The sequence below is a fragment of the Leopardus geoffroyi genome, chromosome A1 (assembly GCF_018350155.1).
Source record: "Leopardus geoffroyi isolate Oge1 chromosome A1, O.geoffroyi_Oge1_pat1.0, whole genome shotgun sequence".
In the NCBI taxonomy this organism is placed as follows: domain Eukaryota; kingdom Metazoa; phylum Chordata; class Mammalia; order Carnivora; family Felidae; genus Leopardus; species Leopardus geoffroyi.
Genome location: NC_059326.1, coordinates 225,420,938 through 225,565,116, shown reverse-complemented (window position 1 = coordinate 225,565,116; position 144,179 = coordinate 225,420,938). Strand labels below are relative to the sequence as shown.

Here is a 144,179-nt window from a genome sequence, read left to right as displayed (position 1 = left end):
TTGGGAAAGACTTTTATTCCTGCTAAAAAGGAAAGAGTTAATAGGAAGCTCATGTCCTTTTCATGCCCTGCCCTGTCCAGCCCCCACACTTTTCTTCCCATCTTGCACGTTGTCTTGGGCAGCGTGAAGTTTGGTGCCTTGGGAAGCCTGTTGGCGGCAAAGGCGAGGATGACGTAACTATAAAGAAAGTGGTAACTAACATGTATACAGTGCTTATTATGAGCCAGGCCCTGGCTAAGCAGTTTACATATACTAACTAACTTAATGCTAACAACAACCCTGAAGGGGATGTACTATTGTTCTCTCCAATTCTACAAAGGTGGGAACCGAGACTCAGAGAAGTGCAGTAACTTGCCAGAAATTCCACCACCCGGATAGCACCAAAGCTGAGACTTGAACCCAGGGAAACCGAGGACAGAGGCTGTGCCCCTCGTCACCGCACCACCCCGCCTCGCTAGAACCAAGAGCATTGCAGACACGGCTGCCTAGTTCCAGAACCTTTGGACTTCTTGTTACATGAGATGGACACAAGTCCTTATGCTTAAAGCCACGTTAGCTTGGGTGTCCTGTGATTTGCAGCCTCAAATATCCTAACTAATGGCATATCTTTGAGTGGGTCTTCTCCACCCAGAGTACCGGACTGTGCTAGCCTACTGAGTCACTCCACTACCAAGGGCTGAGTCACAGCAGACATGGATTAGGAAACCAGCACCGTCTAAGGCATGGGGGCGCCGATGTTGAAATACCTAGAAGGAGACGCCACAGGGCTCTCTGTCCCTGCCCCAGCCTAGAGCTGACAGCAAAGTTCTGTCTTTTGGCTTCTGCCCTTTATTTTCTGTTTCTGATCGATAAAGTTTGTCCCAAGGTATTAGGGGAATGACAAGCTCCAAGAATAGGGAGGCTTGAAAAACATCTATGAAAGGCTGCAAGGCACATTCTTCAAGTTTTACTCTAATTATTCATTATGTCCTCATCATGGAGTCAACATCTGGGTTTCCCCATCTTGCAAACCCTCTTTTGTGACTAAGAATTCAGGCTGACTTGAAGCTGTATCACTGGTAAGTAGGTGTTTGTCCTTCCAGGCTGACGGAAACTTGGAGATATATGAATGGTTCATCTACTCAGTCAGAAGTAAACACGGGTTTAAGAGGATAATGCTGAAAATCACTTGCCCATATCAGCACGTGACACGTTGAATAGGGGACAGAGTGGCCCCCCCATCCCCAGGTGTCACAGGAAATCTCCCTCCACCCCCAAAGCTATCCTTCCTTGGTTGCTGCTGGGTGGCCCCCTGTCTCTCCCCCACCTTTTCCATCGCTCCCTCCCTCTCCGCTAGTTCACCACACCTAGAATTAAGCACTTCTGTGCTGTTGTCACCACACCTAGAATTAAGTTGAACCATAGCTGCAGTGGCAGAATGAATGGGCTGATCCAAGAGGAGGGAAGAACACGTCTAAGTCCCCCAGAGTCCCTGGGCCCAGCCCTCACCATTGTCTTCGTCTGGCCCTTCACTCATCCAGCAAAGAATGATGGAGAACCTATTACTTACTACTAAGTACAAGACATACAATGGTGGAAAGGTACTCCCGGGGAAAGAAAGGAAACTGCTGTAGGATCCCTCTGGGGTTTTGTTTCTTAATCCTATTTTAGAATTTGGTGAATCCAAAGACCCAACATTATCTTTGTATCAAACTTGTGAGTTAATGAGTTAGGTATTACTGTCTCGTTTCACAGAAGAGAGCATGGGGACTGAGGTCAAATGACTTTCTCATGGGATGTTGGTAAATGGTGGACCAAGCCTCAACCCCACATCTTCTGTTCACTTATTTTCCCCTGGCCGGGTCAGGGCCACCCACAGTTCTGAAGCAGACCCTTGCAAGTTCTTTGACCAAGAGCCCCTCATTGCAGGGAAGGGGGTTGGTATTGCCTGCATGATCCTGCTGGTTATTCTTTGAAGTTAAAAAAAAAAAATCTTAAGATCAAAGGAAATATTTTGTTAAACTCAGTCATTTGTTCTTGATCTGCTGGAAACCTTAATTTCATTAGAAATATAAACTTTGTGAAGACTTCACTTTCCCAGCTTGGTTTAACCTATACCATTTCTTTTATGTCTAAGTGACTTGGAACAAATAAGGAAAAAAAATATGTAAAATAACTCACGTAAGACATGAAGTGTGCAATATGGTCTATCTCATGAATATTTTCCAGCAGTACTGACCCAGCTTTGTGTATTTCTTATGCTCCAATGAGTAATAAGTTAGGGCGAGAAATATCTTGGACTAAATGATCTAGTTGTGGTCCAGAGAGGCAAACTTCCCAGATTCCTTGGTGTTTGAAGTCACAGCATTTTAGAGACAGGGTACGAGCCTTACATAGTCCACAAATCACGAACTTCACATATGTTTAAGGAATTCAGTCCTCGCAAGAACCTGTGACATAAGCAATCCTCTAAGTTACCAAAGAAATCAAGAGACATTTCCGTGGCCACACGGCTTGGGTGGAGCTAAGGTCTGAATCCACACTGGTGGGTGCTGAGCCCAACTGTATTTGTGGTTCACGTAGTTCACAGTTCACTAAAGAGCGACCTCTAGACCTTCAGAAACCAGCTGGCCCCTTCCTCCCCATGTTAGAACTGAAGTAAGTGAGGTCCTAAAACTTAAAGTCCTTGTCCATCCCTGATGGAGTAGAGATGGAACTCAGGCCACCAACTCTGGAGGGTGTTCTTTTCCCTATCTCTTTTGCAAGGGTCAAGGATGGGGAAAGTTGTCTGAAGAGGATGAAGGCCATCTCTGGGGCCCTTGAGGAAACTCTTCCGTTCCAGAATGTTTGACTCTTGGCAAGGGGCCTACCGGGGCATTTAAGCCCCAAGAAAATGGGTCTCCTCATTTCTGTTGTGTATCGTGCGTGTGTGTGTGTGTGTGTGTGTGTGTGTGTGTGTGTAATAGCTCTGCCCTCCTCTGTGGGACTGTGTTCATGGTAGACACGTGTCTGCCTTAAGCATTTTGTGTCTGGGAGTACTACCTGTAGACGTGGAGATGCCTCTGGCCAAGACATCGGGCCCTGATCTATTTATGCCAAACGTATTGTTTGCTTTTTCACAGACTTTGTCAGTATTTGGGGGGCAATCATTTGAGTTCATCAAATCCCACAATGGAGGTGTCAGATGACTCTGGTGATAGACAACGTGACCTTGGGCCATTATTGGTACCCACTGCTCATATTTTTCCTTTCCCTTTCCCCTGCTGACAGAAAACAGAAGATCTTGGCAAGTGACTGTGAGGCTGCTAGTATTGATATATGTTCTCTTTTTCTTCATGGCTCTTATTAAAGAAAAAGAAAGAAGGAGGGATGGAGGAAAGCAGGGAGGGAGGAAAGAAAGGAAGGGAGGGAGGGAGGGAGAGATGGGAGAGAGAGGGAGGAGAGAGGGGGGAGGGGGAGGAATCACAAGCTACTTTTGCGAAACTTTTTACAGACGCCCGTCTCTTCCTTCCTCAAGAGTGGTGGACAGTTCTGACTCCCTCTAGAATAGTCTCCGTTGACTCACACGAGAATGATCTTGGGTGGGCCGTGTTGCAGCAGGTCTGAAACTGAATTTGCACGACCTGACTGCAGCTTTTGGAAATCCAGGGCTGTTTGTACCACGTGTCTTCCCTGGGTCCCACCATTGCTTTCGCTGGGAAAGTCCTTAAGCTTCTTACTGGAATTTGCTCAATGTGGCTAAATCCCCAACAAGTGAATTGTGAGCTTGGCGTGAATCATCACTTTTGTTTTAGAGTCGCATTTGGAAGAGTGAGTGAAAATGAGATAAATTCCTTTTTAAGGAGGCTCCTACTTCCTATAACCCAATGATATCCCTGAAATGTAATTGAAATTCAGAATCTGGGGAGAGTCTGCAAAAAACAGATTGTAGGTCATTCGTGCTGAGAACTATCTCAGTCTGGCTTCCAATGTAGGAGGGAATACGAAGGAAGTGGGGAATGTGCTCCAAATTTTGTGTGCAACATTGAATGCATTTTCCCCTTATCATTATTGTTTTTGGGAACATGTCTATTGAATACAGTGGCCCAAAGAAGCTGATATTTGTTGAAGCTGGGTGATGGACACATGGGGCTTCATTGCTTTTCCCTCCATGCTGTTGTGCATATTTAACACTTTCCTTAATAAAAACAAACAAACAAACAAAAAACCCAAAACAGAGAGAGAGAGAGAGAGAGAGAAGGAAGAGGAAAGAGTGGGGGCAACTGTCATGGCTGAAGTTCTGGGCTGTTCTCAGCTTGCAAGAGCCATGGAGGAGAGCTAAATAGTAGCAGAAAAGCATTAGTTCAAACGCATTTTCAAAGGAGATTTTTTTTAAAAGTGTTTTCCTGGAATCTTAAAAACACACTCAAAAGCTATTTCCCCCTGGTCTGGTCTGGCGGGGGGGTCAGAGATGGCAGGGGTGCAAGACGGTTGAGAAAGCCTATGACGTCCAGTTTGCAGCTGGTTGAGATCATTTCCAAATAGAATTATGCCCAGCAGATTAGAAAAAGAGCCTGTAACCGGGAATCCGGAGGTCCATCACGTGACTGCCACGTGTCTTCGACTTCACCTGGGGGCCAGAATATGGAGCTTCAGTTTTGGGTGTTCTTCATCATCATAAACACTATAAGGCTTGCTCTTTTTTAATTTTTTTTTTCAACGTTTTATTTATTTTTGGGACAGAGAGAGACAGAGCATGAACGGGGGAGGGGCAGAGAGAGAGGGAGACACAGAATCGGAAACAGGCTCCAGGCTCCGAGCCATCAGCCCAGAGCCCGACGCGGGGCTCGAACTCACGGACCGCGAGATCGTGACCTGGCTGAAGTCGGATGCTTAACCGACTGCGCCACCCAGGCGCCCCAAGGCTTGCTCTTTTGAGTGAGTCCCTCTCCCACCCCTTCCAGACAAGCAGAAGGTACAGCCACACTCAGGGCAAAGTGTTTTCTGTTTCAGATTTTCCAGTGGGAAAGAGGAATGTCTATCAGGCAGATTATCTCACGTTCCCTCCGTCATGCCAGAGGAAGCCTCCTAGACCAGCTAATTCTTCTCCTGTGAGACTGGCAGTGCTGGGCAGTCAGCCGGGTCCCACCGTCCCTGTGGGACGTCCTCCACCGTCTTTGTGGTCCCAAAGGTCGCTGTTCTGCCGAGGGTGTCGACCAGCTGACCACAGCCCTGGCAGCTCAGAGGACAGAAACAACCCCGGCCTCTGTGGGTCCTGGAGGCTGGCGAGTCCCATCCTGGCTGTCATTCTGTCGTCTCCAGGGATCACCCAAGTTCCTGCCCCTCGGGTAATCTGTATCTTTTTTATAGTCATGCACCATATTGCTCTGTGGGTCTTTCCCATGGATTCCAGACTCCTCTTCTGTTCCAATGCCGACTCCTTCCACTGGGCTGTGCAGGGTCCTTGTTCCATTGTCGGTGATCCCTTCTGTGTCCTCAAGAGTCTTCAAAGGATGCTAACCCTCGCTAAAAAATGGCTTTCTCCAGATTAATCTGGTTTTCCACTTTCCCCATGGGTTGGGGATTCGGCAGTATGCCAGTGGTCCACGGTCACTTGCAATCCATTGATCTTCCTTTTGAACAATATGCCCTCTCTGCTGAGTCCTGGGCATTTTGTGATTCCTCTCCCTTTCTGCCTTGCTGTCTCTTATGTGATCTGGTGACTGCTGTCCCCCACCTCTCCAATTCAGTTAAGACATGGGTGTGTGTGTTTGAATGTGAATGTGAGTGTGTGTGTATGTGTACCTATATAGTGTTAAGACCTTGGCTGTAATAGCCAATGACATGGATTCCAATTTTGGCCTTATGCTCACTCATTGGCGTGACTTTGGCTAAGTTATTAAATATTTCTAGGGTCGTTAGGTCTTCTATAAGATGCGGGTAAAGGATTTCTTATAGCATTGGGCCATAAGGCGATGAACAGATCCGTAAACAGCATTGGCATGTTTCCAGCATAAGTTGGTAACTGGGAACTATTATTGGATTTGACTTGCTTGTTCTCCTTCCCAAATCCCACCATCGTTTGAAGAAACCACTGTTCTTCAGAACCACACAACTGTTCCCCACCAGACCCCTGACTGCCTCAACTTGGGACACACAGGTCCCCTGCGTACCTGTCGCACTTTCTTTGACAACCTCCTGCCCCGCGTGCTCTCCCTGTGCTCTTTGCTGCCACCGTCACTTCCTTCTTATCCATCATATCTTTGTCTTTCTGGATCACCAGCAGGGACCCCTCAGCCTTGGCCACGTGGCGTATTTCCCCTGCAGACTACAAGGGCCATGACGTGTATATGTCATTCATCTTGTAGGAAGGTCATGTTTATTCTATGGTTATATTACGTAATTTTTCCATTATAAGGATTAACAGGGAAAATGAGTAATTCTTTAAAACCTTATGCTTAGTCAGTTAAGTATCTCCTCATTGCCACTCCCCAAATCCCCTATCCTACAGTTTCTGAATTTGGCCAGAAATAATTACATAATTTCCTAGAGATGCGGTGACAGAGTGCCACGGATTGGGTGGCTTAAAACAACAGTATTGTGTCTTCTCACAATTCTGGACACTGGAAATCCGAAGTCAGGGTGTGAACAGGGCTCTGTGGGCGAATCTGGTCCATCCTTCTCTCCTTTTGGCGGTCGGCAATGCTGGGGGTTCCTTGGCGTGCTGACCTATCACCCTGATCAAAGTCTCTGGCATCCCGGGTGTGTCCAGGGGTTGAAATCACCTCTTCTTTTAAGGACAACAGACATACTGGATTAGGGCCCACTCTCAGAATCTCATTTTCACTTGAACACCCCTGCAAAGACCTTTCCAAACAAGGGTGCATTCACACGTAGGGGGATTGGACGTCAGCCTATTTGGGGGGGAACGCAATTCAAACTGCAACACTGACCAAGTAAAAAAAAAAATAATAATAATAATTTTCCCTCGGTGACCTGGCCACTGGCAACTTCTTTGTGTGGGTAAGGTCTCTTACTCGTAGCCTTGTAGGGCAGGCAGGGAGCTCAGTCAGGACAGCGCTGTGGGGGCCTGAACTGTGCTGTAAGTATCCTTAAGGTGCCTTTGCTGAGTTTTCATTCCTGGGGGCCCCCTTCGTACCCTCTCCGCCCGCCGCCACTGTCCTCAGTCCTCCAACTCTTAGTCTAAGAAATGTATGTTTAGTTTAGCAATCAACCAAATGCTTCTTAGAAATGGAGTTAGTTTAATGAAAAATTCAAATGTTTATTTATTTCTTTTTTCAATTAATTTTTTTGAGGGACAGCACAAGCTGGGGAGGAGCAGAGGGAGAGGGAGAGGGAGAGAGAGAGAATCTTAATCAAGCTACATGCCTAGCACGGAGCCCCACTGTGGGGCTCGATCTCACAATAGTGAGATAACGACTTGAGCCAAAATCAAGACTCAGCCGCTTAACCAACTGAGCCACCCGGGTGCCCCATCAATGTTTTTTTTTAAAAATGGATAAGAACATGCATTGCTGGCCTCTTGTCCTCTCCTCCATGCTTCCTTCTGTCCATGTGATACAGCCACAAAGAAGGCCCCCTTTTGACCTTCCTGGCACAGCAACCACGTCTCTGTGGAGATCCCTCACTCAGCTGGAGTCAGCTGGTGACATCAGATGTATCATGAAATTAAATGCCTTCCCCTCCTGAATCTTATTTTAAAGCTTCTGAGACACCTAAATGTTCTTGCCTATGACAATCAGCAGGGGTAGGGTGAGGGGAGAGTAGGGGGGGAGGGCAGAGGACACTTTAGCAAGCAGAACGAGCCAGCAGGCCATCTCCTGGACCCGAATGTTACCTCTGGCCTGACCTTGGTTCACGTTCTCATGCGGGTTCAGGTTTCCTGAACACGTGTATGTTGACCTCAGTATAGGGCCAATTCTGGACGCCCAGTCAGCTACTTTTGACTTCTGCTGCCAGAAAATGATTTTTTTCTTCCTTCGAGCAAAAGTAAAAAGAGTGGCCTCTCATCTTGTGAAAACAATTCACTTTGGGCAATGTTAATGAAACGACCTGAGTTTACCCCAAGTGGATTGGTTTGCGGTCATTCCAGTGTGCTTTGACTGCAGTGCCCCCTAGTGGATTTTCCATGTCATACAAGGTTCTCCTGTTTGATCACTTCCCAGAAATCTAGGAATGTATTTTAACAAATTCATTGTTCTCTCAAGTGGGTCCATATTTTGTTTTGTTTTGTTTGTTTTTTTTTTTTGTTTCTTTTCCCCAACTAAAGCTCACTGCAATACATGACCAAATTGTGTATATGCATAATCTTCAGATTGTTCACATGACATTTTCTGCACATTCCCTCTTTGTCGTTTCAGGAAGGAGGGGAGAAGAGAGAAGAAAGATGTATTAAAATAGGCGCAGAAGGAAATTACCATATAGCAGGGATTTTGAACTGTGGTTGGTAGCATGATATACGTCTAGAAAACTAAAATGCTGAAAATGCAACTATAGTGAAGCTTTAAAACAGATTCTCGTGAAAGTTTTTATTTTTATTTATTTGTTAACGTTTATTTATTTTGAGAGAGAGAGAGAGAGAGAGAGAGAGCATGAGTGGGGAAGGGGCAGAGAGAGAGGGGGACAGAGGATCCAAAGTGGGCTCTGTGCTGACAGCAGACTGCCTGATGTGGGGCTTGAACTTATGAACCGTGAGATCGTGACCTGAGCAAAGTCGGAGGCCCAACCGACTCAGCCACCCAGGTGCCCCATGACTAAACAATTTTTAAAGCAGGATAAGAATGTGAATTCACTCAGCGAGAGTCTGACACGTGGGCAGTGGGGAGGGAAGAGGAAAGAGCAGGTCCCCAGGTAAAGGCCACTTTCTTGCCGCTCTGCCTAAAGATGTCCTGCCTGTGACTTTATCCCCCGTTAATTCAGCTACGACCAGGATGTCCAACTGCCCTGTACGTCGTTTGTCATGCTGGTCCACACGTGGGCTAGGGATGAAGGCCCTGGCCTCACTTCCTTGCTTTGTAGCTTCCCGGAAGACTGCAGGGTGGCAAAGTCAGGTGATTCCAGTAAGGATTGTTGTGTATGAGACACAGATTTGGAGAGTTCTCAAGGCTTCTCCAAAGCGATGGTAAAGCTATTGCAGAGATTCCCAGACCTTTAGATCTTACAAAGAAGCCACAGAGTGAAACGGAGGCTGAAAAGAGACTGCTGATTACAAAAGAAGCTTCCAGATAATGGCGTCAATGATAAATTCATTAAAAATTAACGACCATCTCCATCAGTTCATAAAAGAAAAAAGAATTTAATACAAAAGACAAGACGTAAGTTGAGGATGATGTGCATACTTCACCCCTGAAAGTTGCCACCGTTGGTATGACACTGACATTTCTTTGAAATTGGGACGCTGGACCCATTGTCGCAGTGAGGAGAGACTAACTCCGAGGGACAGTCTGCCCTCGAGGCTCACAGAACTCGCTGCCTGCTGGCCTCTGCTTGCTGTGGAGGGCACGGGAGAATGTCAGACCTCAGAGAGTCTTGGGGACCACAGGACCTAAACGCATTGCCTGGCACAGAACCAGCGTGAATCCTTCCAGACAGATGGGAATGTGTTCACGTTCAGGCCCTCGGAGGAAGGATTCCAAAACATCCCGGGACACTGCCTTCCAACACTCACTCATGAAAAGGGAGTTCACGGAACTTTCGACTCAGCAGTTCAGAGGCAGAAGAGGCCGAAAATCATATAGGTGGATTGCTTCCCTATTACAAAGTCAGTAATTCACCTGAAAGAGGCAAAAGACAAGCAGAGATTTGCTCCAATTGTCTTTGGAGAGGCCGACACTGCCCTGTATGCTCCACACAGCCCAACGCTGTAGCCTTGAACGTGGATCGGTGGGGGGACTGGGCTGGGGTCTCCAGACACATGATCTCACACCGGTGATAATCCCAACCCCCTGAGATACACCCTTAACTTTGCTAGAACCCTGTGAGCCAAAGGAAAGCCAACACCAGAGACTCTGTTGAGAGCCTTTGGCTGCTGGGCCAGATGATTTTATTTTCCAGGCTTTGTCCTGTCCACGTTCCAACTTTTTATCCCTTCTTTCAAGGATTTATTTTACAAATATTTAATTGTTTGATTTTTTTTTTTCGGATTTGGTTCCTTTCTCGCAGGTATCATTGCAAAGAGGCTACAATATCCTATACAAAATGGACATTGCACGTTTCCACGATTTGTGTTCTCCTATTTTGTGCATTTTGAGAGTCTAGACCCCACACATTCTTGCTCATATTTTTATTTGCTGTGTGTCTTTCAGTTGGCCTTGTCTTGTCTTCCCAACCTTTGAATTAGTTATATCTTTTGACTATTTAACTTAGTTTGTTGGTTTTGGGTGGTATCTCTGTGGTGAGCCATATGACGGTTCTCGAAAAAGGTTTGTTCACATTCTAATCCCCGGAACACGTGACTGTTACCTTATTTGGAAAAGGGGACGCTGTATATAATTAAGTTATGGATTTTGAGATAGGGAGCTCATCTTGAATTAATCCAATGGGTTCTTTTTTTTTTTAATTTTTTTTTTTTTATTGTTTCTATTTACTTTTGAGACAGAGAGAGACAGATCATGAGCAGGGGAGGGGCCGAGAGAGAGGGAGACACAGAATCCGAAGCAGGCTCCAGGCTCTGAGCTGTCAGCACAGAGCCCGACGCGGGGCTCGAATCCACGGACTGTGAGATCATGACCTGAGCCGAAGTCGGATGCCCAACCGACTGAACCACCCAGGCGCCCCAATCCAATGGATTCTAAATCCAACGACAAGTGTCCTTATAAGAGACACAAACAGAGGAGATGCCAAAAAGAAGCGACAGCTGCCCCAAACTGGAAGAGGCGACGAATGAATTCTCCCTCAGAGCCTCCAGAGACTGTGGCCACAATGATGCCTTGGTTTTGAACCTCTGGCATCTAGAACTGGGGAAGAATAAATATTTGTTGTTTTAAGCCACCAAACTTGTGGTTATCTGTTAAGGTAGCCGCAGAAAACTCATATAGCCTCCAATATTCTAAGAATATACTTGACACATTTCCTATATGGTGCTAGCCAGCCATTATTCCTACATTTAATGTAATTTCCTGACTGTCAATGTTTTACTACCCCTCTTAGGTCATGGATCCCAGGCATTTTGTGTATTCTAATCACTGCATTTTACTTGTCAATTTATGGGTTGTGTCTAGAATTGGAGGCGTCTATTTCTCGACTAGTAAACAGAAAATAAATTAGTTCGGGAGCAAAAGCATGGAAAACCTACAGAACTGAATGGTTGGACATCTCAAAAGAAAATATGAATCATGTGAAGGTGTTTTAGAGCAATTACACTAATTATACTCTAGTAGCAGCTAATATGGGGTTTGGAGCTAGACTCCCTGGGTTGGAAGCCAGCTTTAGCAATTAATTGTGAGAAAGTTATATATTTCTCTGGGCCTCGATCTCCCCATCTGTGAAATGGGTCTAATAGTTGTACCAATTTTTGATGAGTGTGAAGCGAGGGAATATGTGTCAATTTCTTAGAACAACACCAGGAGCATTTTGAACACCTTGGAAGTGTTAATTATTGTCCATGTGTTTATGCTTTAAACATCTAATTAGTGGGAAAGCACCTTAAAAATAGGGAGGGACTAAGTAGGGAGGTTATTAATAAGTTAATAACCTTAAATTATTCCCTCAGGGTAAGAGCACGAATAAAGTGTTCCTAGGGTCATAACCCCGTGTGACCCGGAAAACAGGTTTTAAGCAGAATTGTATGTATTCATCTAAGGAAGAACAAGGGACAATATACTCGGAAAGTTAGCATTAATTCTTGTGCCTTATGCTGTTGATGGCTATATTTAGCAGCCAGCGTAATGACAAATGGCCTCTCTTATGAAACCAGCCCGTCTGTCTCTTTTCTTGACCCATTGCAGTATCTCTCAAGTTTATTCCATCATTTCAGTTCAAGGGTTAGTAGATTATTCTCAGTTAGCTCCCTATTGCTTTATGCCTGCAGTTTCCTAAATATTTATGGAATCCCTTCCCATATGACTCTTTTCCCTCCAGCAGAATTTTGAGCACAGCATCCTAGGGTCCCGAATCCTTATGAATGTCCCATCATCCGTAGCAGCGGGCTCCAAGCCCTTTGGATCTTACACACAATCAGGGGGGGAGGGGGAGGGGGGATCAACATGCCATATAAATAACATGCAAATATTATCAGGCTAACCATATCCATGTGACAAAATACGCAACCATAGAAACTTTTAAAAGATGAGTTGAAGCTGAAATAGAAAGTATATTTAGATATCTTGCTAATCACGGTGCTGAATTCTGCCACTAGCTGCCGTCTAGAGGCACGTTTTGCATTTAGGGCAAGGTTCCTCTTTAATACTAGTGAGTACAAACCCTTGAGACAATACATCTTCCAGGTCGTTTAAAACTTTTTGTCCAGCTTATTGTCACAGGTGACTGGATTATTGTTGCTTTTACTGTATGCTCAGGGTGTGGGTGTGTCTGCTGTCAGGGTCGGCTGCTTGTGTGTGTTGCTTTATCAATACGGTGTTCAACATGCCGTTTCTTTCCAGGAAACTTGTTAAGCTGCTTGTCCTTTTATTGAGGGTTAATTAAGTTCAAAAACACGAGCCATCTGTGCTGCAAAACACAGCAAACAGGCAGTGAAGCAATGGGGAGGAACCCCCCTCTGTCACCCGCATCACTTTGGGATAAACTGACACGCTCACGGGCCATCTGACACGCATCCGGGCTGAGTGAGAACATCAGTGTCAACTTGCATAGTTAATACTGACCAAAGAGAAGACTTCATGTGTTCTGTCGCCTCTCGTTTTGTGCTCCTTCAGAGTGGATGTGTATCCCATGGGGGACCAGTGTCTTTAGAGAAAGTCCAAATATTTTAGCCAGCTTTCCAGAGCCTGGTCTCCATTGGCCTTTCCTGGTCTCATGGTTGGATGGCTCCTAGGGGACCCGAACTGGGTATATGCACTCAGGCTTTGGTCTCAACAGAGTGTTCACTATTCTCTATGAGCACACATACTTTTTACCTCTCACGAGTCCTTGGACTGCCCTCCCCATGTTCAAGTAGACAATTCTACTTTTCCAAGAAAACTAGGACGGACCTCACCTTTCTACAATGTCTGCCCTTCCGATATCAAGGCTTCAGTGAGTATTCCTGTCTCTGACTCCAGAAATCGTTTTTTTGGCAATTAGACAAATTGCCTTGTTGAGGGTATCTTCTATCATTGACTTTATTATTGAAATGCTCACTATTATTATTTTATTTTTATATGCTTGGGTCTTATTGCCGCCTCTGGATTGGTAATTCCTTGAAGATGAACCTGTGTTGTATCAGTCTTTTTTTAATTAAGAAAATAAGTGCACATAATTTAAAATGTTATCAGTACAAAAAGACTTAGTGTGAAATACACCATTCTCCCACTCACTCCTTCCCATCTTTATTTTCATTTTCTTTTTTCTTTTTTTTTTTTAAATGTTTATTTTTGAGACAGAGAGAGACACAGCATGAATGGGAGAGAGTCAGAGAGAGTGGGAGACACAGAATCCGGAGCAGGCTCCAGGCTCTGAGCTGTCAGCACAGAGCCGGATGCGGGGCTCGAACTCACCGACCGTAAGATCATGACCTGAGCTAAAGTCGGACGCTTAACTGACGGAGCCACCCAGACACCCCTGTTTTCATTTTCTTTACAGACATTCCTTTTCAATTCTTAGTTGGTTCTTGTGGAAATTTTCTCCAAATTTTATTGGTCATTCTCCAGTTCTTGAGTTGTCACTTATAGACATTATCTAGTAAATTCCAGCTCTGGGATATAATAGGGCGTTCTGATAGCTCTTCTCCTATCTTCCCCTCGCCCTCTTCATCTTTGTGTTTTCCTAATATGTCACAATTTGTTGTTAGCCATCATTTACATTAGTATGGCCATCTAAATATGGTTTATCACTGAGCCAACTAAGTAGATGAGTTCATTTCTTTTTACAAACTTGTTTTTCCTGAAGTTGCCACATTTTCTCATTTGTTTTATTGTCTCTGAAACGACTTGTTTTATTTCCAAATGCTCTCACATCACAACCAAGTGTCTGTCAGTATTGTCTTCCAAATTCTCAAATGTATCTTATAATCTTTCCATTCGAGTTTTGCTGGGAGACTTTCCTCCCAAAGATTTTGTTCACTTGCTCTAATCTGGGTCAGTGGATATCTGAATCCAGCAGTGCTGTTATTCTGTGACTTCCCTTTGACACTGTCTTGTGTTAGACACCCTCCTTTTTGGATTCCATGTCCCACTCCAGAATGAGAGTTTTAACTCTCATTCTGAAGGGGTCCTTAAAAGTCTGAAAATTTTTGGCACAGAAACAGACACTCAGATCAGTAGAACAGAATAGATAACCCAGAAATAGACCCACAAATGTATGACCAACTAATCTTTGACAAAACAGGAAAGAATATCCAATGGAATAAGACAATCTCTTCAGCAAGTGGTGCTGGGAAAACTAGACAGCGACATGTAGAAGAATAAACCTGCATCACTTTCTTACACCATACACAAAAATAAACTCAAAATGGATTAAAGACCTAAATGTAAGACAGGAAGCCATCAAAATCCTTGAGGAGAAAGCAGCCAAAAACCTCTTTGATCTTGCCCACAGCAACTTCTTACTCAATAGGTGTCCAGAGGCAAGGGAAACGAAAGCAAAAATGAACTATTGGAACCTCGTCAAAATAAAAACCTTCTGCACAGCAAAGAAAACAATCAGCAAAACTAAAAGACTTTCGACAGAATGGGAGAAGATATTTGCAAACGACATAACAGATAAAGGGTTAGTATCCAAAATCTATAAAGCACTTATCAAAATCAACACCCAAAAAACAAATAATCCAGTGAAGAAATGGGCAAAAGACATGAATAGACACTTCTCCAAAGAAGACATCCAGATGGCCAACCCACACATGAAAAAATGCTCAACATCACTCATCATCAGGGAAATACAAATCAAAGCCACAATGAGATACCACCTTACACCTGTCAGAATGGCTCACATTAACAACTCAGGCAACAACAGATGTTGGTGAGGATGTGGAGAAAGAGGATCTTTTTTGCATTGCTGGTGGAAATCCTAGCTGGTGCAGCCACTCTGGAAAACAGTGTGGAGGTTCCTCAAACAATTAAAAATAGAACTACCCTATGACCCAGCAATTGCATTACTAGGTATTTATCCAAGGGATGCAGGTGTGCTGTTTCAAAGGGACACATGCACCCCCATGTTTATAGCAGTACTATCAACAACAGCTAAAGTTTGGAAAGACCCCAAATGTCCATCGATGGATGAATGGATAAAGAAGATGTGATACACACACACACACACACACACACAATGGAGTATTACTCAGCAGTCAAAAAGAATGAAATCTTGTCATTTGCAACTACGTGGATGGAACTGGAGGGTATTATGCTAAGTGAAATTAGTCAAAGACAAACATCATATGACTTCACTCATATGAGGACTTTAAGACACAGAACAGATGAACACAAGGGAAGGGAAGCAAAAATAATATGAAAACATGGAGGGGGACAAAACATAAGAGACTCTTAAATATGGAGAAGAAACAGAGGGTTACTGGAGGTGTTGTGGGAAGGGGGATGGGCTAAATGGGTTGGGGGCATTAAGAACTCTACTCCTGAAATCATTGTTGCACTATATGCTAACTAATTTGGATACAAATTAAAAAATAAAATTAAAGAAAAAAAAAAAACACACAGAAGAAGGGGACCCCTGGCTGACTCAGTTGGTATAGCATGCAACTCTTGATCTGGGGGTTGTAGGTTCGAGTCCCACGTTGGGCGTAGAGATTTCTTAAAAATAAAATCTTTAAAAAACACACACAGAATAGTGGTTACCTCTAGGGGTTGCAGGGGCTAGAGCACTGAAGTTTACAGGTTGGAAGCAGAATGACTTCTCACTGTACCATTTTTTATATATTTTAAATGTATCATATTATACAGATTATCTATTACAAATAAATAAAGTAATAAAAATTTGCATCATAAAAAAAGTGTGAAAATTTTTATTGTACCTTACTTTGGTGGATAGATTGGCTGGGTATGAAATCATAGATTGACAATAATTTTCCTTTAGAACTTGGAAAGTTTTATCCTTTTACTTCTAGGATTTTCATTCTGATTCCTGATTCCATTTGTTGGTTTCCCCTCTGGAAGGTCCTAGCATCATCTCTTTATCTCCGGGGTTCCTGTATTTCAAGATGGTGTGTTTGTTATGATCTTATCATTCACTCTGCTAGGAATTCAGTGTACCCTTTTAATTTGGAGGCTTGTGATCCTCAGTTCTGGGGAAAGTGTTGTATGATGTCACTGATAATTTCTTCCTTTCTGATTTGTTTCTGGAATTTCAGAAATGTTGGACTTCTTATTTTGAAACTCTGTCTTTCCTTTTCTTTCCTATTTTCTATTTCTTGACATTTTTATTTTACTTTCTAGAATTTTTCCCGTTATATTTTAACCTGTTGAAATTATATCTTGGTTATCGTATTTTGAATTCCCAAGAAATCTCTCTTGCTTTCTGATGCTTGTTTCATATCTACCTTTCTGTTCTTATTTTATGACTAAACTTTCTTCCCTGATAGCTCTGAGTGTACATGCAGCACACACACCTATCTATTCCTGCATCATCTCTATGTTCTCTGGAGTCCTTCCTACCAGTCTCCAAATCATGTTGCAAGTTTTCTTAAATACCTGATTATCCTTGGTTATCCTTTCATCACTAAGACCAAAGAGTGATTTGCAAGTTGTGTGTATATGGACAGAACTGTGGAAAAGTGGGCTTTATAATAGGTGTCAAACCAAAAGTTCGGCCAGGGGCCCACTGACTTTTCATTAGGGACACTGCTCCCCATAGAAGTTGCCAATCTCTTATTTGGGGGGCAGGATTTTCCTGGCTGTGACCTTTGGTCATGAGGGTCTTGGAAAGGGGCTGGGTAATCTACCAGCCGAAGGCCATCTATCATCTCTGTTGAAGGCCAGCTTTCAGTAATAATTCCTCTATTTTCAGGCCTGCCCTTCACCCTCTCTCTGTACGTATCAGTAGCAACTACACTGGCACCTCTTGAAATCAGTTTCTTTAGGGCACATTTCTAGTTAAGGGGGAGGAGGGACCAGGAAGCATAGAGGTAGCTGCCTCTATTGCATGATTGGGAGGGAATCTGGGAGTACATTCATCTACATAAGAATGTTAAACCAATCTCCCACCCTGTCCTCAGTTTTGAGTAGATCCCACCTCCAAGTGTTGGAGTTTTGAAGGTTCTATAGGGAAAACTGGCTTTTAAACTTCCCATGAAAGAATTAGTTTAAAACCATTTTCGTTTTTGGGGCACCTGGGTGCTCAGTCGGTTAAGTGTCTGACGTACGCTCAGGTCATGATCTCATGGTTCATGAGTTTGAGCCCCATGCTGGGCTCTGTGCTGACAGCTCGGAGCCTGGAGCCTGCTTCGGATTCTGTGTCTCCCTCTCTCTCTCAAAAACAAATAAACAATAAAAACAATTTTTAAACCATTTTCTTTTCAATTAAAGAGACCAATAATAGAAGTATTGCTGTGAATTGTCTGATGGAGTGGGGTCTGTGATGCTTGATCTGGGTTGAGAGACTCGGCAGGAACTACAGGTCAGAAGCTACATCACTCAGGAAGTTGGCTGTTACCTGGCAACCATTCCAAACTGTATTAAGACCGCTAAGTTGTCACCATTATGAACGGAAGTTCGTATTGTTTGGGATATGAGAATGTATTCTTTCAGGAGATATAAAGGGGATATAAAAATAACCTTCCTTTGGCACTAAAGAGGCTTTGCTTTGTTACTCTGACCCAAGACATGTGGGGAAGTGTGCAGTTTCCTTTTTTTTTTTTTAATGATCTTTTTTTGTTTTGTTTTTGTTTTTGTTTTACTTTTGAGACAGAGAGAGAGAGAGCGCAAGTGGGGAAGGGGTAGACAGGGGACAGGATCTGAAGTGGGCTCTACGCTGACAGCAGCGAGAGCCCTGTGGAGAGCTCAAACTCACGAACTTGTGAGATTGTGACCTAAGTTGAAGTCAGATTGAGCCACCCAGGCACCCCAGCACTTTTCTTCCCTTGATACAGTAGCTCAGTATCATAAGTGGAGAGCCCAAAGTTATTTAATGGAATGGAATTCAAAAATTAGAATATTTTAGGTTAAGTAATTTCTTTCATTGGTTGTATTTAGCAGTTGAGGAAATGTGTACCTGTGGTGTAATAGAGGCTAAAAGACAGAGCAGGGTGTCAGGGAAATTAACACTAATTGTTCAATAAATATTCTTGAGTTTGGATGCCATCCCATGCATGGCACTTAATCATCCATACGTTCCATTGCTTTCCATGTAGGAGAAATCTTAGCCTCTCTGCTGGACTCTGAATCTCATCTTAAACTTCTCAATGATGCCAACATCTTATAATGCAAATTAGATGAAGCCGGAATGTGTTTTATCGTGAACCTGGCAGGTAAAATGAATGAATGAAGATCAATTATATTAATAACTTAATATTTTCCATTGCTTAACATATGCCATCCATGGGACTAAGTATTACAGAAGTATTAGTTCACTTATTCTTACAACCTCCATATAAGATACCGTGTCAGTCAACTCAGGCTGCATAAGTTGTGCCGAAGGGAAAAACAGCCCCCAGATCTCAACGACCTATGACAACACACATTTATTCCTCACCCACACAGCAGGTCCATGATGAGGCTGCACAACAGGGTCCAAACGGTGCAGCAGCAGTTGGGTGAAAAGAGGGTGGTCTCAGGTGAAGGGACAGGAGAGATGGTGAACCGTGAGCTGGTTCTTGAAACTTCCGGTTAGGAGCAATGCTTGTTACTTCTCTCCTCAATTCAGTGGCCAAAGCAAGAAACGTGATTGCGCCTGGCCTTCATGAGTCAGGGAGATTTTACTGTATTTCATGGAGGGGTATCTCCATGTGGCTTGTCTGATATCAGTGGGTGAGGAAATACAATCCTTTACCAGGGAGGCCAGCAAATATTTTGAATAATACCATCTACTACAGACAAAACAAAATCAGCAAAACCGAAAAAAAACCCCACAATGTCAAGGATTTAATTGTGCAGACATGTCAGAATTGAACCCCTTACCCTACTTTTTAAACAGAGAAAGGGGGCACCCGGGTGGCTCAGTTGGTTAAGCGTCCGACTTCAGCTCAGGTCATGATCTCACCATTCGTGAGTTCGAGCCCTACGTCGGGCTCTGTGGTGACATCTCGGAGCCTGGAGCCTGGTTCGGATTCTGTGTCTCCCTCTCTCTCTGCCCCTCCCCTGTTCATGCTCTGTCTCTCTCTACCTCTCAAAAATAAATAAACATTGAAAAAAAATTAAAAAAAAAATATGTTGTTTCTAAAAAAAAATAAATAAATAAACAGAAAAAGAATTAAATTTTACTTGAATGATATCATTCCAGGGGGTAGTTGGGAAAGAAAAATAAAATGTTAAGATATTACCACAAAGAGTAACACCAAGAGATTTCTTTCCATAAGGGCCGATCTAATGTTATTTGCACAAATATTCAGGTTCTAAAATTCAGATTTCAGACAGCTTAGGTGGTCTCAAAGAGTCTTCTGGTTCACCTTGGGGATCCTCTAGTGTTTTACTTTCATTGTGTGACTCAGACTTGCCAAAGGCAAGAAATAGCGGAGAGGCAGTAAGTGTTATTGTTTGAAGGGGAAATAATTTCACACCACCAGAAGCATGTCTTAGACTCTTGGGTACTTAACCAATCTTTGCATTTTATTTCCTTTCTAATGGTTGCATCGAGTCTTGTCTGTCACAAGAGAAGTTAGTACATACACATCCCAGCACTATAATTTGTTTTCCAGTTTATTAGAAAGTTCTTCAAAAAGTCACCACTTCTCTGGTGTTAGCATTTAATTTGCTCTACAAGTTAGCCAGCTAGGTGACACTGTTTTCTTGAACGAGCCTGCCACCTTGTGGTCATTTGGAAAACCAGGCTCGGCAGCACTAGCCCTCTGCAGTCCTTTTCCCTTAGTAAGTATTTTTGAGCCCCTAACGTGTACCAAACCCTGTTCTGGGTACTGAGCTTACAACAGTGAACGAGATGGAAAAGAATCCCTGCCCTCCCGGACTTTATGTGTTAGAGAAGACGGATTGTACATATAATCCTTATATACAAAGGATTGTATATAAGTTAAACTTTGGAAACGTGGTCAACCTTTATTTATTCATTTTTAGATGGCTTTTTTTAAATGTATTTTTTTTGTTGGTGTTGGCGGTGGTGGTTTTTTTTTTCTTTTTCTTTTCTTTTCTTTCTTTTTTTTTTTTAATTTTGAGAGAGAAAGAGAGAATCCCAAGCAAGGCTCGAACTCACAAACGATGAGATCATGACCTGAGCTGAGATCAAGAGTCAGATGCTTAATTGACTGAGCCACCCAGGCGCCCCTGTGGTCAACCTTTATTACGTGTTAACGGAATATCCTACCTACGTGTAAAGCTCATCTTTCCTATATGTTATCTGCGAGCCACGCATCCCTGCTGCTATAAAGGTCAGCTCTTCCTTGCTTCTGAAGGACTCAGGGACTTGGCATCTATCATTACCCCCTCTTTCTCCTACATTCTCAAAGTCTGCCTTCCCTTTGTATGTCTCCTTCTGTATACCCAAGTTCAATGGCTTCCAACAGAAGGCTTTTCTTAGCCCCAATTCTCTCCTGCTAAGGCTGCGTTTCTCTGCTTCCCATCACAGTAACGCTCTCAAAAGTTTGGTTTCTATCTCTGGTGCCCAGGAGAACCTTGTCTGCCTTGTTTATGGCTGAATTCCCAGCACTAAGGATAGTTTATTTAGTAAGTGCTTGATAAATATGATTAATTTGCATATGAATTCATATTGTTATCATGGTAACGCCCACCCCGCCCTGGTCCCTGGGTGATAGGGGATTCGTAAAACAGAAGCAGAAAGGGTGTTACATTGAAGAGAATCCTGTTTAGAATGTGGGAAGATTTGTTAACCTTATGGTCTCCAAATTTGTAAAATCAGGATTGGACTATCTTGGAAGTGAAAGTTACATGTCAGCCTTGGGGTGAAATCTAATTGGCAGTGGTATCTGGGTATAGTACTACGAATAGTGTTTTGGCCCTGGAAACAATTCTGTGATTGATTGATATTGACTTATTAGTGATGTCCATCCTGGAGGCAGGACGTGGCATTGACTGTACATCCTTGGGCAACTTGGTTCCCTCCAGCTCTAAATGTGAAGGATGATTTAAAAAGACAGAACCTCAACACGTTGCTGCATGGTAGATTTAAACTAGACTTTGAACAGTTCTCAACATTTAATTATAAAGTAAGAATTAAACTCAGGCTCAAAATGGCAAACTGTAGTCTCTAGGAGTGAATCTCAGATAAGTGAAAGTGGATCTGTCTTTTATTTTATTTTATTATTTTATTTTTTACTTGTTTTTAAATGTCTATTTTTGGGAAAGAGAGAGAGAGAGAGACAGAGCATGAGCAGGGGAGGGGCAGAGAGAGAGGGAAACATAGAATCTGAAGCAGGCTCCAGGCTCTGAGCTGTCAGCGCAGAGCCCGACGTGGGGCTTGAACTCATGAACCACGAGATCATGACCTGAGCCGAAGTTGGATGCTTAACCGACTGAGCCACCCAGGCACCCCTACATCTATTTTATTTAACTGGAGTTCATCTGATATATCATGAAGGAAAAGTTATTTTTTACTGTATAATATTTTAAAACGTTCCTTTCAGAAAAATGTCCTGCACTAAGTTAGTATTTTTTATGCTTAATATTTTATTTTCATTTAAATGTATTATTTCCCTTCTCTGCTGGATGGCTGACTGCATTCGCTTTCTTTCCCCCATTTTGCTTCCCCACAAGGAGGTAATTCCAGACCAGACTGGCAAATATGTCAAGCTATATTTCAATTTCTGGGACAATCAATGTGAAGTTAATGAGATTAAATACAATAAACCTCCGAAGAGACTGTAAGCCCCTTTTAATGGAAATCAGGATTAAATGCAAATTTTCATCCCCTTATGTGTCGGTCATAAATGTTTTGAGTCGATGAAAAAAACATCCGAATGGATTTCAAGAATGTAGTTTATTATAGTGAAAAAGAAAGATAAATGATTTGAGAATATAGAATATTCACATGAAACTCTGCATACAGCGTGTGAAAAAAAAAATTCAGCGCGCCTTTTTGTTGCTTGCATTTATTTATTCGTTGCTCCTGAATAATATTTCAAGGCAAATAAAAGAATGCACGTGAAATTTTTGAATTTTCGAAAGGAAGCTTCAAACTTACTTTACTACAGCCTAGGGGTTTGAATTTAGCAGGGGTGGGTGAACTGCAGCCCCCCACCGTGTCAAAGCTGACCTGCCACGTGGTTTTACAAATAAAGCTTTATTGGAACACAGCCATGTCCGTTTGTTTTCAAATTATGGCTGCTGTCCCGAGACCACGGCAGGGGTCTGCGGTGGCAACAGAAGCCTCCCCGCTTGCAACACCTGAAATGGTCACTATTTGGCCCTTTTAGAAGTAAAGTTTGCAGACTCCTGCCTTACCTTGTAAGTTTCTCCATTGTACTGTGTGTTTCCGAAGGCAGGAACTCTTTGTTTAAGCTTCCTCTTTAATTTCTCTTAGAAAAGTATCCATAACTTTGAGATGATTAGTTAATAACAACTTGAAGAAATACAGTATGAAACGCAGATTGATGCTGTGGGGCATATTTAAAATTTTTTACATCGCTAGTTATATGTGTTTAGGCCAATCCGAGGACGGTTGTGTTGGCTGTTTCTCCGCCCTCCGCTGGGTTCTGCTGCTGGTCCCATCCTGGAAGGGGGGCCTGCACAGCTGGACATCGGGCCCACCCCCTTCCAACCTGCATCTCCCACTATTTCCCCGGGGCCGTTTTTTAAAGCTCAGAGTCCATCCAGCTGGTTGATGGGGAACAGCTGCTCTCAAAAATCTCTTGGTTGCGCCTCCCACCCTCAGCACTTTTGGCCTCGGGGGGCTTCTGGTTGACACTTTGCAGGCCCCTGAGCACATTCTAAGCAGCTGCCAACAAGATGTGGCACGTCCTCTGCCAGAATTCCAAGGCGCCCCCTTTGGCGGACATGGGAGACCCCTTTGCCTGGGTCAAAATACAAGCTAAGTCTAAAAAAGGAAGATGAAACCTTAGAATATAAATATTTCTTGGTTGTATTTATTTTTTTTTTAATTAAAAAAAAATTTTTTTAACGTTTATTTATTTTTGAGACAGAGAGAGGCAGAGCATGAGCAGGGGAGGGGCAGAGAGAGAGGGAGACACAGAATCGGAAACAGGCTCCAGGCTCTGAGCGGTCAGCACAGAGCCCGACACGGGGCTCGAACCCACAGACCGCGAGATCATGACCTGAGCCCAAACCAAGAGTATGACGCTTTGCTGACTGAGCCACCCAGGCGCCCCAGAATATAAATATTTATTACTTTTCTGGCAATGCAATACGGGAGAAGTCAATTTTGGCGCCGCAGTGTGTGTTTAAAGTTCACACCAAAATGCAGAAGCAGCTAGAGAGAGGGGTGAAGAATTGCGTGATGGCTGTCCCCCAATCCCCTGGGACTCTAGGGTCTCAGTGTTCAAAACCTCTGCTTCAGACTCCCGGGGAGAGGTTGCGGCAGAGTCTGGGGGAGGGGTGGCCGTGTGTTTTCAGTAGGCCTTCTCTCCCCGGGGGACAGTCTACGCGGACCACGGAAAGGCGTCCCGCTGCTCCCCTCCTGGCGCCGCCCGCGCGGAAAAATCTCACTCTAGGCTCCAGCCCAAATGGTCTGCCTGCACCACCTTATTTTTCCCTTCTCGTAAAATCGCTGTATAATTATAATAGCTTTCCAGATCCAGAAGTATGATATGAATTGTAAAACTCACGAGCTTCCTTTCCAGAGTTAGGATTTGATGGCTCGTGGCGTTTGCTGGTTGCCGTCATAAATGACCTCATGAGAAAATGTCTGTGTTTCCAGTAAACGTCGTTATTGCAAAATTGTCCTTTACACAATCCACGAGCCTTTCCGTCGCGGGATACATCGATCCATTCCTCTGAAACGTTTGCTGGGAAGATCCGTCGCTCCGCACACCCTGGAAACCTTTCCTTTATTAGAGGAGAGTTAATAGTTCATGGCGTCTTGACCTTCTTTTCTTGGCTGCCAGGAAGCTTCGAGCTAAGTTTCTCGTGCAAACAAAGCGACAGACCGTGTGCCATAGGTTTTCCCGTTCCAGTGACGTGTGCCCTCCCATCCTGTTGACTCCTGTTTTTTATCCCTTCCTTGATGGCCCTCTTGGTGGCGCTATAAAATCAGCCCCTTTAGAACACATTTTTCTGAGTGTGTTTTATGAACTGCCTGAGGGATTTAAAAGTCTCTTGTATAAAGAAGTTGTGGTTTGTATATGCAACGGAATACTACTTGGCGATGAGAAAGAATGCAATCTGGCCTTTTGTCGCCATGGGGATGGAACCGGAGAGTGTTATGCTAAGTGAAGTAAGTCAGCCAGGGAAAGACAGATACCATATGTTTTCACTCTTATGTGGATCCTGAGAAACTTAACGGAAGTCCACAGTGGAGGGGAAGGGGAAAACAAAAAGTTAGAGAGGAAGGGAGGCAAACCATAAAAGACTCTTAAACACTGAGAATAAACCGAGGATTTCTTCTCGGTTTATTTTTATTTATTATTTATTTATTTATTCTCGGTTTATTTCTTCTCGGGGGATGGGAGGGAGGGGAAAGTGGGTGATGGGCATGGAGGAGGGCACCTGTTGGGATGAGCACTGGGTGTTGTCCGGAAACCAATTTGACAAGAAATTTCATATTAAAAATAATAATAAATAAATAAACATTAAAAAATAAACATTAAAAACATTAAAAACATTAAAATAATAAATTTCATATTAAAATAAATAAATATTAAATTATTAAATATTAAAATAAATATTAAATATTTATATTAAATATTAAAATTAAATATATTAATATATTAATATTAAATATTAAATTAATATTAAATATTAAATATAAATATTTAATAAATATTAAAATTAAATATTAAATTATTAAATATTAAAATAAATAAATATAAAAATAAACATTAATAAAAAATTGTATAAACTTCAGCACAACCCAGTGCAACTGGAAATATTTCCATTTCCCAGATGAAAAGACTAAGGCTAAAAGAGATGAAGATCTGTGCTAAAACCCAGAAAGCAGAGGCAGTTGGGACTTGAAACCATTAGTATCTAAAAATCAAGCTTGTCTGCAGAGCCACTAAGATGCGCTGCCCGCGCTAGTCCCGCAGAGTTCAACAGGTTCGAAGAGAACGTCGAAGAATGGGACCAACTTTCCCATTAAAAAGTGACAAAGGGATGAACAGAAGACTTTAGTCAGTAGAACTGATATTAACCCTTTTTCATAGGAGACAGACTGTGACATCAAGTGAAACCCATACAGTGAATCAGCACTAGAAAAAAAAAAAAAAAAGTCTGATCCGGTCCGTAATTAAATATATGCAACTTAAAGACATTGGCACCTCTGAGAAGTTGTAGAATGTATTGGGGTCGGATCTCTGGGGAAACGAGTTCTCTTAGTTTATTTTGGTTGCACTGATTTTGTTTAATCTCGTGGATGTGGAGGGCAAAACCATAAACATCAGCATAGCAATGATTGATGGATCCCATTTCTAGAAATGTAAATTGGGAAAATACTTCAAAATATGAGAACCATGTGTTGAAAGCTGTCACCGCAGCATTATTGGGAATAAAAAACAGAAAGGAAGAGAACTGGTCTCCAGTAGAAGATATGATGTGTAAGGTGATTTTTGAATCCGCAGCAATGCTGTTGAGTAGAAAATCACTCAGATATATCAAGGAAGACATTTAGGAAAACACATTATACAGAAAAACAGAGCTTTGCGTGTGATCATCGGTCCATCAACTCCCAAAGTAAGTTAATATGTGGATGGCATAGTGGAGGCGAACTATAGGCGAACATCTTTCTACAATCACCTCAAAAGCTGGGGAGGGGGGTTTTTGCCCTAGAGGTGGGCTGGGGTGAGGTCGCCCAGACACCTGGTCCAGCAGCTGAAAGCGGAGTGCCAGGGCGCATGCTTCATGTCAATTAGGCCACCAATGTAAAGGTAAGAGACAGGAAGATTCAAGCAGCAGAAGGATGGGGTTAGAAAGCATACAGCAGGAAAGCTGATGGGAAGGCAGTCTCCAAGTGGTGATGTCTTAGCCCAGAACAGGTCTCTCGAGCACTGGTCAAAATTATATATTCTGAGTCCCAAAATAACGAGCGGTCATTGCAAAAATATTCATTCCACATAGGACTTGATAACATGGTGTCAGAGAGCCAAGCAGCCCCCCACCCCACCTCTGGAATGACACCAATTCCCGGTGACAGCCACTGGTAACAGTCTGGGCTAAAACCCCGTGGGCATTTCCCCATGTATTTATTTCTACCATAATGCACAACCCCACAGGTGCCAGTCCGCAACTTGCTTTGGCACCTGAGAAGGAGTTCTTGGCATCTTTCACACCCTTCCTTGTGTTCGGTTTTGATCAAATGAATATTTCGATTACAATGAAATTTCCTTTTTTGTTCCAAGTCCTTTCGGATGCTTTCAGATGGGGACCATGATGCTTTGTGCCAAATACTCTGGCTCTGAAATCATTCTTTCTGACATGGAGCTGACCTTATCTGAGTAGGAGATTCCTGGGCTTGAGACACAGGAGGGTCATGGCGTCTATTTGGGGGTCTTAGGGTGTGTATCCAAAGAGCAGAGTTGGCTAGATATTGGAATTTGGACAGCATTTGTGCTTGGAGAGGCAGGGGAGGCAGCATCCCTTAATTAATTTATAACAAAAAAATGTTCGTCCTCTGCATTCTGTTTGGCAATTTACTGTTGCACTTAGCAATTTATTTTGGGCACCATTCCTGGCTTCGGAGTTAAAGCAAAAATATTTTAATTACCAGTAGGGGCTGATCTGAGAGTAAAGGCAGGTAGCAACAAGGAATGGGCGAGACTTCAAGCTCGTGTTATTTAACACCAGAACCTCTTCAGTCTCATTTATTCAGAAGTGGAGCCATGCGAATAATTGTTCTACGACATTCTTTATGTCATTTAAAAGCAACTTGTTCTTTGAAGGGTTTAACAGGCGATTTGGGCGGAAGGGCAGCCAAAGAATTAAGGACTGTTTTCCTAAGACTTGAGGTCCCTGTGTTTAATCCCAGGCCTCAAGGCTATAGAAAGGGGTAGGCACCGGCTAGAAAAAGCCCTCGCTGGTGAGTGAGGCACACACCCTTTATCATTGGTTTGATGGATTTCCTTAATAGAAAATGCTGGTGAGTAGAAAAGTATTTGGGGGCCAATGTGGCGGGGGGCGGGGAGGTGCGGAAATTACAGTGAAAGAAAGGGAGAAGGGAGTTGAAAAGGGGAACTGTTCAGGCAGAGCATGAGATTGTTTTTTTTTGTTGTTGTTGTTTTGCCCTGCTTTTTCTCCTGGGCAAACATGTTCCTAGCGTCTTGCCGAGGCCGGCTTGCTCCTTCCTCTTGGAGTCCCATGCTTTGTTAGCACATCCAGGGTTGCTCAGGTTTCCCGGCTATCATTTTACAGGACACAAAGAGGAAACTGAAATTGGGAAGTGAGGCTAAGCTGTTTCTCTTCCAGTTACTCGGCAGGTAGTCACAGAGGGTGGAATTCAAAAATCCCTGATGTCAATCTTTGGCGCCGCTCTTGAAGTCACCGCTCAGACTCATGTCATAGTCAAGGAAGGGGGTCGGTGAAGGGCTCAGGGCCCCTGCTAAGAGCAGAATTTCACAGCTCCAGACCCACTGCCTGCGAGACACCCTGAACCACACACACGGCAAGAGGCAGTTCCCCTGGCAGCACGTGCTCTCAAAACACATCTTTTCCGACTTCATGCGCTTTTACACCAAGGTTTCTCAACCTCATTATTATGGGCATTTTAGACTGGATAATTGCTGACTGCAGGGCTGTTCTGTGTGTGCTGCAGGATGCTTAGCAGCAATGCTCATTTTTACCCATTAGATGCCAGTAGCACTCCCCCCACCCTGCTTCTATCTTCTTTCCCCAAATGCCTCTAGATGTTGCAGGCTGTGCTCTGGGAAGTCAAGGAGCACCTGCCTGAGAGCCACCAATTGGAACAAAGGAAGTCTTTTCACTTGGATCTGTGAATGCTGAGGTGGTGATAATCGCAGGGTGGGGGAAGTGAGGCAGGGAGAAAGACGAAATAAATGTCCCGATTTCAATATTTTCCTTTGATCGAAAATCATAAAGACACTGGGGCGCCTGGGTGGCTCGGTGGGTTAAGCGTCCGACTCCAGCTCGGGTCACGATCTCACAGTTCGTGAGTTCGAGCTCCGCCTTGGGGCTCGGTGCTGACAGCTCGGAGCCTGGAGCCTGCTTCGGATTCCTCTCTCTCTGCCCTCCCCGGCTTGTGCTCTCTCTCTCTCTCTCTCTCTCTCAAAAATAAATAAGCATTCATTTTTTTTTTTAGTCACAAATATACTTCAGGGTGGGGGAAAGCTGTACACTTTCATATGTCATATGGGATCTGGCTCTGTCTGGCCTTTGGCTTGGAATTTGTAGATCAGGCCTTGTGAACACCTGCCGCAATTCGGTTATCCGTTCAATAGCTTAATGAGTAGAGCTGAATTTATCAAATTCTCCGCGTGGTTCTCCTCCAAGGCTCTGGGTTAACACGTGGCCTGGGACAGGAGCTAGCCAAAAAGATGTCAAGCAAAGGCGGCTGGTGTGACAGGCCTGGCTGTCAGCATGCTTTTGCTTCACTCATCTTGGTTCACATCGTATTTGGGACCTTAATCCTTTTTACTATTCCAGAGAAAAGGAAGGGGAAGCGAGGCCGATGTCAGGCCTGGGGAGGTGGAGATTTGGGGGTCCAGGGCGAGGAGCTGTGGGTGAGGTTTGGAGGTGAGATGAGGTCTGTATACTAATCAATCGGAGATGCCTCAACTGACACACTAGATACAGCTGAAAAAGCTGAGCTCGCATTGAGGCTCTGGGAAACGGACTAGTAATTTCGGTGGCAATGTGTCCATTACACTGCAAGCAATTCTTTGGTAAGCCTTTTAGGAAAAATCAGTCGTCGCTGAATAATTTATCTTTTGGATGAGTAATTTCATGATGCAGGCGATGCTTCACTGAAGCAAATTATGCAGGCGATTGAAAATGACACTAGGATTCATTTTACAACCCCGGGAAGTTCAGCTTTGTTTATTAAAAAGATATTCGCCCCATTTGGAGAGTGAAGCTGGTTTTCACGCGCGTAATGCTGGCAGGTAATTAAATTTGTCATAAAATGTGCTTTTAACATATGCCTCCAAATCCACTCGTTTATAATCGAAGCAGCGAGTGACATCCACGATAGTTTTCTAAACTCCAGAGCTTCCTGAAGCGTGTGTTTTGAAAACGTTTTCAAGCGCACGCACCCTAAAAATGTTAAGATGGCAGATGAACAACTAAAAATCAAACTAAAAACATCAACAAATTGGATTTAATGGAAGATAAAATTGAGGAGACCCAAAGTCTCATTGGCGTACGTTTTTGCCTCCTATTTCTTTTTTTTTTCTTTTAATGTTTATTTATTTATTTTGAGAGACAGCATGCACAAGGGGAGGAGGGACAGAGGGAGAGGGAGAGAGAATCCCAAGCAGGCTCTACTCGTCAGCACAGAGCCCGACTCGGGGCACCATCCCATGTACAGTGAGATCATGACCTCAGCTCAATTCAAGAGTCAGATGCTTAACCCACTGAGCCACCCAGGTGCCCCTTTGCCTCCCATTTCTATGGCAACCTGTGATCTTTTCTCCAATTGCACCTTTGAAAGGCTTGTTTTTTCCCATCATGAAAATTTAGCTAGAAGCACTGACGGTAACAAATGTTATTTTCTGCGTTGTCTATTTTGGGAAAAATTGGAAAAAGAGAAAACAGAAAGAAGGTAACATTCAGAGGCCTCTCACGCAAACACAATAGGAACATATATTTACTAATTTTCAGATGACTTATTTACATGTCTGAAAGATCACAGAGTTAAAACTGAATGTTAATGAAATAACTATTCAGATGTCTTGACAAATACATTCAGCAAATGCCTTGAGTGTAAAATTGCAAATGCTCATCGGATTCGATAAAGTGAAAACTTAGAGGCTTGCTTAAGAGGACTTGAAATTCCACGGCCACACAGTTTTCAACCTGGAGTGACTTTTGCCTCCCAGGGGACATTTGGAGACATCTGGAGACATTTTTGGTTGTCACAACTGATGGTATGTTGGTGGTGGTGGTAGAGGGTTTGTGTGTGTGTGTGTGTGTGTGTGTGTGTGTGTGTGTGTGCACTCACTACTGGTAACTAGTAGGTAGACGCCAGCAATAATGCTAAACATCCAATAGAGCACAGGACAGCCCTGTCCCCCATCCAAAACAAAAAATTACCCATCTCAAACAGGAGGTTGAGAAACCCTGCATACGGCCTCATAGATGATGTTCTGGAATAAGGGGCATAGGTTGAACATACTCAATTATTGAACATAAATGTTCAAATATATAAAATGCTTTGGAGGCAACCCTAGTTGTAATCCGCTCCACCCCGTTCTTGAACTATAGTTACTTCTTTGGTATTTCACTTCAATGGCAAGAAAAAAAAAAAGAAAAAAAAAGAAAAGAAAAAGAAAAAAGGAAAGCAAGGGAAAAAAACCACATAGAAACAAAATTGCCACTTTTTCTTACCGCCCTTTGGTTAAAATGCGAACATTTCCAGCTTGCACGCGTTTTATCTGTCGTGGCCGCGTATGAACCGTAACTACCTGCGCAGTACGGTCGTCTAGCGGTTACCTGCACAGCCTCTAGCGACCTATAGTATTGGGTTGACATTGACACCCTGCTTAATTTAAATATAGTTAAGTTCTGACAAGTTTTTTCCTTGTTACCCGGACTTACCTTTCCCCAGTTGAATGCAGATGCACTTGCCTTTGGCGTCCTCCCTTTGAAGATATGGTTGCATTTTGTCGCCTCGGTTTTGGAGGACAACCCAACCCCCAAATCCAGGCACGGGTCAGGAGGGCAGATCCACCTTCAAGGACAACTCCCCGCTCCATCCTTCGCTCTACCGGGAGGTGGGCAAACGTGAAAGCAATCCGAGCACAGCCAGAGGGCGCCAAAATGCCGCAAATAAAAGTTCCAAAGGTTCGGATGGTTGCGGGAAGGTAAAATTGGCTTTTGTCTAATGAAAGAGCTGCGGTTGTAAGCGTTGTCCCGTTATGTTTTGCATTTGCTTCTGGCCAACAGAGAAGCAAGGTGGGCATACCTCCCCACGCTGGTGGTTATTTTATGTCCCGGTGTGAAAGTGGCGGTGCCTCAGGGCACCCCGACACGGCTTGGCCGTGGCTTTGACCTGTGCGCTTCTGGGCAGCACTGCACCGGTTGCCTCGGCTAACCCAGTCTTCCCGAGAACTGGTTGCCTCTTTTAAAGAACAGACATGAAACAGCGACGGTTCCTTCCCTCGGGCTCTTGTCCTTTCTCCTTCCTCTCCCAAGTCCCGAGAGCACGGTCGCAGGGACGACGCTGCCCAACCCCCCCAAGGCGGACCTCGGCGGCGTCGCTAGTCCCCAGCCGCGTAGCTCCGGGCTCAGCCCAGCGTGCGAAGGAGCCGCCTCGCCCAGCGCGCCTGGTCCTCGGGGGGCGCCGCCCGGACTTGCCTGCCGTTGGCAGCCTCCCTCAACCCCGAGGACCTCTGTCTCGATGGGCTGAGGGGGTTCGGCAGGTCACCCCCAACCTCACTGCCCGTCCAGGTATCGGAATCCCAGGCGGACGTCGCGCGCCAGCGGGATTGGGGTGCTGAGAAGGGTGGCAGGTGGCAGGGGGCGTCATTCACCACCGCCACGCAGCCCCTGAAGTCTGAGCGAGAGCCCGAGCACTTCCTATCCACCCATTCCAAAGGACTGAGAGAGACAGAGAGAGAGAAAAGAGGAGAAGAGAGAGAGAGGTGCCCGCAGACAGCCCCGGCGCGGCGGGGGAGGGGAGGCGGCGCGGGGTGTGGTAGTTGGGGGGGGGGCGCGGCAAAGGAGAGGAGGGTAGGGTAGGGTGAGGGAGGTGGGGAGGGAGTGGGAAGCCCGCGTGCAGGGCAGATGGAGACTGGCAGGAGGGACAGCGGGATGGAGGGGAGGAGAAGGGGAAAGGGGACCACCGGGACGCGGGGAGGGGACGGGGTGGAGGGGAGGTGAGGGGAGGCGGGCGGGGCCCGGGATGGAGGGGAAGGGAGGGGAGGGAGGCGGGCGGGGTACGCGGGAGGAGGGAGGCTGGGCGGGCGGACGCGCCGGGGGAGGGCGCTGGGCAGGAAGGGGAGGGGGAGCGCGAGCGCGAGAAATGCAGAGGCTGCAGCGGCGGCGGCGGCGGCAGTAGCGGCAGCGGCGACGGCGGCGGCGGCAGCGCTCCAACTCGCTCCTCGCTCCGGGCTCCGCCGTCGAGCCGGGGAGAGAGCCTCCGCCAGCGGCCAGGCACCGGCCGGACGACGCCTGCGACCCGGGCCCCTCGGCGGCACCGCGCTCACCCAGGGCCGGCACAGGCACCCAGAGCCGGTAAGGAGGCGCGCCCCGGCGGCCCCGCCGCCCCCGCGGACCCGGGGCGCCGGCAGCCCGGGGGCCTCCGTTCGCCCCCGCCCCACCTCGAGGCCCTTTGTTCTCTCGGCGCCGCGGCCGGGGGCGTGGGGCGCCGCGGGCCTCGTTAGACGGCGCCCAACGCGGGGGACCCTCCGCGAGGTTCCCGTCGCACTTCGGGGATGTGGGGTGATGGGGGGGGCCCGAAGTGGGTGGCTTCAGCCTCTCGCGGGGTGGGAAGGTGCGGGGGTGGCGAGTCTGGTAGACGGGAGATGCGGGGTGGGTAGCGAGCGGGATCCAGCTGCTCGTGAAGGAGGAAATTGCCGAATGGGAAACCCTTTAAACGCACCGGGTCCCGAGGAGACGGTTTTGTGGGGCGGAAGGGAGCGTATCTGTCATCGGAACCAGTCGCAGCCCGGGAGGGAGCGCTGGGAGAGAGGGGCGCAGCAGCGAGAGATGGAGGGTGGGGGTGGGGTGGGGCGGGAGTAGGGGGAGAAAGAACACGGGGATCTGGTGTGATCCCAAGGAAGGAGGTGGCTCTTTGGTTCAGCAAATGGGTTTCCTTGACCCCGGGGGACTCCTGAATCCTGGCCTGCGGTGGCCAAGGAATGCGAGGTTCACACGACAACGTGCCCGCCGAAGCACCTCTGAGCGGATCACAGCCTCCCCCCCCCGCCTCGGACGTGGCCGAACTGCCTTCCCGCTAACCTGTGGGCCATCTCGGAGCATTTTATTTTTTTGCGAGGCTTCGGTGCAGAGATGCCCGGGGCGCCTCGCCTCCACCCTCGCGGCCCGGGCCGGGAGAGTGTGAGCGCGGACCTGACAGCGCGCGGTCCCCCCACGGCCCGGCTCCGCTGTGAGCCAAGGTTTGGGGTTCAGCAGGTCTTGCCGAAAGCGCTAACGCTGAAACCCGACGCCCGGTTCCTGTCTCCGTCCCCACGCCCCCCCCCCCCCCCCCAATCGACAAATAAAAAAAACATTGCGGAGTCCCTGGATGCGACCGCACACACAGCGCGCGGCTACAAACCGCATTCTTTCATGAATATTCATCGAATGCTCGGCTGAGCTCCTTATCTGCTTCCCCAGAGACATTTCCGCCTTGAAACGAACTCCTTGGACAGCCTGTGCCTGTGTAATTTTCACCCTGCTGAAATCAGCACAGCGCTCAGGGGTGCAATTTTAGTGCCTTTGAACGGGTTGACACACCTCGATCTCCCTCGAGGCCACTACCTCGCGGGTTAAAATCCAACAGTAGCATCGAGGTGGTCGTTTTGCTGTAGGGGTGTGGATCGGCCTCCCCGGGATTCCAGCCAGGGCTAGCAGATCCTTGGTACTGCGGGCAAAATGAATGAATCGGGACTGTAATTACCTATTCCTTTGTCTTGGCCTCGCGCATGCGCCGGAGAGCAGGGTGTGGAGGGCCCCGGCAGCCCCATCTGATCTCTCCATCACCCACCCACCCACTCCCTTCCGAAGCCGAGGAACAAAGGCGTTTGCCCTAAATGTTGCGTGAAATCCTTGGACCCAAATGACAGTTTTTCTTTTATCCCCTCTGTGTGTATGTTTCTTCTTTTCCAGGTTATCTTTCATCTTTTGCTTTCTTAGCGATCTCAGTTGACAAAAAGTAAAGATTATCCTTGGTGATGAGAGCAAACTGTGGATTAAATATTTTAATGACCGAATACTGCTCTTTTCCTTTCTAGTACTGCCCATTGTTCTCTTTTCTGCAACATATTGCACCGCAGTGATGGTGGCCCTCGATTTGCATCAATTAACCATTTGACAGATTTTTGCTGCTGGTCCTTTCATTAAGGGACATTGGCCTCAAAACTAACAGTGGCTATCTGCCCCTAGTGTCGCTACTTGGGAGAAATTAAGACATTTTGGCGTTTATAGGAACAAGATGGCCTACAAAACCCAAGGCAGAGAAAATGGTTACCTTGTCAGAATCCTAACCCTGTGTTTTCTCTTGATTCCTGCCTCATTGTCTTACTCGGGACCCCAAAAGGCCAACCCCACAGAGATGCAGATCACTGATAGGGCAGGAAGAAGGAAGAAGGCTACTGGGGCTGCAGGGGTGAAGATGGTCGATTGAATTCATAATGCTTCCTTTTTTTTTTTTTTTTTTTTTTTTTTGGTCAATTTCCAGCAGAAGCCATGATACATATACCTTTGGTGCCGGTTTTCTTAACAATGATGTAATAACCAGATTATGGTCATTTAGATTTCTTTTTGGGCTTCTTTATTCTACCATCCAAAAGGTGACTTATGGATATAAAATAGCTAAATACTGTATTTTTGCAATAGCCCGTTATACTTAAAAGAATTTATGTTTAAGTATTCTTAGTACACCCTGATAGGACAGCATGTGGCAGGAAAATGGAAGTCTTCTCTTTTGTTCCTTTTAATAAAAGGATATTGATACTGACCACGTTTAATAGATGAGGGTGTGTACTTGATAGGGCTGGTACTCTGTCTCTAGTCTTTAGTATTGAGCGGCTTATTATGGTTTAGAGGGCTATCTTTTTTTTTTTTTTTCCTTTTCTTTTTTCCTTAAGGTTATGTTTTTGAGGGAGAGGTGAGTTAGAATATAGATGGGATTTGATAGCAAGTGTATTCCAGTATGCCCCCAATTCAGTGAGTCATGGGTTTTTCAGCGAGATCATTTTTAAGCTGAATTTGAAAAAATAATCAGTTACCTTATTCTTTTATCCGGCTAGTTTTTTTGGCAGTCCTTAGCAGGTGGAGAAAAGGAGCTAATGGGCCTTTGGACAAAATGCGCCAACAATAACCATAGCAGACAGTGGCATTTTTGTCTTTAACTTTGCTCATCCTCTCATTATGGCATGCTGGGGAGAACCTCCTCTCCTGCTGGGTCACCCTAATTTGAATGTCCACTGCGAGAGCCCTGAGGGCTTCCACTCTGTCCTTGGAGGCATCTTTCTAATCTTACTGGATTTACCAGAACAAACCATGGTATAGTCTAAGATGTGATGTGTTCTCTTTGGCTTTTGTGTTTTTGAAAACAAATTCACATTAAGAACAATTTAAAAACCATTTTTATTCCACGGTCACGATAAGTAGAGTATGAAAAACTCACTACGTTTGGGGGAGATTTGGTCACTGTAAAATGGATGCCTGTGTTATTCACTGTCGTTTTGCAAAAACTTGCAAAATCCAAACCTAGTTTTTAAAGCAATTGCGGTGTCCTGTATATGCACATGTGTATATGCATATACACACACACATATACACATACGTATATATATGTACACGTGCTATAAAATAAAATCTTATTAAATGAAACTAAACTAGTTTAGTTATTGTACAGTGCTTCATACTGACATTTGGAAAATGATCCATTTTTGGTCTTTTTAAATACGTAGGTAAAAGGGGGAGCCTAGCTAGTGTCCGAAGAAGCCCAGTCCCAGTGCCTAGCAGGGTAAAATTAATGAATTGAATTGAACATCTTAAATTGAGATGTTCATTTACAGGCTTACGAACTCACATGGAGCATTAGTGAACATTAAAAGTTGTAATAAACAATGCTTACTAAATAAAGGATTTGTAAACTTGTTCTGTCTTCTTTTTCTGATCTCTTGTACAATTTGGTTTTGAAAAACATCCCCCAAAGGCCTGTCAAGTATTGTGTGTCAGAAGTAATTGCTTTTGGTGTCTGATTCTGTTGAAAGAAATGCTCTGATTCGCTTGGGCCTTCCTCTTTCTTCCATGTAGTTGACCTGCTCATTTTACACTTTCTTTATCAAAAGGTTAACATCTTCTTCATGATCGTTTTAGCTGGTGAACTGCAAGCCAGGTAACTGCTAAGGGAACACTGAGTGTATAGACAAGTTGAAGTTCTTGGGAAATTGGGTGCAGAATCTCTCATCTCATCAAGTTTTCTCGACTCAACTGGATCCTTTCCATTTATCCCAGTTCTTTAGATAACCCCATACAACATGAACTTTACTCTTTGGCTTAATTATGGTAGATAAATAATCAAGAGATAGCTTTGAGGTTGTGAATAGTCAGAATCGTTATTTATTTATTTATTTATTTATTTATTAAGAGAAAATAGTGCATTTGGGGGAGGCTTCCTAAGACACAGCGGAAAGTAACTGGGTTTGAAAAATCTCTAGACACTAGTTAAACCACTGTGGGCAAATTATTCAAGCCTCTCTGAATTTCACTTTCTTCAATTGTAAAATTGGGATGATAATTCTTATTTTTCTTGCCACAATAAGGAACACACGTAAGTCTAAAAAGCGCACAGGCACGGTGGCTGGCTCTTTGTGGCTTCTTGACCTCTCAGTCTGCAGTTGCAACACAGTCCATGTGATTGACATCCCTAATTAATTTCTGTATATTGAGCTGTATTTTTGTTCCATGCTGATTAATCAAGACCTGAGGGGTTCAGTGTATTCAGTTAGAAATTGGATATTTCAATTTCAAAGTTGCTCCAATATCGTAATTCCCAACTACTGTCTTCATACATGTACATATTTGAGATTTAATGAGACCCTGGGAATTTGCCCCAAAGTGGATTGAATTAAGCCAGGGTAGCCACGCTCATTGAATTTCCCATGGCTGCTTATATAACTCAAGAGGTGGCATTTAAATTCTTTTGAGAAAATACAGGGGTAGTTCTAAAACCACGGAAGCTCCCAGCCAGCCAAAGGAAGGTTTCTTGCTAAATACCATTCCCTACACCACTATTAAAGACAGACATCTAGGTAAGTGTCCTATGAGAAAATTGTCCAGCGAACCTTATCAAGAGTAAGAGGTGACCACATAGAATCAAATTCTTACCAGGATACAGTTAAAGTGTAAATATGAGAAGACACAAGCCTTGACATTGATTAAACCGCATTCTGTCTTTCCCTCTGGAAGTCGGGAATGGGGTGGCATGGACACAGAAGAGACTCATAGTGCCTTTTCCTTCTTCTGCAACCTGAGAACTTAAATAGCTTTAACAATCAGGCTTTCCAAAGGCAGTAGAGAGTTTTTTGACGTGCCAAGGCCGTTGGTGAGGGGAGGTTTGCAAGTGGGCAGGTTTCAAAGTCTAGGAATAAATTCCTGAAAGCTTTAGAGATTTAGAAATAGAAACCATCTGCAAGCACAAACAGGGGCCCAGGGCATAAGGAAACCTCTCGAGATAATAGAGAAAAATGGCGTTTAGTGGGGCAGGCAAAGCATTTACGCAATATTTCCTTCTTATCACTTAAACATTTTGTGAACTTGTTTCTGAATTGACTTTTCCCCTACATTTTGGAAAGGACTGGGTTTCATTGGTGTGTTTTTTAAACTTCTCTTTGAAATAAACAGATTTCAGCCATTGTTTGTACCTTGTGTAGGGACTATGGTATTTAGAAAAGCATGATTTGGAGGGCTAGGTGTAGTATAATTGGACTTCGGGGCCAGATTCCCTGGCTGAAGAATCTTGTCTCAACCGTTTTACGAGCTGTGTGGCCTTTGGCAAATTGCTTCGCTTCTGTGCCTCAATCTCTAAAATGGGGATTACAATCTAGAGTTTTTGTAAGGATTAAGTGAAATTGTCAGACACTTACAACACGGCCTCACATATTCTGCATGTCTTTTTTTTAAATCTGTTTTATTTATTTATTTAGATAGCACGAGTGGGGGAGGAAGGCAGTGAGAGAGAGAGAGAGAGAGAGAGAGAGAGAGAGAGAATCTCAAGCAGGCTCCACACTGTCATTGCACAGCCCCAGCGTGGCTCCAACTCAGGAACTGTGAGGTCATGACCTGAGCTGAAATCAAGAGTCGGGCACTTAACGAACTCAGCCACCGAGGCGCTTCTGCAAGTCTTTGTAAAGCACATTCACCATAAAGTGGTGAAGGAACCAGCTTTGTTTACTTCATGCTCTGTGTCAGTGACTTATACGCTTGTTTCAAAGAGGCCATCATCGCAAAACAAGCTGACGGTGGCGTCTTGGACAGGAGTTGGTAGAACACAGAACTACGTGGTTTAGAAACATCCTCCAGGTATAGCTATGATACCTTGAACATGTTGCCAGGACACTTAACTGGCTTCAAAAGCCCAGAGTGGGTAAATCAGCACAACCCCAGCCTCCACAACTGGTATTGAAATGGGGGGTGGGGGGGGGGGGGAAGAAAGTCTTTGGGATTTCAGAGACCTTCAAAGAAAGGCTTACTGTTTAGATATGTTCAGATCAGGGCAAAACTGTATCACCTGGGGAATAGACACAATTCATTCAGATTCCTGAAAGCACGCGGTTTTGTTGTGTCCTGAATCAAGACGCCTTCGTTTGCAGTTGAAAGGAGCGTCTTTATTTATTTATTTATTTATTTATTTATTTATTTTTTAATTTTTTTTTTCAACGTTTATTTATTTTTGGGACAGAGAGAGACAGAGCATGAACGGGGGAGGGGCAGAGAGAGAGGGAGACACAGAAGCGGAAACAGGCTCCAGGCTCTGAGCCATCAGCCCAGAGCCTGACGCGGGGCTCGAACTCCCGGACCGTGAGATCGTGACCTGGCTGAAGTCGGACGCTCAACCGACTGCGCCACCCAGGAGAAAGGAGCGTCTTAATCATTGGTACTAAGATTAGTATAAACCAATCTCGATATTTAAAATTCTAAGGTATACACTTAACCACATCCCCACCACCCCGTTGCCAGGAGTAAAACCGAAGCTTCAATTATGCGGGACTGTAAAGGTATTGTTACCTGTTGACCGAATTATGTAATTATCCCCGTAGACACCTTAGTCAGCCTGGCTTCTTAAAAACAAAAAAGGAAGTTCTTTGGAGTTTCAGATATTTGGGTTTGAGGGGTCGGTCCTAGATTCAGTTTGAACCTTTTAGGCATTTAATTCAAAGATCTGCCCAAGGTGATTTTGTGTTTTACCTTCCGGAGACTGAGTTTTGCTGTTGGGTGAAGGTAAAGTCATTTCCATTTTGGTTAAATCCTTTTCTAAATAGCTTTTTTTTTTTTTTTTTTTTTTTTTTTTTTTTTTTTTTAACGGCTTTTTGAATCTTACGGATTTAGGAGGGAAATTATATTTTACTTTACCAAGAGATTTTGGATATGGGTGTTGCAGCTTTTGAAAACTTGCCTCTGTGAGGGCTTGTTTTGATTTGTTTTGGTTTAATCTAGAGATGCTACAGGGTGAGATTGGACATTTGTGAATATTTCTTGTACATCCTATATTCTAACTGAATTTTATCCCCTCAGACAAATTGTAGGATGCATTTTGCCTATGAATGAATGAAAAATGGAGGGTTGAATAATACGCATAAGATTGCAGAGCTAGGGACACCTGGGTGGCTCAGTCGGTTGAACACCCGATTTTCGGCGCCGGTCATATGTCACAGTTCATGAGTTCGAGCCCTGAATGGGGCTCTCTGCTGTCAGTGCGGGGCCCGCTTTGGATCTTCTGTCCCCCTCTCTCCCCTCTCTCCCACTCATGCTCTCTCTCAAAAATAAATAAACATTAAAAAAGAAAAAAGATTGTAGAGCTAATAGGAAGTCCTATATTCCGAATCCATGTCTGACGACCCTATTCTGCCGTCCAGCACTACACTGTATTTCCCATAAGCCTTGGCCATTTTATCTTATGTCCAGTAGGCATGGGATACCATGGGTAGCCTTCTAACATTAAGATCTTCAGTGTTCATATAGAGAGAGTTGTACTAAGTTCTTCAATGAAAAGTTGTTTATCATAGAGATACAAGGTGGAATAAATGTTTTAATCAGTAATACCTTAAGCGACCTATAGATTAGAAGTGCTTCTTATCCTAGTGAATATGGACTGATATCCTCAAGCCATCCTTTTTGAGGGGGTGGGGAAGGGGGAGGAGGGGGGAGGAGGGGGAGGGGGATGGCAACTGCCCCTAATGAGGACTCTGAATGAATGTGGCTTTGGTTGGCCCCTTCACTTTCCTCATTGCACTTCACAAGTGAAAGTAATCACTCAGATGCCTTACCTGTAATCCTACCTTCGTGGTACTAATCAGCGATGCTACTCCACCCCCTTCCTGCTATGTTGTTGGTTGCCTGATTAGAGACAAACTAAAGTCCTAACGTTGCCAACCCATTTTCATTCTGCCTCCAGGCAGGATTCATTTACAGAAAATTGGTGGCTGCTTTTAAATACCATCCTAACCACAACCTCAGTCTTCTGTAAATAACTTGTGTCATTCCAACAGAAGGTTTGAAAGCTCATGACCAAAAACACTTATTTTGGAACTCGAGAGGATCTTAGAAAAGTCAGTGGCTTACTCAAGGTCTCATGAGCTGGTTCGTGGCCGAGTGGAAAACCAGGTTATTTCCCAATAAAGCCTCACTCCTGCCGCCTCTCCCTTATGTGGAATTGAGTCAAACTCTTACTCAATGTCTGCAACTTAAATTCCTGCCATTCTTTTAACCTGGTACCATTTTTTGAAAATGTACTCTGCATCCTGTATGTCTCTCGCTGCTGCCCTCTCTCCCCTCCTCTGCAGAAGGAACCTCTTCCGCCTTCGACAGACCACGTGAGCCCCTTGTCTTCAGGTACCACCTGCTTTCTCTACGTGCCATCTTTCCCCCTCAACTTCTCTCTCTTCTTGCATTATAGGACGTGACTTCCTTCACATGCCAAAGCATTTAGGGCATGCATTAAAATAACTTTACTCATAAAATGAAATGTTGGTGTCGTATCTGCGTTTTCCTCCTGAAATGAGCAGTGGTGCAGGGTTGGGGGTATTTTGTTTCCTTTGAGAAGAAAGCCAGTTGGCTCTGCACTAATTTGGGGGCTGCAGAGTGAGTGTAACAGTCAAGCAAGACTCACTCAGGAGTCTCTTGGAAGCTCCAGTGAGCAGTGCTGTGGAGAACGGATGGACAGCAGCCTTCGTGCTGATTACTAGTGTTATCTGGCTTATTGGTTTGAGAGCTGCATAAAGCAGGAGGTTTCATCTTTTTTCTTTACAATCGCCATTAACAGTGTTTGGGCCGATTTAGAGGATTTCAAAGCGTGGCAAGTTTCTGCAGCAGTCATTAAAAGTGGAATGTAATTAAGTACTGAGGTTGTGAAAACACTTTGGCCAGACTTGAAAACTTATTTGAGCAGTGTAAATGGTGTATGTGCGTTTGCACGCGGAGAAGCCAGTAAGCTTAGTTGTGGTGAGGTACGGTTTTCATTTCATATTTAAAGTGATCTATTTGGACATTTCAGTAAGTGGAGAATGAGCCTGATGAGTTTATATTTCTCCAGGGAAGCCTGCAGTAAATAAGTGACTTCACAGTTTTTAGACGGCTTTTAAGTCTTATAGTCCTGTAGGTCAGAAACCTGGTCCTCAAATAAATCCAAATTAAAGTTTCTTTTTGAAGGTTATGAAGAGATAGATGGTAGAGAACAGCCTTTCCTGGTTGAACTTTCTAAATTACAAGTTTCCTGGATTGCTTGGCAAAGTGAATTTGATTACCTGTTGACAGGTCTTTAAACCACCATTACCACAGAGACTAATTCAACAGCCAAGTTAAGCAGTAACAAATCTAATTAGGGGAAATAATGTATCAAAAAGGAAAGCAACAGCAACCAGGTAGCAACTGTAAGAACATCACTATTTCTTAAGGATATTTAGAAGAAAGGTCTTGTGTCTTTGTACTGTCATAAGCTTCTCTGAGCTTGTCCTGAAAACAGTAGGGGCTGGAGGAATGTTTGCTGTCTTTGACCTTTACCTATGTTCTCAGCCGTGTCAGTACAGAATAACAGCGTCTGTATTTGTCTCAGGCATATTTGAGATGATTCTGGGAAAGAACAATCTAGAGAAACCCGTGGTCTGTAGGTGGGAAGGGGGGAAATCACTTTCTTTCCTCCTTTATCCTGCATTTATTTCATCAGGAAGGTAGGATAAGGTGACGTGACCACTTGGGAATTTACTGAAGACATAATATGGTTAAGTAAGGTGGTCTGGAATCTCTGAATGACTCGTTTTCCTAAGGAAAAAAAGAAAGAATCTCAGCAGTTGGTGGTGACAATAGCTCCTGGGGCTTCTCGTGATCACCTAACCCCAGTGAATAACACCCTGTTGACTGGAGGTTTACTGTAGCACCCAGGGTTTCCTCAGTAACCCTGGTGATCTTTTGTTGAGACCTGAAGACTTGAATTCCCAGGGCTCACCCAACTGGACTTTGGAAACCTCGTTCTAGAATTTCCAGTGTTTGGTTTTCGGACAAATAGTAACAGGTGTTTGTAGCAATATTCGCCACCGGGTTGTTAATACGTGATTAGGAATGGTTTCCCAGGTGTGTGTTTCTTCACGTGACTCACATCTGAATGTTCCTCTTCTCCCTCATCCAATCCAATGGCTGACTAATGAACGGAAAGTCTCATTGAAGGTCTCATGGGTGCAAGAGTCAAAAACATTAATGGCTCGCTCCATTCCCTTTCACCCTTTTGATTCTAACTAGTTTTGTTTCCACCAGGCAGAGAGCTTAGGTTTGATTTCATCTGTCCTAAAGTCTCCTGGGTGGGTGGTCATTTTAGGAGACCCCAACTGGCCACCACAAAGAGAGAAGTAACTATATAGTGGAATTATAACCCATGATTTCACTAAGGTAAGAGTGGTAGTTTTAAGTGGAATAAACTCAGTGGGGAAAGAGTTCTCTTTAATATTGCTAAGATCTTACATTCAACTTTCTGCTAATTCTGGGTGCAGGGGATGTAACAAAAGGTGAATTTTTTTTAAAAAAAGTGTATCTAAATGTCAGTAGGCTTCACATTGCCCCCCTCAGTCACCGAAACAACCCTGTTGATGAGCCCTTCCTGCTTACAAACTATCACTTTGGTGCACTTTGAACTTGAGTGCAGCGAATAGTAACACAGTCTCTGACTGTATCCTTGCTTCCAGCAACAAATACTACAACAGGGTTAAGGAGAACAGGTACTCGTTCAAGGGAGCGGTTGGCCAATTAGGACAAATGGACTCGTGCCTCCCCTTTAACTTGCCTTCTTCAGTCCAGGAGCTACTATTTGCAGTCCCCTTGCCTGTATTGATCCCCATTGGCTGGGCTTTCTGCCTAGTGAGGTAGCCAAGAATCTCAGATAAAGGTCAGAGGAGTCCAGAATGATGTAATATTGCAAAAAATGTTGCTGCTGTTTCTAAGGGGAGTCAAAAAAGCTCAAGCCAGTTTTGAGCAGGGCATGATTCCTATTGGAAGAGGGTGTAACCTGGGGGAGATAGATCTGTAAAACCCAACCCAAACCCTTAGGGCATTTAGACAGTGTTCGCATTAGCTGCATGGAGCGTGGCAAACCCAGCAGGCCCTGGCATGTTAGCCACTGTTTGCATAGTTTACCTGGCAGAGAAATGACCCAACTGCTGACACAAATGTTTTAGAACACCGGAAGGCACAGTGGTTAGTGCGAGGTTTAATTGGCATTTGCATCTAAATCTGATTCTGAGAACATATCGAACTATCTCCCTACCTAATTACACAGTCCAATCTTGAGGGCGTGGGGGTGGCATTTGTGGGCAGTGGCGTTAACTTGTTAAATCTTGAAGTTTGTAAAATGCTTCCGAAAAGGAGGCGATGACTATACTTGGAGTTTTTGTACGGTCGTTTGGCAGCCATGTTTCTGGTTGGAGAGAGGGGAACACCACTCCTTTCTGTTTCTAGGAGTGTCTGGATTCCCCTTGTACAAAAAGTACGCGAAACTGTCTTGTCGGTCAACGGTCAGTGACCTCTTGTCATTGAGCCCCGCTGCTTCCTCCTAGTGTTGGGGGGAGGGGAATAGTGCATGAGATGAGGAAGAGAAGGGACAGGACAGGTGGGGAAACAAATATGTAGTAATAGAAGCGGTGAAAGACACCAATGCCTTGTTCCCGTCTTGGTCTGCTCGGGCTGCCATTACACAATACCACAGACTACGTGGCTTTAACAACAGAAATTGATTTTCTCATAACTATGGAGGCCCGAAGGATAAGACCAAGGTGTTGGCATGTTTGGTTACTTCTGAAGTCTCTCCTTGGCTTGCAGATAGCCAGCCACCTTCTTGCTGTGTCCTCATGTGGTCTTGTATCTGTGCACACAGCCATCCCTGACGTCTCTTCCTGATCTGTAAGCACAAGGTCCACCCTAATGGCCTCGTTTTCATATAATGACCCCTTTAAGGGCCCCGTCTCCGAACATAGTCACATTTTCAGGTACTGGAGGTTAGGGCTTCAACGTGTGCATTTTGTGGGAACACAACTCAACCCCTAACAACTCATGCTTGATATTAGGAAAGGTGGTTTATAGTGAGGAACTTTGGAAAGTCCTGGGCGAAAAGGTTTTTCACTTGTCCCTGCTCCCAAGAAGAGAGTGGAGAGAATCAATGGTACTTGAGCCCCTGGCTTGGTCCCCACCAATCCACGTGGGGCAAACATAAGTGCCTCCATTTGATATGAGATGCAGAGAAGTTAATTTCCCCAGGATTCGCATCACTGGAAACGATCAAGCCTGGCATGAGATTCAGAGTCAGGTTTCTGTGGCTCCCTTGTACGGGGGATGGCCAAGAGTGAGTGCAGGTACTGTTCCCTCTGTTGTACTCATGACGGACACGGGTGCGAGAGGCCTTGGAATCCCTCTCAACACAGTCTCTAGGCAGTTGCCGTCAACCAGTAAGCATCGATACGTGGTGAAGCCCGGTTTTCATTCTAGCATTATATTCTGCTTCTTTCCCTCTGCCCAAAGGCTTTCCCATTTGGGTAGCCACATACCCAAATATCACAAGACAGTGAACAAAGGGAGTGAGAGAAAGATTCACTTAGTGAGTATGGTGTGAAGAACTAGCTAGTGTCGAGTAGGTGAAAGATGGAGTTATTTTGGGGAGGCCCTCTTTAAAATCTGCCAATCCTGAGGGCGCCTGGGTGGCTCCGTCAGTTGAGCATCCAACTCTCGATTTTGGCTCAGGTCCTGAGCCCAGCATTGTGGGATCAAGCTCCTCATCAGGCTCCAGGCTGAGCACGGAGCCTGGTTGGGATTCTCTCTCCCTCTGCCCCTCCCATGATTCCCCCCCCCCCCCCTTTATAAAATCTACCAATAGTGGCAATGGCAGAGACCTTGTTCTAGACGAAAGAGTAGACGGGATGCCTAGGCTAGTTGAAAATCCTCCACTAGCATCAAGGCTTATTGGTAGGAATTCACCACACACAGTGTCACCATGGGGCAGGTTTTGATGGATGGAGATGTTAGGAGATGGGAGTTTTAACAAAGGCAAGTGTGGGCGGGGCCATTAGAGTTTTGCTGGAAAGTTTGCCTTATGGTGGGACGCTGGGGAGTGGAAAGTAGCAAGTGTCAGGAATCATATGATGTCTTTGATGACTGCAGACATCAAGCCTAATACATTTCGGGGTCTCTCCAAGCAACAAAACAAGTAGTGATACTTGAGGGATTTTCTTGAGGGGCATTTTCAGCACATGTGCACGTGGGTATATGCCTATGCTTAATGCTTTTGAGAGACTCTTTCTAAAAAACCAATTTTGCAACTTTTGAGGGTGTCCCATCAAGTAGTTCAACTACCGCCTTTTCTGTTTCAACTTTCAGGTCACGTCATGTTGTGTTAATGGCAGCAATAAAATATTACCTTGTTGATCCACCACTAAATTGAATATAACAATTCAGTTTTACTACACCAGATAAACCACAGGTCCTAAAATAATTGAGAGTTGGTACTATTTAATATTTTTATAAAGGATTATAAGTGGTAAATTACTTTCTGCATAAAATTACTGTAATAGAATTTTTAATTTTAACTCTTTAATTTATGCAACATCTATTTTCTTTTTCTTTTTTTAATTTTTTTTTAACATTGATTCATTTTTGAAAGGCAGAGAGAGAGACAGAGTGCGAATGGGGGAGGGGCAGAGAGAGAGGGAGACACAGAAACAGAAGCAGGCTCCAGATTCTGAGCTGTCAGCACAGAGCCCGATGCAGGGTTCGAACTCACGGACTGCGAGATCATGACCTGAGCCGAAGTTGGCCACTTAACCAACTGAGCCATGCAGGCGTCCCTATGCAACATTTATTTTCAAGCTAATGTCCACTGTTCGCATTTAGTGGCTCACTTTCTTGGTCAGCATCACCTTTTTCCACTCATTCTGGAAAACTGGGCTCTTTCTGGTGACTGGTGTACCTTGTCGTTATCTCACTATGTTCATCGCCCTCTACTCTAAGCCATGAACCTCATAGAAGCTTCTATCCCTCTCCTTGATTACTGCCCTAATACTCTTGTATATCTGAGCATGACATCCCTCTGCCTAAGACTTTGTATCATGATTTTCTGGTCCACCGACAATAAAATATGAAAATCCTACCGATCTGCAAGTTCCTGCACTAGTTTCCTGTTTAAACTCCTCCGTTCTCTCTCCTCTACCCTCTGTTCTCCAGCCACATGGCCCGCCTTTCCGTTCTCTTAGTGCTGTGTGCAGGCCCTGGCCGGCTGTTCCTTCTGCCTGGAATATACTTTCTCCCACCGCCCAAGTAGTCTTCAGTTACCACTTTCACAGAGATGCCTTTCCTGTCTGTCCCCACACCTCTTGTAGCCCTTAGCATTTTTGTATTTTTGCATTTATCAAAACTGAGGGCATTATTTCAGGTTTCCACCCCTCTCGATGAAAAGACCAGAAGGCGGGAGTGTACTGGTTTTGTTGACCCATACCAGTGTTCTGTGACAGTTCTGATACATAACCTAACCCTCCGCATTTGTGCAGTGGACGAGGTGGCCTACCGTACATTATATGGAGGGCCCGTGTCTTCTGAAAATCACCTTTGGTAGTTGAAATGACTTCCATTTATGGACACTGTAAATTTCCCCTCATCTGTTGTGCTTACTATGAAGATGAATATCTGATGAACTCCAATTAGTGTAATTATTCTGTTTCCAGGCAGTAACTTTAGTAGTAATTGTTCTAAAGCCCTGAGACATTACGAATAATTAGTACTAATGGCTTATGCATCGAAGCTTCCTCCCTAGGTAGAGGCTCCGAGGAAGAATGAAACTGTGTTATTTGTGGGAAACAAATAGTATTCTGTTATGGAGTCTTTTCAGAAATAAACCACAGTGAGTGGAAGCTGGGGCTCATTACAGGTACATTTCTCATCCCTTCCTCCAAGTCACTGAATATCGAGGGTTTGCAGTGGATCCATCATTATTGAACAGCTTGGCTAATCCATTTTCATAACCGCCTTTGGGAAGTGTCATGTGTTAGGCCCCCAGAGGAGCGTGCAGTTTTAAATCTTTACACATTAGTTGATGATAACAAATAAAAATGAGTTTAGCCCTGGTTCTGTGCTGTAACCACTCATTCTAACGCGTGCATTCTGCCAAGCCAGGAACTTGCTTCATTCATCATTGGATGTCAGTTTCTAGCTCAGAACCTGTGGTCCAGTAAAGGGCCGGATGCACAGACGGGCATGTTTCAGGGCCATAAGGCATATGCCAGAATGGTAATTTATTTTACCTTCACGTCCAGGAACCAGCTGGCAAAGAACCTTTAGCCAACATCATAGTGTTTCCTTTAGGGGTTGGGGGTACACAATTAAGACAGCATTTGTGATTTACTCCCCCTCTCTCCTCATTTCATACACTCCTCGATGGCCAGCGTTCAACTGTCACTGTCTCCTCCCTGAGCGTCATGCTTTACTTTGAACTGAGATGGTTAGAGAGTTAAAAACCCTCCTGTCAAGTCTGAGATCTCTCACGGATCTGTGTCTAGTTTCCTAAAACTGACTCTTCTTCATGGGATTCTCACTGAATTAAAAGACCATGTTTGTAGTTTTTTATAACGACGCGAAATGGATTTCCAAAGCAAACCGTATTTAGGGAACAGTGATGCAGGGTTTCAGGAAACTATCTGACAATACAATTTGCTCATTCTAAAAATGTTCCTAGATATTGATATTTTACTTGCAAAGTTTTTATTGTAATAGGTTTTTTTTCTAACATATTAAAAGTGTAGTTACCGTTGAGTTGATGACCATCTTTCTTGCCTACATTTGTGAGCTGAGCTGGGAGAGGAGACGTATCACCTACAGGATTTACACCCTAAACACTTGCTACTTATACTATGAGTTCAATATTTCATCTTGAAATTATCTCATTTTAAACTTCTGTTTTTGAGAGAGAGAGAGCGTGCGCGAGCTCGTATGCATGCAGCGGAGGGGCAGAGAGAGGGGGAGGGAGGGAGAGAGAGAGAGAGAGAGAGAGAGAAAGAATCAGAAGCAAGTGCCAAGCTCAGTGTGGAGCCCATTGCAGGGCTGGATCCCATGACCCTGAGATCATGACCTGAGCTGAAATCCAGAGTCGGATGCTTAACCCATTGAGCCACCCAGGTGCCCCGAAAATGGTCTCATTTTAAATAAATTCAGGTTATGGATCAGCCAGCAGCATTGTCTGCAGCTGTGAGCTCCTCCCCATAATGCCCCTCACCCCTGCGTACAGAACGGCACTCCTTATCCATCTAAAGGAGCCAGCCATCAGGGAAAGGGAGAGGACAGCTCTAGCTCATAGGGTCGAGCCAGTTTGATTTAAATCGGTTAGCAGACCACAAAGAGCAGGGCCAACTCTTTGCGGGTACTTTTTTATCTGATGCACTGTTAAGTCTCCCTAACTTCACGTTCTCTTGGGAAGCCCAGGCCAGGTTGCAGGTTCTGTCCTTGGAATATGTAATTAGCTAGAGTGACATGGTAGGGATGGTGGGGCAGGAATTTACGACACAGACTGGATGATCCATAGGCCTTTTGATGTGTATTTCCAAGCAGTTTACTAGATGATATTTTTCATCCTGTATTTTTTCTTAAACCCTCTGATGTGACCCGCATGAAGGAAGTCAGCAGTATTGCTGTAGATGTTTGGATTCCATCAAGTCTTTGAACTCCAGGGAACATGCATGTGGCCCTCAGTCTTCTGCTGTTGTGGGTATAGGCCTCGCCTCCCCCTCTTCAGTTGTGAAGATTGTCCTATTTCTGTTTTATAAATATGTTACTGGGGCAGATGCCCATGATGTAGCCTCACATATTTGCAGCCAGAAGTAAAAAAAAAAAAAAAAAAAAAAAAACAATGCGGCTAAAAGATATAGCTATTGCTTTTGTGATGAATTTATCCTTTATTTAATTTTTTTTTTTTAATGGCTGTTTATTTTTGAAGGAGAGAGAGAGAGAGAGAGAGAGAGAGACAGCAGGAGTGGGGGAGGGGCAGAAGGAGAGAGAGAGACACACACAGAATCCGAAGCAGGCTCCGGGCACAGAGCCCAACGTGGGGCTCGAACTCCCAAACCGTGAGACCGTGACCTGAGTGGAGGCCGGACACTCAACCGACTGAGCCACCCAGGCGCCCCAAGACCAAGCTTTTTAACGGCAGTCCAGATGAGCAGCCCATGTGGGATTTTTCTGCTCTGTCAAATGCAACGTGGGAAAAGGCAAAACCACATTAAACTCTTGCAGGATTAATGTTTGTTTATTGGATGAGCTGGGAGATGCAAAGACCGGTTTCCTTCCTTTAAGGAGCTCACGGTTGATGAAGGCAAAGAGGTGCACCAGTAATTAGAATGAGACAAGTGTTGGGCGCCTGGGTGGCGCAGTCGGTTAAGCGTCCGACTTCAGCCAGGTCACGATCTCGCGATCCGTGAGTTCGAGCCCCGCGTCGGGCTCTGGGCTGATGGCTCAGAGCCTGGAGCCTGTTTCCGATTCTGTGTCTCCCTCTCTCTCTGCCCCTCCCCCGTTCATGCTCTGTCTCTCTCTGTCCCAAAAATAAATAAAAACGTTGAAAAAAAAAAAAAAAGAATGAGACAAGTGTTGGTCTGTAGATGTGGGAGGTAGAGACACTGGCCAGAAGATAGCCATTAAATTAACTACACGGATGAATCATTACTTTTTTAAAAAATATTTATTTATTTATTTATTTATTTATTTACTTATTTACTTATTTACTTATTTATTTATTTATGAGAGAGAGAGAGAATGAGAATGTGCTGTCAGCACAGCCCAATGTGGGCCTTGAACCCATGAGCCCTGGGATCATGACCTGAGCCAAAATCAAAAGTCGGACGCTTAACTTGACTGAGCCACCCAGGCACCCCTTGGTCATTACTTCTGTCCTTTCTCTGTCCTACTGTATGTCACTTGACCCACCTCCTTCACGTGACCACGCCACGTGAGATATTCCGGGGTCAATTGGTTACCATTTAACGAGTTATGTGAATATCACTTTTGAGAATATGAATTTCGGGATTGATTTTGTTTCATTTAAAGGTCTTAATTACCAGATAGAGAAGACGTTTAGATATCTTACATTCCCATCAAATCAAAGTACTTTAAGGATTAGAAATGGAAGGAAAAGCCTTCCAAAAATAGTTCTTAAAACACAGGAAGAATATACTTTATATCTCTAGCATACGGTCACTGAAAGACCTCTTGGGGAAATGTCCCCAGCAGGTGTCCTCTCCTGCCAGCCTTGCAGCAGGGACAGGATAGTCCTCTTGAGAGAATGAGGGAAGGATTGCTGTTGCTCCCGCGTTCAAGATTCTAAGAAAAACTCACGCTGGTTTGTAGACCCAGCAAATCTGTATTCTGGTGATGCTAACTTCTTGAATCCAGAGTATAAGTGCTGTTTGCCCTTCATTCCAGAGAGAGATGTGATCTCTAGGAACACAAGTTGGGGGGGAGGGGGACCGCATCGAAAATGACTCTGAAATTACATGTGGCATATGATGAAAAGGGGTATCTCTACACAAAGAAAACCTTTTGTTTTGGTAACATCTACTTTGGAAAATGTTAATTTCCAGAGTTTCTTCGTGGATTGGGTAAGTTTGCAGTGCTGTTCATATCAGATCATTTTTCCGTTAATGTTTTGTTATAAGAATGATATTTCCCTCCATATCTAGGCCCTTTTGCCCTAATGTGTTGCTTTCTCTTGACTCCTAAGTTGCCAATAGTTTACAGAAGTAGCTGAGACTCTTGAACATGATTTTTTTTTTTTTATATCTTAACAAACGTAGGGCAAGGTTGGTAACCAATTATTTTCTCATTCCTCGAGCCTTTAGTTTCCAGTCTGATTTTTACTACCTTGTATTCTCTAATGGCTGATTGACAAATGATTATTTCTCAACTTCACAGGACGTGGGAGCCCTGTCTGCTTACTTGTGGTTTTCCTAGAGCTTCAGACAGTAGGTGGTCCAGAGTATTTCCTCCATGTGAATCAATGTATTAATCCTTGAGATTATTCTGCCTTGGGGAAGAAAAGCAAAAATGACTTATTATGACTCCTGAATATATTCTGAAATAGATTCTGTCTTACAAGTTTAATTTTCATGTCATTATTAAAAAAAAATTAATAATAGGAATTAAAGATTTATATTAAGTCTTCACAGACTCTGATATGTAAAAGTTGAGTAGTAGTTCAAATGTGGTGAATAATGCATACTTTTAATTAGATCATTTTTTTTTTTTAATTTTTTTTTTCAACGTTTATTTATTTTTGGGACAGAGAGAGACAGAGCATGAACGGGGGAGGGGCAGAGAGAGAGGGAGACACAGAATCGGAAACAGGCTCCAGGCTCTGAGCCATCAGCCCAGAGCCCGACGCGGGGCTCGAACTCACGGACCGCGAGATCGTGACCTGGCTGAAGTCGGACGCTTAACTGACTGCGCCACCCAGGCGCCCCAATTAGATCATATTTTAAGAAAAATCCGTAACACCCCGTCTTGATACAAATAAATCACAATTCTGTGAATCAGAAAAACTGCTGTGTTACGTGTAGTTCCCCTGAAATTTTCAAAAGCTGAAATTTTTCTGTGTACCTTGAAAGTTTGTTCATGGAATCTTCCAGCCCCCACTGCAGTAAACAGCCAAGTATTCTGCATCAGAAGTGTTGTAACAAAGACTGATAAGGCTGTCTGATTACGGACACGAAGAGCCTTCCGTGAGCTCATCTGGAAGGGTTTTCTGAATTAAAACTAAAGGTCTTAACATTGGTGACTTGGAAAGCTTTCGTTATGGAGAAGGAAAACTGCCGAAGCCTGTGGTTGAACTTGTGGACGTCACAGGTGTGGACCTGGGGGAAGGAAGTATTTCAGTGAGGATTCTGTCACTTAACTCTTGCTAGGTGTCCCCTGGTGTTACTTTCTAAAGTCAGCATGCGTGTCTCCAAACCCGTGCACAACACGATGTGTGTGTGAGAAGAGACTGTTTAGTTACGTAAATGCTTATTTGTGGGGGGTCCTTGTCTTTGCAGTTGGGCGCTTCCGTTGACACTTTTATTTGGTTTTTGACTTAAAATTTTTTTTGTGATTATACCTATTCTGTGGTTTAGGTGCCTTCTTTTTTCTCTTTATTGAAATCTTTCTTTTTTTTTTTTTTAAATAACAGCACCGGGCTTTTCCTTCTCCATAAAATCTTAACATCCATTTGGTTCTTCTCCATGTTCCAACGTTCTTATACAGGAAACGTGATCACTGTTTTCAACCAACTCCATTTACCTAGCTGGCTATCCAGGTTTTTATGGAAGCCAAAATAAAACTTCAAAGCAACTGAAGACGCTGGAGCCTCCCATCTTTCCCTTTCAACTAACACCTACCGATGTTTATCTTGGGAATAATTTGATGTTTATTTGATGAAACGTGTAGTTAGGTGTTAATGGCCATGAATGTCAGGCTTCAGAACGGTGCGCAGAAACCTCTTAAGATTCTGTGTTGAGCATTTGATGCTCTGTGGTCAGGGGTTTCTATGGCACCCTTGAAAGCGAGGAGTTAAAAATGCCTGCCTGGCCCCCACGTGGTCTCCTCGGAATGTGCTGGAGGGGAGTCACAGCCATTTCCTATCCGACCTCGGCTCACCTTTTCCTCTTCGTCCCTGCCATCTCTCTGCCTGCCTCACACTGTCTCCAGTTTGTCATCCTCTTTTCTAGCACCAGGAACTGTTTGCCATTTCTGATGAATATCTGAAGTGTGGCATACACGATATTGCGACGGAAACATGACTCGTTATGAACTGCATTCAAATATTGCTGTGACAGTGACTTCTCGAAGAGTATGTGGAAATTTCTGTTGGAGCGTAAACTCTTCATCACCAGCTTTCTGTTCGACTTCGGTTATCTTTGGTAAACTTTTAAGTATGTTTCCGCTGAAATGAGGACTGTCCAGTTCTGATAAATGCCTAGGAAAGGAGGATTGGGTTTAGTGCTCGCTCCTTTAGCCATAGAAGAAGCCGAGGAAGGGGAACCTGGGTGGCTCAGTCAGTTAAGTGTCTGACTCTTGGTTTCAGCTCAGGTCATGATCGCACGGTTTGTCCATTTGAGCCCTGTGTCGGGTGCCGTAACTGACGTTGTGGAGCCTGCTTGGGATTCTCTCTCTCTCCCTCTCTCTCTGCCCTTACCCCACTTGTGCCCATTTTCTCTTCAAAAATAAACTTAAAAAAAATTTTTTTTTTTTTTAAAGGAAGCCAATGAAGTTGGCTTCATCCAACAGAATATACAAATGTGTTGGTGGATTAAACCACGCAACCCCTTACCCGGGTAACCCATTGATACTTGTCTGAATATCACACGTTGCCTTTAGCTCTTTCCGGAAGAAGGTATGGCATGCGTGATAAGTCCTCTCATTTTCTCTTGATAAACGATTTTTGAAGCCACCAAATTCAGGGTCCACGTAGATAGGTTAGTGTTGGTACATGTAACAGAAGGCCGTATATTTGGTGATAGCTGTTGACCCCACATGCCTCTTGGGATGGGCGTTGGTGTCCCAAAGGGCATGTTCAGACAGCCCAAGCTATCCATCTAAATTATAGCTTCATTTGTCTCCCTTCCAAGGCCTTGCGACGCAAGGCTGATCCTCATTAAGGCCCTGTTAGGATAGCAGATATGTGTGGCATATTTGCATCTTATAATGTCCTTTTACGGTTGCAAATACAAGCTTCAATCAGGGAGACAAAACTGTTTTAGTCTGGGTTCCCCCTGAATCTGTGAATTGGTACTTGTTCAGAATCCGTTTTACTGGTAACCAGAGTGGGCGAGGGGCGGAGAGAGCGGGAGACACGGAATCCGATGCAGGCTCCAGGATCCGAGGCAGGGCTCGAACCCACGACCCGTGAGATCTGACCTGAGCCAAAGTCGGATGCTTAACCAACTGAGCCAGCCAGGCACCCCAGGATTCATTTTTTCAGCGGTTATTTTGCAACATTTTATAATCTCTTTTGATTACAGTATAATAAAATGAAGCCTTTTTTTTTGGTCTATGGAACACAGGAGGTACCATGTGCCAAGCCTTACAAAGACTGACATTCTAAGGTAGAGCAACCTAACGAGGGAGGTACTGTTGTCATCCCATTGTACAAATGATGGAATTTTGACACAGAGAAATAAGTAAGAGATCATGCGGCCAGTGTGACTTTGCCCTTCTTGGTCTATATTCCGTGCTTTTCTAGAAGGAAGGGGTGGTGGGAATGCAAGCTGGTGCAGCCACTGTGGAAAACAGGATGGAGGTGCCTCAAAAAACTAAAACTAGAACCACCCTACAACCCAGCAATTGCACCACTAGGCATTTATCCACGGGATACAGGTGTGCTGTTTCGAAGGGACACATGCACCCCCATGTTTATAGCAACACTATTAACAATAGCCAAAGTATGGAAAGAGCCCAAATGTCCATGGATGGATGAATGGATAAAGAAGATGTGGTATATATATATATATATATATATATATATATATATATATATACACACACAATGGAATATTACTTGGCAATCAAAAAGAATGAAATCTTGCCATTTGCAACTACGTGGATGGAACTGGGAGGGTATGATGCTAAGCGAAATTTGTCAGTCAGAGAAAGACAAAAATCATATGACTTCACTCCTATGAGGACTTTGAGAGACAAAACAGATGAACATAAGGGAAGGGAAACAAAAATGATATAAAACCAGGGAGGGGGACAAAACAGAAGAGACTCTTAAATATGGAGAACAAACTGAGGGTTGCTGGAGGGGTTGGGGGAGGGGGGGATGGGCTAAATGGGTGAGGGGCACTAAGGAATCTGCTCCTGAAATCGTTGTTGCACTAGATGCTAACTAATTTGGCTGTAAATTTTAAAAAATAAAAAATAAAATAAAAAGTTACAGAGAAGGAGGGAGGCAAACCCTAAGAGACTCCTAAGGACTGAGAACAAACTAAGTAAGGGCAGATGGGGGTGAGGGAGAGGGGAAAGTGAGTGTGGGCAGGGAGGAGGGCACTTGTTGGGATGAGCCCTGGTGTGGTATGGAGGCCAATTTGACAATAAATTATATTTTAAATAACTAAAAAAAAAGAAAAAAGAAGGAAGGGGTGGTCTTTTCCATCATTCCCTTCCCTGTCTTATCTAGATCTTCATTTCCTTAGAGCGTTTTTGACAAATTGTAATTATTTTGCTTGTGACTCTGTAACTCTTAACTATCTCCCTTATTGGCTTATGGCAGCTTTGTGCTACCAGCCCCCAGGCGTTCTGTGCCTGGCTCTGTTTCCAGCGTCCTGCACCTTGTATCTCTTCAAGGAATATTCATCTACTGCCAACCGAAAACCAAGCAGTAGAGCTCTTGCCAAAGCGCTCATCAGGCACCTCTTCTCCAGTGCAGTATGTGCTGGGGACGATGTGAAATCAGCTAGAGTTCGTTCTTTGCAAATAGATATTGACACCATAAACTGTAAAAACAGGGTTCAAGATTTCTAATTGATATTTTAGGTTCTCAAATAGTAGAATATCGCTTCCTATTCTGTGGGAATCTACATGTTAAATATTGCCAATATATGCCTTCTTGATAAGAATATGTACATTACTGGGGCGCCTGGGTGGCTCAGTCAGTTAAGCGTCCAACTTCGGCTCAGGTCATGATCTCACAGCTTGTGGGTTCGAGCCCCGTGTCAGGCTCTGTGCTGCCAGCTCGGAGCCTGGAGCCTGCTTGCGGTTCTGTGTCTCCCTCTCTTTCTGCCCCTCCCCGACTCACACTCTGTCTCTCTGTCTCTCTGTCTCTCTCTTTCTCTCAAAAATAAATCAACATTAAAAAAGATTGAGAATATGTACATTACACATTCCCAGGATCTGCAGGACAGAATAATTAGGTGAAAGGTTGGTCCATCATCGTGTGTGTGTGTGTGTGTGTGTGTGTGTTTAACTAGTAATTTAATTCGTGATAATATATAATTGGATTTATGCTTATGAGTCATCTGCTTTAACTTCAGACCGCATTTGGTAGAGTTGTCGCTACTGTTTGCTTTGTGTGTATAGGTGAAAATTGTACTGAGCTTTCAATGTGAATAAAATGTAAGAGTGTCATCATGTTGGGAGAACACATTCTCGCTTGGGAGTACATTATCCACGAGTACCTGGGGACCTGTGTTGTAGTTAGTAACTCTTGCCACGCGGGGGTCTGACATCGAATCCTGGGACTTGCCTCTTCAACCCCTATTTTAGGGAGGTGGGAAGTCAAGGTAGAAGGACTCCGAGTTACCCACACAGACACTACGATCGAATGCACCGTCAGATCCTAAAGTGAGATTTTAACCTAAGTACAGCTTAGGGGAAATACGTCATTGAATATATTTTTGCGCCGAAGTACATTGAAGGTACCTTAATTACAGTTTTTTCAAACATACTTAAGTGCCAATGTTGAAATAAGACATTTTCCCCTGTGGTGGCTATCAGATACATTTTGTTAAGTGTTTTTCACATTTAATATTTAAAAAATGCTAAAGTTATTTTACAGTTAAACTTTAGTTTTCAAAACATTGTGTTTTGCTGTCACTTTGAAGATAAAGTGTCTTTTGTCATTGTTGATGCTATTTCTTCTCCCTGGAGTTTTTCCATTAATACCCGTCTGGCCTCCCTATTCTATTCTCATTGTTAAGAGACATTGCATAAGTGCTACATCTAAATGCTAGATATATGATGTTTTGTGTATACATCTATACAAATCTATAAATACCACTTTGCCTCTATGAGTAATTCCATTGTTTTGGTAAACATTCTCACCTCAGCAATTTAATGTATGAAATTCTGAGATTAATGATAAAAAACTGTAATTTTATAGGCTTTTAGAAATTACTAGGCACTGCACAGAAAGTTACATCACTTTTTTCTTTTTCTTTCTCTCTCTAGGTAGAGAATCCTCTCAGTCTTTACTATTAGAAAAAACACAGAGGAAACTTGCTGGGGTGGGAAAGACAAAAATGAAGAAAAGGGTGAGGGAAGGAAAAAAAGGAGAGAAATTAATTGTGTCGGGTAGCTCAGCCAGCATCAGGATGGATTATTTGGAAGCGGCAGGATTCAGAGTGATGGGCGTATGATGCCCAAGCTTGTGTATTTGCTTTCGTAGAGTCGAAACGTAAAACTGGGAAGTGTAGTGAATTAGGATAGGTTGAATTGTATCAGTGAAATGTGTGGATAGAGAAATAAATGTCAGGAAGAGTCTAAAAAAGGAAGGGGATACAGGTTTTCTAAAATCTTTCTAGAATTCTTGGAGAGGGCTTCATAGTAGAGTCCCATTGTACTCAAAGGTGTTTGGAGAGGGTCTTTCAGCCAGAAATGATGGCCACAACTTGTCCCAGCTTTGAGAATTGGCTTCAACTCTTCAGAGGACGTTCTCCATTGTGTTGACAAGAATAGAGCCCTCCCCATAAAAGACCTTTGGGAAGCTGGAAATTCTAGGTCACAGGGGCCACGACAACCCTGAAAACTTGGTTGAAAACTGAGCCCCCGTGATGGCAGTAGGGGGCCCGTGAGAAAGAGGGGCCTCATTCCCCAATTGGCCATTTCCCCAATTTGCTTTACAAACCCTTCCATGAGAGATCTTTTTCAAGATTGCATTCTTGCTCCCTCTGGATCTCTGGAGATCTGAACTCTGGCTGTGACCGTTGAGGAGAAGCACCTAATCTTCTATCAGTCATCTTGTATCACCTTATGAAAGTCATTTCAGTGAGTGTTGGGTTCTTCCTCGGATTAAGGTTCTGAACATGAATCTGAGAGGCTTTGACCCAGAGCCCCTCGGACTGAATAGAGTCCATTGGCACTCTAAAAGACGGGGATCCTGACTTCGTACATATGGCTGAGTGATGATAATGTTTTTATTCGGTGCAGAGGATTAAAAAACCTAAATGTTACCGTGTCTTCAAGTCAATGATGGAAGAAGTCCGTTGAATACCGGACTGCCCACTGGATGTGTGTTCCATATACTTTGGTTTGTCAGTTGTAACTCTTATCTGGAGTGTTCCTTCTTCAAAGGGTACCTGTGGTTGGGAATCAACTTTGATGTGGCCTCTAAAGTTCCCGGCCCAGCACTTAAGCTGGCCTTTGGTGGAATAACTCCTCAGCCAATTTTAAGAAATTGTATTTCTTTCCGTATAAGACAGCGGCAGGAACGGAGTATGTGAGAATGGCTGTCTAAATCCTCTGGCATGTCATATGTCCCAGATTTAACTTAAAAGAATTGGTAGACTTTGTGTGAAAAGAATCAAGGGATAAATGTGCTGCAGAGGATTTGGAAAATATTTAGCATTTTTGTGGTCTCTTTAACAGTGCCCCACTGTTTCCTGGGGCAAGGGCATTAGTGATCAGAGAAATTGTGAATCTCTGCATCTGGGCCACCGTGGAGCTTTCTTAGGCATGGGCTGGCTAGTACCCCGGGGTCATGGGTCTGCCTGTGTCTTGTTCTCAGTTGCTTGTGATTATTTCTGTTCAAACCGATCTGAGATATTCCAGACCTGGGGGAGTGAACGGATGGTTTCATGCTGGTTGATATTCTGGTAAATATGGGGCGCCTGGCTGGCTCAGTCAGTAGAGCACATGAGTCTTGATCTTGGGGTCATGAGTTTAAGCGCCACCTTGGATGTTGAACTCACTAAAAATAAATAAAAATAATATTCTGGTAAATATCTTTTAGATGGTTGTGTGCAGTCCTAGGGCTAGAATTGTCACCTCAGCTATAAACGCAACAGTCTCTCTGAGACACACACAAATTTAGCCACTGTTTGTGAACTCGTGGGATGAAAAGACCATGTTCGGATCTCATGTTTGTTACCTGGAGACAATGACCGATAATTGTGCCTACGAGAGCAGCCTCTGTTGTGAACTGAATCCGTTGAAGTGAAAACAATGATGCCATATTTTATTTACCTATTTCTTTTGAGAGAGAGTGTGTGTGCAAGTGGGGATGGAGGGAATGCAGAGAGAGAGAGAGAGAGAGGTAAAATCCCAGGCAGGGTCCACACTCAGTGCAGAGCCCAACTGGGGGCTCGATCTCATGACTGTGAGGTCATGACCTAAGCCAAAATCAAGAGTTGGATGCCCAACCGCCTGAATCACCCAGGCACCCCAGCCATACCATACTTAAATTAAAAGCTTATTATTATTATTATTATTATTATTATTATTATTATTTTATCATGTGCTGTTGCTGTGTGTGATAAGGCGACAAAGCGTTGAACTTCCAGTGCATCTGTGGCATTAATTCTATAGTGGTCTCCTGTGGTGTGAATCTACATGGGGGGAAGGGTCACGTAAGTGGAATCGTTAAACAGTATCTGCTCCGGAGGCAGTTGAATGTTACCGTGGGATATGGTGGTGTTCGTGTGATCGTTACCGCACGGCCAGTGCGATGTTTATTCTCTGGCTGAACATTCTCGTTGCGTACACTTGAGGATGAATAAAACCAAGCTGAGACGTTGACCAAGCTCTGTCACTGAGGTGTCCTTTCAAACTCAGAAGGAAGGAGGCAATGTGTTTTCCACGGTGGGACGTGAGCTACTCCCAGCCCATAGTACGGCACGGCTTCCTACAACGAGTGTGTCAACACCCTCCCATCTTGATAAAAATACACGCCGCGTTGCAATTGTGCTTTTTTTATAGCTTTCAAAGTGCTTTTATGTACGGTGTTAGGGCTCCTCGATTACCTTTTTTTTCTAATCACACACCACCATTGCACAAGTCCCAGCATCTCTTAATTACGGAGGGCCTATATACCACATCGTATGAAACTTTAAACATGTTCACACCTCAAATTAAATACGCTTTGCATTAACTATAAATCTGTGTGTGTCGATCTGTGGAGGCTTGACGGTGTAACTATTACTGTGAACATTTGTCTTTGCCTGTTCAGGCAGCCCTAACAAAATACCCTAGAGTGAGTGGCTTAAACACTAAATATTAATTTCACTCAGCTTTGACGCTGGGGAAGTCCAGGATCAAGGTACCAACAGATGGGGTGTCTGGTGAGAGCCCTCTTCCTGGTTGGTAGGGGACTGTGTTCTTACCATCGTCTCCCACGGTGGGGGGGGGACCTCTCTGGGGCCTGTTGGCAAAAAACACTGATTCCCTTCATCAAGGCTTCCCCCGCATGACCCACACCCACATACCTCACAAAGGCCCTGCCCCTGCATGCCGTCACACTGAGGGTTCGGTTCCAACATAGGAATTTGGTGGGGCGCATCAGCATTCGGTCTATAGCAATAGTTACGTACTTATTCGTTAAACTCTCTCTTTTGAATTTCGGAGGCTTTATTTTTTTTTTTCCTTGAGATCTCAACCTTGCAGACTTTACAGGGCCTTTGAGAGCTGACACCTTTGTCCCACGTCCGCAGGGCCTGTCCTCGTCGCTGGCCTTGCATTGCCTCACCTCCTGGTGGGTGGGTCTGACCTGGGTGAGGCACGGCGGCGTCCCTCTGGCAAAGCCTGGTTTTTCAGCCGGAAGCAAATCCAAAGGTAAGAAGCTCCTCCCTGACCGTGTGCCTGGCCGCAGGTCGGAGTTTTAATCTCCTTGGGTTGCCATGTTGGGGGTCTTTTGCATGGTTGCTCCCCCCTGAGCTGCGGCACTGGCCAAAGTCTAGATAGATGTGATTAATCGGCCTGGAATTTGAAAAGCCAAATTCAGTCACTAGATCCATGAGACCTTTTCAGTCCTGTTCGGTCAGTGGTAAGGCAGTTGCCAGCATTTTCTTTTGTGTTTCTTTCTTTCTTTTGAGAATGAGAGTTGGAGGGGAGGACCAGAGAGGGAATCCTAAGCAGGCTCTGAGCTGGGAGCCAGATGAGCTGGGAGTCAGATGTGGGCTCAATCCCACAACCGTGAGATCACGACCTGAGCCCAAATCAAGAGTCCAGACGCTTAACTGACTGAGCCACCCAGGTGCCCCACCTCCCCATCCCCCACCAGCATTTTTTTTAACCCCTACTTAAAAATCACTTGACACACAGCTGCTTCACCTTTTTAAACCTTCAGTGTAGACTTTCTCATGTTTTCTATAAATGGCTCTTTTTTTCCCCCATAACATTTCTGCCTCTTTGCCGGCTTTGTGCCTTCCTATTTCCTTAATTTTTCTGAAACCCACAACTTGAGCTCTCTCTCTCTCTTTTTTTTTTCTTTTTGGACCATCCCTAAGGCTTCTCATTTGCGTGTGTTTTTTTAGGGTTCTCTTTTACTTAGTGCTAAGACCCTTGCTGGTGTGCTTTGGTCCATCCATACTAAAACACACCAATTTCCATGTGATGGTTTTTGTTCCACTTGACTATAAAAAGTCACTTTGTTCTGTATAGAAACTTTGTATTTTATAGGAGATGTATTTTTGATTCACTTGTCTGTTTTTAGCTGCACTGACTTTACAGTAAGTATTAAGAATCAACCTAATTTTTGTTACTATTTATTTTTCACAGTGAATTCATTGAGCAGGCTTGCTATTTTCGGGTGATTCCAGACTCTGACCACTAATTGTTAAGAAATGTATGTGTTTAAGAGATGGTCATGGGGAGGAGGGAGTCTTATGAATAATTTATTGCCAAATGTGTTGAGATATTTTTAACCTGAATTTTTGGCACTTAAGGAGTGGGTTTGAGAAATTTACTCTTAGAATTAGATTTTTTTTTTTTTTTTTGCATAGATAGAACAGAAAATTTAAAATTATAATGGCTTAAATGAGAGAGAAGTTTAATTTTCTTTTACATAAAATTCCAACGATGGGCTCCAGGGCTGATGTGGTAGTTCGGTGGTGTTTTCAAGATACCAGGGTCCTGTCTTTCAGCTTCCATTCTCAGTGTTGATTCCTGCCCTCGTGGTTCAAAATGGCGGCTGGAATGCCAAGCTCTCTTTCTTCAGAAGCACGTACAACACTTTAGATCATATTTTGTTTGCCAGCACTTGGTAGAGGAGTTAAACTTATTTCACACAGGAGAAGGACACAAGTAATTGGATACCAGAGCGGTTGTGATAGTGGTCGTGTGCGTTGGTCCACAAAACCCCCATATTTCTGCCGTGGCAGTGGGGGGTGGGGGGTGGTTTTAGTCTCTTGGATGGGAACACAGAAAAGGAGTCGATTCAGGTAGGTGGGAAAGGTGGTAAGGAGCTCACTTGGGGAAATCTTGAGTTTGAAGTACTCAAGGGATGTCCGTGTTGGGTCAGTGGTATACCACAGCGTGCTCGAGTCTGTAGCTCAGGAAATAATAGTCGGTAAGCTGTAGTCACTAGACAAAGGAACCTTAGCATTCCAGAAGGCTCTTGAGACTGTGCATGCAGGTGAATCTCTCAGGAAAAGCAAGACAGCTGAGTTGACGAGGACCAAAGGTGATGCCTCCGTGAACATTTGAAGGAAGTCACGGACAGAAGAGAGAAACTTAGGTTGAGGCTTAACGGTGAGAAAGACAGGTGTGTGGGAAATTAGAGGGAAGCAATAGGTGTGTTTTTATTTTAGCTTCATTTTTACCGTTGGACTGTTGTTTGATATAATGGACGCATCACAAAGATGAACATTTTAACTTCAGAAAAGGCTAGGTGTGATATAATCTGAAGGGCACACAAGACTATGCCGCCAGCTCAAGGAAAGCACTGAGATCCCTGTTGTCTCAATTCATCATTCAAAGATCCTCTGAATAAATCTTTTCTCACATCAAGGTGTTATTATCCCCATTTTATGCTTATGGAAAGCAGGCTCGCCGAGGTTCGGCAGTTCACTCCATGCCATGGGGCAGAAAGGGATTAGATCCCTGGCTTGGAAACCAAGTGCATTTATTGGTTCTGCCCTGGATTTTGTGCCTCAGTACCATGACTCCTGAGAAGTTGACTTGTCAGGAGATTTTGACTTGGTAAGAGCTGTGCTCTTGCTAACAACCCAAGTCCCTTTGCTCTCAAAGAATTTAAAAAAAAAAAAAAAATTTTTTTAATTTCTGAAAAATTAAAAACAAAATTTAAAAATTAAAAAAAAAAAAAAAAAAAAAGGACTACCTTGTTCGCACTGGCTAAATATGTTCATCTGAGACTAGATTAGACCGGAATCTGCCAACTTTTCCTCAAGGGACCAGAGAGCAAACATTTTAGGCTCTGCCGGCCGTGTGATTTCTGTCACCACTACTCAAGTCTGCTTTTGCAGCCTGAGAACAGAGGGGGTGCGACAATGAATGGGCATGGCTGTGTTTGTTTGTTTTTTGTTTTGAAAATAGCCATTTATGTATACATATATATAACTTTATTCTATATAACTTTATAGTTTGTCTTAATGTTATCCATGCGAAGTAGCTCATTGGCATTTTTAAAATGAACGAACAAAAATAACCAAACAAAAAACCGCCGGATGCGGCCGCCAGATGACGATATACCATCTTTATTTTGAAAATTAGAAGACTTTGGCCCTTCAAGACTAAGCGACTAGTCAGAAGTCCCTAACCCGTCCAGCATGGCGATAGCATGAGCATTAAAGGATCCTCTTTAGATCTGACACCATCGGCTTCCAACACCTTATTTCCTACTCTTCTTTTTGTCATGTGTGAGAAATGGAAGGTCTCTTTATTTTTATCTTTCTTTCTTTAATATAATTTATTGCCAAATTGACTTCTATACAACACCCAGTGCTCATCCCAACAATTTTCTCTAACATTAGAACAATGTGTTCTAATGAAACTTTATTTGAAAAAGCAAGGGGGTGGCCCCGTTTGCTGGCCCCTGCTCTAGAAGAAAGGTGAATTTTAGAATTTCTCCTTTTTTTTTTTTTTTTTTAACGTTTATTTACTTTTGAGACAGAGAGAGACAGAGCATGAACGGGGGAGGGGCAGAGAGAGAGGGAGACACAGAATCGGAAACAGGCTCCAGGCTCTGAGCTGTCAGCACAGAGCCCGATGCAGGGCTCGAACTCACGAGCCGTGAGATCATGACCTGAGCCGAAGTCGGACGCTTAACCGACCGAGCCACCCAGGCGCCCCTAGAATTTCCGCTTTTAAGCCCGCAGGTAAAATCATCTGACAAAATTGTGAAAGTAGTGAATTATTCCCCTTTGTTTCCAGACCTCAAAAAATACGTAGCTGATTTTGTTCTTAAACTTGACCTTATCTCTAGAACGATCTTTTCTAAGTGTGATGACCGTTCTGAGAGGACAAATGAAAAGGGTGAAATTGGAGTCCCCGTTTTGTTCTCTATTTTATTTTCCTGTGTGTAGTCTTGATGGGATTCTGAGTTACCAAGGTCCTTCCAAGTGTCTCAACGTCATCTGTCACTTCCACGTCAACCCCGAAGTCACAGAGGACCTTGACCACCAAACAGACTTCTGAGTTGCTCTGATCACCATCAGGGTGTATCCTGATACACTGGAATCTGTGGATGAGAGGAGTTGTGGGTCCTCACACTGTTGGCAGATTTGCATGCATTTTACTCCCGGGCGGTAAGAAGACCGCCTCAAGGAGTCTTCAAGGAACAGAAAAATCCTTCAACTTAGTTGCTTCATCTAGTGTTTTTTTCTTCGTATAATGCCGACGTACACAGCTATCATGGAAAAGCTTTGTAAGGTGGAATTGGCTTGTTGGTAGTTTTACAATCTGTTCAAATCTGTATTTGTCCTGCAGTGGAGAGTTTTTAGTAATTTCAACTAGATGATTTTAAGGGCAATCTCTTCTAGAAGAACACACCAAGAGGACTTTAGTATTTTGTGTGCAAATAAGTGCCGATTATGACCAGTGAGCGTAATTAATTTGTAGGAGAGTCATAAGCAGATTCTCTGTTCTTTCTAGCTGTTGGTTCTCATTGATTTGTAAGAGACAGAGCAAATGTTTGCTAAAATAATTGTAATTCACCTTTTGTGTGTTCCTTTTCATCGCAGGCATTGCACGGTTCAGGATACACCTTGAGCACCGGCACGCTCATTGCCTTTGAGTGCTATTATGTATCTGTTTGACCTCTGGCTCTCTTCATGACTTATAGGAAAGAAAATATTTTCTCCTTGTGCGAAAGTTCTCCTAAAGTTGAGGTGACTGGAGGAGCGGAAGGGTTGGGTTTGGGGAATCCCGAGAGTCCGCTGTAATCACACATCACAGTCAAGTTCCGCTAATTCTAAATAAAGAGTCCGTTGTGCCTGCCATAGAGGATGGTCTGGATCTCAGCATAGTCTACTTTTCAGAGCTACATTACAAGTGGAATAAATCTGTGTGAATCAGTTAAATGAAGTAGTTTGATAAAAACATTCAATTCAATGGGCGTTCATTGCCATGAATCTTCAGTGAATAGTGAAGAGCTCAGTGACAGTTTTGAAGAACTACAATTATTTCTCGAGTTTCATTTGAACAAGAATTGCAAATCCCACATCCGAGTTGTCACAGAGTGTGAGTCACGTGATCCAGAATCATGACTTTCTCCTATATGGCGTGCCTGGTACTGATTCCTAAGACATTTTAGGCTTAAATTAGATGAGAGTTCCAATATAAAAGTGGACAGGATAAAGCTTAACACACCATCTATGCCGGATGTCTTTGTTTCATATATGCCACGTTGACTGGTCCATCAGTTGACATTAAAAAAAAGTAACGGTGTTCTGACAGCTGGCCTTTATTTTAATGGGTGCCCCCTCTTTTATGGGTGGTCTTAGGAAATTTTAATTCACTCTCTTCCAACTGACTGACGGCATAGCTTTGATTTTTTTTTTTTTTTTTAAGTTGTACATGGTAATTTATTCTAACCTGCAGTGCTCCTACTTACATGTTTATTTATTTGGACCCATTGCTCCAAACACGTCGGTAATTCTGGACACGAAAATTTTTTCTCTCTTGGTATTTACCAAATTAGTGTCTTAGACGTCTCATGTTTTAGAGACGAACTGGCTCAGTCCCTTTGTTTTACAGAAAAATGTTGCAGGTCCAGAGATGTGAGGGACAAGTGTCCGGTCACCAGGGCTAGGGGAAGCCATCCTAACAAAGATTCTCTTTCCCTTTGATTCAACTGAATCAATTTTTGGTCTCACGTTCTTGACATAGTAAACTAATCTGCCCACTTAATACTATCGTAAGTCTGCTGGGATTTTCTCCATTGAAACCGACTCGTGAGTCAGAGGTGAATATTCCCTTCCCAGCGTTTCTTCTGTATTCTCCTTATACCTAACAGTCACCTGGAACCTGGTGACTGTTATCGTGGCGGTGCAAGGCTGCTCTGTGTTTTCTAATCCCTCACCCCACGCCCATGCCTAGTGTCAGTCAGGAAATGTGACTTCTAACCCGCTGCTCTCCGTGTTACAAGTTCAGAAGTTGTGGGGCTGCAAGGTTGGTGACAGGAAGGAGTAGTGGAACTCTCAGAATCTTGACCGAGGCTGAGTTTTGCCAGCTTGTGAAATCGGGTCGATTTTTGTCACGTTAAATACGTCTTCTCTATCATCCCCACCTTCTGTTTGAAGTGGACAATATGTGTGCCTTTGACTTTCTCATTAAGACAGTACCCCTCTCCTCAAACACGTCTGTCAAAACTAAAGATCGCTTAAGACTCACACCGCCAATGGGCCAATGGTGCATTCTGTTTAGCACCGTCCTCCAGACCAGAGTAGGCTTATAGACGGGGAACTCCAGACACCCACATAGGAGATTTGGGTTGAGTGTAGATAGGATCCTTGGTCTGTTCATCAGAAAGAATTTGTGTCAGACTGAGTGAATCATCAGTTGTCTGATAGCAGCCTGACTTCCCACCCGCCCTGTTCTGCATCTCAGATGGTGCACCAGAACTTTGAAAGACACCCCTAGGAGAGCCTAGAAAGCCTCATTAGGAAAGATGTGGGCCACTGACTATGTATTTTCTCCTCTAACTCTTGCCAAATAATTGACTTTTTATCGTAGTATACTTGTTAAAATTGCCTAAGCCACACTGTCAGAATCCAGCTCCCCCCCCCGCCCCCCCCCCCCGAGCTACTATTTATCTGCTTGCTACCTTTGACCAATTGACAAGGTGTAATCTTCCTGGGGTCTAGACTTTGACGGACCTATGGATGGGAGTTCCGAGGCAACCAAGGACAGTGCCTGGACATTTGTGGCATTTCTGAAAGAAACGTGGAAGTGGATTTGAGTCCTCAATACAATCTAATCCAATCCACACATGATTATTGTACATCTGTGCAAAGACCAAAAATTATAGACCTAAGGGATACAGTGATAGTCACTTAAGAGCACAAACGAAATGACCAAGCCTTGGAGAATTAAAAAGCGGCTTGTTTAACATAAATCTCTAGTAGTGACCATTGATGTGAAATGTTGGTGGTCTGGGAGCAAACAGGAAAGAATTCTTGAGATGTCTTCAGTGCCACAAAGGTGATGTTAAAGCATGGGGACAGGACCCGTGGGCGGAAAAAGTTGTGAGGAGTGACTGATTATACACTTCAAGCTGGGAAGGAAGGGGTTAGGGATAGTTTAAGTCTCTAGGGAATTTGTTCCAGGACCTTGAGGAGTCATTTACTATTGCCTAGTAAAACCTTAGTCATGAGACACTTCAGATGTGTATCAGTGGGCCAGTTGCTAACATATATCTTGAGGGGATAGAGATAAAGGAAGCTTCCAAATGGGATTATGTTAAAGAAACCGTACAGGATCCTGGAGGTCAGTCTCATGTCAAGCAAAGGTTGCCCTTTGCCCTTACCAAGTGTTAACCTCCAGGCACCTGAGTTCCTGCAGGAAGGTCACTCTGCTGGTCCCAAGTCCTTGTCAATGGGCTGTAAGTTGCAAGTTGTAAGGAAGTTTAATTGTTCTACATTTCTTTTACCTTTGTTCTCCACGTCAGCCATAATGAGATTGAAACCCAAGTTGAACAGAATGTTGTTGATTCCAGTTCACACGATCATGTGCAATTAATGGTGTTAGTTCCTTTTCTAAGGAGAGTGGGGTGAGTTTTGCATGGCTTGAACCCTTCAAGAGGGACACTGCTGAGGCATGAAATAGGTGCTCGGTTTTAAGTTCACGTGCTGGGATGATATTTAGCACTTGGTCAGCAGGCGAGTCCCAACTGTGATGATACTCGTGTGGCTTGGAATCCAATGTCTCGTTCCCTGGTGGCTCCCTGATTCCAAGAAAACTGCTCACAGATTTGGGTAATCTATTTTCTTAACTTGCTTTTTCTAAGCCTATAGGAAAAACAAAAACAAAAACAAAAACAAAAACAGAGAAATGGCCGACTTCTTGCCTGAATTTTATACTAACAGCAAGGAAAGATTTCTGGTAACTCTTTCTTGTATTCTGTGTTTGAATGTATTATTTTATACATGGAAAATAAAATATTCCTAGGAAAAGGGACTATTGATATTTCCATTTTAAAACTTTTACTGAACTCCAAACAGGTAAGATGGGCAAAACTGAGTATTATGCATGGCCCTTTGCCACAACCTCCCAATCTACCTAAAACAAGGGAGGTGGATATGAAGTTGGAAAATACTCTTTCCCAAAGTTGCTTTCAAGCACATTTTAAGACACATTCTCCCGTTTGATTTTTTTTTTTTTTTCTGGCACTTTCTCCCGTACGTACTGGGCTCCCTTAGTCATTTGGTGTTCCCTGTTGGCATTCATCTTTTCTCAACACGAGGCGTCTGTTCTTATCATTGTAAGATTTTGCACATTTAGTAACATTCATTTGCTCTTAAAACCTACTCATTATATGATGAGTATTGCAGGCTTTAGTCTAGGATTTAAATGTGAAGGAAAATGATTATTTTTGATCATAATTGAATCAATTTCCATTTGTTTGCCTGTTTTGAATACAGTGATTTATTCCCCCTCTATTTTACCTAATCTTGAAATTCAAGGTCACCACCAATTACCTACTAACAGGGCTGAGAAAAGGTTTCAGGTTGTTAAACACAAATCTAATCGAGTAAAGTTTAGAGATCCAATTGGCTTTATCAACCCATTCGGGAATCAGGCAGCGTCCCATCTAGCCAGTAGAGGGGAGCTCCCAGGAATTGTACAAAATGGAAGGTTTTTGTAGGAAGGCCGGTAGGGCAAGGATGTTACTAGCAAAAGAAAAGAAAGGATTATTTCGGGCAAGGTCCTCTTCCTTTAGTGGGCAGAGAAGGGCTCCTGTTTTGTGGATGACTTCATCTTCCTTAGGGGCATAGAAGGGGCCCATGTGACAGATTACTTCATTAGCACGGATGAGAAAATTCCTTACTGGCCCGGGGAAGCCTCCATTTCTAAGGGGAGGTTGAAGCTGCAGGTAGGTTAGGTCTTGAGCCCTGGTTTGGTGACGCGGCCTAGCATACATGACTCCATTTTGGGCCTGTGGCATTCTCTTTCACGAGGTAAAGAAAGGTGAATGAAAATTTCCTGAATACCTACTGTGTGTCATGAGCTGAACTTTGCTCTCTCGTGCCAGTACTGCAGTTAATGCTATTAACAACCTCGCTCCTACCCCCTCCCCCTTTTTTTCTTTTGTCGGTGAGACGGAGTTTGCTGAGGTGAACTTCCCCACCCAAGTTCACACAGCCGAACTTGGCCTGCTGACCCCATTGCCCAAGTGCTTTCTCCCCACAGGGTATATTGGATGGGGGCTCAAAACTCACCGGCCAGCCATCAAAGCTCCATTTGAAGTAGAAGAGGAAAATCTGTTGTCTAATTCTATAAAATGGGTGCTCCCGGAAAAGCACATTGTCTCAGGGAGAGCTGTAAACCCAGAGCAACAATCGAAGCTTTGGTTCTGTAAGAAGGGAGTTTACAGAGCCCTACGGTGTGTCCCCCCAGTGTGAAAAGTTGCTGCAGTAACAAAGGACCACCTAAGGCCTGATGTAGGTGCGGGGGGCGGGGGGGGGGGGCTTCTCTGCAGCGGATAACACTGCTCTTTGGTCTGGAACCTTCCTCTTCTCTGCAGACTGCTCGCGTGGTGCCCCTTCTGTGGCTAAACAGTGGCACTAATGATGGGGCTGGGGGGGAGAGCAGGGGGGTAGGGAGGTGGGGGGGGGATATGGCTGCTGGAGAGGTTCTGGGAGGGAGAGAAGTCGTGATAATGCTAATGTATTTGTGATTCTGACAGCAAAGAGAACTCAAAGATGGCCCCGTAGGTGACGAGATTTCATTGGGGCTGACACCACCCTGTTCTGTCCCCCCTTACCTCGGGGTTAGACCCAGCTAGGTGTTCTTCTATGCCCGTTTTCTGCTTCATGGCTACCAATAATCATACTGGTCTTTGGAATTTTCGTGTTTCAGTTTTTATAGATGAGGCAAAACCATTAGCCGACTCCCGTGTGGCTGCAAACTCCTCAGTGAGTGTCCTCTGAGCCACTGGCTTCAGCTCTACCACGTTAGCTTCTTAAGAAATACTATTCTTAGGACCCACGCTAGACCCATGAGTGAATCTGGAAAAAGACCCCTTGGTCTGCATCATTGACAAGGTCCTGGCATGATTCCGCTGTTCTCAAATTTCACTACTTTTATTTGACATGTTGTTTTTAAATTTCACCAAATAAAAAGATTTTGAATGACGTCGACATGAGGGGCAAGTTGGTACTGAATTCCACTTGTTTCAATTAGAAATCGTTCCTATTCATTCATTCCGCGAGGAGATAATGATTGAATTTTTACCATAGCGGGAGTGGAGATAAAAGACGTAGTCTTGCTTTCGGAGTTCCCGGTTGGGAACAAATACCCCTCAGTTATGTTTTGCAATCTCACAGCACTCTGGGACTCAGACTTTCAATATTTTCTTATTATTCAATGGCTCATTAAGTGGCCAGGAGACTCAAACTTGAAGAAGGCAAGTGTGGAGAGGGAATGCTTGGATGGGAAATATTGAGAGATCTACTCCACTTGTAAGAGTGGGGGGCCGCATTACGAGTGACATTAAAGGTGACCTTGTGTTATTTAAGCTCACCATTGCAGTAGCCTCTTGAAAAGAGTCCGCTTTTACTGTTTGCCTGTGGATTCAATGTATTCTTCCTTAATTCAGCCCGTGTTTCCTAAACTCTTCTTTGTTTTGCGCTAAGCATAGCACCAAGGGGGGAAAAAAGGGCAAATTCTTTGCTTAAAAATCAAGGACCTGTAGGGGCGCCTACCTGGCTTAGTTGGTTGAGCATCCCATTTTGGCTCAGGTTGCGATCTCGTGGTTCGTGAGTTCAAGCTCCATGTCGGGCTCTGTGCTGACAGCTGGGAGCCTGAAGCCTGCTTCAGATTCTGTGTCTCCCTCTCTGCCCCGCTCATGTGTGGGCACACACACACACTCTCTCAAAATATATATAATGGTTTTCTTTGAAAATGATTAAACTGAAATAGCAGCAGGACTGGAAATACCACTACATTTACTATTGGTGCCAGAACAAAAAGGTACATTAAAATGTCAATATGTGGCAATTTTAAGTGGTCATAAACGTGTGAACCAGCCCTTCGTGATTAGATATAGAAAATACTGGAAATAAAACTGTGGTTTTTCCCTGCACCGCCGGGTCTCCTCCCTTCTCCCTGGCTACTAGTCAGACTTTGTCCAGGGGACTACACATTGAGCGCATCTGTTATGGCTCCAAGCCTAGGATGATCTGTCTAGTTGACCAGTAAGCCCCCAGAAGATCTCAGCTTCTGGAAGTTGTTGTTTTGTTTTGTTCTGTTCTGTTTTGTTTTTCCCTGGGCTTTGTTTAATTCTGTCTTGAGAGCTTTCAGTTAGTGGCAGTCAAAGGGCATATTAGTTTCCCAGGTCGGTAGTGGACGGGAGGAGTGGTTCAGGAGTGATCTTAGCTTGCCTTTCGTGGGTTGGTTGTGGTTCACTTACTAGCTTTATTGGCGAAAAGAACAGGTGATTCATATGGAGTCAAATGTTAGAATGTCGCAGCCAAGACTCTTGAAAGGACCACTCCTTAAGTGCACATAAATAATGATGCAAATGCACAGCAGACTCTGAAAGAAAGCATATTAGGCTATTGATGAGAATGAATAATACATGTTTTCTGATGGTCTGCTGCGTGTGGCAGGATGTTTTAAACGGGAGGGGAAAAAAAAAAACCCTCTGCATAAGGTCTGCATTCGGTCAACCTCCTATTCAAAGCCATGCTTAATGTCCTCTGTCATATTTATAGCAGCACATAAATTCAGTTGTATGGTTAAAAGTTGTAGAGTCAACTGGAGATATACTTTGAAAAATTGGTTTCTACAATACGCATTTAGTAACTTCAAAAGTCTCGCAGTGATTTGTGCGTCCTCCTCTTAATTACGTGATGGGCCCTAATGCTGTAGAATTCGCCACCGTGGATGATCTCTGGAACTTGGCCATGTCTCATTTAATGGAATGGGGGATTTCGGTTGTAATTTAGCATACTTATTTCTACTGCTGTGTAACAGCTGAGCTTATGTAACCAAATTTATACTCCTGGTTCTTTCATTTTATACGTTTATAATTTGAAAATTGCATTTCTCAGTGTGGAGTAAGTCTGCCATGTTTATGGAGCACCCATCGTGGATTCACAACCGTAAAACAAAACCTTTGTTCTGGAGGCTTCAGATACGTGTTGAAGAATTTGAAGAAGGGCTTTAGGTCAGTGCTCCAGTGAGACTAGATCTGTGTTACTGTTAAAGCTCCCTGCACAATACAACAGAATATACAAGGGCTAAGCAAGGATGATACAGATGGATGGCTTATTAAAGATCAAGACCAGATTGCATGATCAGGAAAGAGTAAGTGTAGCAAAGTAGTTCTTAAGATTGAATGCCCTTTTTATATTTACATTGAGAATAAGGGTCTAGAGACCAAATGTGCCTTCCCTTATTTCCAAGCCTTTTATATATAATGTGATGAACCTATTTGCTTTAACTTGGGCACGTCAAATTGTTTTCCGATAAGACCTCTCCAGGTTTATTGGTCACTGTGTTCATCCTTTAACACTTTAATTGATGAAATGGTTGTCCTTTTTTCTCTGTGTGCTGGAGAAATCCTAAGGGTTGTAATATGAAAGAAGCTAAGTGATACGGTAAATAACTAGAAAAATAAAGACCTGGAATACTAAAAGGTAAACAACTATTTCAAATGCTCATGAGTTAACGTGCCCTGCAGAGAGATCCTGTTGAGATGGTAGTGAATCTTTGTTCCAGAATAAATCCGAGTTGACCGTGTTCACTTGGAAGAGAGGGATGTGGATGCTGAGTCTGGGCACGCCACTGGACTTGGACTTGCCCTCACTCCTTTCTCTCCCTCCCCATCTGTATAGTAAGTAAGCTTTATCAAGCCCAATTTTGACTTACTTTCTGAGTGAGTCTTCCGGAACCTTGAATAATCAGTGATTTCTCCTTCCTGTTTCTCCTTTCATTTCTTTCTTCCTTCTTTGTTTCTTCCTCTCTTCCCATAGGTATTTTCTCTTCTTCCAAACCCTTACAAACTCTGTCTTGACAACATTCCAAGTTCTTGTCTTGGCTTTTGCCTTTACTGTAGCAACGCTCTTTTCTGTTGACCATTGTGGATATCTCTCCTGGCTCCTCTTACGCTCTGTGAGCCCTTCCTGAGAGACCTATATCTTCATTCCTCCACCCGAGTCACTCCAGAGTCAGTAGTGGGCAACTTATCCCCAGATCGAGTCACACAATTTCCCTCTTGGCCTTTTTGCAGCAGCATGCAGACCCGCCAAACTGCTTCCTGAAACCCTCTTTTCCTTTGCCTTCTGAGACGTATACTTTTTTCCCCTTTGCGACTCCTCTAAGAGCTGCTTTTCTACTTTCTGCCATTTGAATACATTCTATTAGACAGCCCTATAGATTTATATTCCATCATCCCTCCCTCCAAGTAAATACATCCTCACCTATCTCCTCAATGTCGAGAGGGTTTTCTTACAATCTTAACTGGACTTTCTACTTTCCTGTCTTCATCTATAGCTAGTGTAGCTATCTGTCCCGGGAGGTTATCATGATGGTCGAGACCTCATGTAAGTGCCAGCGTGCTTGGGGTCACACCAACACCTCCAGAGGAATAGTTGTACGATCTTAGGTGAGCTATTGACCCACAACATGCCTTGGTTTCCTCAGGGCAAAGTGGGGGGAGTAATAATAATTCTTTCTCCATAGGATTGATGAGACAGTTCATGAGTCAATATACAGTGAGAGTAAGTACTATGTGTATAAGTACTTTTGATATTTCTACCATCTCAGACCCCATCTCCTCTATCAAACTTTCCTGATGCCCTTACTCCAACTAAAGGTTATCTCTTCTGGGAAAAGTATGGTTTTTCACCCCCTTGTAACACTTAGCTTACTCAGCTTGCTCTCATTTTAATTGTCTCTGTATGTCGTCTCTCTCCTGCTAGACGAGAGGAGGTTTTTTAGTTCACTTGTCTCTGTGCATGGCTCCTACTTGAACCCACCTCAAAACAGTTCTTTTCTTATTAAGATTAAGTCTCTTCTAGAATAATTTCTGAACATTTGAAGTTCTCGAGGCCACTCTGCATGTTGGATTCTTTTTTAAATTGTTGTTGTTGTTGTTGTTGTTGTTGTTGTTGTTAATGTTTTATTTATTTTTGAGAGAGAAAGTGTGAGCAGGGGCAGAGAGAAGCGGGGACAGAAGATCCGAAGCGGGCCCTGTGCTGACAGCAGAGAGCCCCATGCGAGCCTTGAACCCATGAACTGGGAGATCATGACCTGAGCCAAAGTCGGATGCTCAGCCAGCTGAGCCACCCAGGCGCCCCACTGCATATTGGGGCATATCTGTTCTTATCGAATATAGTTTTTGAATATGTCGTGTTTCTTCATTCTTTATAAATTCTTTTTCTTTAATGTTTGTTGATTTATTTTGAGAGAGAGAGAGAGAGCGCACACACATGAGCAGTGGGGAGGGAGGGAGGGAGAGAGAATCCCAAGCAGGCTCTGCCCCAGTGTGAGGCCCCTTCTGGAACAGGGAGATCATGACCTGAGCTGAAATCATGGAGTCTTGATACTTAACCGACTAAGCTACCCCGGTGCTCTTGTAAATTCTTTCTTAAAGGTAATTTCGCCCCCTTTTCTCTTACCTTAATATTTGCTTCAGCTAACCAGTAACTTGGGTATTTTTTTAGGCCGCAGTAATCATAAACCCAGTTGGTCTGGTGAAGAGTTTGTCTGCAGATACAATTCATGAGTTCTAACTTTGCAGGTTACCTTAAAATCAATCATAGATTGCTTTGCTTATAAACCTGTGGGAGCTTTGCAGCCCTGAATTCAGAGTGATAATTACTTGTTCAAGAGTACAGTTAATATACTCTGGCCACACATTTAACCGTGTCAGGAAGCACTGATTCGTTCTCAGCATTTGTGTGAAGCAGATGTATTTTCTTCTGATTCTGAAATGGAAACAGAATCAAAAGGAGACTGTCGTTGGTCTTGATCATATCATGAAGCAGCAATCAAACCGGGAATAATGCCCCAGCCTGGGACACCTGCCGTGGCATATTCATTCATGTTGCGTTTTGCTACGTGCGTGGAGTCATCCTCATTGTAATCTGGTTGATGTCATCCTTAAAAACTCGGTTCTCCTGGTTGGAGATGAAATGGTTAATTAATCCAGATTTGCGTTTTCAGAATAAAAATCTTGGCAATGGATGGGACCTTTGTACGTCCTGTATAGGAGGTGCCTAGATATTATTAGCACAGAGAAAGAAGACATAAATAGGAATAGCATGTGAAGTTGTAAATATAGTAACTTTTAGATCATATGGGAGAAATTCTATATTAGTCTTTTTTTTTTTTGGTTTGGTGTGGTCTGGTTGTATATACCAGTTAAGTATACCAGTGATTTTCCTTGTCACAGAATTGTGGTAGTGTTCACTGACGTAGTGACAAAAACGTGAACATATTAGTAAAAAATGCAAGTGGGTGACATTGTGGAGTATGTAGTGATTGGAGAGAGAATACAGTGCATGTAATCCCCCGGGGTTTGGGGGTAGCGAATGCCTGGAAACTATGTCATTATGCAAGGTTGCATTTTCTGAAGAGCGACACTGCTGTAATTGGGGCTTGCAGTTTTGTTCCAAAGACTGGGGCGACACTAATGGATACTGACCAACCGAGGATTACTGAAACGAAGATTCGACAATTGTAAGGGGTGACCCTGTGCAAATCGAGGCATTGAAAATTCAATACGTGGGCTAAGATAAATACTAATACTTAATTGCCAGTAATTTTGCTCGCTACCGAGATACAGATGGGTTCTTGAAAGCTATTTGGAGGGAGTGGGGGACGAGCGAAAATCGGTGGCCTCAAAGGACTGAAATCTCAAAGTCGGTCATGACAGTGCTTCTTTGCTTCTCTTACTCAGAACCCCTTTTGATCCAACATTTCTCCTTTCCTCTCTCATCTGCACCCAACCAGACACTTTAGTAAGTGTTTTAGTTCAGGGTCTGAAGAAAGGAAAGGGTAAATGAGAGCTCCCAGAAACCCTACGGTGACTATAGGAACAACCTCCATAATGGCGAAAATATCGATTAGATTCTATCCAGGTAACTAGGGCTGTGCCTTCCTATGTTTTAAAAGATTGCTCGGGGCGCCTGGGTGGCGCAGTCGGTTAAGCGTCCGACTTCAGCCAGGTCACGATCTCGCGGTCTGTGGGTTCGAGCCCCGCGTCGGGCTCTGGGCTGATGGCTCAGAGCCTGGAGCCTGTTTCCGATACTGTGTCTCCCTCTCTCTCTGCCCCTCCCCCGTTCATGCTCTGTCTCTCTCTGTCCCAAAAATAAATAAACGTTGAAAAAAAAAAAAAAAAAAGATTGCTAGTTTTTTTTTTTTTTTTACTAAAACCAAAGGCAGGGGGTCAGGGCCTGTGTTTTTGCGTGGTAGGAGCCAGAGGATTTGAGAGCCTCAGTTCTAGAAGAGGGAGAGTGTCTTCTGTCTATGGAGAGGACTGAGCAGCAAGTCAGCTCAAGGGCTCCACGCACCCAAACTGTGCCCCTTTCTGAGCACTGGAGAACAGAGAAACTATTTTCATGGGCTCCGTGATTCAAAATGCCACTCACCGTGGAGTCCAGGTAGAAACCTTACACAGCTATACCTAGCTGTGTAGATATAGCTATATCTAGCTCTCATTCTTGGGTGCCCGGAAGGCATCTTGCTAGAAAAGCTGGCTGCAGTTTCCATGAGTAAAAAAGATGCAGATACAGATTGGATCCGATGGAGGAGTGGATTTTCAGAAGAAGTGGTATAGCGAGGGTGGAGAGACTTGATTCAAAATAAGAAACTTCCTCTCTGATCTCATTCTCCTCACTCTTGTCCTTGCTCTCTCTTTTATGTGAACATAGTGAATCTCTGCCCTGACTGTTTTCAAGTCACCATGACCTCGTGCTGACCATGACCTCCCAAAGCAAAGTTGGCATTTAAAACCTGTAACTGGCCTGAACTCTTTCTCAACTTACAAACTCCCAGCAAAGTCTTGTAAAATGTTGCTTTCTGTAGCTTTGTAAAAAGTTGATGTGTCCTAATTTTGTTTTGTGTAATTTGTCCCTGACAATAAATGTAGAAATGAATTCCTGCTTGATTAAAAAAACAAAACAAAACAAAACAACACCTGGGGCGCCTGGGTGGCTCAGTCGGTTAAGCGTCCGACTTCGGCTCAGGTCATGATCTCACAGTCCGTGAGTTCGAGCCCCGTGTCAGGCTCCGTGCTGACAGCTCAGAGCCTGGAGCCTGCTTCCGATTCTCTGTCTCTCTCTCGCTCTGCCCCTTCCCTGCGCATGCTCTGTCTCTCTCTGTCTCAAAAAAAACCCAACAAAACATTAAAAAAATAAAAAAAAAAATTCATGAGAGATTTCTTAGATAAAACTGTTTAATGAGGTTCTGAACACATAAGAAAATTCAGAAAAAATACAGACCTTTATAAACAAATTGAATTTTTTTTCCTTGAAAGAAATATCCCCTATTTCTGTGCTCAAACACAAAACAAAAATGGTTCTACCCAAAGTAAGTGGTATAAGTGATTGTAAGTGTTTGTGTGTTAAGCTCTTCAGACTTCTCAAGTCTGAAGGAAAAAAGAATGAGTCCTCAGCTACAACCTTCAACTTTAGCAATATTCAGACCACTTTTGTGGTACTGGACCATCTTAATATTTATTCTGTCTCAAGAATTCTACCCTTTTCCATAAAATTCAAGTTACTTTTTTTCCCATGGTGGTGGCAAGAGAATAATTTCCACCTGGTGCAAGTTTCTGTTTTATAAATGCTTTTTTTTATATGCAGGAAACTGGTTACTTAAATAGTCTTCCATAACTAACTGAATTTAAATATATATATATGTATATTTATATAAATTTAATATACATAATATATTATGATCACACATATAATATATGTATATGATATATACATATATTATATATATATATATATATATATATATATATATATAATTTATTTATTTAAGTAAACTCTATACCCATCATGGGACTTGAACTCAAGACCCTGAGATCAAGAGTCTCATGCTCTACCAACTGAGCCAGCCAGGAGCCTTTGACTTATATATTTAAATGATTCTCACAAGATATAGGATGGGACAAGGAAATTGTTTTAATTTGGCTTCTGAGGCTTAGTAATCCTTTTATGTCACTATTGACTTTTGCTTTTGAGTTTTAGGTGGATATATTGTCCTAGCAAATTGAACCTAAGAAGTCTTCCCACATGGTTTTCCTCAACCAACACTCAACTGCAAGTCATGTTAGCTTCAGGGGCCTGTGATGGATCTTCCATAGATTGACTTAAATTCTATTGAAAAGATAGTTTTAAAATATTTTTAGCACTGCGTAAAAGGGGAGATGGTTAGCGTTTGATTGTTTCTAGAAAGTGCTTCTTCTTAGAGTTTGGCATAGGGCACGTCTTGGCCAGCAGGACCACCAAGGGTTGGTAGATGACCCATCAAAAGTAGGTCAAGGGAAACAACTGAGCGTCTTCTATAAACACAACGCTATGAAATAGTTCTGCATGAGCAAAACTACCGAAGCGTAATTTTTCTGACAGTTACGTCTTCATCTGAAGTGTTTTCAGGGTTCAGTTCTGCCCCCACTCATTACTTACGGAGCTGATGCATTATTCTGAAAACATATCCTAAGTGTAATTGAAAACATCAGCAAATGTTTTTTGGTCAATACTTGGATGTTGTTTTGCAAGTTTTTATTTCTAACTTTTAACAAGTTTCACGTGTGTTGAAGGTACTGCACATTTATCGTACATTAATTATATCTACAAAGAAATCCAACTATAGCAGGAAACCAACTGGATGTCAATCTTCAGGGTGCAAGGTGGTGTGTAAGTTTTTATGATAATAATTAGCAGGAATATAGAGCTTTACTGATGGCTTTCATCTGTTCAAGCTGCTATAAGAAAGTATCATAGACTGGGTGACTTATAAACAACAGGAATTTATTTCTCACGGCTCTGGAGGCAATAAAATTCCAAGGTCAGGGTGAAGCATAATTGGGCTCTGGGGCCTAGTGCCGACTTCTTCCTCTGTCCTCACATGGTGGGAGGGGCTGAAGCGCTCTGTGGGGTCTCTTATAAGGGCACCTATCCCATTCATGAAGGCTCCATGCCCAGGACCTCCCAAAGGTCCTGCTTCCTAATACTGTCACCTCGGAGATGAGCTTTCACCTGACGAATTTGGGGGAGGACACAAGCATTCCGACGATAGCACTGATCATAACCCATTTTTCACACACATAGCATTTTGGTAGTGTCACAAGCCTTCATAAAATATATGCACACATTTCCACCTTCCCCACCAAGAGCACGAACTTTAAATATCTTCATTTTACTGAATAGGAAATTTGAGACCCAGAGGGGAAGGTGATTTGCTCAGACTCTTAAGCAAATTATTGACAGCTCGGACCAGCACTCTGCATCCTTGCCATTTTTAGCAAACTTTCATACTGAGTGCGAGGGGGCTTGTTTTTGACGTGTCTTAAAAGATTTATAATTTACTTAACCTTTTTCTAAGTGACATTTTGTCCTCAGCCCTTCTGCCTTCATTGTCTCAAAATGAAAGACCAGATCTTCATTCAGGAGGCTAGGAGGCTGTGCTGATGGTAGATAGGTTTGTTTTAAGGTAAGAAAAAAATGTAAGTGCCCATCAGGAAAGTTCTGGATGCGCTGATCATATTAGCGTTTGTAACAATTGTTACTTAATGAAATTAAGTGATAATTCAGCTCTGTACAGAGGTGATTTTGACCCGGTGTGCCCTGAGGGTTGTGTGTACAAAATAAACATGACTTAGGTGATTTGAATGGCTAAGAAGCATCTTGCATGTTCCCTGATAGGCTCTCTGGAGTGAAAGGAACAAAGACTTGGGAGAACCTCGTAGGGGAGATCATCTCTATTAGAGTATGTTGACTACAACATAACCTTTCAAATTATTTCTTGCCCTTAATCCCCCAAACAAAATTTTTTTTTTTTATGTAAAATTTAAGCTGTCAAGAGCCAGAGTCATTTTTTTAAGGTTTGCTATAGTGGCGATATATGGGGTCCCATTTCTTTCCTTTATAGATATGTATAGTCTTCAACTTCATAGCTGAACATGAGCTTGTAAGCAGGATTTTGTTTTATATGAAAAAAGGGCTTGTCAGCTTCAAGATTCAACAGGCTGTTTGGAGAAAGAATTAAAATCTAATTTTTAGGCCATTTATTACTTTACTTCATGTACCTATTTCTGACGCCTGAACCCATCATCTTACCTTGCCTACCTAGCTAGGGAGTTGTTCTTTTACGTGCCTTCATCCGCTTGAAGACGTTAGAGAAACACACCTTTGGAATTTTCATGAAAGTTCATGAGTATACACGGTCATTTATTAGGAAACGTCATTAGCTGCCAACAAAGAAACGTGTCAGTTGCTTTGATCAGCGAACTGTGCTAGAGTGACCCTTTCTCTCCTCTTTTCACCAACAAGCAGAACTTGAATTCTCTGGAATATTTGTTTATAGCCACGTGGGATTAATTAACTAGAGAGAGGTTTGCTTTTATTGGGGGAGTAAGTCACAGGACAGCTGTGGGAGATTTAAAACACCATGTTAGGACCTTAAAAGTATGAACGTGTTGGTAGTTGGTAAAAGAAAAAAAGTCCTCCACAGAATGCTGGGAAAAAAGGGGGCATTTGACAGTGTGACCTTCCCTCCTAAGCAATTTGTTTAGCTTATTAGCTGCGCTAAGGCGTCGATCAAGTTTTTGGCCTTCCACATGTATTATAGGCAATAAATGAATTCTAACTCCAGAATTTGGGTTCTGCCTTCATCCCGATGACTGAAACGGAATTTTCCCTTGTTTCCTTGGAACAAATGATGAAGAGATGGTAGGAAGATGAAATAATATTTCTTCGTGGTCGCTCTGGTACCCAGCTCAAATTAGGAGTCATTAGATTTGGTGACCGGTCTATAATTTTTACTTCTGTCTAGAAAATAATTTCTTGCTATCACAGACTGTTGATCTTTTTAAAAATACTTGTAACTTCTTGAGAATCTTAAGTGCATAGAACATTCACATCCAAAGAGTAGACAAATGTACTCTCAGCAACATGATGACAACAGATAGGTACCAACTTCTTTTCCGCATCCACCCGGTCAGCAGGAGCAAGCTTGAAACGCACATACCAAAAATCTTCTTGGTGACATTTCAAAATATTGTTAAATCGTCTTTTGATTACTGTGCCTGTGTGTGTGGAGCCCATGTTCTACTGTTCTCGTGGGGTTTACAAGCACAGACCTAGCTAGGAATCGCAAAATTAAATGACGGGGAGGGGAATTTAACGTTTCTTGCAGGCCCATGAAATGTCAAACGTTATACCGATGCTTCGCACGAAATTCCCCTAAGGTTGACTTTTTTTTTTTTTTTTTCTCTATAGAGGAAATGGAAGGACAATGAGGTTAGGTGACTTGCAAGGATTCAGGGCAGGTGTGCTGAGGAGTTGGGATTCATTAGCAACGTCGTAGGAGTCACCCATGACGCAATATTCGGGCACTCCGTGAAATAATTCTTGTACAGGATTTTCCAGATTTAACACCGTGCAGTCTCTTCGGTTGTTGTTGACCGCTAGTTATTTTCGACGCCACGTTGAAGCCGTTAGTGTGTAGTTTTGGCCCTCGTGACATCGAATTGTCTTGTAATTTTAAAGGACAACTCTGGTAAGAGATCAACGTAAGCGTCTGGTTATTGTATCCACACTATGAGGTCAGTTCAGTGCATCAGCATTGGTCTGAGTTTTTAATGGCTAGTGAATGTTCCAGATGTGGAGAAATGCGAAGGTAGGCTTAGCCTTCACTGTAGCTCAAATTGAGGTTTAAATCATTTCCAGGGGGGATTCTTTGCTGCTGATTTTTGATTTTAACTGCTTTTTTTTTTTTTTTTAACTTAGATGTTTCAACTCACAACTTGCTACACCAACTAATTTCTCTCAAAATTAGAAGTAAAACTATGAGAGAAGTAATTAAAACGCATACCCACTGCTCTCCTTATTTTTTTAAGGATACTGATACAAAGCCCCACTGACAAATGGGGTGATGAAAAGTTTATGGGCAGAGAGTATCTGAAGTTCAGAATTTCATCATTATCTTGACAACATCTTGAGTTCTGAGTCATCCCACGTCGGCACCAACCTTGTGACCCAGGGTGGGTAACATTCCTGAGATGAGCTGTGTCCTGCGGGAAGCTTGCTCATGAACTTCCCTCTGACCTCTTGGATGGTGCCTTCTCACCTTACATGCTGGATTTGGCTTTTGCTTCTAGTCCTGCCCCGTGACCTCCGTTAGTTAGAATTTCCATATGGGTAAGAGGAAGCTAATGGTATACTTACTACATTGTGGTACTATTGAGAAGGTTAAATAAAATAATCTCATAATGTGTTTAGGATTAGGATTGTGCTCGACACGCAGGAAACCGTTAGATTTTAAATTGTAATTTTAATTTACCCCTCGGTATGTGCAAGGTTTTCACCCCTGTGGTCTTGGGAAATAACCAGACTTCCCTGCTTTTCCAGGGTTCTGGTGGATTCTATAAGCCTCCCTCTGATACCCCACTATAACTAATGTAAGAAAATTAGCAAAATGTAGGGGCATTTATTAACTTTGTGTTTGAAACACAAATAGGGTTGGAGACTTTCTTACAACTTGATTATGTACATTCATTTCCTGCCCAGAAATGAATCACAGCTGGGTTTAAAGAATAGAAAGTGGCCCTGTGTTTCAGAAAACCAATTTTAGTAACACAGATTTTAGGTTTGTAGACCAACATAGCTTTAAGCCTCTGGGGATAGCTATATAGAATTTCATGCTGTGTATGTCAAAAAGAGGCACCCCTATGTTATGTGCAGAATGCACACCACATTTACACTTCGTCTTCTATTCTGTGACTTCTAAATTGGCGTATAGGTTTCTATGATAGAATTGGAGAATATATAGAAAAGGCAGGCCTGTCAGGTTTTCTGTTTCTTAGCTCTAACCTCATGAACCAGAATATATCTTGAAATAGCAGAGCTGAAATTATTTTGACATTCCTGCATACTGGCTAATTGAGAACTCAATGAAAGAGTTGTAAACGACAACTTAAGACACTGGTCCAACTTATCGCTTTATGTTTTCATTTATTGCTTTGTGGTTGTTTAGGAGATTAGAGTGGGTTTAATTGTATTTTTACCCTATATGTTTGCCCCCACTTCTGAGGGAGAAATAACCAAAAATTAAGTCAAATAGAGTCCATTGGATATCCGAAGTGGATCATGACCAAAAGCCATTCTTTTTTTTTTTTTTTAAAGCTGCATAAGATAAATTCTTTCTTTCATAACATAATAAAGGCCTTCCTTCAGACTAGGAACATTATTTTAGTCATCTTTCAGCTTATTGCTTTTTTCCTCCTTCAACCATTAAATGCATTCCAGACAGGAAATTCACATATAGAGTGGAAATGAGCAGACAGAGACGAATTTTGACCAAAGCATAGCACTCTCCTACCCAACACCCTGCTTTTAAATAAGATAAATGTAGATTATTTCACGGTCATGAATGACGATTCCAAGAAGTGTAAGGAATAAAATTTTCTGTTCTAAATGGATGACATTAATGACAAAAAAAAAAAAAAAAAAAGTGACTGGGCAACGAGAATGTTCTAATTCTGCCTCCGCTGGTGCCCAGGGCAAGGCCTTCTCTCTCCTGGACTTTTCTTAATGGTGAGGACTGAAGAATACATAGACATTCAATCTGTTCCATGCTTCATCAAGGAAAAGCAACCAAATTTCCTCTAAAGAGCAACAGGTCAGTGGGTTCCCACTGATATATGATGGCATAAACATGCACTTGGAAAAAAATAGCATGCCCGCTTATTTCTGGCAATGGTTCTAGACAGAATTTATTTATAAATTTATAATTTATTATTTATTTGGATTTGCTTTCGTACTATGGAAGAAAAATTGAGGGTTCAAATACAATCACAGTTTCTGAGGCCAGAATCAAAAGCCTCTAGGAAGTTGGGGACTTCACTCGGAGTGAAAAAGCCTGTTAATGACCATTGAGTTAGTTGGAATTCTCATCAGGTTATTGATTATGATAATTGATCATGAAGGCCATTTTCATATTGCTATGGAAGTATGTAAGCCAAAAATACCTGGAAAAGCAATGAATACAAGTCTGGAACAACTGACAAAGCAAATATAATTAGAGACACTACGTAGGCTTTTCATTTCTTGGGTGGTAGTTTTCCTTTAACCGGTCCGGCTCGATAACCAGAAAGGCCACATGCTGCTTGTCTTTGGAGATGTGTGTGCTGATATGAACATATAGCTGAACAACAAAGTTGGAAAAGAGTTGGTAGTTTGAGATTCTTTTCTAGGAATTTGTCATTTGTGCTTGATTACAGCTGTGCCATTTCTCTGGCAAGTATTTTAAGATTATGGAGCCTCTTCCGGGCTGCACTATGGATCTAAAACGGCTGCCTCTGGGGGCGCCCGGGTGGCTCAGTCGGTTAAGGGTCCGACTTCGGCTTAGGTCACGATCTCCCGGTTTGTGAGCTGGAGTTCGAGCCCCAGGTCCGGCTCTGTGCTGCCAGCTCAGAGCCTGGAGCCTGCTTCCGATTCTGTGTCTCTCTGTCTCTCAATGATGAATACATGTTAGAAAGAAATTAAAATAAGATAAATTGGCCGCCTCTGCCATTTTGTACACAAACGTTCACTAGTGTTTGCGTTGGACGTCGGAAAGCAGACAAGAAACAAATACTGCGCCCCTTTTCTTTTCGATGGACACGCTTAGCGTTTCATCACGGATTCTTTGATCTCAGTTTATTATTTCCTCTACTTGCTGCAACCAGACGCTCTCTAACTGGGCTCTTTTTCAGATTCACTTTTTTGTCATTTTTAACTGTGGCAAAATATGAAATTGACTGCAGTAACCTGCCTTAAAGGGTACTGTTCTGGGGCGCTTGCGGGGCGGGGGGGCGCTCAGGCGGTTAAGTGTGGGACTTTTCATCTGGCTCAGGTCACGATCTCATGGTTCGTGGGTGAGCTCCAGACGGGGCTGGGCTCTGCCCTGACCGCGAGGGATTTTCCCTCTCCCTCTCTCTCTGCCCCTCCACTGTTCACGCTCTCACTGTCTCTCTCAAAATAAATAAATAAACTTAAGAAGGAATAAAGTGCACAGTTCAGTAGCATCCGGAGCTGTTTCCTTTGTAAACGGAAGCTTCTTTTAGTTTTCCTACTGAGAAGCATCTTGGTCCACGCTGTCTGCTGAACAGTCAGACCCCGGTGGCTCGTAAATAGAAGGTTCTTTCTCAGAGTTGTGCAGGCTGGGAAGTCCCAGGTGGGGGTGCAGGCAGGTGTGTTGAAGGGAAAGCCCGCTTCTGACTGGTCGTGATTGGTCCCCCGGCTGCTCCTCACGTGGGGAAAAGGCCGGGGAGCCACGTGGGGGTCCCGTCTGCAGTCCCACCCGCGAGGGTCCCACCTTCGGGTCCTAATCGCCTCCCAGAGGCCCCACCTCCTAGTGCCGTCGTCTCAGGGCGCGGGGTTAGGATTTCAGCCTGCCAGGTCAGGGGTGGGGAGGTGCGCAAAGCCATTCCCTCAGGAGCCACCAGTAACGCTTCTGTGTTGTGTCGTGTTGTGCTGTGTTACAGAACTCCAAGATGGGAGGCAAGCTGAGCAAGAAGAAGAAGGGGTACAATGTGAATGATGAGAAGGCCAAGGACAAAGACAAGAAGGCCGAGGGTGCAGGCACCGAAGAGGAGGGAACCCCGAAGGAGAACGAGGCCCAGGCGGCCGCCGAGACCACAGAGGTGAAGGAGGGCAAGGAGGAGAAGCCGGACAAGGATGGCCAGGACGCGGCCGGCAAGCCCGAAGACAAGGAAGGCGACAAAGACACGGCCGCGGCCAAGGAAGACGCCCCGAAGGCGGAGCCCGAGCAGACGGAGGCGGCGGCCGAGGGCAAGCCGGAGCCCCCGAAGGCCGCCGAGCCCGAGCCCGCGGCCGCGGCCGCGGCCGGCGACGCCCCCAAGGCCACGGAGCCCGAGGCGCCCGCGGAGGCCAAGGCCGACGACAAGGGCAAGGAGGCCGGGGAACCCACCAAGACTGAGGCTCCCGCAGCTCCTGCCGCGCAGGAGACGAAAAGTGACGGGGCCCCGGCTTCAGACTCAAAACCCAGCAGCACCGAGGCTGCGCCGTCGTCCAAGGAGAGCCCCGCAGCCACGGAAGCACCCAGTTCCACGGCCAAGGCCCAGGCCCCCGCAGCCCCCGCGGACGAGGTCAAGGCGGCCGAGGCGCCCGCCAGCTCCGAGCAAACCGTAGCAGTCAAGGAGTAACAAGGACAGCCTATGGAAACCGAGTCTGCTTCCACCGCCTGTCTCTCTCTCTCTGTGTCTCTCTCTCTCTCTCTCTGTCTCTCTCTCTCTCTCCTATACTAACTCGTTTCAAATCCTAAGTAATGATATGTATTGCCCAAGATTAAAGAAAAAAAAAAAAAAAAAGGATGTTGTCCCATCGAGGGAGGGAGGGGGTGGGGAGAATCCAAATAGTATTTTTGTGGGGAAATATCTAATATACCTTCAGTCAACTTTACCAATCAGTCCTGGATTTTAAAGATCAATGTCTGAAAGTACAGTACAATTTTTGTACCCGAACTGCTGTCACAGGCACTCCGCCGCTAAGATCCGAGTATCTTGTCTTCTGCAAGGGGGTTGGGAGTGATGCGTTTGATTCTGCCCACAGGGCCTAGGCCAAGGCAATCAGATCTTTCGGAAAGCAGTATTTTCTGTGTTTTTCTTTTTAATTTACAGCTTTTCTTATTTTGATATTTTTTTAATGTTGTGGATGAATGCCAACTTTCAGACAGCCCTCTTAGCCTGTCCACACGTATCTCGATGCCAAGACTCCATTCTTCCTCCCCAGGTATTTTTGGGAGTAACAAACATTCTCTCATCCTACTTAGCCTCCCTAGATTTCTCATGACGAGTTAATGCATGTCCGTGGTTGGGTGCACCTGTAGTTCTGTTTATTGGTCAGTGGAAATGAAAAAAAAAAAAAAAAAGTCTGCGTTCATTGCAGTTCTGGTTTCTCTTCCATTCTGTGTCACAGGCACCAACACACCGCTCATTGGAAAATGGAAAAAAAAAATAAAAATAAAAAAAAAAAACAAAAAAAAATGTACAATGGATGCATTGAAATTATATGTAATTGTATAAATGGTGCAACAGTAATAAAGTTAAACAATTAAAAAGAAGTAATGAGGACTATTGGTTTTCTTTTATGGCCCCTTCCTCCTTGGTTATTACCTCAGTAGAGAATAGAGCGTTCTCTTGGGCATTTTCCTGGAGGTATTTGGATAGAAGTATAAAGCGGTATGTTCTCACTTTGGCGAGCATTATCTGTTTAAAAAATTAGCTGGTGGATCAGTGTCACTAAATTATCTTGGAGAGGCTAAACTAAAAAGTGACTCTGGATATATACCTTATAACATGGGGTGTTATTAATTTACTTAGAACAAATATATATATATAATGTTTATTAAGTTTATTTATCAATATATATATATTAAGTTTATTTATTTTGAGAGACAGAGCATGAGCAGGGGAGGGGCGGAGAGGGAGGGAGAGACAGAATCCCAAGCAGACTCCACGCTGTCAACGCAGAGCACGACTCGGGGCTCCATCCCACAAACCATGAGATCGTGACCTGAGCCCAAATCACGGGATGGACAGTCAACTGACAGAGCCACCCAAGTGCCCCCAGCACAAGTATTTTTGAATAAAACAAGAAGCAGTAAGCAGAGTTGATCTTGAAGGCTGGGAAAGAGAATTTAGAAGGCTGGGAAAGAGAATTCCATATCCTATGGAAAAATATCACATATTATGTACGTTGTGAAAACACTGATGATCATATTATTTTAGCCCTTTACTTATCGTATTCATGACAAAGCCTGGACAGAGGACCCAAGGGCTGTGAGGAGGCAGTGAGATAGCAGCTCTGTGAAAGCCAAGTGTGGAACAGGAGTTCATGGTGACAGGATTCCTCTGTTGGTTTTGCCGCTAATGTCTTGTATGACTTTTCAGTCTCGTAACCTCCAGGTCTCCCTGTGTTACCCACAAGAGGGTGAAGACTTTATGATCTCTAAGGAAAGACCCTTGTCATTTCGGAAATATTTAATAATTTGTGTATATGCCTGGTAATAATGTTATAGGATGGATAGATACCCACCAACGTATGTGACGTCAACTTCATCCTTGATTTCTCGCCCAAAGCTTGCTCTGATTCCATATGTTCTGTAGATGGGGAAAGGCTTGGAGAACTGGTAGAAGCAGTGACTTTTCTTTTTCTTTTCTTTTTTTTTTTTTTAAATTTATTTTTTCAACGTTTTTATTTATTTTTGGGACAGAGAGAGACAGAGCATGAACGGGGGAGGGTCAGAGAGAGGGAGACACAGAATCGGAAACAGGCTCCAGGCTCTGAGCCATCAGGCTCTGAGCCATCAGCCCAGAGCCCGACGCGGGGCTCGAACTCACGGACCGCGAGATCGTGACCTGGCTGAAGTCGGACGCTTAACCGACTGCGCCACCCAGGCGCCCCGAAGCAGTGACTTTTAGAGTGTGCTCATCCATCTGTAACACAAGAAAATAAGGAATTGTCTCTTGAATCTCTTGGTAGTAATTTGGGTCTTTTCCAACTGGATTCTAGAAGCTAAATCTCAGATGTAAAACCCTTAACAATGAACTTAACCCTAGCCACAAAAAGATTTCTCATGATTGAATCAGTTAAACAACAGGTTTTGGCAAGGAGTGGCATTGGGTGGTAATTAATCAGAGTAACAAATATGATTTCTCACCCTACCATAGAAAAATTTCTATGGGACTTGTGAAGGGCCAGTACACTGGGATTATTAATTCTCAAAGAGACTTAAGTGATACAGCAGATACAGACGAACCTGGTGCTGTCCCTGCGGGTTAAAGAAATTGGCCCCAGTTAACTTCTGAGTGATCTGTCGTGTGTACCACACCTAAGATATTGTCAGAGGATAATTCTGGAAGAAGAAATGGTGAAACCGAATACTGGGCAAATATTATACCTCTTGGGTTCAATTCATGCCTATGATCGCCTTTGGGGACTTTTGGTTCTTGTTTCTATAGTGAAATGAATTTGAATTCTTAATGCTTGAGAGCACAGCATACAAGAAAGACGTAAACACCTTAACCACCAAGCAACTCTTTTAGATAGGAAAAAAAGCAGAGGAATGCCCAGGTTGTTACAAGGTGTCCGGGCATGTATAAAATAGCTTGGGGGCAGGTTGGTAGGGGGTGGTGGGGAGATCACAGATTCAGTGAACCTTGGGGGACATTTATACGGTTACTAATATTAAATACTGTGCATTTCTTACAGATAAATGTCATCGGTGGAAGCACTATGTTATATATTCACTGTCTCTTCATCCCCTTTTTTAATTAAAAAATTCGCTAGGTTTTTTGGTGATTAGAATAATCAAATCAGCCTCCTGGATTAGTGTTTATTACAATAAATCACTGTTCAGGGATAAGTGAAACTAAGGAGACATTTTTTCTCAGTTTTCTTACACTTAGATGTGTTGGGTAACGTATAGAAGAATTAAAATCTGAACCAAGTATGCATTTTTTTTTCTCTTTTCTGACTCTACTCAAACTGTGTTCAGGCAATTAAAGACCATCATGAATGTGCTCACCAAAATATTTAAATCTGACTTTTAACCTAACTATGGCTCATGACATCAAATTTTACCATTCTTAAGAAAACCTAAGATGTAGTCTGAAATCAGATATTCAGCAGAAAGTGTCGTATGTGTGGGAGTATTTGGCCCAGCCAGGAAGGGAACAATTGGGCAATCCATGTTAAATTTGGATTAACCTAGATTGTTCCCTCCTCGTGAACAATATAAAATGAAGGGAATGCAATACGCAGGCTGTGCTTCGCAGTCAAGTCAGCACTGTTTGGACCTCACCACCTACTTGGCCCGCTAGCTCCCATGAGTACAGCGTCTCCTCTGAAGAACGAAGGGTTCCAGGGTCTAATACCTGTTGGGGACCTATGTGCATACTGCAAAGAGGAAACACAGGAACCAAAATGAACTAGTCCGAGGTTACCAGCTATGTCCCTCCACCCTGAAGGTCCTATCTAGTAGCTGACACTGACTCTGCATGATGGGAACGGAGCCAGATCCCAAGAGCTGGGGAGCACCAGGCATCCCGGAGTGGCCCTACCTGGCCTCAGCCCTAGAAGACCGTCTTCAACCTGGGACTGCCCATTGAGGCAGAGGTCACACATGGTCATGATACAGGAACACCATTCCCCATTCTTGGACAGTCCCCTATCTTTCAGTGGGGTCAAGACCCAGGGTCTAGCATACAACAGGGAATTGGTGGTCAACTTGGGTGCTGGCAAGATCTAGACATTCAGCTGCCTGAATTGGGTAAGTTGGGAAGTGCCAGCCGCTACACAAAGTTTGTTTTCCTAGGGCATCCGAAATCCTTAATCTTCATCACATGAAACATCAAGGCATAATGAAACACCCTATCTTCATTGAAGGATTCACCCAACGTACCGCTTAATGTCCACTGTCAGAGTTGGCTTTGGGACACCCCTTTACAGATAGAAGGCTGTGGCACACAGCCGATTTGAGTCAAGTGGGGACTCAGATTTTATGGGGAAAAATTTGCTGTTTGTAAAATTTACTATTTTGGTGACGAACTTGTCTCAAAATTGATGAGGTTAATCTTCATTCTTTTGATTTCTATTCTGCTTTTGAGAGTAACCGTGGGGTAATTTTGATCGTTACTTTGTAACTAATTTCCTCAATGTTGAAAGCTGAATGCTCAGAAGATAATTTTAAGAATATACCAAAAAATGCTATCGCTAACCAGTTGTGATATTAGTCACATGAGCTCTTATATGCATCCTCATAAAAGGAGACAAGATTTGCTTCATTTATAGCTGACACTGTTTATGGCCTGCCAAGTAGTTAATATTTTAAGCATTTAGTTCAGGCACTGCTATTTAGCCAGGGTGTTATTATTATTATTATTATTGATTTATTTTTATCTTTTACCCTCTCTGCTAATGGAAAAGTGAAAAGGGCCACGCAGGGAGTTTTTCGTGAAGACACATGCCTTTGGTTTAAAAACAACAATAACAACAAAACCTATTCCTTATCCTGAGCCTGTATGTTTCATGCCCTCTTAATGATAGAGATTTTTCTTAATAATGTATGAAATCTCAAAGTCCCAGAAACCATTGTTTTATTTTTTATGTATTTTTAAATTTTTTTTAACCTTTATTTATTTTTGAAAGACAGAGAGAGACAGAGCACGAGTTGGGGAGGGGCAGAGAGAGAGGGAGACACAGAATCCGAAGCGGGCTCCAGGCTCTGAGCCGTCAGCACAGACCCCGACGCGGGGCTCGAACTCACAGACCCGGAGATCAAGACCTGAGCCCGAGTCTGACCTTCAACCAACTGAGCCACCTTCCGAAACCAGTGTTTTCATACATGTCTGAGTCTTTCTCAGTCTTCATTTTATGAAGAGCAATTTTCTTTCTCCATCTGTATTCTTCTATTCATATACATACTTAAGTAAATTCCCAGAGTATCTTTTTGAAAAACAACTAGAATCTTTAAAAAGAACACTCACTGTGACTGTGCACACTGAAACAATCCATCAAACACCAATATCATCTATCTCCATCTCATGGACACTTGACCTTCATATTTTTTAAGGTCCAAATATCACACGTGTTCCTCATTTTTCGCCCTGTAAAGGGCGGTTTTATGTTTCTCCTGAGCTGCTCTCTGAGTCCAGAAAGTTCGCTTTTAATATCACTCATTTATAAGTTAATTGGGCCTCATATAAGGATCCAAGTCTTTTGTTTTAGCTCCCCCAGGAGCTAATTCAACGTGTTCAATTGTCAAATGACAAAACGATGAAGCTGGGCATCCATTTAGAATCATTTAGAGAATGTGCTCATTTGCTCTCTTCACATATGTTTTTGCTTAGATGGCCCAGGATTTAAGAGAGTGTGGGTAAAGGGGCCTCAATAAAAGAGTGCTGTTTGGGGAACTTCTCATCTTTTCCTAATTCTGAGTCAGAGTTCCAGATAATGAAAGCAAAGCCTGTTAGGCTGCAGGCTTTCCTGAAGCCGTGGGTGTAGAAACGTAAATGAAAACATAAAAAAGAAATCTATTTTGGGGGAGCCTGGGTGGCTCAGTCAGTTAAGCATCTGATTTTGGCTCAAGTCATGATCTCACAGTTCATGGGTTCGAACCCTGTGTTGGGCTTTGTGCTGCCAGCTCAGAGCCTGGAGCCTGCTTTGGATTCTGTCCCCCTCTCTCTCTGTCCCTCCCCCACTTGTGCTCTGTCTCCCTCAAAAATAAATAAGTAAACATTAAAAGAATTTTAAAACTAAAGAAATCTATTTTATAACACTTACATAAATATTCTGATAAATTAAAAAAAAATTTTTTAAAGACTGAGCTCCCATCCCTGGTAGGAAAGGCTTATTATTGGAAGCCTCACTGTCTTTTGGGCTTTTTTTTTTTTTTTTAATTTTTTTAACATTTATTTATTTTTGAGAGAGCATGAGTGGGGGAGGGGCAGAGAGCGAGAAGGAGATACAGAATCTGAAGGAGGCTGCAGGCTCCGAGCAAGCTGTCAGCACAGAGCCCGATGCGGGGCTCGAACCCCCAAACTGTGAGATCATGACCTGAGCCGAAGTCGGATGCTCAACCGCCTGGGCCGCCCAGGCGCCCCTCTTTGGGGCTTTTAAGCTACAAATGTATCGAAGTACAAAATGTGCTGGGATAGGCACCAAAGACTTGCCTTAGGACAGAATAAATTAATCCTTCATGTTGCTTAGATTGTATTTAAGGGTCACACAACCGGAAAGCCAGCCCCATCATGTTGTTACTGAAAGGAAAAAGGCATCTTATTTATTTATTTATTTTTTTACCTTGAGGAAAATATATTCACTTGTAATAAACTTTTATTGGCAAAAAGAATGGGGAGGAAAATAAAAAAAAAATTCTTCCTCCTTAAAAAAAAAAAACAAAAAAAAAACACTCATTAAGGAAAGGGAAAGACCACAGCTTTAGTACTTTACCAACAGAAACAGCCCTGTTTTGAGATTCACCATAAAAAAAACAGGATGACATATCTGATTACAATCGTCTTTTACGCAATTTGGGGAAATTTGATCTGACAGGTGTACCCCATTAAAAGAACTAACTAAAGGTCCTATAGCAGCAGTGACCGAGTTCCATCCTCCTGCTCAGACATCTAAGAATAGAGCTGCCTCTCAGCCGGAACCACCCACTGCAGCCACCAAAGTCTGACTAGTATGCAAATTCCCCGGAGGGTTCTTTTTCTTTCTTTCTTTTTCTTTTCCTTTTTTTTTTTTTTTTTTTTCAGCTGAGTATAATGGAGACTATATTTTGCTTGCTACCTATTCAGCTGCCTTCTCCTGCAGGAGCTGAAATTGCCTTGACATTCAGAGCAAAGCCTATGTCTTCAAAATAAAACACACACCCGTAAAAGCAACAAAACCCCAAATAACGCAAGTCGAAGACCAGCTAATTAGAATACATCAGAAAAAGAGCTGGTTACATTTCGGATGCTAGTCCGAACCTCATTATGACTTTGTCTCTTTTGTTTCCTCTCCTCCTTATTCTGTTTCCTCCGCATTTTATCGTTCCTGTCAAGTTTTCTGCCTTTTTTTTTTTTTTTTTGCCCAGCTAATTAAATTCTAAAGTGATAATGTCCCCGTCTTCCCTCCCTCGCTCCTTCCCTGCCTCTTTCCCTCCTTATTTCCTTCCCTTGACGTAAATGCTCATACTGGACCAGAACTATAAAAGTTACGTACATCTTAAATGTGTAGTTCTCTTTTGTGCTTCATTCATTCCCAAGCGGGAAGCCTGTACCTCTCCCCTTCACCCATTTTGTCCCCCTCCACCTTCCTTTGAGTGTGTAGTTCTTTTTTTTTTTTAAAAAAATTTTTTTTCAACGTTTATTTATTTTTGGGACAGAGAGAGACAGATCATGAACGGGGGAGGGGCAGAGAGAGAGGGAGACACAGAATCGGAAACAGGCTCCGAGCCATCAGCCCAGAGCCTGACGCGGGGCTCGAACTCACGGACCGCGAGATCGTGACCTGGCTGAAGTCGGATGCTTAACCGACTGCGCCACCCAGGCGCCCCATTAAGTGTGTAGTTCTTAAATACACCTCCTTCTGACTCTGCATAACCCTTCTTATCCATGTGTTCAGGAAGACAGACAGTTTACTTGGAACTTACCTTTTACTCGTCTCCTCCCCGCCTCCATTTATCTGGATCCGGGAAGGATAGGAGGCGATGGTCAGGATCCAAGATAATTCGAAATAGTTTTTGATGTAGAATGCTTATTAAAAGAGCATCTTGAATGCCTCTCCACCAGAAACTCTGACCCAGAGGGCAGGGCTGTGGCTCCTAAGTGCCATACAACCTGGCTACGTAATATCTTCTTGGATGTTGAAATACAAACATCCCAGGCCGCTCAGCCATGACTTTGATTCAGCAGTTCTGATGGAAGGTGGAAGGACAGGGAGAGTTTTGTAAAGCCCTTCTTTGGGGCTTCGCTTTGATAGTGTAATTGTCACACGATTGTAAAGACACTGTGTTAAAGTCTGGGGTTTGTGGATTATACTCTCATCTTGAGTAACGCCCTTGACATTGTGAGGCTTACTTACCTCCTTGGGAAAAAAAAAAAAAAAAAGGAAATAATAAACAACAATGGAGTTGCTGTGACTATTTTCTTTTCTTTTTTTTTTTTTTTTCAACGTTTATTTATTTTTGGGACAGAGAGAGACAGAGCATGAACGGGGGAGGGGCAGAGAGAGAGGGAGACACAGAATTGGAAACAGGCTCCAGGCTCTGAGCCATCAGCCCAGAGCCTGACGCGGGGCTTGAACCCACGGACCGCGAGATCGTGACCTGGCTGAAGTCGGACGCTTAACCGACTGCGCCACCCAGGCGCCCCGCTGTGACTATTTTCAATAAGACCTAGAAAAAACTGGCTCGTGATGTACTCCATGAACATCTATGATATACTTCTATTCCTTAAAAAGGCTAGGGTCTTAAGCTCTGGCCTGATGGTCCTACCTAAACTATGCAGCAAAATGTAACAGGAAGACATGGCAGGTGAAGTCATTGGAGTCCCAACCCTATACTCAGGTGGCTCTGCGACCGGGGACAAATTTAACTTTTTGGAGTCTCGGAATGGTCATCTGAGACCCAGAGAATATTCCTGTCTCAGGGGCTTGTGGTGAGAGTTGAAGGTCATGTTTAGCGCCGTGCCTAGTACATAAGTGCTCATTAAATGGATGTACCATGAGGATTTGCATTTCCCTCTGGAACAAGGGACAGTCAAGATTGGGGCAATTTCATCCTTCCCCTTCCCCTGATTTTTATGATCAATTTATCTTTGGAAGGAAAATCATCTATTATGGATTAAGCCTGCTTTGGTCTTCACATTCATTCTGTGGATATACCATATCATGTGCCCAGATGCTTCAGTTAAGGCAAGGACATGGAAGGGGTGCCCCAAGACGAGGGGTGAGAGTAAAAAGGAATTTTCTTGCTATGATGCTGTGATTCCAGGGCATGTAACGGCAGAGTTTGGGAGGTGGGGGGGAAGGCAAGCAAAGTCTGGGGCAAGGAAGCAGAATGCATTCTGAGAGTGATGGTGTTGAAGCAAGAGAGGGCCCATGATAGCTGACAGTTGGGTGTTGACTGATGACCGGAGATGTGAGATAGTGATTAGGCTCTACCATTCCCTTTGAGGACAGTGAGTTCTGGCCCTAATGGCCATAGGTTTTGTTTCATAAGACGTGGGGTGAAGTCCTTCCAAGCCATGGGTAGGGAGGCTATTAACTCTGCTCCTGAATAGCTCTGGGTGGTGCCTTTTTGGAAGTAGATGCTGCCCAAATGAGCAGAAAGGAGGAAGCACTTCATTTTCTCTAAGTTATCCCTCATTTTGACTCGACCTTGTAGGTTAGACTTCAAATAAAGCACAGGTGGGTGAACTTCTTTGCACCTGGGCTCGGCACACTGTTCTGATCACCTGCAATCTCTCTGAAGACCTCCACTGACTTTATGCTTCTCGACCCTCCCTCTCTTGCAACCTACATTTAGAAGATGCTGGCAGACCCCCAGGTTTGAAGCTTGTCTCTGAGACTTTATGAGCTCAGCGACCTCTGAGACTTTATGAGCACAGCGACCTTGGGCAAGCTACTTAACTTCTTAGTGTTATATCCTCCTTATCTGTAAAATGGGAATAATAACATCACCTAACTCATGGGGTTGTCACCGAGATCAAGTGACATAATGGATCTAAAGCACAGGACCTGGAACCTAGTAAGGGATCAAAGAAAATGTGCCATTATGTCTCTTCCTATTTCTCAAAATCTTCCCAAAACTCCAGGTTTACTGGACTTCTTTAAATTCACCTGTTTTCACCGTTCTGTCCTTAAATGTGCCTAGATTTCTGTGCCTTCACCGTCCCTGCCTCCGTGTGTTTCTTGCCTTCACCGCCTGCTATCACTCAGTGTCTGTAGGTTTCTACTTATCCTCCAGCTGTCAGTCATTCTGAAGCATTTCTGACTCAAGAAGACTGGAGTGTAACAACTCATGAGGTCCCTTTGTTTCTGGCAGACAGCTCCTTCATAGCCAACATCAACTTACATTACATTGACTCACGGGCATGTGATTCTTCCCCAGTAGACTGAGTAACTTGAGGGCAGGGACATTCCTTCCCCTTTCCTTGTCTCTAGTGCTTTGAATGTTGCCCCACACTTAGTAAGCATCTTAAGAATATTTGTCGAGATGTAAATGATTTACATGATATGACTTCGAACGTCCTCTCTCAGACCTATTTGCCTTTTAAAATGAGACGAAGTTTTTAGTAAAAATGACTCTCAATTGTCCCATTTCAGATAAATGGTCAGGCAGAGGAGAAATAGTTATTAGGGGGAGAGTCAGGTGACTTTGGGTGGGCAGGAGAGTATTACTAGGGAAGATCGTCCTGGAACCACTGAAACGGTGTCATGCTTGGCCAGTTTTGACTCTCTCAATTAATATGGCCAACACTGTATTTGGTAGCAATGTAATTTATTATCTTATTAACGAATTTAAAACGTAAATTGCATTTGGAGAAGGAAGGATGTAAATGCTTGTCCTAATTTAAATATTAGAAATGAAAATCATCTGTGAATCACAGATTCAAGCCAAGCGTTATTATTTTATGGAGATGTTCAGTGGAATTGAATCACTAAGCTCCCTATCTCTGAACAGATTCCAGTGGGTCCCCAATAGTCTTCACATGGATTGGGTAGTAATTGAACGGATGTCCTTAGAGCGATCTTGCCAAAAATACTGGTTTTCCGTTTAAATTTGGAGAAAACAAAAGCAAAAAGAGAGGCCTTTATTTGCTTAATATTCTTTGGACCAAGTAATTGATTGTTGGTTTCTTCGTGAGTTCTGGAAATTTGACATCTGTTTCAGAATCTGAGTTTCAGCCTTTTTCTGAAGGTCCCATAGGAGGTTGTTGAGTGAGCTGCTATAGGCTGGTTAGAGGAGCTCGTGTTTTCTCACCTAATCCTCTAGGTCTCTCTAAAGACAACTAATAATTATTGGATAGCTTTATCATTTGTTAAAACAAGGCACTAGGAGTTTACATACCAAGTCTACAATCAGTCCATTAACGTTATTAAGTTAAAGTTAATACCTTAAAGTTATTAAGTAGAGAGTAAGCTTATTCTGGCAAAGCCCCTACAGTAAAGTAACATAAATATTATCTTTTTTTTTTAACATGATGTGCATAGTGATTTAGTAAACTTCCAGTGGAAACACACATGATTCTCTTAGAGATCTTCTTTTCATGAACCATGTTATCTTTTTTTCCTTAATGGAAAAAAATGTGTTCATAATTGCCATCAGTTATAGCAGGCACTAGCATGCTATACCTGAGCAAATAGCTATGTCTTCATTATATGTCAATAATTAGAAAAAAAATCCTTACTATTCTTCATTTACCTAAGTCATACCAAAAGATGCTTCACTTATGTTGCATTCTAAAAAATCCTACTATTGTACTCCGGCGTGTTCAATGATCAAATTTTTTAACATGGTGAAAACAACCTGTATACGGTAGTAAAGTACATAGATTATTTCATGTAACAAAACACTCATGTTGGTAGTTTCTTCATTTAACCTGGCATCTGGTTTTAAGGAAAAATTCTGGCTGGTCATGTTACTTAGCTTGATTGATATTGTCTTATAATAGCGGTCTTCAAGGAAACTTCTAGATCAGTGGTCTACAACTTTCAGTTGCTAGATGAAATCTTGGTTACTTTTTTTTAAAGGCCACCACTTTGTTGGCTGCCTAACCATCCATACTCCATAGCTCAGGTTCACTCACACAAGGGCCTCCTGGTACTCGAATCGAATTCTTCCAATTCTTTCCATCTCCTGATTCTCTAAAGCAAGAGCAAATTCATGCTCATGAGAGATTTCATGCCGGCTCCAACCCATCACCACTTTCAAAGGCAAGAGGAGGCCAAAATGTTGCTTATGAGTCACAGTTTTGATGAGTGGAGCCTAACGATAATTTGAACTTGAGCTCCTTTTTTATATCTGCCTTGTTCCTGGAGACAGTTTGAATTTATGGAAGTGTTAGAAGAGAGTCTTGCATTATGGCTGAGGATGTGGGAAGGTCCTGAGGCCACAGTTGTAGATAGGGCAGATGCCCGAAAACTGACAGGGGCCGGAAGAGAGCATCCCAACTGAGAACTAGCAGACCAAATGAGGAAGAAGCTGATAACCCACCTGAGCTCTCAGTCAGTAGACAAGGTCAGAAATCAAAGATCTTTGGGGTGCTTGGGTGGTTCAGTTGGTTAAGCGTCTGACTCTTGATTTCGACTCAGGTCACGAGCTCGCGGTTCATGAGGTTGAGCCCTGTGTCAGGCTCTGCACTGACAGCACAGAGTCTGCTTGGGATTCTCTCTCTCCATCCCTCTCTGCCCCTCCCCTACTCGTGCTTTCTCTCTCTCTCTCTCTCTCTCTCTCTCACAATAAATAAATAATAAATAATAAATAATAAATAAACTTTGTGACTTATGTAGCAAAACACGTGGCCATATATGCATTTGCCGTAGATGCTCAAGCTTTCAACTTCCGCCCAGACCTTCTGGGGGTTTCCTGAACATGTGGGAACACGTGCACTCTTGCAACATGTACCATTCCTTGGGCCTCTGATAATAGGTTTGCTGAGTATAAAACACTTTTTGCCTTTTTGAAATGGTAGAGGTGGAGGGTGGAGATAGGGCGTGGTTTCTTAGCATATTTAACTTCACCAATTAACAAGTATATTTAAGGATAACTTGCAGTAACTCTGATGGAGAATTTCCTGCCTAAGAAATGCAATTTTCTAAATGTTCATTATTATTATTTGTTTTTAGCTCATTTTAGAGGGAGAGAGGGCATGTGCATGCGTGAAAGCAAGGGAGGGGTAGAGGGAGAGAGAGAAATCTTAAGCAGGCTTCGGGCTCAGTGCTGAGCCCAACTGGGCGCTTGATCCCACCACCCTGGTATCATGACCCGAGCTGAAATCAAGAGTCAGACACTGAACTGACTGAGCCATCCAGGTGCCCCTAAATTTTCGTTATCAGACACTGAAAAGAGAAACACACTAGTATATATCTCAGAATATTTCCCAAACCTCATATGCGAATGATTTGCCTGGAGCTCTTGTTAAATTGCAGATTCTGATTCAGTAGGTCTGGACCGGGGCAAAGGCACTGCATTTTCTAAAAAGATTCCAAGAGACGTCCATGCTGCTGGCCTTTGCTCCACACATTGAGTAGCGAGGTCTTACAGGACTTCAAATAATTAGTATTATTCTCTGCAGTTGGAGAGCGTCTATCTCTGAAAATATATGTCATAGGCATGTATCTGATTTCTTCCAATCTGATACTTAAAAAAAAATATTCCTAGGCTTTGTGCTTTGTTGTCTATATCTGAATGATTTCTAGGCTTAAATTGCGAAATGTTCAACAGTATTGCTTCACTTCCACGCTAAGATTCGTATTTGCCTCCAGGATAGAGGGCTATTTCCTGACCTCAGTCCCCTCTGGGGGCTTAGGAAGCCTTAGCTCAACACTGAGGTTAATAATTGCTCTGTGGCCTTGGTCCTGAGGCCGAGTTCCCCCACGGACCCACTGGGGTAGAGGATCAGCAGCATATTCCAGAACCTATGCCCTCTTAAGCCGTGCTCCTCCAGAATTGAGACTCTACCTAGATCTTGGCGGTCCTCTCGCAGACTGGGAGTCCTGTGGTTGAGGCCAGTGCCAGGGGCACGATCTCAGCCAGCAGCCGACACCAGCTTCCTAAAATCTCCGCAGAGGCTGTCTGTAGAATTTCTGAATTTCGCTGGTTATCTAGATTCCCCTGCCCCTCGTACCTATACAGACGTCCCTGTTATTTTTATTCCATCCTATACATCTTAACACTGCCTACTTGTCTAGACTGGTTGAAATTTGCCAAATTCTCTGAACGCTGGGTTTCGTTGCCAGTCTTGGCTCTATCTTCGGCAAGAGTCTGGGCGTTCCTCACAGTAAGGGGCAAGCCTGTTGCTGGGCCCCCTTGATCCAGACTAATCTTTTCACCACCGTACATCTGGCTTTACCCGACAAAGTCCTGAGATGAAATGTGGGCGCCAAGGTGGGATTATCTGGATGTTTCTAATCGTGTGATGATGGTGTCACCCAATAGAAGAACGAGGGGCCGAAATCTCGAGAGGAAGGGGTTACAGAAAGTTTTGGGGGAAGAGCTCTTTAATCTCTGGACGGGGCCTCAGACAGATTTCCCCTTACCGTGAGGAATAAAGCCTATTATTTTCCCACCCTGTTACATTTCTAGACGTGACCGTAGAGTGAATATGTTTGATCATCTACTATGCTAATTCTCAGGGAAAAGCATTCTTTTGTGAAACAGAGATTTGATCTTGGTACTATCTTTGTGAATTAACAGTGTAGCCCACAAAAAATAAAGAACAGACATTTTAAGGTATTTTCAGTTGTTTTAAAAAAAGGCTATTCTGTCGGACTTCAGGAGATTTGAGATTGATCAGGATATACGCGGATGCAACAAATGTATATGTTTGCATACACACATGGATTGAAAACGTCTCTGATTTGGGGCGCCTGGGTGGTGCAGTCGGTTAAGCGTCCGACTTCAGCCAGGTCACGATCTCGCGGTCCGGGAGTTCGAGCCCCGCGTCGGGCTCTGGGCTGATGGCTCAGAGCCTGGAGCCTGTTTCCGATTCTGTGTCTCCCTCTCTCTCTGCCCCTCCCCCGTTCATGCTCTGTCTCTCTCTGTCCCAAAAATAAATAAACGTTGAAAAAAAAAAAAAAATAAGCCCATCACATCCTGTTACAGGGGGAGGAGGGAGAGCCACCTCACCCCCTTGTTACTACAAAACCAGCCTCCCACAGCCTCTGCGTGTTCACTCTGCCCCCAGGAGCAACTCCTGTGTGCCCTGCGTGGGCGATGCCCTCCTTCCCCTAATACCGTGGATGTCGTCTGTTCAGTGCTGTGCGTCATGCGCTTGGCCCCCTGCATCACTCTGAGATGGAAATTCCCCCCTTACCAGGGGGTGAGGTGGTGGCGATTGAAACACCACCCATGACCTGTCATTGCCGCAATGGCGTCCCATCATCCCCCCGGTGCCCTTGGCTACAGAATCACTGGGATGGAAGAAAATACGTTGAAGACACACTCACATTACACTGTCACTGTGTGGCCATTTCCACACGTTTTCTGGGGATGCAGTTTTAGGCAGTGTGATCAGTAGCGGGGAGAGATATTTTTGGAAAGTGGACCTCCTGCATCCCACCGAAGGGAAGACTGTCCTTTTTGCCTGATGATAAGGCCTGTCCTAGATACTCAGCTCACGTGCTTATATACCAGAGGAAGAAAGCTTGCCTGAACACAAAATCTAAAGCCATGGACATAAGAGCGGAAGTGTTTTTAAGAAAGGTACTACATGCCTCCCATAGTTTAATATTGCCAAGTCCTTCCAAAAAGCCATGCCATCGGGTGAAAAGACAAGATTTATTTCTCTTGCTTGTGAAAGCAGATGTGCAGGGGGCGGGTGACAGACCCCGGGGTTTCACTTGTCGGGTTCGAGGTGCGGTTCTGACGCTGACTGTTGATAATCCTGGTTGAGTTCCTTACCCTTGACCTCATCTGTAAAATGGGGATGGTAATAGCATCTGCCCTGGGAGGTTCCTGTGGGGATTAATGGGGTTAATAGTGCCAGGTCCTTCGTAATTGCTGCTTCCATACCCGCTATTTATTATTATTATTATTATTATTATTTTTACTGAAGAGAAATCTCAGTCTCAAACGAGTGTTTGACAGCATCCACATATTTCGATATTGTTGGCTTTTTGTGGATTTATGTCTAGTGTCTTTAGTTCAAATCTGTCTTAAAGTCTTACTTGTTCTTGACTGATTGCCATTTTATTCGAGAGTGATTTTTTCTCTTGTGTGCATTATTGCAAGGGCAAAGCAATGACTACTGGGCAGAAACATGCGTGGTGAGTTCTCAGCAAGCAGCTGGCTCCATGAATACAAAGTCGGGAATACTTTCTGATTTAATAATCCGGATTTTTCCACAATAATGCCTGGCTTACTTCTGCATGCATATCTGTGTTCAAGATGGCTAGATTTTTCAAAAGAAGAAATTTCAGAGTGAGATTTTTCAGAATAAGAAAAACGTTTCTCAATTATTGCCTTGAGGGATTATGCCTTGGTCATCATAAGTTACATCCAGTTTTCACTAGGAAGGAAAAAACACATAATTTCAAACAAACGGCTATTTTTCATGTTGGAAATACGGCCGGAGTTCCTGTTTGTCTAGTTAATCAGACCTCTAAAAGGGCAGCGTTCCTAGAGAAGTATGAATGTGGTTTGGGAGGGGCTGTTGTTTATAGATAATGAGTTCAGATCAGGGTGAAGTTGATACGTCTCATCTATTAGGGATAGAAAAAGAAAAGAAAAATTGGGCTGAGACATTGCAGAGTCTGACTTCGAATTTAGATCAGTTTACATGTGGGCAAACACGTGACCGACAGCAGTGAGCATGTCTGTGTATGTATGTTACAGGTGTATAGGTGCAGAGAGGTAGGTGGACACGCTAAAGAAATGGGCAGTAATCATGTAGCATCAGTGACCCTATGAAAGGAGCGGTTGACATCAGTGCAGTGTAAGAAGAGTGACCTTGTTACCGTCACTTTCTGTTCTCCTGAGATCACAGAGTGTGAGAATTATTGCTATATTAATGGTCGTTTCTGGAAGAACCAACTTACATTTTTTCCGTAACACCAGGATAGAACTAAGAATGGAGATAAGATTGGACCTTCCGAAGTTGCTTTTATTATCAATTCTCTAGCTATTGAGAAAAATACGTGTATCTTGGATCACTCGTAAACTGGGGGAAACATCCCGTGTGAGTAGATATTTGGAGCTAAAATCATAAACAGTGACAAAGTGAAGCTCTTCGGTGGCCACGCTTATGCACATTACCAGCAGTGACAGTTCGCTTTTTGTTTTGGTTTGTTTTGGTGCCCCCTTGGCACCACGGGTGTTGGGAACTCCTTTTCTTTCCCCAATTAGATATAAGTATGGGACACCTGGGTGGCTCAGTCGGTAAAGCATCTGACTCTTGATTTCGGCTGAGGTCATGATCTCAGGGTTTGTGGGATTGAGCCCTGTGTAGGGCTTTGTGCTGAGTGTGGAGCCTGCTTGAGATTCTCTTTCTCTCTCTCTCTCTCTCTCTCTTCCCCTCCCCCACTCACATGTGCGCTCTCTCCCTCTCAAAAAAAATGTAAAAAAATTAAAAAAATATGCCAGTTATCATCACAAGAAAAAAATTCTGTAGTTATGTCTGGTGACAGATGTTAACTAGTCGTCTTGTGGTGATCACTTCACAACATAGACAAATGTTGAGTCATTATGATGTACGCCTGAAACTAACATAATGTTGCCTGTCAATTGTACCTCCATAAAAAAAGTAAAAAAAGTATATTGAAGTGATAAAAGCAGAAGAATTAAAAGTGACTCTAAAACATCTCTGCCAATATTTCTCAAGAACATGTGAAAGCATCCTACACTACGGTACACAGCGTCCGAGGCGCATAAAGATGACCAAATCATAAAGAAAAGCTTAAATTATGCTCAAGGTCATTCACGGGTCAGTTTGTTTTCATTTTACACACAAGACACTTGATGTTTTCCTTGGTTATGTTGTTATGAGGAGTGCCTACCTCCCCTCTTTTTTTGTTCTTTACGTCTACAGATGTCAGGGCAAAGCCCCAACCAGTCTTTTTACGCTGGGCAGAACATTCTGGTGTCATACTAAACTGTGCAATCATGTGATCACACAACGTTTGTGTATGGTATACAGAACTTTTGACTCTCATTCTCAATGCCCCCCCCCAACATGGCTGCTGCCCTGTCCCTCACCTTTCCTTGCTCCCTAACTCTGCTTTGTCCTCTAGCCCAGAGATTCCAAACTCAGGAATGGGGAACCTGGAGGTTGCAAACTCAGGGGTCTGTAGCGCTGTGTAGGGCCAAGTGGAGGCTGGCAAATTGTTCGAGGGTCGTCTGCTCCTCAGCTCATGTAGATGGTTGCCGTGAGAGAACGCGGGCTCAGAGTTTCCAGAATTTTTCTCAAAAGAAGCTCTCATTTTGGGTTTTTATGGGAGCTTTCTGAAATATTACGTGTCACTTAATGTAACATTTAGAAATGTGTGGGATAAATGTAACAGTTTGTGGGACCAATCTCACCCATAGATTTGAGTCTATCATGTCAACCTTATTGATTTTTGAAATCCACTCTATCTCTGGGTCTCCCCCATGCCCAACCTGCATCTAGTAAGATATGTATTAAGGATGAAGATGTGTATTAAGACACGACTTCAAACTAGAGTACAATTTTAATATTATAATATAATGTAATATGATATAATATAATATAATATGTTATAATAATATACATAATATAATATAGTATAATATAATGTAATGTAATGTAATATGTTAAAATAATATACATAATATAATATAGCATAATATTACACAGTATATGTAATATACTATATTATTAATATAATAGTATTGCATATAATAGTTTGTTATTATATTATATATTAGAATAGTATATTAAAACAATGTATTTCCATATTGACAGCAATATATTTCTATATATTATATAGGAATAATATATTATATTATACTATTATACTATAGTATAGTATACTATACATATATAATATGTATAAGTTATACATATTATATGTATAATATAACATATATGTATACATTATATGTATATGTATATTATATTTATATGTATAATGTATACATACATTAACATTATATGTATAATATAACATATAAATATATATAATATATAATAATATAATATAATAGATTATATAATACTAGTATATTAAAATAATATAAGTCTGGATAGCAATATATTTCCCAAATGGATTATATATACTCTTTAGTTATAAATGGCATATTAAGGGAAAGAAAACTTATATATAATTTATTCTTAAAAGCTTGAATTCATCATAGAACAAAAGAAAGCTCTAGTGAATATTCTTGAGTGGTCCTAAACCTCTCTAAACTACTAAGGGGTAGCCTGGGGCAAATTTAGGATGGTAGGAATAGAATTCAGATGAAATAAAATGTAATTATGGTCACATGTATAGTACAACCATCATGCACTTTCATCAAATCATGGAAATGGGAAAGAATGGATTGTATCAGTCATGAGAAATTTCTTGATATGTTTATTTGTTCTAGCAACAGTTTCTGTCAGTAAACATGAATCTCTCGGTCTCTCACATGAATCCCCTTGCCAAGTTCTTGCCTTCGATAAACGCTGGGATGGTCACATAGTCAGCTTGTTGCTAATAATGCCCTTTATCCTCTCTGATACATCCTTCGAGTTCCCCCAATGTAGCCTTGGGCAATGCCGTTCTCAGGCTGATTTTATTCTGGAAGCCTTCATCACCCTCATGTTGTTTTGTGCCAAATCTAGTTGAGGGAAGAGGAGGAAACCCAAACACCTCATTCCTTACATATCCACCCCCGGGGTGATCCTGAAGACACCCATCACCTCCATGACTGTGGGCAGCAAAGAGTCCCATTGCCTGGCACCTGGCCAGTCCCTGGTTGTCCCCAGGGAGGCTCTTGCTCACTGCAGACAAAGCCTCGTGGCGTCTCCTTGGACTCCTCTCAGGCTTCAATCTCCACATCTACACCAGCCTTGCAGCTCCGGATATTGCAAAGAACCCACCATTGCCCTGTGGCAAATTTGCTGAGATCTTAGCTGAGCAGCCAGTTGGTGGCTTGAGCCACTGCGCTGACGTCCCCACTGGCACAGCCGCTTCTTAAATACTAAGATCCGGCTTCTGAGACCCCCTCCCCCACTTCTGTGGCCCTCACTTCTGCCACTGCTCCTGGGTTTCTCTGAAGTCTGTTGCACACTTACTTTTTTTTTTTTTTTTTAACAAATCAAATTTATTTATTTACTTTGAGAGAGAGAGAGAGAGAGAGAGAGGGAGAGAAAGAGAATCCCAAGCAGGCTCCACGCTGTCAGTACAAAGCCCAACGCGGGGCCTCAAGCTCACGAACTGTGACATCATGACCTGAGCCGAAATCAACAGTCTGTCGCTTAACCGACTGAGCCACCCGGGCGCCCTTGTACCCGGAATTTTTCTCTGCTTAGTCTGAAAACTCTGAGCTGTTTGTCTGCGGCTAGGTCTTGTCACGGAGGAGTCCTCTTTTGTTATGACTCTAGGGATCTGCCTGGAGTAAACGGTTCCCTGGAAGAACATACTCTTTGGGGGATCCTCCCATGTAGAAGTTGTCATCACGGGGACAAGGCCCAGAATCTCGCAGATAACTGCTCCCGGAGGACTCCAGCGAGATGTTCACAGCCCTGTTCCCTCGCTGGGCTGGAGGGTGGGGCAGACAATCCACCGTGGATTCCAGTGAGGCGTAGCTGTGACAATATAAACTTTCCTCCCTTGGTTGAGATGTCCTCACCCCTGGGGCCATCTGAGACAATACAAACTTTCCTCCCTTGCTTGAGATGTCCACACCCTGGGGGACACGGCTTAATACTGTGCAGGCTGATACTCATTACACTTATTTTATACTAAACAGTATGTTCTGGAAGTCACACCTCCTCAGGGCATGTCGAACTGTTGTTTTTTTTTTTATTAAAAAAAAATTTTTTTTTTCTTAATGTTTTTATTTATTTTTGAGACAGAGAGAGACAGAGCATGAGCAGGGAAGGGGCAGAGAGAGAGGGAGACACAGAATCGGAAGCAGGCTCCAGGCTCTGAGCCATCAGCACAGAGCCCGATGCGGGGCTCGAACTCGCAAACGGCAAGATCATGACCTGAGCCGAGGTCGGACGCTCAACTGACTGAGCCACCCAGGTGCCCCCCATGTCGAACCGTTTTTAGAGAACACTGGTATCATTTATTTACTAGTTCCCCTCTTGAGGCACCGCCAACCTTTTTGACCATAGGCACCGCTTCCGCAGCCTAAATGAAAATGGCGCTTTCGTACAAAATTATTGTTTGTTCGTTTGTTTTCCAGAATAACCTTTTCAATAATTGCAAACAAAGGATTAAAATACTTCTGATGGTGTCGACAATACCGTCACTGCTCGTTCCTTGAGTTTTCAAGTTCCAGGAAGGGAAATTTAGTGAACGTTATTTGCTCAGCAGCCAGCGTGAAGCTAGCCCCTATTTATTCAGAAACACAACAACAATCGCCGGGCACCAGAGGTACAAATCCTGGCTCCTGAAGACCTTCTAGTTGGAAGGTGAAAATGGTAGCATCAGAGACTCGGTGTCTCGGAGACCTTGTGCTGGTCCACAGGGTACAGTTTACTGAGTCAATGGCAACAAATTCTCAAGGTTGGGAAATGTGTTTCCTGTAGGTAAATTTCGCTTATAATGGTATTTATTTTGTTTGGAGTTTGGCCTAAGCTGTGATGCTAACTCACTGGGGCCCCTCGGCTCCGAGCGAGCGGGGGCCCCTTGTCGCTGTCCTTCTTTTTCAACACTTGTGGAGAATTTTCAGAAAGCTTCCCTTTGTAATCTGATGCATTGAGAAGGGGGACAACGACACAGCGACTAAAACCAGAATTTGATTCTGTCGGTGAAGGAGCCCTAAGTGCAAATATGTGAACAGGATCTCGTTTATTGTGAAGAGAACTGTTTTGTTTGCTGAAGGAAGACACGTCTTTCTTAAAACTGTCACTTCCACAAGGACGTTAAATTAGCATTGGCCGCGAACTGCAAATGGCAGTTAGCCTAGTTATGGAAACCCTTTCACCCACCTGATTAATGTTGTAACACATGAAGGGGATCCTTTAGCTGAGATTTAAAACAAGAAGGCAGAATTGATATCAGAAATTGAAATATGGTCTTAGTTAAGTGGTCACTTGTACAACGCATAACCATTTTGACCGAAGTGACCAGATTCAGTAAACGCAAATACAGGGTAAGTCTTGCAACTTTTAATGAGATACACAGGGTCAGAGAAAATAACCTTAATGTGATGGGGCAGCAGAGTTTTGCCAGTGGTGTATCCTTTGAAGTCACAAAACAAGTCGCAGAAAGACTAGGGATATCTCAAGGTCTCCTAAATTCCAGCTTAGCGTGTCTTGAAAATCCAAAGACTTCAAATGATCTTCGAGTGATTATTTGAGCAGGTATTTGGCTCTGGATAAAAATGGAATTTTTGTTGTCACAATTCATGTAAATAGTGTTGACTTTGGGTGCAAACGAGTTGGGATCAGACCTGCTTGATACTGTTTCAGGCAATGATGTCAGCAGTTGTGTGTTAAGTAAATAAATCAGAGATTCAGTGGAAGCCAAGTTACACAAGGAGAAACACAACCATCTCATTCCATTTGCTTTTCACCACAGAGTTTGTGTAACTTCAGGGCAAAACCCAGAGCAAGTCCCCTGGCGACTTGGGAATATTTCATAGGATGGCAGATAAACTACGTGAATGCTGAGAACAATTCCAGCCGATTTCTCCAATCACTGGGAAGTGTCTGAGGTGCATGCAGAGTTGTAGGGGCAGGCTAGATCTCCTCCCCAACTCACCCCTGCCCAGATTGGAATAATTCTCTACGGAGTTTACATTCAACCCTGTGCTATTTAGCACTGTGTTGTTTTTATTAATAATAACTACTGCTATTTATTTTTTTCTGAGGTTTTTATTTATTTTTGACAGAGAGAGACCGAGCCTGAGTGGGGAAGGGGCAGAGAGAGGGAGACACAGAATCTGAAGCGGGCTCCAGGCTCTGAGCTGTCAGCACAGAGCCCGACGCGGGGCTCCAACTCACAGAGTGTGAGATCATGACCTGAGCCGAAGTCGGACGCTCAACCGACTGAGCCACCCAGGCGCCCCACAACTGCTGTTTATTGACAGGGTTTCTTCTGTGCCGGGCCCTCACTGAGGGGGTCAAAATATACTTAGCCTTTTATCCCTGCGGAGTCATTGTAAACATTTTTCAAAGTTCCGAGCATGACTTTGCTCAGGAATGGATTAAGAATGGATTCAGGAATGGATTCAGGAATGGATGAAGAAGGGAGATTAAAAAAGAAATTTGAAAACAGGTCCTCAAACACCTGTTTACACCGATTTTCACAGAAGCGTTACTCACAACTGTCAAAGGTGGCAACAGCCCAATGGTGACCTAGGGTTGAATCCACCAAAAGGGCTTTATACAAACAGCGGAATATTATTCAGCCATAAAACAAATGACGTGCTAGGAACAAACACAGTCGCAATGCGGATGAACTTTGATAGCATGCTAAGTGAAAGAAGCCCGAAACACAAGGTTTCACATGCTGCATGATTCCATTTGTATGAAATGCCCGGCATAGATCACATTTATAGAAACACAAAGCAGGTCGGTGGTTACCGGGGGCTGGTAGAAATGGAGAGTGACGGCTACCAGGTACGGGGTTTCCTTCTGGGGAGATGACAGTGTTTTAGAGATGGGGGGCGTGGTGGCACAACATCGTGAATGTACTAAACCCCGGTCGAGTGCACACCGGTCAAGTGTGCTAAATACCAAGCGTACACGTTTCATAGCTCATTCAGCGTTATGTGAATTTCATCTCAGTAACGGTAATTTAAAAAGACCGAACCTAGCACCAAACCAAAGGGGTCTCATTTTCTAGAATCCTCTACTCACACTTTTTCATTCCCAACTTGCAGCACGTCTGATGGGCCCAGTGGAAATGGCCCAGCAGCTGAGCTGGTCTCACTTAGTTCAGGTTTTGGTTCAAAGGTCACTTTATTAGCAAGACCTTTCCGGCCCCTCTGTAATGGTGCCCCCGTTATTTTTGTTCCTCTTCCCGTGTTTGCCTTTATAGCACTTTTCACCAATGATATATTTATTTGTTCATTTTTCTGCTTCTCCTCCCAATTAAATATAATCGCTATGAGAGCAGGAAATTGATTATTTCAATTCACCGTTGTACCTAAAACAGTGCCCGGTAAGGGCCGTGTTCAATACCCTTTTGGTGAATGAACAAACATCAGTATCCAGTCCTGATTTTCTTCATTGTTAATCACCATAGGAGACTAACAGTTGGGGGGGGCGGGGAGGGGAAGGGCAGGTGTAATTTATCTTCTGCTTCCACATCTAGGACAATGCCTTGAACAGAGATGATGCTGACTGAATAGTGTAAGAACTAAACTAAAGACAGTCCAGTTGGCAAGATGAGACACAGGTAAACAAGAAGTTGAAAGACGGTGCAGAAAAATGATATGACGTTATAGTGGAGGGAAGAATCATCTGGGGGTCATTAGATTTTGTTTCTAATTCTGGCTCGAATTTTCCTTCCCTCAGGAGAGGATTTCAATCTCTCTAGGCCTCAGTTTTCTCATCAGAAAATTTAGAAGGTGGGACCAGATGGCCTTTCCGAACCATCCTAAGCTGTAATTATAATGCACATATGTGTAGCAAAGGAAAAGAGTGCTACGCATTTAAATAAATGGGAAATCACCCTAGATGGGAAAGTTATCTGGTTAGCTACCCTCCCCCTAACCTGATCATGTGACACGTCTAAAGAATAAGAAGGATAAAGGAAATCTTTTGCAAATGTGAAATTCTGTTGCTCAGTATAATTTTATGAATTGTAGGCGAGTATGAATTCTAAGATATATTCTAAGCCTTTTGAGACCACAACCTTTATTTGGAAAAGTGGCGAGTTTATGCAGTTGGACTTTACTGATGTAAACTCTTCATGGAAATTGAAGACTGCATTAGAAACAATTCTAAAGGTTGATAGGATCTTTTTTTTTTTTTTTTCTTTTTTTTTCCAACGTTTATTTATTTTTGGGACAGAGAGAGACAGAGCATGAACAGGGGAGGGGCAGAGAGAGAGGGAGATACAGAATCGGAAACAGGCTCCAGGCTCTGAGCCATCAGCCCAGAGCCTGACGCGGATCGGCCCAGAGCCTGACGCGGGGCTCGAACTCACGGACCGCGAGATCGTGACCTGGCTGAAGTTGGACGCTTAACCGACTGCGCCACCCAGGCGCCCCTAAAGGTTGATAGGATCTTAAATGAATCTTGAAGCCTACTAGCAGCGAAAGATCTGATTACCTTGATTTCCAACTGGAGTTCTAAAGTCCTCCCCAAACTTCTCTTCTTTATAATAACGTGAAAGGTATTTGCAAACTCTAGACAAACACAAACAGAGAATTGAAACCTACACAAAAATTCTGTTCTCTCTGCCTGGGGTAGTTAACATGGAACAAGGACAGCCAAAGTTGGGGTTCAGCTGACTCCTTAAAGAAACCAGTTAGCTTCGACACTTAGCCTATTTGCTGAATTCTTTGAGATTTGATAGTAGGGACTTGACAGGTCTCTCTACCTTGGAATTTTAATACGAGAGCAGAGAAGGGAGTTAGCGAGGACAAGAAGCAAAACAGAAAAATCCTCAACTGGGACAGCACTATAGAGACGTTTATGAAAGGCAGGATTAAAAAAAAAAATCCATTTAATGATTTTTCCTTCAGAGCACTATGAAAAAGAAATTATGTTGCCAAACTAATTTAAATTTAATTCAACAAACATTTATCGAGTACCTACTCTGGGACACATACCGTCTTGCGGTGAAAACAAAAAATGGGGTTGAATTTTTAAAAGTCTAAAGGTCATTGTATAAATGTGACCAATATATGGCTAATTTCTTACTCTTAGTTTTTCCTCCTTTTAGGGAACATTTCTGCTGCATTCTCATATAGAATGTAATTTTTTTCCTTTTCCTGTATTCCTTGAACTATGCATGATTATTTTTTACCACATTTCAATTTTTTCTTTTCTTATATTTTGGTTCATACTATTTATAATTAAATATGAAATATATTATACTACATTATATATATACATAAATATGTATATCTATATACATGTGTATACAGATATATGCATATATGTATAATTTTTCCCCCTCTTTCCAAGTCTATAATATATTTCCACTCCTCCCTGTTCGGGGTTGGGGGGGGGGACTCTGGCTGAATATTTGATCTGGATCTTTACTTTAATCAAATAAGCAGAACTGGGTTGTAATTCTTGCAACTATGGTTCCATTGTGCTAATTAGTTAAATTCTCCAGGCCTCAATTTTCTTTTTCATAAAATTTATAGGCAATAAAATATGGAAAAATCACCTCTTGGATTTATTGCTAGAACCCTTGGCTGAGTTGTAATTCATGGATGTCAGGAAGAATGATGGCAATCCAGCACAGATGGCTGATGGGTGGCAGTCCATTAAGTTGACCCTGTATTAGCATAAAGTACGTGTTTATTTAGTTGCACAGACATGCAAGATGTTGCTGACGGATTGTAACAGAGGCCTCGGACTAGTGATAAATCTGAAATAGTCTAAGGTAAAATATTTAACTAAGAAGCATTTTGCATATCACCGGGTCGTAAAGGCAATAAGGATACCAGCTGGCTGGGTTGAATATACCCTAACAATGAACTGATGAATTGGACTGATCCAGAAGACTTCACCACATCTATTGGGGAGGTTGACAAGACGATGCCTACCCCTAGAAACTGAGTCAGAGACTGAACTGCACATATAAGGACGGGGTAGGGATCCAGTGTTTTGTCACCTATGTGACTTCCGAAACCAAACTGCCAGAAGCACCACTGAAAGATCCCAGAGTAGCAAATATTGTCACCTGAATGACACCGAACAGAAATCAGGATGGCTCAGGAAACAGGAGACTGTAAGACAACCCGCCCCAAACCTCACCAAAGCAAAACAAACCCACCTTCAAGGAGTCGTGTTTGTTCTAATTGTGTTTTTTAAGAACCTTGTAGATGGAAAGGCAGGAGAATTCCTAGCAAACAGCTGTGGCAGTTGAGTTGAGGTGGGGAACGAGAAGCCGACTGGCGACCAGCAGCACTCGAGGTTGACATTGCCATTTGAAGGCGGTGCATGTACTGGTGTGAAACAGTCAGAATTGGGGTAGTTCCTTAGGAAAGGCGTCAGGTTACCTCTGAGAGAAACCAATTCCCAGGAGGACTTTAAATCAATTAACGTGGAAGACTTGGTTGCTTGTGTCGTTTTTACCTACTGGGTTTGTGCCAGTTCTCCTATTAGATGAAGTATTTTCAGCTCCCCCAGGTGATTTTGATAGTATTCAAGTCTGAAAATCAATGCTCTAGGTCAAAAGTCTGCAAACTATGGTCCTCGCGTGGGCCACGTTTGGTCTGTTGCCTAATATTGCATGGCTGGTGGGCAAAGAATGGTTTTTATATTTTTAGATGGTTAAAAAATGTGAATACTATTTTGTGACATGTAAAAATTATCTAAACTTGAAATTCTCCAAGTGAGAAATGCGTGTGGTCAGATTCATCCCAGTCCTTTGGGCTCAGAAATTCCGGAGTAGGGCCCAATGATCTGTGTTTGAACTCATGGGTTCCTTGTCCTACAGCGTGTTTGATTAAAAGCTCATGCGTGTTGCCTGCACAAAAGGCACCATGAATATTTTATTTCATGCTTCCGTGCTAACGCAAATCAACTCTGAAGGAAGTGCTATTCATTTACGTTTATACAATGCAAGCTGTTTTTAATGAAATCTTTCCTTGGACTGAGGGAACAGCTCTACCTGCTGCAAACAATATGGTGCGATTACTTTTCCCCCAATATTCCAGGCGTTTGAATCCAGGGTCACCACCATACATAAGGCAACCAGCAGCCAAAAGTCCCTTTAAAATAAATTAATGTCTTGGGGCGCCTGGGTGGCTCAGTCAGTTGAGTGTCCGACTCTTGGTTTCGGCTCAGGTCACGATCTCACGGTTTTGTGAGTTCAAGCCCCACATCGGGCTCTTTACTGGCATCACAGAGCCTGCTTGGAACTCTCTCTCTCCCTCTCTCTCTGCCACTCCACCACTCACTGTCTCTCTCTCACGTAAAATAACATAAAATAAAATAAAGTAAAATAAAATAAAATAAAATGAAATAAAATAAAATAAAAAGTTGGTGTCTTGAGCTTTGAGCTGTTTTTGTCTTTTTAAGAGTTTCCATTAATTTTTATGGGAGCTGATAGAAAAATGGCTGAGTGAATGAAACTCTTTATCAGTCTATAAAGCGCATTCACTGCCAATCAGAATGAACAGGACACCAAGGAATGGAAAGGTCAAAGGATGGCAGTTTGTTATTACATTTCTTTTTTTTGTTTGTTTATTTATTTTTGAGAGAGAAAGAGAGAGAGAAAGAGAGAGCAGGAGAGGGGCAGAGAGAGAGAGGGAGGCACAGAATCTGAAGCAGGCTCCAGGCTCTGAGCGGTCAGCACAGAGCCCGACGTGGGGCTCAAACTCATGGACTATGAGATCTGACCTGAGTCGGATGCTTACCTGACTGAGCCACCCAGGTGCCCCCAGTTTTGTGATATTTTAAACAACCGAGGGGCGCCTGGGCGGCTCAGCCGATTGAGTTTCGGCTTCGGCTCAGGTCATGCTCTCGCGGTTTGTGAGTTCAAGCCCCGCGTCGGGCTCTGTGCCGACAGCTCAAAGCCTGGAGCCTGTTTCAGAATCTGTGTCTCCCTCTCTCTCTGCTCTGTCTCTCTCTCAAAAATAAATAAACATTAAAAAAAAATTAAAAAAAAAAAACAATTGAGATTCCTTGGCAATATTTTTGAATTGAGGGAGGGATCAAATTAAGGGAATACAGTATCTGGCCAAGTACAGTTTAGTTTTACTGAAACACGGTTATTATTCTAGAACAGATTAAAGCACGCGCGATCCCAAGTCCCAGCGCTTCCATTCGCAATCATTTTGCTGAACCGAGTCAGGCCCCTTACTTTCCGTCACTCCTGGTTTCCTTTCTTTTCTGCGAACATTTACGAAACACCTACAATGTGGAAAATGCTACGTGCTGAGAAGTATGTCAAGTTTATCATTTGCGTAAGTCATTTTGTTTTGTTTTTTTTTTTTAATTTTTTTTCAACGTTTATTTATTTTTGGGACAGAGAGAGACAGAGCATGAACGGGGGAGGGGCAGAGAGAGAGGGAGACACAGAATCGGAAACAGGCTCCAGGCTCTGAGCCATCAGCCCAGAGCCCGACGCGGGGCTCGAACTCCCCGACCGCGAGATCGTGACCTGGCTGAAGTCGGACGCTTAACCGACTGCGCCACCCAGACGCCCTGCGTAAGTCATTTTTAAGAGCCGGCATTTCTCAAATATCTCGGATGTTGGTCTGAATCTGTTTAAAAATGTCTTTGCGTTGGTGAATTAGATTTGAAAATATTTCCCATACCCAAATAATTGAGCAAAGTAGTATTTTGGCTGAATTCCCAAATTGATCTGGGGTTTTGGGTGCTTCCTGAAAATATGGTCGGCATACCCAGACTCAGCACCACGTGGGAGCTTGTTGGAAATGCAAATTCTTAGGCCCCATCCCAGCCCTACTGAATCAGAATCTTTACACAGGGTGGAGGAAGCAATTTGTGTTTCAATGAGGCCTCCAGGTAATCCTGAGAAGCCCTGATCTGAGTGAAATTACGAGACCATGTACTATTGATTTGTTCTAATTAGTAGCCTGAAATTTCAATAATGAGAAAAAAAAGCATAGTGTGTACGGCAGAATGGGCAAAAAAGGCCAAAATTTTATTTTTCGTGAAATTGAAAATATTGCCGTATGATCATCATTCACATAGTCAGGTGACGTGAAGGGGGATGTGAAGGGTTGGGGAAAAATTGGGAGTGACATTTAATACCTTTTTATATAAGAAGGCTTTGGGTTGAGGTTCTATGTTAATTAAGGTTATCTGTGCCATTTCATTCGAACAGTCGGCTCATAACCAATAATCGCATAGGAGAGATTTTCTCTTTTAATAAAATCGGAATCTGGAACATACTGGAATAAATAAACTTGCACTTTTAGTCGCTCAGACCGGTGCTTCAGAATGACCCGTCGGGGGCGGGGAGAATATTTTGTTTTTGTCTGTTTGTTTTTAATTTCCAAATCCCTCCTGGACTTTCACTTCTGTAATATAAACTTAAAATAACCTACCCGACAAATGAGATTAAAAATGAGGCTCAGAGGGCAAGCACCAGATTTTATGGCTGGAGTCAACAGACACTGAATGACTCTAACGAGTGATCTTTCCAAACGCTGACTCTCGCTTTCTGCACTGTCCTCGTTACGGACTGGTAACAAATGTTCACGATGGGCAACTATTTCTGCAGGCCGCTACCATGAGGCAGCGTTGGTTAAACCGCCTCTTTAGTGTAAATACTAATAAACTAGCTGCAGGAAAACACCAGGTGAGTAAACTTTAAGGAAACAAGCAACAGTGGGGGTTCTGGAGTCTGGACTAGAATCTTGGGTAGGCCCTTTCCCTTGTGCCTCGATGTTCTTACCTATAAGATGGGGCTCATAGTAATAGCCTTGACCTCACAGGGTGGTGGAGCTTCCCGTGGTTGACTAGCATATGTAAGGGGATGCTTTAAATGTAAGACTACAGAGTTTAAACAGCATAGGTAGGGAAATGAGGACAACAGGGAGGAGGAGGGCATTGAAAAGTGGTAGGATCAATGGAGTGTAAACTTCACTAGTGTTAACTGAGTTAGCACTCCCGGGAGATATAATTAGGGCAAGGGTGGGGATCTCATGATAGGATTAGTGCTTTTCTATGAAGAGACACCTGTGAGGACACGGCAAGAAGGCAGCTGTCTGCAAGGCGGGAAGAGAGCTCTCCCCAGAACCTGGCCGTGCTGGTGCCTGATGTTGGACCTCCAGCCTCCAGAACTGTGAGAAGTAAATTTCTGCTGTGTGAGCCCCAGTCTATGGTATTTTGTTACGGTAGCCTTAGCAGACTAAGACGGTGGTGCTCATGAGACCCTTGGAACTGGGATTTTTGGTTGGATTGGAGTTAAGGACAATGATAAGGTCCTTTAACTTCTGCACCCGGGAGTGGTTGAATGAGAGGGCTGCCTAGGGTCTCTTTAATCCTTTTTTTTTTTTTTTTAATTTTTTAATGTTTTTATTTATTTTTGAGACAGAGAGAGAGAGAGCATGAGCAGGGGAAGGGCAGAGAGAGGGGGAGACACAGAATCCGAAGCAGGCTCCAGGCTCTGAGCTGTCAGCACAGAGCCCGTCGCGGGGCTTGAACCCACGGAGTGTGAGATCGTGACCTGAGCTGAAGTTGGACGCTCAGCCGACTGAGCCACCCAGGCATCCCATCGTCCTTAATTGTAATGCTTGAGACTGAACTTGCAGTTCCAAGGCTAATGTTTACAGAGTGATGCATACTCAAGTTCTTTTTATGATCTCTATGATGCACCACGAACAAGTTAAAAGTTGTATCAAAGTTCTTGGAAGTATCTGACTATCTTCATGTCCTCCTTATCTTAGACCCAAAGGAGTCGTATCACTTATCCATCCATTCATTCAAGAATATTTAAGTGCTTATAAAAGCGCCAGGCATATTTCTTGAAACTTGGGTTGCAGATAGACTATCTTAGTCTGTTTGATGAACTGTAACAAAGTGCCATAGACTGGATGGTTTCTAAAAAAAAAAAATATGGGGTGCCTGGGTGGCGCAGTCGGTTAAGCGTCCGACTTCAGCCAGGTCACGATCTCGCAGTCCGTGAGTTCGAGCCCCGCGTCGGGCTCTGGGCTGATGGCTCGGAGCCTGGAGCCTGTTTCCGATTCTGTGTCTCCCTCTCTCTCTGCCCCTCCCCCGTTCATGCTCTGTCTCTCTCTGTCCCAAAAATAAATAAAGGTTGAAAAAAAAAATTAAAAAAAAAAATAAATAAAAATTTATTTTTCCCAGTTCCAGAGGCTGGAAATCTGGAATCAGGGTGCTGGCGTAGTTGGGGTCTGATTGATGAGGTCCTCTCCTGGCTTGCAGACTGCTTTCAGCTTATAGACACTGTTACTGACTTCTTGCTATGTCCTTACAGGGTAGAAGGAGCTGGGGAGCCCTCTGGGGTCCTAATGCCATTCATGAGTGTTTCATCTCATGACCTGACCACCTCCCAACAGCCCCACCTCCTAATGCCATCACACTGGGGATTCGGTTTCACCACATGAGTCTTGTGGAGACAACCATTGAGCCCATGGCACATACTCATCTGTTTTCCATGCCCTGAAGAAGCTTATATTCTAGGGATATAGGAGCATGGGGAGGGGGGGAGCGTGGTAAGGGCAAGACAGATAATAAATAATATGGAGGTCAGTTATATGGTTTATTAGCGGTGACTGGCTGAGAAATAAGGGAGGAGGTCTGGGGGTAGGCGTGGTGAGTGGGCCAGGGTTAATACACAATGCTAATGGGCGACTGGGCGAAGAGCGTTTGCAGAGAAGGTATCTGAGCAGATTTGAAGGGAGTGAAGGGGTTGCTCCTATAGATATATGAGAGTAGAACTTTCCAGGCGGAGAGGATTGAAACTCAGTTATGTCCGTTTCTGTCTCCTAATTTGTATGTAAAACTTATATAGGCTTTCCCTGTATGACCTCAAAGTGCCTCTTGCTGATCTATCCTGGCCATCGTGGACATTTCTTTTTTCCCTTCTCCTCGCTCCCCTTGTTTCTAGACCACAGGTCTCTGTTTAGTTCTTGCCAGCCTCGGCATCCCCTGGTACTTGTGAGTGCAAATGGTCGACTCGGTCCTGTCCTTTGGGAGCAGAAACTCTGGAGGGGGGCCCAAGGGTCCGTGTTTCATCTCATTCTCCAGCTGATGTTGCTGGTGCCCGTGTTCGAAAATCCGGGCTCTAAATCGGAAGTCGACAAACTACAGCCTGTGGGCCAAGTCTGGCCTTCTGCCCGGCACTGTATGGCTGGTGAGCAAAGAAGGGTTTTTAGATATTTGAACGGTGAAGAAACGTGATCGCTATTCTGTGATAGGTAAAAAAATGCTCTAAGGGTCGCATCGCCGTGTCTGTCCATAAATACGGTTTTATCCTAACACGGCCATGCCCCTTCCTTTACAGACGGTCTCTGGCTGCTGTCGCATCGCACTGGCAGAGCTGAGTAGATGCAAGAGAGACCAGTGGTCCACAGAGCCTGTGCCTTTGCCCAAAAGGTCTGCTTGCGCCTGCTCTAAACCCTTTGTTCCTAAACCCCCAGACGTCCGTCTCCCCCACCCTCTCCCTCCCTGTGCCTGAGCAGAGCTTCTGTCAGTCACCGGCACTGACAGTCTTCTGTCCAGAGGTGGAACGCAGAGTCAGAGGATGCTAACCTTTGTTTCCGGATAATGTTGTGCAGGGAAGCAAAGCAACCTTCATTTCCATGTGCAAACTAGATTTACCTTCATTTCCATATGCAAACTAGATTTACCCGTGCGTACCTGCTTCGGGAGAACACGGCTTCCAGATACTTTGCATTCACAGTTCTGTTTCGGGGTTGAGGGCGTGTATTTTCTTAGCATTTGATTACGGGTCTGGTTTTAGTGGAACAGGCTGTGGGGCAGGAGACCAGCCTGCTACCGTGAGCGCTTGTCTAGGATGCTCTGGCACGCACAGGGCAGATGATCGCAAATTGTGGAAATGAATACTTGTGGTTTAGGAACGTGGCAGTTGTCACTGTAGATGAGATTATGGGTCCGCCACGTTGAGACTTTCGCTTCCTGCTGAGGGTTCTCTCCTCATAGTTGGTGAGTTGAAGAGACGTGCACGCCGCATACCGCAGCGGAGAGGATGTGGGCCATCACGGGGTCCGTGCAAAGCGGGATGATTGGGCTCCCTTCCCTTGCCCAGCAGCCATCAGCTTCTCTCTGAGGCAGTGGGCTTATTTGCTTCATGCTAGCATAGTGGCCTCTGAAACGAAAATTAATCTTTTTTTTTAATATTTTTTTAACGTTTATTTATTTCTGAGACAGAGAGAGACAGACAGCACGAGCAGGGGAGGGGCAGAGAGAGAGGGAGACACAGAATCTGAAACAGCCTCCAGGCTCCGAGCTGTCTGCACAGAGCCCGACACGGGGCTCGAACTCATGGACCGCAAGATCATGACGCGAGCCGAAGTCGGACGCTTAACCGACTGAGCCACCCAGGCGCCCCGAAAATTAATCTTCTAAATCCCTTAATAATGTGCAGCAGAAGCAGCCAGGGCACACAGACTACTTACGCGAACTGCTTTCAACCTGAAAAGGAGTATTTCACTTTGGTTTCAATTTTACACCCACTTAATGACGCGAGTGTCTGAGAATGCCACGATCTTCCTTTACTTTTCCCTGGGGGGAGGTCAGCGAATGCTCAGGTCCTTCCAAGGATCCCGTCTTTGTGTACCTCGGTGGTCTACTTCAGCACGTCTCTGTTCAACTCTCGTAGGTCCACCTGCGCTTTGGTTCGGTGCAGTGGGGGGAAGTGTGTGTGTTTGTGTGTGTGTACGTGAACACGTGCTCTCTCTCTCTCTGTCTCTCTCTTTTTTTTTTTTTTTTAAGTTTTATTAACTTAATTTTTTGAGAGAGAGAGAGAGACATGGGGACAGAGGATCCGAAGCAGGCTCTGTGCTGATGGAAGCAAGCCTAACGTGGGGCTCGAACTCACAAACCTTGAGATTATGACCTGAGCTGGTCAGCTGCTTAACTGACTGAGCCACTCAGGTGCCCCACACACATGCCTTCTCCAAAGGAGGGGAAGACTGGCTCAGTTGGAGACTCAACACTAAAGAGTGAAGGAGGAGCATCGTGGAAATTTCAGATGGCTACAGATACAAAAGGGAGTCTCCATTTCAAAAATAATCGTGGTTGATGATTAGTAAACTTTTTAAAAAGTGATTTCAGTGTTAACTTATTTTTGAGGGAGAGAGAGAGAGGCAGATTGCAAGCGGGGGAGGGGCAGAGAGAGAGGGAGAGACAGAATCAGAAGCCGGCTCCAGGCTCCGAGCCGTCAGCACAGAGCCCGGCGTGGGGCTCGAACCCACGAACCGTGAGATCATGACCTGAACTGAAGTGGGACGCTGAACCCACTGAGCCACCCAGGCGCCCAAGGACAAGTTTCATCTTAGACAATCGAGTTCTGTATCTCCACAAAGTGCAGCTTTCCCTAAGTGCCCACTGAGGAGGTAGGAAACTGTTGTCTGGGAAGAGAATAGGACAGCATCACGGAAAAACAAGAGGGAAAAGCATGGGGAATTTCGGAAGTAGAGACTCTGGGAGTGAGAAGGAGGTCTTTGTCCTATTCAGACAGATTACTTTTACTTACAACTTTTATTATGAAAAACTCTAAGATACTGAAGAGGTGAAAGAATACTTTGATAGATACCTATCTATCCACCCAACTAGAGTCAATAAATTGTTAACTTCTCCTTATATTTGCTTTTTCCATCCATCCAGCCATCCCATGCCTGTGTCCCTCTCTCGATCTCTTTAGCCATCCCACTGCCTCCATCCATCCATCCATCCATCCATCCATCCATCCACTGATCTGTCTTTCCATTTGTCCCTCTTTTTAAAACCTCTTAAAAATAAGTCGCAGATATCATGAGTCTTGATTCAGAAATTAGCATGCTTCTCTCCAAAATAAGGACATTTCCCAGCATATCATTGTTCTACTTAAAGTCATTAACAGTAACTCCTTAATATTGCCAAATATTCATGTTTATTGAGTTTTTACTTCAATCACCACACTTTTTGCTTTAAAAAGTTGTGTTCTTTTTAAATTTTGTGTCTTCCTTGATCACATTTGAAAGCTTCTTTTAAAAAATGTCCTCTTGGGGCACCTGGGTGTCTCAGTCCTTGAGCTCAGAGTCTTGATCTCAGGATTGTGAGTTCAGGCCCACGTTTGGCTCCGTGCTGGGCATGAAGACCACTTGAAAAAAATGTCCTCTACAAACTATTAAGTGTAGTTATTATATTGTATCTAATGACTCCAATATATAAAAGTTTGTATGTCTGTTTCAGCGATTTGTTATTTTTACTGATTCTCTTATGGTACCTGCTCCATTCGTGTTTCCTGAAATTTGAATGAAAACTTCCCATTTTCCTTGGAGCTTTTTTAGTGGAAATTCGAGATTTGGTTTGAATTAGAGATCCTTCAGAGAGCATATAGCTTGCTTCTGCTTGCAATAAAATTGAGATTACTGTAATCTAGTTTTCTTTTGAGATGTTTCTGATCACATGGGCAATGTACATTTAGACTGAAAACCCACGTAAGGGCCAGACTGTAATTACAAAATCTTAAACGAGATCTCTGTTTCATTCATCCAACACGAATAGGTATGTAGTTTTTGTTTTGTTTCATTTTGGTTTTGGTTTCCTTTTGTGTGTGACGTGTTTCTTGGTTCCCTTTGGGGTCTGGCTTTAGGTAAAGGGTCTCCTATTAGATTCCAGACTGAACAACCCTAAAGTTTATTGCATCAATAAACTTTAACACAACCCTAAGAATGCACAATCCTAAGTTTAACACACAACCCTAAGAATGCAGTCACTTTGGGATTGGCTTGCTTTTCAGCGTTTCCAGATTTCTCCTTGGTTATCATATTGCCAGAAAGAGGTATTCCATAAACTCCTCACTAAGATTAGAAGGGAGAATATTCAAGAAAGAAGATGGCTGACTGTCCTGTAGGGAAAGACAGTTTCAAGGTTTGCGTTTAATTTCCTGTCCTGAAATAGTCTAGAATAATGATGATAGACAGACTTGCCTGCCAAGATTTTCTATTTTGTTGTCATCAGAAACAGTGAACAAACATTGACTTTGGTATACCTGACCGTATACCAAATGCTTCTGTTTTCTTGCAGCAGTAGAGGTTATAGATTGTCTGAAAAGGGATGCTTTGCTCATTCCAAACCAGGGAAACTACATCACGACCTGACTAATAACCAGAAGATGACATTTCTGCTTTTGATCTTTAGAGCAGAAAAATGTTGCTGTTTTAGACCCACAAAGAGTAGATTCCACAAGGGAAGTGGAAGAAGAAGATGACTTTTGTGGTTGTAATCTTCAGGATGGGACTGTATAGGAAGCCACATGTCTGGCCCTATGACTTCTTACATGAAGGAAGCCAAGGTCTACAGTTTGCCTGACTGACCATCGCCATTAACCAATCTTGAAATACAGAGATGTTGGAAAGTGAGAGAATAGATCTGGAAGACAATCCTATATTAAATGTTGATTTATTTATTTATTTATTTATTTTAATGTTTATTTATTTGAGAGAGAGAGAGACAGAGACAGAGCGCAAGTGGGGAAGCGGCAGAGAGAGAGAGAGGGAGACTCAGAATCGGAAGCATGCTCCAGGCCCTGCGCTGTCGGCACAGAGCCTGACGCGGGGCTTGAACCCACGAACTGTGAGATCGTGACCTGAGCTGAAGTCGGACACTTCACCAACTGAGCCACCCAGGTGCCCCTAAAATTCTGAATTTTATTATCAGGTAGTATAGAAAACATTATGTTTGTTTGTTTGTTTGTTTGTTTGTTTCATTTTTCAGTTTGATTCACCAACAAAATTAAAACTTTTGAGTTTTTATGTAGGCAAGAAAGAAAACGGATTATTAGGACAGACTTCCTGTTACATTTCTTCCAGAGTAACTCCATAGCGACAATAGGACACAAAAGCTAATGGGAAAATAGCTTTTTTGTTTTGAAGCTAAAATAATAACAGGGGGTTATTGTGTTTAATTGGTCACTTGGCTACGGCCTCCTTGCATGTAAAGAACGTGTAGATATCAGGCTCCTGGAAGGAACACAACCTTGTTTCTCCCAGAGTGGCTGAACACCATCTTAAACGACAACACATTCAACTTCAAATCACTGGATGAGGATTTTGTGGGTCTTTTAATTCTCGTTTGAGTCCTCACAAAATGCCTCTAATTTGGATGGAGAGGAAGTCCCCCTTTCCAAAATGAGATGCTTTTATTTACTACTTAAAAACAAAATTGATCACACGTCCTCAGTCCTTTCCTCTGCCTCTTTGAGAGTTCCACTGAGAAGCAACGAAACAGGACAAGAGACGCAGATACTTTTTGGGCTAAAAATGGTAGAGCAGCTCCTGGTCTTGGACATGTTTCCAAACGTCTCAGGCCATGCATCTAACCCAAAGAAGCCCAGTGGAGATTAGCTTATAGATTATTTTTGTGCACTTCAGTTGAACTTGCCCTCTGGCCTGGTGTTGGAGAGTTTTTGGCCCCAAGACTCAGAAACCCCTACATCACCATCAACTATTAGACAATCTTCTCGTTTTATCGTTTTCTCTCTTCTCATTGCCACCATCTTGGTCTAGACCCTCAATCCCATCCTGCACTGGGCTTTGGATTGTTAGAATTCTAACCAGTTAGAACCCTGCCTCCCATCTCTCCCCATCCTGTGGCTGGCAGTCTGCTAATTCTTGCAAAAGCCACACTGTTCAGATTCCCCTGTGCTCCAAAACAGTGGCCTCTATGGTGGGGACAAAGAAACAGTCCAAACTCTAAAAGTTTGCTTTAAGGTCCTTTAGGATCTGGCTCTACATTCCTTGTCCAACTTTGTCTCTTACAACTGGTAAGAATCCTCTGTCTTGGTTATATACACTTATTTTTTGTAGCTCCCTGCAAGTATCAGATTGCAAACATCCAAATCAACAGAAATCATTATTTTTGTAATGTGAAACCACAGAGAACAAGGCTAAGGGTAAACACCAATGGATGTAACAAACCCATCTAAAGATGTAATAGCTGTTGTAGCTCCACATCTACCTGGCACTATCTTTCTTAGTAACTCTTTGGCCACAGTCGAGTGACGGGACAAAATCCATCTTACCCGGGAGCAAAAGGTCGCATCGTGTAGGAAGCTTCGTCTTCGGAGAAATTCTTTCTCCAACTTTTCTTACTCTGTCCTCTTCTTTTGAACTCTCCTCTTTGACATTTATTATCAACAACGTCTGCAGTCCCATGTCCCTGAATGTTTGCCGTCCTCAGAACAGCTGGGTTTATTTTGATGGATGTTCCATTGTTCACCGCGCAAACACAGCCTTACGTTGGACATGATTTTCAAATTGATGAATATTCGGAGGGTTTATTATGCGTGGGTGGTCTTGTCCATGACAGAATCCCCAGTCGATTTTGGCAGCCTTCCACATTCAGATGTCTATTACTCTAGAATTCCTTTTGTTCAGTAATTTTAACCCCTAGATCCCTTTATTCATAAGGACCTTGTGATGAAATCAATAATTTTGTATTAAAATATCACCTGTTTATGTGTTTTAAATCTCCTTTTAGTTTTACTTTTGGGGTGTATTGTATGTTCCACATAATATGTTAATATATTCATTTTAATATTTGTAAAGAAATAAATGCGTATATATTGAAGATGAACACATAGTTTTGATGAGAGGGGTACAGATATGACCTTAAGTTTGGAGGCCAATTAAAAAAAATTTTTTTAATGTTTATTTATTTTTGAGAGAGACAGACACAGAGTGTGAGCAGGGGAGGGGCAGAGAGAGAGAGGAAGATACAGAACGTGAAGCAGGCTCCAGGCTCCGAGCTGTCAGCACACAGCCCGACGCGGGGCTCAAACCCACCAGCCATGAGATCATGACCTGAGCCGAAGTTAGACCCTTAGCCGACTGAGCCACCCAGGCGCCCCTGGAGGCCAAGTTTTTAAACCATCAAGTTGACATTTACTGTATTTCATCATATGTGACTTTCTTTTTAAAAGCAGCTTGATGGGGAGTATAATTCATATTCCATAAAATTCACTCATTACGTACAATTAAATGATTTTTAGTAAATTTGCAGAGTTGTGTGACCATCAGCACAATCCAAGTTTGGAACGTTTTTAGTATGCCAGAAAGATCTTGTGTGGCTATCCGCCGTCCCTCTCTTGTCCTATCTCCAACCCCCGGCACCAGAGAGCTTTCTTTCTCCATAGATTTGTTTTTTCTGGACTTTGCATGTAAATGGAATCACACAATATGTGGTCTTTTGTGACTGGCGCCGTTCACTTCGTAGGCTTCTAAGGTTCATGCGTGTCGTGGTATGTGTTAATACTTCCTTCACGTTGTGGAATGGAGTTCCACTATGTGGATGTCTCATTTTGTTTATCCATTTACCAGTTGATGGTCATTTCGATTATTTCCATGATGTTCGTTATTGTGAATGATGCTGCTGTGGACATTCACGCGGATGTATGCTTTTATTTCTCTGGAATAAAATTTCCGGAGGGTGAATCGCTGGGTCCTCTGGTAACTTCATGCTTAATTTTTTCAGAAGCAGCCGAACTGTTTCCCAAAGTGGCTGCATCGTGTTACAACCTACCAGCAATGTGTGAGGATTCCAGTTTTTCCTCATCTGCCTCTTGTTGTGGTCTTTTTGATGATAGCCTTTCTGGTGGGTTTTGATTTGGTTTTCCCTAATGGCTAAGAACGAGCCTCTTTTCTATGTACACCTTCACTGGTGAAATGTCTCTTCAAATTGTTTGCTGATTATCTTTTTATACCTTCTCCAAAAAAGGGATCCTCCATGGGAATAGGAATACTATTTTGTGCTTCTTGGAACCCCAAATGCTTGCCTGGTACATGATACAGTCGTTTGCATCTTGGTGTCCCAAATGCCCAAAAGGGTGATGATAATGTTGTATATTAAATGTAAAAAAAAAGTTTCATATTTTTCTCAGTGGCTCACAAGCCTACGGTTAACCTAAATGTGTAACTTGGGTCGACTTTAGGAAAATAGGGAGTGGTGGAGAGGGCAAGCTCTCCTTTAAAAAGACATGTATACGGGGCACCTGGGTGGCTCAGTCTGTTGGGTGTCTGACTTCGGCTTGGGTCACGATCTCGCAGTCCGTGAGTTCGAGCCCCGCGTCGGGCTCTGTGCTGACAGCTCAGAGCCTGGAACCTGCTTCAGATTCTGTGTCTCCCTTTCTCTCTGCCCCTCCCCTGCTCATGCTCTGTCTCTTTCTATCTCAAAAATAAATAAAACATTAAAAAAAAAAAGACATGTATGTTCATTAAAAATGATCACGGTGCAGGCCAAGGAAATTCATTTATCGCTAGATTCGGCAGGGATGTCAGGCACCAGACATTCCACCACTGAACCTAATTCTGGAGAGGTCATCATGCTCCCCAGGGTGTGTATCCCTCTCTGGTGTCATGAAGGTCTTCTCTGAGAGATTCCAGAACCTTCCATGAAGTCTTCTTTTCTCTGGTTTGCCACATCCATAGTGCTGCAGCCAAAGGTTTCTTTCTGCATGCAACCACGCTGATGAGGCTGGCATACCTAGAGCCCTTCATAGACCCGTCGCTCTTTTAAAAAAATATTATTTTTTAATGTCTTTTATCTATTTTTGAGACAGAGAGTGAGCGGAGGAGGGGCAGAGAGAGAGAGGGAGACCCAGAATCCGAAGCAGACTCCAGGCTCTGAGCTGTCAGCACGGTGCCTGGCGCGGGGCTCGAGCTCACGAACCAAGAGATCATGACCTGAGCCGAAAGTCGGACGCTTAACCGACTGAGCCACCCAGGCGCCCCACCCCTCATCCCTCTTTGAGTCAGCTTGGAATGTTCCAGGGTGACCTGTGAGGGGAACTGATGGGAGCCTCTTTCCCTTGTGCCAACGCCCAGCTCACCTTCTCATCACTAGCCCTTTGTTCCCATCATTTCCTCATCCGGTAAGATCTCCCATCCCCCACGTCCACCTTTCAGCTGATAACTCCCACCTACCCTTCTCAGCTCACCTTTGATGCGGCCCCTCCAAAACCTTCCATGGGACCCCATACTACTCACGTCAGGGCACATTCCACATTTTACTGTAAGTTCCTCCTTCCTTTTCAATTTCTCTGCTACTTGAGGTCAAGGGCTACGTGGAGCATATCCACTGGCGTCTTCTCCGTGATCAGAATAACCCTCGAAGATTGGATAGCGGGCCAAATGAACCGACGCAGAAGGGGCCCTACGGCATCACCTTGGAGAACGACCTGCAGGTGAAGAGTCGCTAAGCCTGAGTAGAAAGGATGTCATAAAATCCCCCATAAACCTGCCCACAACGTTGATACCTGATTTTGCCTCCTGTTCTTCCCTGAGTCTGCAGCTTGGGGGGCACGTAGCATTCTTTCTCGCTTCGTGTTTCCCTTGAGATAGTGTCTGAAGCCTGAAGATGAGAAGCTGGATGGTGAGGATCCAAGCTTGGAGCCGGCCGCATGTGATCTGACAGGTCTTTTCACTCTGGTTTATGACCATGCCCTCTGTGACCCAGTGCCTTCTTCGAGACCTGGGAGAGGAGGGCCGGGTATGAGGCACTCGCCTAACACACCCATTTCTCTGACATTCACAGTGACGGTTACCTGTCTAATTCACGGACTTAATCCTCACCCAAGGAAACTCAGGGCTGCGGGTGGTGGAGACCCATCTGTGCCAAGAATATGACTCTATCTTCTCCTTTTAGAGAGCTTGGGTCATCTGCAAACCTGGAGAGCCATAGAAATTGGCTCCGCCTTCATTTGGAAAAGGGAGTTATGTGTAGGGCTGGACGTTTTAAAGTGACTTTTTAAAACGTGACTTTTGATGACACCTGCCATTTGCATGCTGTCTTCATGACTTGCTTCGAGGCTCCAGGCTTCTGAGAGCCCCGGGAAATGAGAGCTGATGAGGGAAATGCCTTCTGTTGCACCCTTCTTGCCTCTTTGTTGGGCGCGATTCGATTGGACCTCTTTGATGGAGCTTGCCAGGGAGAGTCTCCAAATTGTAGGACGAGTGAAACGCTGCCTGCGAAGTTGCTCTCTCAAATCATCTCCTGTGGGGTATTGGCAAAACCACAAAGGACATAATAAATCGAGGAGGTTCTTGTCTTTGCTGTTAGGATTTCCTCAATCTCTGTAACCCCAGAGAGTAAAAAAAAAAAAAAAAAAAGGCAGCGTGAGTAAAAGGGCTTCTGATTCCTCGTTATTACTAATTAGCATGGGCTTAATTTACTAATATGTTAACACTTCTTTTATTTGCCATTGTTGTGAAATGGGAGGCCTCCTATTAAGCGAATTAGTAAGGGGTCTTACCCAGATAAGCATTAAAACATACACTTAATTATCTTTACAACGATAGAACATACTTCTTTGCCTTATTAAGCATTTTGTAAAAACCACAATGGAATGTTCTACTGATTACTCAGGCTAATCGCAAGAAACTCCAGATATGCACTGTGACTGAATACATTTTACGTGCCCAGGGCTTCTGCTGAGGTGTCTAGATACAGTCAGTCCTTCATGAAATAGCTCCGGGCAGCTGCTTTTTTTTTTTTTTTTTTTTTTTTAATTCCCAAATCCTGGGTTTTAGTTTTTTCTTTTTTCTTTCCTTTTTCTTTCAAAGGAGTTTTTACGTCTCAGACATGCTGTCAGGTTGTGACCTCCCTCTCTCTTCTTTCTGCTAATATTAGAACTCTTTTACCATCCATTCCTACCCCTTTCAAATTTGTGCCTTCACACCTTATAATGGGGCTGGGCGAGCAGATCACTGAGCTGGTTGAATCTCACGTCAGAGTGATTAGGCACAGAGATACTATCCTAGGGGTAACGTAGAGGAAGTTTACTGAATGGAATGTGTTGTAACCTGTAACCTGAGTTGGTTAGTGTTGAAAATTCTAGGCTTCTTTTCTGTTGTTGGTAATTTCTCCATGGAAATGATGTGTGCTTTCCTTAGATCTGAGCGCTCAAAGGAACGAATACGATTCTAGGATGAATCCCATATTCTGTTGTTTTCAGGCAATGAAGATGATCATGATGAGTGAGAGAGAGAGAGAGAGAGAGAGGAAAGATAAACATCACGGCCCCACAAATCAGTTTTCATCTTTCAGAAATCTAATTTTTTAGTTCATCTCGAGGTGATCAGACTGTAAGATAAATCATAGTGACTGTATTAGTTTCTTACGGCTGCTGTAACAAATCATCACCAACTTAGCTGCTGGAAAATGTACAACTTTATTAACTTACAGTCTGGATGTCAAAAGTCCAAAATCAGTCTCCCTGGGCTAAAGCCAAGCTGTCTGCAGGGCTAGGTCTTGCGAGAGCTTCTTGGGGACCATTTCTTCCCTGGTCTTTTTCAACTCCCAGAGGCCGTCTACATTCCTTGGCTCATGACCCCTCCCTCCATCTCTAAATCCAGCCTTGCAGAACCTCTAATCCTCTCTGACCATCTGACCTCTGCTTTCATCATCACAGCTCATACTCTGACCCTTGTCCTCCTGGCTTGGCTCCCTCTTGTCAGGGCCATTGTGATTACCCTCACCCACCAGATAATCCAAGATCATCTCTCCATCTCAAGGTCTTTAGCCACGTCTGCAAAATCTTTTTTGCCATGTAAGGGTGTATATTCATAGGTTCTGGGATTAGGACCAGGGTGTCTTTGGTGAGAGGAAGGGCATGTTACTGAGCCTACCACACTAGTACTAACCTCACGATATACTGATTTAATATCTAGGACGGCAATTTAGAATTTAGAATTTTAATATTTATCTAGTAGGATAACTGGCATCACTTAGTTCTCTGGACTCTCTCTTCTGCACGCATTGGTAAGTGAGGAGACCAAATGATAGGAGCTTGCTTGGTGAACTAGAATCACGCGTGGACATTGCCAAGCAACCACAGTAGCTTGAAAAATTGTCCTTTGTCCTCCACGACTCTTTGTACCCAGCTAGGCCGTACGGGCTGCTAGGATTTTTGTTTGTTTGTTTTTTGGAATAGTTCTTGAGTTTGATATCCTGACAAACTCTAACCCTAACCCTCACTGGTTCTTTCACTAGATCTCACGAGATCTGTAACTTGTTATGTTTTCTAGTGTACAAAAAAATGTGATGAATCTGTGCTAACGTTAATCTTAATCTATACCCTAGAGGCAGTTGAAAGACCTTCGTCAGAATTTACGTTTTAGGGTGAATAGTTAGCTTTTGAAATATCATAACGGGGAACCAACACTTTCTTTAAAGTTTTTTTTTTTACTGTTTATTTTTGAGAGAGAGAGGGAGACAGAGTACGAGTGGGGGAGGGGCAGACGGGGGGGGGGCGGGGACACACAGAACCTGAAGCAGGCTCCGGGCTCTGAGCTGTCAGACGCGGCACTCGAACTCACAACCGGTGAGATCATGACCGGAGCTGAAGTTGGACGTTTACCCGACTGAGCCACCCAGGCGCCCTGAACCGACACTTTCTTTATTTGCTAGTTCAAATCTCTGAAAACCTGGGTGCAGGAAATAACTTTGCAGTGGTGCCGTGAGTTGTTTTCAAAGCAAGTGAACCCAGGCCGATGGCACATCACCGCTTGTGGCACATTCGTGTAAGAGTCCTGGCAGGCGTCATGCTGGTTATTAAAAGGCTGCCAGTAACTCACCGTCTAGAGTTGGTCCCATGACTCCCAAGTGAGTACCATGAAGCATAACTCTACCTTGTGCCCCAGAGGGGGATATTTGAATGTTGGTAAAATAGCACTAATGATTATCGCGAGTACTACCTGGCTTTAGCTGAAAGAGCCTGGTAACAGCTGGGCGGTCAGACTGATTTAAGTCAGTTCACGGTACTTGGCAATAACCTAGCTGAGGCCGTTATGGATCAGTTTACCTGGGTTATCGTTTGATCCTCTCGAATAGAATTGGAAATCATGCTAGCCTCGTTGGCGCCCTGTCTACACAGCATGTCTAACTTGGTTCCTCTTAGGTATGTGGTTGATCCGTCTCTCCCCCTTAACTCCCTTTTTTATTTTTAGGTTCTGTTGCAGACGTGATCTTTTCTGCCTTTCTCTTATATTTTAAAGATAGACTTGGCTTCAGAGGCCTGCTGCCCGGATGTGCTGTCTACAACCATGAAAGAACAAAGTCTGAGAATCTGGGTCATCAGCAATTTCTGCTCTGTGGCCCTTCTTCCCTTCCCTTCCCTTCCCTTCCCTTCCCTTCCCTTCCCTTCCTCCTTCCTTTCTTTCTTTCTTATGCAGCTTTGCAATCAGTTAAGCCATCTCTGACATTGGAACAACATAATGCATAATTTAAGCGTAAACAAACTTGGGCTCAGAAATTCTTCTCAAAACTTCTCTTTGAGTCGTCACTTCAACAAATATTCCCATCAGCCATCATCCTCTTAGTGGTTCTTAATTTCTTTTGAGGCAGCAAGAGATAGTAGTTACATCTTCACCGAAGGACAAACCATAGGGGAAAGGACCGGGTGAGGACTGCTTGCTTTGCATTCTTTGGTTCATCACTTCAGTTCATCAGGGAAATAAAACTGTCAGCACAGCTCTCTGGGCACGGAGGACATGGGTAGGGTATGTGATTCAAAGTATTGCCCAAGGCTAAAGCCACTGTGTAAGCCTTAATTAACTGGGACAGCCAGGGGCAGGTGCCGTAGAAGGGAACAGTATCATTATTAATGTTAATTTTTATGTGAATATTGGGCAACTCCTGGATGCATTGGTTTCGTAATTAATTTTCTTATAAGTTATGAATGTCCTAGGATATCCCCTAAAGGAGAGCTGGAGAGAGCAATTCATTTAATTCGGCTTAGTTTTGTACAGGTTCTTCTCGTAGCCGTGTATTTATGACTACAGTTGAGTTTTTGCTTTCTCGCCTGGCTTTCTAGAGCTTAGACTAGCTTTGTTTTAAGATGGAAATAGTTAATGATTACTATTATGCTGGTTAGGACAGTTTAAGTTCCTCACAGAACTTGCGATTGCATTGGAGTTTCTGACACTTGAATCAGTTACGGCAGGAAACACACAGGTATTTGTCCATCAAATAAATGCTTCCTTTTTTTTTTTTTTTTAGTTGAGTTTATCCTGAAAATTGGTTTTAGTTAAGTCAAAGTATTTTGCCTAATGCAAAATATGATATATACTCTGACATTTTTTTCTCTTAAAAGTAGAATTTGTTTGCCTTCCTCTTAACATTGATATTTTTTATTGTTCCTGGCCCCAGATCTTTCAGTGGGAACAGGTAGGACAAGCTACTTGTGTTTGCCCCATGGCTTAGAAACAAGGCTGATAAGACTATTTTCAGTGGAACCAGATTTTCAGGTAGGACAGAACTGTTAGAATTCAACAGAAACCCTGGGCAAGGCTGAAGTCAACCCTGGGGGTGAATGGGATAGGGGAGAGCTCAGTGGTGCAGAGAAGCAGATTTTCCTTAGAGAACATGACTCCTTTTGTAAAATGAAGACAGTTAAAGGTATAGGATAACCTAAGATACTGAGAGGATTAAATGATATAATTTGCAGATAGTAGCATGAAGAGTAAGGACCCGGGAGATAGTAAACACTTAGTCAAAGTTAGCTTTTTATTTTTTTTAATTTATTTTTTATTTTTTTAACTTTTTTTATTTTTGAGACAGAGAGAGACAGAGCATGAACGGGGGAGGGGCAGAGAGAGAGAGAGAGACACAGAATCGGAAGCAGGCTCCAGGCTCTGAGCCGTCAGCCCAGAGCCCGACGCGGGGCTCGAACTCACGGACCGTGAGACGGTGACCTGAGCCGAAGTCGGACGCTCAACCGACTGAGCCACCCAGGCGCCCCACTTTTTATTTTTTTACGTCTCTCTCTTTTCTATTCCTTCTTCCATAAATGAATACATGCATAACTAACCAAGCAACAGGCGTGCCTTGCTGCCTTCCCTTCAGTGCTGACATCGTGGAGCTTACAAGGAAACATCGAAGTCTTCACCGAAAGGATTCAAAACAACCGGCAAGATGAATCCTAAGTGATGACTTAGAAAATATAAGAGAGATTGGGGCGTCTGAGTGGCTCAGTCGGTGAAGCGTCCGACTGCGGCCCAGGTCATGATCCTACGCTTTGTGGGTTCGAGCCTGAGCCCCGCATCAGACTCTGTGCTGACAGCTCGGAGCTTGGAGCCTGGAGCCCGCTTCAGGTTCTGTGTCTCCCTCTCTCTCTGCCCCTCCCCTGTTTGCACTCTGTCTCTCTGTGTCCCAAAAGTAAATACATATTAAAAAAAAAAGAAAAAAAAAAAAAGGAAATGTAAGAGAGAGATTTTCATCCGTTCCCAATATGGCACAGCATATGCATCAGAGAAATCCAGGAGGGGAAGGAGTGACTCTGGAGTGAAGAGGTCTGGGAGGAACCAATCCTTTGGATGGGTGTAGAAAGTGCTGGTGGAGGTGAAGGTCGGGAGGATTGTTGGAGTATCAGGTAGGGAGGGGCAATAAAATTAAACGCATGGGGACCAGAAAGTACAAGATGTGTTTGTGAAACAGCAAATAACTTAGGTCGTTGGCAGGAAAGTACACCATTGGTGATTATTTAGTAAGGAAACGGTGTATTAGAGTCATTCTAGGGTGGAAGCTTGCAGGCATATGTACATTTTTGTTCGAACCACCTTGTAAGTGAGGTTGAAAAATACGATCACTAACATTTCAGTTGGGAGTACGTATTTGGTTCCTCACTACGGTCACAATATGGTCATCAATATGATCTACCCATAAATAAAATCGAGACAGTATAAATCCACAGGCATATGGTAGACTCTCCAGAGAACCCCTTCACATCTTCTCTCGCTGGTTTTTAAACAGCACTCCAAGAGAATCAGATATTATACAGTACTTATCTGATATCATGTAATAGTTATCCGTGTCGATAGATGGCTCATTCTTGGCACTGGCCTTTTTTGGCCCATGGGAGATATTTATTGACCTGGCAATGGAAAATATTCAGTCTTGGATCAATTTATAAGTACTTATATCCTATTAAACTTAATTATCTATCGAAATGTATCTACTGTTGTCATAGTTTATCACTTTTGGGGGACGTTAATACTAAAATAGTACTGAACAACTTGAATAATTCATATATTCTTTACTTTGTCATCTCTTTTATTGAACTCCTCAAAATACTTAAACATTTTTCACCTTTACGTGGAATTACTTTATGTAGATTGACTGTCATAAAAAGAATCTAAAGCAGCATATATGGCCCCAGTGTCAAAGCTGATGCTTTGTAGGATTAAAATATTTTCTTCATAAAGTAAGCAGCTAAGCTCACATCCAAGAGACATATTCTTAATGACAAATGCTTCTTCTTTTAAGATTTTTTTTTTGTTATGTGTGACCATAATTAAGAATTAGAGTAATAAAGGAAGGAAGAGGAATATAATCCAGGGAAACTAAATCTGGGTGGGTCAGATGTTTCTGGACAGGTAGACATTTTTTTTTTTTCATTTGTCAACATTGTGTTATGAAAAATGTTTAACATAAATTTGAAAGTAACTATCTGTATGTCCACACCTAGATTGTGCATTAACATTTTACTGTGCTTATTAGATTACATGTTTATCCATCCCTTTACCCTGCACGCGTAAAGAATTTAATTCTAACTATGTAAGGAATGACTATGTCAGAGTTCCAGTTGCTTAGATTTATGTTATCTGTGTTCCTGTTTCTGTAGCATCTACCATTACTTCCAAGCAAGATCAATGGGACAGATTAGAAGATTCTGTTCAATATATATATATATATATATAGTTATATATATAGTTATATATATAGTTATATATATAGTTATATATATAGTTATATATATATCCTTCTTGAGCATGTTCCCAGCATGATTCTGTGGAGCTGTACAAGCTTTGTTATGTAACAATCATCTGGGGGAGCTTGTTAACTTGATATTCTCCCGGACTTCACTCCCCATTTATCTTAGTCAATAAATCCAACATGAGGACTAAAATCTGCATTTCTTTTTAGAAGCCTTTCAAAAAGTGCCCTAGGTGATTTTAACCTGTGGTTGGATTTGGAAACTGTTGACCAAAGAACTGTATCTTACTGGTCTTTGGAGAAGGCAAGAGCTTTTTGGGGGAAAAGTCAATAATACAATATATAACCATGAATTAAATTCTGTGGTTTAAATTCTAAATACTAGAGACTTTCAGAGAGTGGAAAGACCAGTGTGGGCTAGAATATTGGCCAAAGTTTCACGGATGACAAGAGGCTTAAATGGAGTTTAAGAGAATGGGAGAGAAGTGCTGAAGAGATATGAAGTTAGTGGGTTTTGGAGCGTGTCGGATGCTAGAGAGTAGAAAATGTAAATTCCAGAAGATCTTTCAAAGAATAGCCTTGAAGGTCTTTAGCCCCTGTCCTGTCAGCAAATGACACACGCTAGGGTTTTTAGAATCCTGATGGCAAACTATAGGTGTTGAATTCAACCATCCCTTAGGAAGAAAGGGGGATTCCCTGGAAGGCTTGCACAGCTACAGGAAGGCAAGGGTGTGGACACAGGTAGGATACAAACCCACCAGGGCTCTTTCTTCCCATTTCTCATTTCAGTTACTCCCTGCATTGGCTTCATTCACTCAGATTGGCTTCTTCCGCACGGTGACCACACAGGTTCCCGGAAGCTCTTGGTCTACATCTTGCAGCTGTGCTATGTAGAAAGTAACAATGGTATGCAGTTTCAAATTCTAAAATTTCAGGATCAGGCTCTGATTGGCTCAGCCAGATTCCTGGACCAATCAGCTTCCATCCGTTCCTTTGTCCATCCCTCATCATCAACCCTCAGCCATTGCCACTGCAGCAGGCCCTGGGGTGGGTGCTGAAATTACAAAAACAAAAATAACAAGCAGATTCCCCTGCTAAAGACAGAAGCGCCTTGGTAGGCCTGTAATAGCCCATTTGTAGACCTTGGCTGCACGCAGTTCTGTGCAACAGGAAGGCAGTGGGAGCAGGGGGGAGCTAGTAGATTGTGTGAGGCAGGCTATGCATCATTTCCATGCTATTTCGACATTCTGTTTCTTTTCTTATCTACTCTGTTCCGTCAAGGCTGCTTCTTTAAGATGCCAGTTCCTTGCATAAGAAGCTTTTCCTAGGCTGTGCTCTGAGTAGCACCCAGCTTGCTAAAAGGCACTGGATTTCTAACAAGTCATAATAGTTTCTGACAGGATCTTTCTTTTGAAGGAAAATGTGAGAAAGCAAGGGGGATGAAAATGTCTTTGTTTTCACGGAAGCATAGTCAGAGCGAATAATTAAGAAATTGATACTCGATTCGGCAGCATTATCTGAGCTGTTAGTCAAAAGAAGGTTGGTGAGGGTGTGGGTGTGTTTGTGTTTCGAGAGGATGGCTGGAAGTTCCCGAGTCTGTTTTTGTCAATGGCTCCATCCAACTGGATGATGAGGGCAAAACTCTTCTGGTTGAGTAGAGCTGTCTATCCGAAATGCCACACTTAGAACAAGTAAATGGCTACTCGGGGGTGTGGTTTTAAGGAGAGAGATGGGGTTCTGAGTCCCAAACGACTTCCTCAACCCCGTGTTCAATATCAAAATGCTTTCGTCAGAGAGACAAAATCATTTCTTCTAACTTTAAAAAAAGAGACAGACACAAATATTTCTGGAAGCGTTAGGACACTGATGTAAATTCATATCAAAATGCTAATAAATGCTATCAAACAGTTACCCCAATTTTTTTTATTGTTATTATTGGATGAGGCAGGTGCATTTGCATGTGTGTTTCTGTGTGTAAATTAAGCTCGGGAAATGGATCTCAAATTCTGCCTATACACAATTTTGCCTAGAGCTGATTATGTGGTACGTTCTCTCTTTTACTTCGTACCATGCGCAATTCGCGTTTTTGAATGGGAATTCTGTCTGAAAAATAATAGCAGAGTCAGACATTGGACGCTCTCGGAATATTTATGGCTTTGACCATTTATTTTAACCGTGTGGATATTAGCATTCTATGAAGCTACTTCTCTGAAAATTTAATGCTTTTTTAACAGGCACATATGAGTTAACTTTTTTCTCTCAAATCTCTTGTTGAGTAGCAGAGAATAGTTCAACATTCTTTTCCCAATGTGATATCTTTCACTAGAGTGTTATCTCCTTCAAATGACAACGTTTGGATGCAATTCAGATCAGATAAGACCTGTTATTTATTTAAGGCTCTTTAAGAACATGGCCAATTAGAGACTGTTGAATAATACGCAGATCACTAAGGTTTCCTAGAAAGGGCTCAGTAATGGGGTTTTAGAGCTCCCGTTACAAAGCATGGCGGGTTGCCTATTTTTAAAGGAATGTTTATTTTTGGAAATCTGTGATTCTCTTGTTAGCTTCACACTCCTTTGCTCGTAGGTGTCTCAGAGAAATCTGAGCTCTTGTCAGGCTATTTCTATAAAGCCACCTACTTGTTTTTTTCTTTCTCATAGGTTGCTTGCAAGAAGGAATTCTAACATAAGTAAAAATAGTTTTAATGAAACTGTACTTTGCATGATTCAACTGACTGCAAATCAAGAATTCACCAAATTTCTATTAATGAATTACCTTGTCAATTTATTCAGCAAATATTTACTGAGGGCTTACTATGAGTCAAACACCACAGTCAATGCAACGGCTAAGCTCTCTACTCGTATTTGACGATACACAAACAAACACGTATGAACTTACACCCACAGATGGACGTCATGTAGCAAGCAAGTGCCAGGCTGAGAATTGCCTCAGGATAAAGGGCTGAGTAGTGACCACCATCAACTTCTTTCTTGAGGGTGCTAGAGACAGTCATTTTTAAGAGGGGCCACTTATGTGAGGTCCGCATGAATAGAAAAAAGTCTGGCTTGTGAAAACCTAGAAGACAGCATTCTAGGCAGAGAGAAGAATTGATTCAAAGGGCCCAAGGTGGGCATGGGCTGGGCATGTTGGGGGGATGGAAACAGGTCTATGTGACAAAAGATCATGTAGACAAGTTCAGAGAAGACCTTAGAACAAGGGTCTAGATCATGGACTGTTGTGTAGGTAAGTCAGGGGAAGAAATTTAGGTTTCAAGTACAAGGAAAAGCCATTGGAAAGTTTTAAGGAGAGGAGTGGCATGATTGAATTTAATTTTTCTGTAGGAGCTGGATTGTAGGAAACAAGCATAGAAGTCAGGAAATCAATTATGAGGGAATCGTAGTAAGCTAGGCCAGTGGCTTCAAGGCACAGCTCACATAGCCCAGAGAGCCTGCAGGATAATAACCTCTTCGACTGGAGAAAGAAAATATTAGATGTGTGTGTGCATATACGTGTGTGTGTGTGTGTGTGTGTGTGTGTGCATATATTGCAATTTTTTTCTTTAAAACCTTCTATTTCTATATTATATAATGCATAATATACGAATGCCTCCATACGAATATTATTTATAAATAAATCAACGTACATAATGGGTGTGTATGTGTTCGAAACTATTTTATTGATGCAGGTATGATCCAAAAGTTTGGAAGTCACTGGTCTAGGTGTCAGATGATGATGGCTTGGATTTGGCAGTGTAGTGGAGAAGAGAAGTCGATGCAATTGGGGTAAGGTTCGAAGGTGAAATCAACAAGATCTGTTGGTGAATTGGGTTGCGACGGGCATAGTGGGGGGGGGGTGGTATGTAAGAACACGTAAGTCTCAAGACACAGTCCAGCCCCCCGGGAGCCTTGCAGCCCTGTATTTTCTTGACTGAGGATTGGCTGGGGCTGTAATCATTTTCAAGTTTTTGTTTACTTGCCACTTTCCCCCACAATACGGCTATTTCCTCAAGACAAAATAAATAGCTCTTCAGGGCCACCTCTGTACGACATCGGGGGCCACGATTAGCTTTTTGATCTCTGGGGTTGTGTTCTATGGAGTTGTGCCCCAGGACAAACAGTTCAAAATTATACATTGAAAAGATGCTGTGTGTGTGTGTGTGTGTGTGTGTACATGCACACGCACGCACGTGTCTTTAAGACTCTTTTCTCATAGAGTGACGCTGGTTTAGGTGTATTCCCCACCCGCCTCCCAGATGAGGGTCTTTACCTGAGACCATAGAAACAAAGGAATAACTTGAGATTAGTTAACCATGTTATGTCTGCGAGCTGAGGCCTCATGGATGAGAAGTGACTTCCGGTGCGATCTGGAGCCCAGAACTAGGCTCCCATTTCTTCCTACTGAAGATGGTTATAGAAGAAGGTGACCTGGGGTGTAGGGATCTCCACATCTCTGCTTTTGCCTTTGCCAGGTTTGATGCACCATGGAAAACCTGCTCTCCTCCTCTTCCCCGCTCCCCCGAATAACCCACCCACACTCAAGGCGTTAGTGAACTATATTCATCTTAATTAAAAAATTAAAAAAAAAAAAATTTTTTTTTTCCACGTTTTTATTTATTTTTGGGACAGAGAGAGACAGAGCATGAACGGGGGAGGGGCAGAGAGAGAGGGAGACACAGAATCGGAAACAGGCTCCAGGCTCTGAGCCATCAGCCCAGAGCCCGACGCGGGGCTCGAACTCACGGACCGCGAGATCGTGACCTGGCTGAAGTCGGACGCTTAACCGACTGCGCCACCCAGGCGCCCCTCATCTTAATTAAAATTTTGTCCCCAGAAGATATTTTCCTTTCCTGTGTCCATTCTTATCTCTACATTCAGAGAGGCTTTCCCTCACACAGCCCTGCACCTGGCTTGACCTCCCTCGGCCTGCTTTATCACGAAAACTGTTTCCTTCTTTACCCCGCATCATGCTAGGTGCTCTTGAGATTATCTTCTGGACAAACCCGCTCCTTCACTGAAATGGAACCCGTGCACCAACTCCTACAAAGATCAAACTCTCTCTGTGTTGTTAGAAGGAGATTGCAATAATTGTTACATGTTACCCATCATATTGTTACTACGATAACGTGAATTCCAAGTGAGGGACCAACAAATGAACTGTTGGAATATGATCTGTATTTACATTAGACCATTTGTTGGAATATGATCTGTATTTACATTAGACGCAGTCTTTTTCTTTCAAACGCAAGAACGTAGCCTTCGGTTAGTTGCCGAAAGCACAGTGAACTCTATGTATCCTGGGGTGAAGAATGGAACGTTTTTTCTTAAGGAACAGGACAATTATCTTTTATAGTATTACAATGTTTTAGTTTCTCATGGTAAACAAAACACTAGATGAACAGTTAGAGTTGGTTTTGGTGTTCCATTTTTAATAGGGACACAAAGCCATCGTTTTCTAGTAGGAAGCAGTAGAAAGCCCACTCTGCCATTTTGTTGCCGTTGTTTGTCTTGGGAGGAAACTGAGGCTCGGATTCTGTGTTTTGGTCCTGAATATTTGGAAAACAGTTGAGACAAAACCTCCCCTCTCCAGCAACTGAAAATCAACCCAGGGAAATGGACCATATATGCACAAGATGATTCAAGGGGCTTGGTGCTCAGAAGCCAAGCAGAAAACTCATCATTTCACTTGACAAATCCTGTTTGTCTGTAGCCTGACGAGGAGAACCACAGCAGTATATCAGGATTGGAGTTTGAATAAAAAGATGAAAGCACAGGTTGAAAAAGAAAAATCTTCACTTCTGCATACTCTGCATACTCTTCTAGTACCTGAAGAATTCCCCACCTGTATTAGTTTTTTTATTGTTGTTATTAAAAAAATCACCACAAATTCGATGGCTTGAAATACACAACTCTATTAACTTATAGTTCTGGAGGTCTGAAATCCAAGATCGGTTTCTGAGATGAAATCAAGGTGGCAGCGAGGGTGCATTCCTTCTCGAGTCTCTAGAGTCTGTTTCCTTGCCTTTTGTAACTTCTAGAAGCTTCCTTTGTTCTTAGCTTGAGGTGTCATGTCCAACTTGAAAGCCAGCCACATAGAGTGCCCAAATGTTTCTCTCTGTCCCTTTGCTTTTTTTTTTTTTTTAAACTACGTCCCCTTCTTTCTTGCTCTGACCCTCAAGCCTTCCTCCCATAAAGATTCTTCTGATTAGATAAGGCCTGCCTAAATAGTCCAGGGTAATTTTCCCATCTCAAGATCTTAGTCACATCTGCAAAGTCCCTTTGGCCACGTCGGGTGACCCGTTCTCAGGTTCTGAGGATTAGAGCCTGGACATCGTTGGGGACCATCCGTCTTTGTTCGGTGTCACCTTTCAGTTCAGAAGCTGGACTTTTATCCAGAAGCTCACTTTCCAAGGTGAGGAGAGTGAGGCACTCGCCTGAGGGGAAAAAGTTAAGGGACCACTAAAAAGAAAAACCAGTAATCAAGGTAGCATTTTATTTATTTATTTTTCAGCTAAGACGGCAAAGGAGAAGGTTTATTGTACACGTGTTGCATTCAGCCACAAATGAAAATCCAATTAGTCCCGAAAGTCACAAGTCCAGAGCCAAGGACCGAAAGGGACTGTTTGGTCTCTCAAAGGTGGTCGTTGTGATCAGATGGCAATGGATGTTCTAGATCCATTGAATCAAGTTCTAGAAGGTAGGCAGGCAGTCCAACAATTGGCCCAGTTGGCTTTCCTTATT

The 144,179-nt window shown here is 43.4% G+C and overlaps 1 protein-coding gene across 4 annotated transcripts; it reads left to right on the top strand.

The window, feature by feature from the left end:
• Positions 1-31,831: 31,831 nt before the first annotated feature.
• On the top strand, positions 31,832-87,840 carry BASP1 (brain abundant membrane attached signal protein 1). Of its 4 annotated transcripts, none has more exons than XM_045441504.1 (2): positions 31,832-31,934; positions 87,013-87,840. In XM_045441504.1, the coding sequence occupies exon 2, from the start codon at positions 87,022-87,024 to the stop codon at positions 87,691-87,693; it is 672 nt and encodes a 223-aa protein (XP_045297460.1). In that variant the 5' UTR covers positions 31,832-31,934; positions 87,013-87,021; the 3' UTR covers positions 87,694-87,840. The 4 variants fall into 4 exon arrangements, with proteins under 4 accessions (XP_045297460.1, XP_045297450.1, XP_045297470.1 ...); XM_045441494.1 differs by lacking the exon at positions 31,832-31,934 and adding an exon at positions 32,472-32,720; XM_045441514.1 differs by lacking the exon at positions 31,832-31,934 and adding an exon at positions 61,340-61,460.
• The last annotated feature ends 56,339 nt before the right edge of the window (positions 87,841-144,179 follow it).

Excerpts from the sequence above, each read along its gene's own strand:
- BASP1 (XM_045441485.1), top strand. The coding sequence starts at position 74,999 with ATGAGACAGTTCATGAGTCAATATACAGTGAGA. Across the intron at positions 75,032-87,012 it reads TGAGTCAATATACAGTGAGA|AACTCCAAGATGGGAGGCAA; the intron begins GTAAGTACTATG and ends GCTGTGTTACAG.